A 144,179-nucleotide genomic window follows, 5' to 3' on the forward strand; every position below is an offset into this window, starting at 1 on the left:
TCAACAAAAATAGATAAAATCAAAAGAAAAAGAAAATGAAAAAGGAGAAGTAAAAGAAAAAGAAAAAAATAATTCCAATGTTACAACAGTCAGTTTAAATTCTGATGTGGAGAATACTGTGATCAATTTGACCAATTTGGATTTAAATGCTTCTGAAACCCAACTGTTGGCCCTGGTGCTTTCTTTTTTTTTTCACACACTTAACAAAAAGAGTAATTTGGCTGCCACTATTGTGAATGAATCCCAAGCTAGCAAGACTTTTTCCATAGCTGATACTATGGCGTTGAAAACTGCACATTTTCTTGCTAATGATGATGTTGATTCCATGGCTAATACTCAGGAAGTTTTCAGATCTATTGGAATTTCTAGTGGTAGTGCTGGCAATAGTCCCTTTGGTCCTAAATCCACGTTTGTCCCTGTTATGCCAAGGGACGCTATTGACATTTTCAATGACCGTGTGGTTGATGATCTAAAAGAATTAAATCGGACTGTTGCTAAGAGAGATAAACGTAGGAGTTTCAGAGATAAACAATATTCTGCTCTTATTCGAAAAATCAATTCCATGCGCAACATCATTGTTAACAAAGCAGATAAAGGCGGCAACGTCGTCTTATGGCCACATGATATGTACATTCAGGAAGCAGAGAAACAATTAAGCGATCCAGCTTGTTACAGGAAAGCCTCTTTTAATGAATTGAACAAAGTTAAACAATTGGTGCATACAAACTTAACACAATGGAAAAAGGAAGGTTTGATAAGCAAAAAGGAGTTTGAGTTTTTAAAGAAGGATTTTCCAATTACTCCTACTTTATACTTATTCCCTAAAATCCATAAGGGTATCTCCCCTATACCGGGGCGTCCCATTATTTCAGCCCAGAATGGACTACTGGAACTCTTATCCAAGTATGTGAATTATTTTCTACATGACTTTATGGAGGCCCTTCCAACTTACCTGAGAGACACTGGTGATTTCTTAAGTAAACTAAAGGATGTTGTTTGGAAACCCAACTACATGTTTTTGGTAATGGACATCACCTCTCTTTACACTTAAATCAATCATAGTGATGGTTTAACTGCTACTGAACATTTTCTTTCTAAACGAGATATTAAATATTTCGCACATAGCAAGATGTTAATTACTATGATTGACTTATGTCTCAAGAATAACTTTTTCCTTTTTAACAATGAAGTCTACCAACAGTTGCGGGGTGTGGCTATGGGGGCATGCTTCTTCCCCAGCTACGCGTGTTCTGGGTGAGCCCCGTGACGGTTTGGAGGACAAGGAGACTGGTATTGTTAAGATGTGGCGTTACATAGACGAGGTGTTTATAATCTGGCAAGGTTGTAAATCTTCTGCTGAGAAATTTGTGAGTGAGGTTAACATGAATTCTTTAAATCTGGAATTCACAGCAACCATAAATGATGAAAATGTAGATTTCTTGGATGTGGAGTTCTACATTAAGGATAGTAACATCATGACTAGAATGCACAGAAAGAGTACTGCTGGAAACTCCATTTTACATGCCCATAGCAATCATCCTCGCCATCTATTAAAAAGCATCCCTTATGGGGAATTTTTAAGAATTAGGCGTATTTGCAATAATGAAAGTGATCTTGCAATATGTCTTGATGGTTCCTTTCAGAGGTTTCTGCGTAGGGGATATGATGAAAAAGCACTTACTAATTCCCTTAGAAAAGCGATGTCGAATCAGACTGACTCTGATATTGATACCGCTGTCTCTGTTAGTGGGGTATCAGAACCGGTCGCTACTGACACTACTAAATGTACTATTCGATTAATCACTACCTTCAATAATCAAGAAAGGAAGATCAGAAAAATATTGAAATCCAACTGGCCTATTTTAAAAAAAGATATTACTTTGGCTCCCCTTTTAGAGGACTCACCAAGTATAGTTTTTCGCAGGGCACCCTCTATGAGGGATGCGTTAGTAAAGACTAGTCCAGAGATCAGGATTAAACCTGATTGGCTATCCAGTAGAACTGGTTTCCGGAAATGTAGCTCTTGCAGGGCTTGTAAATTTGGAGTCAATGTTAATAATTATACTGATGGACTCACCAATACTATTTTTAAAATGAACAGTGTTTACACCTGCAAAACTGACTATGCGGTTTATGTTTTAAAGTGCACTTTTGAGCTATCATATGTTGGTAGCACTAAATTACAGGCATGTAACCGCATACAACAACATCTCCGGGCCATAGTCAACTCTGACCCCAATTATCCTGTGGCACGTCATTTCAAATTAGTCCATAGAAACAACTTAAATGACTTACAGTATTTTGTGATTGATGCTGTCCCTCTATCAAAAAGAGGGGGTGACAGAGAGAAAAAAATTAAGGCAATTGGAAAGCCATTACATTGTCCTCCTTAACACTAAGATTCCTAACGGTCTAAATATGGGAGAAGATCTGTATAATTTTCTGTAAATATTGTTGGCCCCCTTCCTTCATTATTCGCACAATATCTTAATGGTTTTACCTATATTTATGGTTTTAACTGTTTTTTATTGTGTTGAGGATGATACAGTATCTAAATAATTGCTAATAATTGGGCTTCATGATGAATTATTCCAGTGTATTTTCTATATTCAATATTTATTGTCTAGTGCGATATCACTTTTCTTCACATCAGATGATATGATTTTATTGAAAATTTCCCTGTGTTCTCATATGAATTTGATAAAGTTTTGCACATGGTTTTTGAACTTATGCAATTTTGTAAATACATGTATTTCCAGCCGGTTTTTGCACTTTTTGCACTTTGCACTTTTCACTTAAGAATTGGTCTAGCTGTCGATAATTTATAAATGTTGAATATTATCCTGCTCTGACCCAATTTATGGGTTTCTATTGTTGCACTATTTTGCACTTTATCACTTTAGTGGATTTTTATCATTGTAATTTTACTGGTTTTTGCCCCTTTGACCACCTGGGACTAGTAGTATTTGCGATTGTTGATTCTTCCGATTCTTGCTAGCTAAGATGTTGGGCACTTGCCCTAGATTGTTAAATCTTCTTAAAATATGAAGCTAGAAGTTTACATTGTATATTACAATGTATATAATTTTTTCAACTTTTGATTGATTTTTTTAGAAAGATGCATTGTGTAGCTAGTGTGTTGAAGTATATTAAGTATTTTTACTATGTCCTTACATATTGTCGGAGAAGTCAAATGTGGGGACCACCAGTATTTAACCACAGTGATCTCTGGGGTTGTCATGTGATCAAGTCCGGGTTTCCCAGACGAAACGCGTCATGTTGCCATTCCCATCGATGGAATAATGCACTTTAATTGAAATACGAAGCTCTCATTGTGGTCTGTACCTGGTGTCGTGTCGGAGCCTTGCCGGGCTACTCTCACTGCAGGATTGTGGAACTATATATATATATATATATATATATATATATATATATATATATATATATATATATATATATATATCCACGCTTGACTACTCCTGCCACTTCCGACTTCCACACAGCAGCGGTACGGTGAAGAAGAAGGCACAGACCCCACAGCGCTTCAGGCAAGATCTTGTTTATTTTTTTACGACCCAACACAACACGTTTCGAGCTGTGAAGCCCTTGCTCACGTGGAAAATGTCTCCATGCCATTTGTTTTTCATTGCTAAAATTAACACACACCCTTGACCACCATCACAGGTCACATGGCCATAGCCATGAAAAAAAGACTATATTTTTCCGTGGCTTGTATCTATTATGACCAAAGCCACAAGCATAATGTAATATTATCTACACTTTGCAATTATAGTGCACATAAATAATTAAAATAATAATAAATATGTGCAACAAATCTTTTTCTTTTCATTAATATGTGCTAGATAATGCATATATATAACTGGATAAATCCATATAATGCTGTCAAAATGTAGTCTTATTCTAATCTTACATCACAGGATAAATCCTTTAGGTAGCCATGTGTCAACCTATGTTTTTTTTTTTTTCTCTTTTTTCTTTTCTCATCTTTTTTTTTGTGCAAATAAGTGCAAAAATGTGCAAATCTACAGTGCTAAAGTAGACTACATATATACAGAATAGATCTGATAAAGTCCATTAATAATTCAAAAGTATCTAAAAAGCTAATATTTTAAATAACAGTAAAATGCCTATAACTAGACAAAATACTATTAAAAAGCATATAAAAGGCATTACATTTGCATTAAAAAAATCTATTTTCACTAAAATCCGATCATGAGGGAAAGGAAGAAAATCCAAGTTCATCAAAATGTATCTACAATCATAAGATGCTTAACAGTATTAAAGTATACTAGAGATATCAGTGAAAGCTAGTTTAAAATGTCAATATCCTAGCTACAGAAAATTGTACACATCATCTGTAGTATCTAAACCATTAGGCCATCTGCAGTCAAACTCTAAAATTAATTTTGTCTCTAACTGCCTAAGCTGACGTTCTCTGTTGCCTCCTCTTCTAGGTTTGGCTACAGCATTAATAACATAATATGAAAGGCAATTAATGTCATTTGCATGAGCTCGCTTAAAATGTCGAGCCACAGGATATGCTGGATCACTGTGGAGAATGGCTCTTATATGCCGCAATATCCTGACATGCACCTATAGCTTCGTACTACCAATGTAGTTAAGGCCACAGTTGCACGTCAGGACATATACAGCATATTATTCGGTTTTACAATGATATGAACCCTGAATAGACAAAGGTGTTTCACAAAAGGGAGTAGAATACTGGGTTATATTCCAGCTGAACTTGCAAGCTCTGCAAGTTGCACATTTTCTAAAGCCCTTGACCGGTTGTAGCCAGGAAGTAGCCTTTCTAGTTTCCGGAGAAACTTTATCCAAAATAGTTCCCATAGTACTCCCCCATTTAAATAAGATTATCAGCCTATCTGACAATCTATTCTGGAGAGTATTATCAGTGAGTACTATTGGCCAGTGCTTGTTTACGATAGAACGTATTTTACGCTCTTCCCTGTTATATGTGGTAATTAGTCTGGGGGTATTCATGATTTTATATGTGGATGGAGATGTAACAGCTATTTCTTTATCTTTGTTGATAAAAAAGGCTTGTTCTAGATCGTTTGTTTGCCTTCTCTATTGCATCTTCAATCATTTTGTCTGAATACCCTCCTGCTTGTAACCTACTCACCAGATCAGACTGACACTTGTTAAATTCCACCTCATTGCTGCAAATACGTTTTAGTCTTAAAATCTCTCCATACAGAATGCTAGCAATGAGGTGCTTAGGGTGGGAGCTTGTGGTGTGCAAAGTAATGTTACCAGAAGTTGTTTTTCTGTATAACGTGCTCTCAATTCTACCATCATTGACATAAAGCCTTACGTCCAAAAATCCATCAGATTTTTGTGAATATGGGAAGTGAATCTAAGATTTAGTGAGTTTTTATTTATTTCCTCCACAAAGCCATATGCTTCTTTTTCACCTCCCTTCCACAATATAAAAACATTGTCAATATACCTTAGGTAAGTTATAACATGGGATTCAAATAGTGCCTGATGGGTGGTTTTGAGGACCTGCTCCTCCCACCAGCCAACATTCATGCAATACAGTCAGTCACACACCTACTAAATCATCCATCCAGACACTTATACACCAACTCATTCTTCAATACACCTTGGTATATATATATATATATGATGTGATCAAGGTCCGAGGAGGACCGAAACGCGTCATGGCGGAGGTGCTGGGTGAAATATAATAAAAAAATTTGCAGCACAACTTTGGGTCTGCGTTGTCTCCTGTGGGTGAGACGACTTTCGGGATATATATATATATATATATATATATATATATATATGTTTTCAGCAAACACTCTTGTAACCGTGATCAGGGACAGTTTGATGTCCGAAACGCGTAGGTGGGGAACCTACAGAAAATAAACTAACAAGCTCAACAATCGAAGTAGTGTGCGGCGTTTTCTCGTTTGAAGAGTGTTTGCTGAAAACATTAACTGCGAGGGTGTCCTGAACCTTGCCGCCAGCACCAGCTTTTGCTGATCCTCTCGTCTTGGGACATTTGCTAATATATATATATATATATATATATATATATATATATATATATATATATATATATATATATATATATATTACCTACTGGCGGTCGCCAGTAGGTAGTTATAGTTAGGACCTAGTTTCCATAGGAAATCCTCAACATTCTATTTGGAATAACTTTGGCCCTGGTTGAAGAATCTTTGCAAATTTTTTTTAAGAAGATGGCTTGGTCCGCTGCGCTCCTTCCCTGAAAATTTGGGGGGGATTGGTCAAGTGGGGGCTGAGATAAAAGGGGGGTCCCAAAACGTGTTTTCTCCATGTTATTTTCCATAGGACCTTTAGACTCGGCTACAGGTCGAATGGCTGAATGGATTTATAAGAAATTTGGCAAAACTGTAGAGTCCGGTTCGCAGATTACGCTTTTTTTGGAATGGTGGTAAATCCGTTCAGTAGTTGCTGAGAAAATTAAAGTTAAAGCCAATTATATATCTATACGCGCGCACGGGTGCGCGCACCCAAGCGGCTGCGCGTGAGCGGAATTTTTTTTTGCTGCGTGACGTCTGTTAACGTTCGATTCGAAGGAAATCAGGAAGTGTTGACCGCCATTTTGTCACTGCGAGTAAATATATTGTTCATTTCAAAGCGTTGAAACATGGAAAGGGGAAAAGGTAGAGATTGTCTTGCTGCGTAGGTTTTCTCGGGGTGTGCAGTAAGGCCCTTAAACGCAAAAAGATATATATATATTTTTTTTTAAAGTTGCGGGGTGCGCGCACCCGGTCGCGCACGCCTATTTACAAGAGTGTGAAAATGGAGATAAATCAGAAGTTTGAGTGCTTAGATATAAGGTGGCTCTGAAAAGAGCCTTTGTGTTAATTGAGTTTTTTCTGCATCTATAAGTAAGTACCGATGCAGAGCCTGATGTTGCAGAGGAAGATTCTGTTTCCCTCATCCGTGAAATGAACACCGTCTCTCCTATAGACGTCTTGCATGTGGTAACGCAAGTTGTTGTGGTAAATAGAACCCATGCTATAATCTCTGAGGAAAGCAGAAACAGATTTATTTACATGTCTCCTTGCTTTCTCAATTTGTGCACAATGTTGAATGGACCAATTCCATTTCTGTCTTTGGCATATATTGGAATATACCAAGGCAGTTCGAGGAAAAAGTGTCATCAATTGTCGAAAGGTGTCTTTTAGAAGCATTTCTAGACCTACCCCAGTGATTGTGCCTAGATTGTTCCCACCACAGTGCACAATTATAAGGTCTGGTTCTGGGAGATGCATAAAAGTTTTCACCAATGGAATCAATTGGTGACATTTCAATCCTCTTTGGCCAATCCACGTTATGTGTACATTTGTTAAACCAAGGTTGCAAATTCGTCTGCTTAATGCATATTTTTCACTCCAGTGAATATAACTGTGTCCTATAAGCCAGACCTTCATTTTCAAGGGATATGTTGTCGTCCTCCGAGTCAGGATAAAAAAAAGGATGAGGCTAGGTGTGGTTAAAAAAATAAAAATGATTGGTTGATTGTAATAACTGGAGATTGAAGACTACGTTGCATGTTAATGTTTATGTTAAACGAAAAGTACTATTGGGTGTGAAAAATATTACATGTAAGAGAACTGTGGATTGGCAGGTGTTTCTGGAGGGAAAACAGTCTTCTTAGTTTGCTGTAGAACGTTGAGACATGAACTTTTGACCTGTGCCTTCAGCCAGGTGCAGAATGAGGTGTTACCATGGAAACAGCCAGAGATGGCAGTTGGTGATGGGTGACTTTCACGTGAGATTGAAAATATTGTGAAGGATAACCAATTGAAATGTAAATTTGATTTTACAATTTTGCGTGACGAAATGTGATTGGCTGAAGAGAGTTATATGAGTGTGTATTGACTGGATATCTGTGCCATTGAATTTTGGTTGCAGTGATAGAAGCTTAATAGACAGTTCCGTCAAACGAATATCTGTTTTGTGTCTGTCACTGTTGTACATCGTACAAAGCATTGGTAAAGGTAAGTCTGTAACAGTTTGTTTTGTCATGTACCGTAAAATATAGTTTAGTCACAAACAATGATTGATTTTCCTTGTAGCCTGAAAGAAAACTAATTTTTGGCTGTCATAATGTGTTGTATTTCTAAAAGTAATTTTTTCATTTAAATGTTGAATACGCAGTAAAAAATATTTTTAATATAGAGAGTAATTATTTTTGAGATTTTGAAACGTTTATATATAATGAGAGAAGTTGTTCAGGAAGTGAAAAAATGATATTAGCAGAGAGACAGATAATGCAGAAAGAGAGAGAAATGGTAAATTACTAGTGATACCGTCGTCAAAAAATGCTAATGATTAATGAATTCGTAAACTTTTTGTCAGTCGAGAAAATTTCAGGCTGGTTGGTGGCCGTGGCCTGCACTGGTGGGGGTGGGGCGAGAGGGAGGGGGAAGGGGGCTACAGTGGTAATGATTAAGGTATTCACAAAGTTTCTGTTAAACGACAAAATTATAGTGCGGTTTCTGGTCGCGGTTTGCACTGGTGGGGTGAAAAAGGGAGGTGGTCGAGTGAAATAAAATGAAAAGTTTTGACCATGAGGTTGTACACAGATTTGTGCAGTAAATGTGTTCGTACATTGAGGTAGCAAACGGAGTATAAAAATATCTCTCTCAGTCCTGCTGTTTGACTACATCTTCATGTCCCTTCTGTTTTCCGTCTCCATTGCCCTGTGTTATGTTATTGTGTGTGTCTGTCTGTGTCTGCCTTCAGTCCGAGCTGAGGTAGTTTGCTGTGGAGGCACACACAGTCGACAACATTTCAGGCTGGTTGGTGGCCATGGCCTGCACTGGTGGGGGTGGGGCAAGAGGGAGGGGGAAGGGGGCTAAAGTGGTAATGATTAAGGTATTCACAAGGTTTCTGGTAGACGACAAAATTGTAGTGCGGTTTCTGGTCGCGATTTGCACTAGTGGGGTGAGAAAGGGAGGTGGTCGAGTGAAATAAAATGAAAAGTTTTGACTATGAGGTTGTACACAGATTTGTGCAGTAAATGTGTTCGTACATTGAGGTAGCAAATGGAGTATAAAAATATCTCTCTCAGTCCTACTGTTTGACTGCATCTTCATGTCCCTTATGTTTTCCGTCTCCGTTGCCTTGTGTTATGTTATTGTGTGTGTCTGTCTGTGTCTGCCTTCAGTCCGAGCTGAGGAAGTTTGCTGTGGAGGCACACACAGATAGTCCTATCAAAGTAATTGGAACGTTTTCAAAAAAATAATTATATAATTGCATTGCTATTTTTAAAGCGCTACTGAATGTTTTCTTTCACAATTACCGCTTGGTTGCTTTCTCAAAGCAGAGGGTATGTCGTATTTCACTTGTTGGTGCCTCTGCATCTGTACTCTGTTCTCTGGTGGCTGGCGGAGAACTGTTTGTTTTTGTGGAGATGAAAGCGTGATAAGGAGTGAAATAAGACATAGCGTCTGGCCTGTAGAAGCGTGGGAGCAGTGATTAACTCTGAGTCAAGCGGAACTTTGGCGGTGCTTGGTAACAGTAATAATTTTTTTTTTAACAGAGGTAAAACTGTCTGTACGGTGCGCGACCTACTAAGAAAGAGTTCACGGGCCGTTACAGGCGTGCTGGTTGTAGTATCAGTAAGTGAGGTCCAGAAAAGAAAACATTCAGTTAGTACAGCTGAGGTTACGTGGAACACATGAATAGTCTTTCAATATATAATCATTTCAGTTGAGATTATCGATTAAAAGAGAGAACGTGAATATTTGAAATGTTTATTCAGAAATGCACTGTTTTGAAGGCAAATCATTATGTAATATGAGTACAGACATTGCAAAAAACACAGTAATCGGTATTGTCAGTAGTACATGGAATATAAATGCTATAGTTGAAGAAAAATGAATATAGTTTGCAAAATTAATTGTACACTCTTATAAGGAAGTATATTATATTTTAATAAATGGAAGAAGGTCTCTGGCCTTTCAGTTTAGGAACCATATATGAAAATGCTAGTGGTTATACATCATCAGTTTATCAATCAGCTGTCTACATGCGAAGCACTATCAAGTTTGTGTTATATTACTGTGTGAGGGGAAAAAAAGGCGCCAAAAGCGACAAAATGGCGAGAGGTGCATGTATGTAATCTGTTGGATGGTGCGCAAATCACTATTGAGGAGAACTACTGTATTGAGATATCTTTTGAAGGTTGCAGTATTGCATTTGAAATACAGCACAAGAAACAATGGAAATATTATTGAAAGAACATATTTTTCTGTTATGTATTTTAAAAAAAAAATTTTATGGAAAATTAAAGGAGCAGAGGCGTGTGAGGCGGAAATAAGCAGTTGAGAGGCGAAATGGCGTTTACAGTTATAAAAAACTCGTTTAATATTTACACATTAATTAGGGCACATGTAGCATATATTAGCGAGTTTTGCATCGAGTACGTTTGAAATAACATAAGATAAGATATGCAATAGAATTGTTGAGATTAGACTTTAAAAAATAAAGTTGAAAATCGAGTAGCTGAAGAAAAAAATTTAGTCCACATAAAAGACCAAAATTTAACCAGCACGAAATCATAATGTCCACTGTTAGTAAAGCCAATAGGTCTGTTCTTCATAAGAAAATATCCAAAAGAACGTGAAAGAACGTGAAGAATATAGGGAGGCAAAAGGAAATGAGAACGTCAATGGCTTACATAAGAGTTATCGAAGCATTGTGTAGGCAAAGTAGGTCTGCTTCTAACAGGAAATCACTGTTATCAGTTGAAAGTATGTCCGCTATCCAATGGAAAAGAGGAAAGCAGTATTCATGATCTGTTATTATCGGAGCCTGTTTTAGCATCAGAGGACATCTCGGTGGGTTTTCGATGTAGCTCTCTGTTATATGGCCGGGATGCCCGTCACCCCCTCCCATTACAATCCCCAAGGATGGGAAGTCGGACGCAGTTCTGAACTTTTGGAAGGCGGGAGGGAATCACCCTCCCGGCCGTATTTATTAAAATATGAAACAAAATTTAAAACATTAAATAAAAAGTTTCATAATCATGTACAATTTTCATTTATTACATTTCGATGAAGACATGTTTTTTGGCTAACCTTAACAAATCTCTAATACAAAGGTTTCCTAGCCGAGTCTAACATCCTGCAAATGCATACATTCTAAATTAAAATTGTACATCCTAACATTAAGGGCCAACGGCAAGGTCTTAACCGGTGTCAGATCCCTACTACCAAAAACTCTCGCCCTCACGGTGTGAGTGGTGGCCGCGCAGAGGACTGTACCCTCCTTGCCAACTCTAATTTCCCTTGTCTTGTCAGGGGCCCCCCTTTCCGCTCGACGCCATCTTAAAGGTCGTCCGAGCACCCGTGTGAGGTTTCTGTAGGAAGGACAGCGTGGTCTCCCCCCCACCCCCACACTCTCTATCACATGCGCCGTCGAGGATAACCGGGCCCCGGGAAATTCGTAGGAGGGGCATATAGCCGCCTCCTCCCCTGGAAGGGGCCTATGGCCGTCTCCCCTTAGGCGACCCATCCTTAGTGGGTGCCGCCTCCCAGTGAGAGGGGCCAATGGCCGCCTCCCCCCGGGCGCTCCCATCCATAGTGGGTGGAGCCTCCCTCTAGGGACCTTGAAATTACTGCTCACCGATCATGACCTTACCACCCGACTAAAAAATAAATACGACATTTGTTCACCTACTAAGGAAGAAAATATCAGCCTGTCTAATTGTATCAAGCTGTTTACTCCTAGAAGAAAAAACAGTATCCTACAGACAGAAGTCACATCCTCAATCTAGACATTCATTTTTCTTCTGTACGGAGGGAAAAAAGGGGTTATCAGAGCAAAACTTTATTGCAGAACCAAACATTGCCATAAGGGGCTGGTGGGTGGGTCAAAATTGCTGCCAATGGCCGCCTCCCCCTGGGTGCTCCCATCCATAGTGGGTGGCGCCCCCCTCTAGGGACCTTGAAATTACTGCTCACCGATCATGACCTTACCGCCACAGGCCGGATAGCTGACCGGCTATCCGCCCCCCCCAAACTCCTCCTAAAGGTCATGCTTCCTCAAACCCCTTAGCCATGCTATGAAGTCTCCTATGAGTAAAACATTCCCCTCCCGGGACAGGTGAACCCCATCATTCAGATACATGTGATCACCCCGAATACACCCACGAAAGGAATTTTGGGAAGGAAAAATGTTAATATTGAAGTCCAGAAGGAGAAAACGATATCAGTATCTAAAAGGAGATATGGAATCAAAGATAAAAATGTTTCTGGAATTAGGAGAGATGAAAGAGTGTACAGTAAAACCCAGAGTAATCAATTCAGTCAAATCAGGAAGCGTATGTTTTACAACAGAGTCGTTTCGAATTTATTACAAAAGGAGAAAGTTTCTAAAAGAAGATCTGCTTTTTTTAAGAAGAAACAATATATAGAGGGTATCGTTGAGCGCACATTTGAGACAAAAAGAAAATTATTTATTTTAATACTTAATAGAATAAATATTTTAAATAAGGCGATTAGAGTTTTAAAAGGTAAAAGTAAATGGAAGAGACACATAAATAGGAGTAATTTTTGTAAAGTGTTTTCTGGGAAGTGGATGCATACTTCAACTTCTGAGCCATTTTTCAATGAAGAGAGTTACTTTCAAAGTAACGATCTGTTGCATGCAGTTGACACCAGTGGTCGAGCGTATGAGGTGAAGGATGGTTGCGTTATTGAGAAAGAGAAAATTGTTGTTAGAAATGCAGAAGAGGTTATGGCTAGAGAAGCTTTAGAGGGACGTCCTAATGCTCCTGTTTACAGTTGGAATTGTAGTAGCATTTGTAGTGTACGACAGGATTCAATTGATTTCTTTCGCAATTTCTTACGTAAGTACACTAAAGAAAGTCTAAAAAAAAAATTAAAATGTTGCAAGAATTAGATCAATGCAGAGTGCGAGAAAAAATAGGTCTGCAAGGCCATTCTCTGGCTTGTCTTTCTAAAAAAATATGCCAGAGTGTCTTTCATCACTTCCGGATGTTAGCAGTGCATCATACTAAAATGAGAAAATTAGTGTGAAAGTTGTATTATGCAAAAAGTCCAGCACTTAAACTTAAACAGTTAAATAGTGCTCTTTTGTATGGATGTGAATTAGATGCTAAGAAGATTTGTGCAGAAATTGAGGTAAGTTATTTTGGTCCAGAGGAAGATAATGCAGAAACTGATATAATTATAGAAGGAAATGTGTTGGAAATGTTAATATTGAAAATTTTGAACAGGAAATAATAAAGTTTAAGGTAATTGCAGGTGAGAAACCAAATTTTTCTTGTGCCTGTTATCGACGCATTCATTACAAAAGTCAAACTAGGTTAGTTGATTTATATTTAAAAAGTGAAGATGAAAGTAATGGTCAATGGAAAGATTTTGCAACTTATTTGTTGGTGGAAAACTATTTTGATTTGGGTTTTGAGCAACGTGTTTGTAAATATTGTTATAATAAATTAAATGAAAATAAAATGCCTGCTAGAGCTATTCATAATATTCTAGAGTTGGTAAATATTCCATCAGAATTGATGGATTTAAATACTTATGAGACTATTCTTATTCAATGTGTACATCCTTTTCAGGCTATTGTTCGTATGGAGCCTAAGACTGGTAAATTAAATCCTTCAGATATACAAAGAGGATTAAAGGGTAGAGTTGTGTATTTGCCACTTGATTTAAAAAAAATATGGAAACAATTGGTGTTGAAAATGTAGAAGAGGAACCTCTAGTTATTCTAGTTAATGGTGTACCTACAAGGAGTAAGAAAATATGGCAAGATTTAGTGGATGTTATGAAAAGTGAAAAAGGCAACGTTGCATTTAGTGCAAAATAATAAGTATTACAAAGATGTATACGTAGAACAAGAAGATGTAAGTGAAGAAGAGGATAGTGATTTGTCTAGTGGACAAATTGAAAAAGTTGATGTATCCAGATATGAAGAAATTTATGAATATTACAGTGTTCATCCACTGCATTCCAAAGAAGCAATAGGGAATGCTATTGAATTATTTCAGATGAAAAAGGCGAAAGGAAATCCTATTAGTGTGTGGGAAGAAAGTTTGGAAGGTCGTTGTTTTCCACAGTTATTTCCTACAGGTGAAGGTACACGATATGATGATCGACCTATGCAGATTCCTGCATCTGATTACCGGACAACAAGATTATATGCAGAAGATCCAAGGTTTCGCCAATGCATTCCATATTTGTTTCATCTTCTGTTTGAGAGTGACTTTTCTGGTCTGTCTTATGCAGTAAATCATATCTTAAAAAGTGGTGTACATCTGCAAAATATTTCAACAAAGGAATTTATGGATAAAGTGCAACAGAAAGATAGTGTTTTGGATTCACATCTAATTAATTTAATGGCTTGTCAGCGGGGTACTAATGAGTATTGGTACCGTCGTCATGGAGATTTGAAGTGCATGCTTAGAAACTTAGGAGCACCAACATGGTTTTTAACACTCAGCTGTGCAGAGTATGCTTGGGAAGATTTACTTGAATTTCTTCGGGAGGCGAATGCAAACATAGAAAACATAAACTACAAGACACCTGGAGAACTGTGTTCATTAGATCCAGTTAATGTTTGGAGATATTTTAATCATAGATTTGAAGCTATGATGTCTTTCATTACAAACAAGAAAAATCCGCCTCTTGGTGAAGTACTGGATTTCTTTTAGAGAAAAGAATATCAAGCAAGAGGTGCTCCTCATATTCATATGCTGCTATGGATCAAGGATGCTCCTAAATTTGGAATAGACTCTGATGAGACTGTACTGTCTTTTATTGAACAGTATGCCACTTGTGACATACCTAATAGTACAACTGATAAGGACTTAAGAGGAAAAGTGTTACGTTTTCAAAGTCATCGTTGTGGAAAATATTGTCGGCGAAAATAAAAATCAAAGAGCAAATTCTACACCAAATGTCGCTTTGGATTTGCACGACCGGTACTTTCAAAAGGAAGAGTCAACAATTTGATGTCATGTTTGCGACATAATATCAGAAGGAGGTCACCTAAAAATACGTACAATTTAAGAAGAGGTGAAGAATCCAAATATATAAATGACTATAACCCAGTCATTTTGTCCATGTGGAATGCTAACATGGACATACAATATGTTGCAGACAACTCTATTGCTGTGGCTCGATATGTAACGTCTTACATCACGAAATCTGAAAAGACGGAACTGAAGGAGATGTGGGAAGACATTTCTCATGAAAAGAGCCTAAGCAAGAAATTGTATACGTACAGTTTGAAGATGCTGTCTCATCGAGAAATTGGAGCATATGAATGTTGTGACAGATTATCATCATTAAGTCTTTATGCGAAATCAAGGACTATTCTCTGGGTGAGTTTGGGCCTAGCAGAAACACGAAACCGTGTTCTGAAACCTGTGCAAGAAATTGAATATTTAGCCCAGAAAGAACCAAACAGTACAGACATTTTGAAAACAAAAATGTTGGATACATACTATCCAAATAGAAGTACTCTGCTTGAAAACATTTGTCTGTATGAAATACTTCAAAATTATACTTTTAAAAGGAATGTTACGGAGAACATTGATAAAGGTGTACATGCTGTAATTGGACATGAAGGATGTCTGGTAAAACAAAGAAAAGGATAAATCATCGGAAACTGAGTTGCGAAACACCTGATAAAAGAGAATTTTACTATTTTGCTCTTTTGCAACTCTTTAAACCATGGCGTAGAGAAGAGGAACTACTTGGAGACTTTGATAGTTATGAAGATTCATTCAACGCATCTAAAAGTAATATTGAATGTCCTGTTTTTAGTAATTATCTCCAAATGTTGAATGATGAAATAGAGCAAGAAGCGACAATTGCAGCGGAGATTGCTAGAGATAGTTCACAAGGTAGTCAAAGTTCGGCTTCATTAAGTCAAGATCCACTGGGACAACCAATTATTCAAAATGAAGCAGCCACCGCCATGGATGAGGTGGAAAGAGCAATGCAGCAAGGTCAAGAGGAAGTAATCGACTTAGAAGAATTAAAGAAGCAGTTTAATGTTGAGCAAAGACACATATATGATGAAGTGACTGAGCACATTGAGCATGGCTTTCGTCATGAAAGAAAAGATTGCTCATGTATGGTTTTTGAACCTATTCGATTATATGTAAGTGGAGAAGCTGGGACTGGTAAAAGTTTCCTAATTAAAGGAGTTACTACATATTTACAGCAAACAACTCAGTCAACACTGTCGTGTGTTGTTACTGCTCCAACTGGATTGGCATCACATAATATTAAAGGTGTTACTTTACATCGTTTACTGATGCTGCCAGTTGAACATGAAAATAAATTACAATATCAGAAGCTATCTGGAGAAGCTTGTTTTGAAGTTTCTAGAGTCCTTAAAAAAATGAAACTTCTTATTATTGATGAAGTAAGCATGGTGTCCAATTTAATGCTTGCTTTTGTGCATTTAAGAATGCAACAGACACTTAAGACAGAGTATGATGTGTTATTTGGAGGTAAACATGTCATAGTTTTTGGAGATCTACTGCAGCTAACTCCTGTGAAAGGACAACCTGTATTTGAAACAGTTACACATGAGGAGACCAGAAAGTGCCTGGGCAGTATTGGAAATGTAAATATATGGTCACATTTCAAATATACTGAACTGATTCAAAATATGCGACAGGCAAAGGATACTAAATATGGAAGTATTCTTCAAGATATTAGGATTGGAAAACTAACTGAAGATGTGAAACACACTCTACGAACCCGATTACTTTTCAAGCTATTTCCTAATGAAGTTAATGTACCTGAGAAAATATATAGTAAAGAGGTAGCAGATAAGTCAGTGATATGCTTGATGCCAACTCTGAAAGAATGTTCAGTTTTTAATGAGAAAATGTTGAATTTAGAAAATCAAGAAATTAAGAAACTGGAAGCTAAAGATAGAATAGAGCATGAAGGTAGTACTATTGTTTTGTCTGAAAAGTTGAAGTAAAAATTGGATTCTCTTCAAAAAACTATATCTAAAACTGCTGGTTTAGAGAAAAATCTGTATGTATGTTTAAATTGTCGGATACTTTTAAGGAGAAATTTACATGTAGAAAGAGGATTGGTAAATGGAGCAATGGGTAATGTTGTTGGTTTTGTCAATTATACAAATAGAGATGAGATTGAATTTTTGAGGATAAAATTTGATGGAATTGAGGAAGTTCAACAAATTAGTCGATGTTCAACTCGTTTTTTGCTTGTGAAAGACTTATATGTCCGTCGTAAGCAATTTCCAATTTGTTTGGCATATGCAGTGACTATTCATAAATCTCAAGGTTTAAGTGTAGATTGTGCTTTGGTAAATATTGGAAGCATTGTATTCAAAGAGGGTATGGCGTATGTTGCTCTATCGCGAGTTAGAACTTTATGTGGACTTTATCTAATTGATTATGATGAGACAAAGATTAGTGCAGATTTAAATTGTGTGAAGGAGTATAATAGGTTAAGAAGAGAATATGCTCCAAGTTTACCTCAATATCCTTTAACACCTTGGCTGCTATGGGTTTTCCCGCTGGGTGCTGAACTCTTTGAGATCCCATTGTTCATGACAAAGCCAGCTCGTCATAAGCACAGGGCAGGTAACACCCATGACGAGCTGGCTTTGTCATCAGCACTGAAGGGCTTAATTGAAAGGTGTATAGTTGGTCAGAAAAGGAAAAATGAGGACAAATGTGCTGAAGTAGTCGAGAAACGCCGAAAAAAAGATGTAGCTGTTGTTGGTAGCCGTAGCAAAACTGTTAGTATTGAAGAGATTGTTGGATTTAAGTTTGAAAATAGGTCTGTTGTCAACTGCTATGCAAATGTAGTAGTTAATGTTGTTTTCTTTCTGAAAAATGTTAAGGAACAGATTATAGAAAATCAGGAGCAAACATTTTGCTATTATTTAAATTCTATATTTGAAATATGTAGTAGTGGTGATAGTGAAGTAGCAAGTGTTTCAGAACTAAGGAATGTTTTAGACATATGTGCAGGAGTAAATCAATTTTCTCAGAATATTCAGCAAGATTGTCAGGAATTTATCATGTATATGTTTACAGTTTTGGAAGATGAAGGTGTAGATATTGATAGTCTTTTTGGCCTTTCTTATAAATGGGAACATAAGTGTGATAATTGCTCATTTTTAAGTAGTACTGAGATACACAGTGAAAGATTTTTATATTTGACATTACCAGACTGCAAAGAAGTGCCTTTTAATAAACTAGTTAAAGATGCGCATCAGAACATGGTCTGTTCTCAATGCAAGTCTGAAATGTTATCAACTTTATTTATCCATAGATACGGACAATATGTAATTTTAATGTTTCAACGATGCAGAGCTGATGGGAGTAAATTGTCAACTTTAATTAAAAGTTTTGTGGCTTCTCAAGTTTCTATTTCTAGAAGAACATTTGTAACTGTAGCCATTATTTTCATGAAGGGCCTTCTACATCATCAGGACATTATACAGCTTATTTGAAGTGTGCTAGTGGCTGGACGCTTTGCAATGATAGCAAATTGACTTTTAAAAAACGTTTGCCTTTTGCCTTAACTAACTCTTATTTGTTATTTTTGGAACCCAAATTTCAGTAGAATGACTTGCTGTAGGAAGATGTATACTGTAAAGATCTGAAACTTACTAGTTTACAAATATCATGTAAATGAGGGTGTACAAATCTATAAATGAAATTTGTGTTTGGCATAGTGATAACATCACGTACAAATTTACTTAATGTTTGATGGTATAAAACATGTTACAAATTTTAATTGTGAAGGTTCAGAAAACAATAGATAAGACTAAGATTAAATAATTTCAGAAAAAAACTACTTAACTCATAGTATTTGGCCACGTGGAAAAATATGAGAGAAGAAAATGAGTACTTTTAAAATTATTTTAAAACTTATATGAACGCAAGTTTTTGGGAGAGGTATTTAAAAGATAATGAGTTAGCTTATACAATTTGGCCATGTGGAAAGGTATGAGAGAAGAAACTGTGTCTTTCAAATAGATTTTTTATAGGAGATACCTGCACGGGGCTTTGTTGAGATATCTTGAAAAATAAGTGGTATACTTTAATTAGTATGTAACTGTGGAAAATGTAGTGTGCTTACTCAAGAAATTGCGAATTTGAGACATGTTTTTTTCAGGTATTTATAATATGTATGCAGATTTTGTATGGGTTTTCTAAACACAATCATTTTGATTGTGTTTTTTTTCCCCCGCTGTTATATGATGATTAATATTGAAATCACTCTTGATAGTGAAAATCAATGTATTCTGAGGACAGCAAAAATAAACCATTTAATATGTTGCTTGACTTATTTTGTTACATTGCATTCAGAAATATGTATTATAACAGATTTTTTTTTACTCTCCTCCACAGATATTATATTTATAAGGTAAGTTCAATTAATAATATCTGAGTGTTTTCTCAGCTTCTCTCTTATTGTCTCCTATTGTTTTTTCTTTAATAAAATGTACTTTATAATCTTATTTTTAATTTTCTTCCACAGGTACTACGTTTTAAAAAGAAATTTACTTTTTTTTCTTCTTTTTTTTAGGTAAGTATATAAAATAAACAAATTTTTACATCATTGTGTTATTTCTTTGTCTATCCTTGTTAAAGCAATGTCATCTTTTATATTAAACACTTCCACATAGGATTGGGTGCATTGTTTTAAGGCATGCTTTAAAAGTGATTTAATAAAATGAGCGACATTTCACTGAGTGAGTTTAGCAATACTGATATATGAAAACAATGGTGGAAAATGATATTAAATGTTACATGGTGTTCTTTGCAGGACTTTAAATCCTGTGTTGCAGTGCTAATTCTGCCTCAGGATTAGAGGCTGGGGGGCTTAGTGGTACTTGTATGGTCATGATAGAGCTACTCCTTTCTGAGCCATGGTTGAGGTGTGTTCATGATAGAGTGGTTCCGTCATGGTTCTGCTTAGTGAATAGAACGTCTCAAGGAAGCGCAATGTTAGTGTTGCGCAAGCACAGCGGCAAGTTCATCAATGTCGTCCGTCCTGAGGGCAGCTGAGGCAATGCTCGTGATGGAGCGGCTTTGTGATGAGTATGGAAGGATTTAACAGCTGTTAAAAAAACCTGAGGGGTCTCTATAAAGAGGAGATATGTGACATTCTAAAGCCCTGTATCATAAAGAAGTGTTCCTCTGAAGTAATGCGTCTTGAAAGTGGCTGACTGTAATTCATGAGATTTTACTCAGTGACTTTGAGGCCCATGCTGTTTCAAAACTGTGCATGTGCTTGAAGCAGGCGTAGGTCTTGACGCAGCAATTTGAATATAGGGGTATATTATCAAGGGGGTTTATCTCTGTTTTTTGGCTTTAAAAGCCAAGAAAGCAGAGATAAAATTATCTCTCTATTACCTAGCTGCCGCTAACACCAGTTAGCGACAGCTAGTAGGAGATAGCGACCATTTTGGGCCCCACTTTGCATGTCAGTTATATTTATCACTAATGTGATGCAAAGTGGGCGTGCCAAGATGTTAGCGACTGAAAATAGTCTCTAACATCGCTATCTCCTATTACTAGCTTTTGAAGATATTTGCGCTAAGCGGGAATATCTCTAAAAGGTAACACCTGCCCTGAGCAGTTCTTAGCCTTGTTATCCAATGGGAGGTGGATAACATGGCTAATAGCATTAGGTCGGTATTGCATGAATAATGCTGACTTTTCTGCGATATTCATGCTTTGCAACGATTTTTACCGCATTTCCGGTAAATCTTGTCAATACCAAGGTTTATTTGCGGTAAAAATCGCCGCAGCGCTGCGGTAAATTTTTAGTCTATAACCAAGCAACAGAGATAATTATCGCTATTGCTAGATAATATGCCCCAAAGTGCACTGGTGACCCTTGCTGTAGCTGCATTACATTTGCCATACAACTCTAGTAATGTATTGTTTTTTCTGCACAGATATGTTACGCATGTATGCTGTCTTTCTGCCATCTTGCGCCTCATTTTAAATGTGGCACACCATGGGTTACGGAGCAACAGCATACTGTGGTGTATATTAACTCGTGGATATCTGGGTATGAAGTAGTTAACATAAATGTGCCCTTTATGTTACAAATCTGTATTTAGTAGAGATTTCAGCCTTTGCAGTGTTATGTTTTTTCTCTGTTATTCTATGTAGATATATAATGTTGCAAGATTGTGGCGTGGGTGTTTCCCTTCTTTATATGTAACAGAATGCATTCTGTATGCTGTAGCAGGAGGACTACTACATACTTGAATATTCTACAGTGCATATTTTCATTGAGACCGTCACAGAAGTTCACTGGATCCGAGACGCTCTTCTTGTGGATCTTGGCAACTGCCAAGCCGTTGTAGCAGTGGGAGTGAGGCATCTCCAAGGGGCGCAGCGTAGCTCCTTTTGATGTTTACAATTGCAAATAGCAGGGTAGAGATGTCCGTGGAATTTATGGATGCTTAGTCACAGTAGAGTGTGCGTGGTGCTCTTAGCACCTCATTACTACACACAGGGGAGCCGCGTTGCACAGTTGGAGATCAGAGACTTATTAATAGCAAGGGCTCTAAGCGATAAAAATCGCCCATTCTCTGTGTTAAAAAATATCACCGCTATCGGTGGTATTTTTTACGGTGTTAGTGCTTGAAGAAGAATGGTAACATATATGTGAAAGAAAATCCTGTAACAGGCTCAGTATTTCACATTATCGTGTGAAAACAAAAGTTGTTTTCACACAGCAATATGTCCCTTGTATTTAAGGGACCAAGTGGATCTAGTGTTATTTACTACACTGTTATGTGAACGATGTCGAATGTTTGATAAGAGGAGGGTTTAAAAGTTTTCCAATAAACTTTTTCTCCAGGGAAGTGGGTGGAGTGTTCCGTGTAAATTGGAGAATAGAAACTACTAAGAACCAATTGGAAGAGTTGTTTTAAAGTCACATGACTTCACATGCGCGTCTCAGGTCCTGTACGCGATAGGTGGGTGCGCGCACCCGGTCGCGCACTAAAAGAAAGCGGTGAAAAACTTTTCCCTATAATATGCTCTTGGAGCTCGTTTTGGTACAAAGAGTTAGTTCTGAAAAGAATTTTTTTTTTTTTTTTGGAAACAAGTGTTATGTTGCTTTTGATTTCTTAAACTTGCAACAACATTTTTAAGTATGTAATACCATCAAAATGAAATGATGAAATTTATCTTTTCTTGGGACATTTATGACTTTCAATTTTGAGTTTAATAAGAATGAGGCTCTGCTCTCCGTACAAAAGAATTTCTCCACACTCGTAGCATTTCATGTGCACCTTCGCAAGATATGGTCTCAAGTCCATCTCAGCACTCGATGGAGATACAGGTCGTCCACCAGAAGATGTGCTGGCCACCTCTGATGGTAATAGCGTGGCCAGGGCTCTTGTCGATGCTTTTGCATAATGCTCAGGGTGCCTTTGTTTAACATGCCGCTGCATGGTATGTATGGAAAAGGAATATTTTCTATTTGGATTTCCCCTTGAGAGCTCCAATTTGCATATCGTGCAGGTTACTTTTGGCGCATTCACTTTCTTTTGATCTTCAGGATAAGTGAAAAATTGCCAAATGAAAGATTCCTTTTTTCTTCTTAAAGGTGGTCGCTCATTTCCTTCAGATTCGGAAGATGAATGCGGAACAGCAGCCATTTCAGCAAAGTGTTCCGGAAGATGTTCGACGTTGTTGTCTCTTGAGAGTAGAAAAGATAGTGAGGAAAGTGGGTGGAGTGCTGCGTGTAAATTCCAGAATAGAAACTACTAAGAACCAATTGGAAGTGTTCTTTTCAAGTCACATGACTTCATATGCGCTTCTCAGGACGTGTACGCGGTGACAGTATCTAGTTACGAACGTGATTTGGAAGTAGCGATCTTCTTCAGCGAAGTTTGAAAACGTGAAAAGAAGTGAATTCAAACACATACGAATTTTACATATCTTTAGAGCTCGATTTAAGTATACAATTGTTAAACTATAAAACCTTTTATATTTTTTTTAAAAATATTAAGGTGTGTACATCCAGTCACGCACGAAAGATTAAAAAGAAATTCGGCTCCATTTAATTAAAAGGTTTATATGAAAAAAAAGAAGCCTAGGTTCAGTGTCTTTAATGTACTATAAGTTCTTTCATTGGTCTATGAAGAAATTCATTAGGTTCAAATTGCAAATCTTTCACGAAATATATAGGTGGGTGCGCGCACTCGGTCGCGCACGTAAGATTGGTATGGCGATATTTATTTCAGGTATATCCTTTATAGTTAGGAACTAGCATTCAAAAAACCTATGAAATTCACTGAAAAAACCATAGGCTTTACACACGTTATAGTTAGGAAGTACCATTTGAAAAACCTATGAAATTCACTGAAAAAACCATAGGTTTTACACACGTTATAGTTAGGAAGTAGCATTTGAAAAACCTATGAAATTCACTGAAAAAACCATAGGTTTGACACATGTTATAGTTAACTGGACATTTCACTCACATAAAACCAATAAAATTCCCCCGTTATAGTTACTTCAGCTAACTATAACTCGCGCGCCCGCAATGCACTGCTGATGATGTTACGTCACTCATCACATGGTTATTGACATTACTCTTGATATCACTGATAATATCTAGTATCTGACATATGCTGCCTACAACATATAGGAATAGTATGTCACTGACTCTTGCATGAATGGAATATGTAAAATCTCGTAATGTAGCATATTAACACTTAGACACTGAGATACTTTTGGTAATAATAAAGAAACAATAACCTATATAGATAAAATGTATCAGTGATAAAGCTACTTATCAACACATTTAGCCACTAAAATAGAAACTGATAGACAGATATAGATAGGCATATATTTAAATATTACTCAGTAACACATGTACTCATTAAGATATTTTTAATCAGTCAGTTATAGAATCTATTTGTCACCCAAAAAGCAACCGTTTATACACTTATATACTACAATTTTTTTTCAACCAACTTTCTGATCTACATATATAAAATATATGTAGTTTTCAAAACTAACCCATTTAATAGATGATGTCATGAGTGATGTGATGTGTGACATCATCAGCAGTGCATTGCGGGCACGCGAGTTATAGTTAGCTGAAGTAACTATAACGGGGGAATTTCATTGGTTTTATATGAGTGAAATGTCCAGCTAACTATAACATGTGTCAAACCTATGGTTTTTTCAGTGAATTTCATAGGTTTTTCAAATGCTACTTCCTAACTATAACGTGTGTAAAACCTATGGTTTTTTCAGTGAATATATATATATATATATATATATATATATTACCTACTGGCAGTCGCCAGTAGGTAGTTATAGTTAGGACCTAGTTACCATAGGAAAATCGCAACATTCTATTCCCAATAACTTTGACACCGATTGATAATTCTTCGCAAAATTTTCAAAACTAATTTTTTGTTGATATTAGCTTCTATGTTGAAAGTTTCAGGGTGATTCATCAAGGGATGGTCGAAAAAAAAGGGGGGTCCCCGTGCTTTCTCCATGTTAATTTCCATAGGAAACTTTAGACAAGGCTACAGGTCGAACGGGTGAACGGAATTACCCTAAATTTGGCTGGGAGAAGGGTCTCGGTCTAGAAAGCACACTTTTGTTTACTTGGTGTAAATCCGTTCAGTAGTTTTTGAGAAATATTGGAATTTACAGATATAAATATTTGGTAATTCTGCCATTTGATTGGCTGAGGCGTTACGAGCACGAGCTTGCTGCTTATTGGCTTTGATGGTGTACGAAACTAGAAATTGTCAACCACCTTTTTGTGATTCCTTTGCAGCGAATAAGGGGAAAAAAAACAAAAAAAGTAGGAAAGGAGGGTAGGAGCTCTGTACACTTTGTAGGGGAGTGTGAAGCGAAGTAGTCACTGTTACCAGTCCGAAAGTGCGGTGTTGCTCAGAGTGATATGGTGCTGATATGATATGGTGCTATACTCGATTATAAAACCGAGAGCCTAAACCGTGAGGTCATTGTTGTAAAGTGATGTGGTCTGGTGTTTGTAGCATACGTGTGCAAGTAGTGTTAGTAGGCGTTTATACCATACAGGGAGCGGGAAGCGAACTACTGACTGCTACTGGGTGTTGATAGTATACCGGAAGCGGGAAGCGAAGTAATTACACCAACCGGTGTGAAGACTTGGGTATGGAACCGAGGTGATTGCTGTAAAATTATGTGCTCTGGGTGCTGTAGTATGCATGTACAAGTAGTTTTAGTAGGCATTTATACCATACATGGAGTGGGAAGCAAACTACTGACCTGTACCCTGCGTTTATACTATACCGGAAGTGGGAAGCAAAGTACTCACGACTACCAGCGTGAAGACTTTGGGATCAAACCTAGCTGATTGCTGTAAAGTGATGGGCTCTGGGCGCTGTAGTATACTGGTCGCTGTAGTTTAACTGTGTAAGTAGTGTTAGTTTGCGTTTATACTATACAGAGGGTGGAAAGCAAACTATTTACCCCTACTGGTCTGAAGACTCGGGGATTAAACCGTGAGCCTAAACCATGAGCTCATTGCTGTAAAGTGATGTGCATTGTGTGCAGTAGCATACCTGTGGAAGTAGTGTTAGTTTGCATTTATACAATATAGGGCGTGGGAAGCGAAGTAGTTACCCCTACCAGTCTCAAAACTCGTGGATGAAACCATGAGCTTATTGTTGTAAAGTCATGTGCTCTGTGTAATATTCCAATGTAAGTCATAGTAGAATGTTAGTATGTACTTCTACTGGAATCAAAGTATGTAATTTAAGAATGTAGGGCTCTCATGAGAAGAACCTTGAGGAGTTTGTACACAGTGCTGGAGAAGACGGTTGCCTTACTGTCTGCTCCTCTTGGTGGCTGTTTCAGGTGTCCTGTTTTTCTGTAATAAGTCTATTTATTGGCACTACTGCTGTCTGCCTTTTCACTACATAAATTACCTGACGAGCGGGAGAAGGTAAAAAGAAAGCACCACTCACCAATATTTCAAAATTGCTTGTGTTGTGCGAAAGACCCGTTTTTTCATGTAGCTGTTTCTACTCATACCAGGGTCGTCGTCTCATTGAACTATGTCATCAGACTTCTGGTAGGATATATATTTTTAGATTTTGCACTTCCTCTGCTTCTTCACTACATTCTGGTTGCAGTACTTCACGTGTGTAAGTAGTGTTAGTATGCGTTCATAAAAAATGCATCATGGTCCTAGGGAGGGTGACCTGTCAGGCGCAGCTCATACAATGTCCTGCGGTGTGCATTCGCAGGACAATTGTGTTAACTATTAGAGGGCTGGTGCATGGCTTCCCCCCTGTGATAGAAAATCCTCGTTTGACTACTTGAAGCGAGAGGAGGAAAACCATGTATCACTTTAATAGAGGGGATGCAGATGGTTAAAATAGAGAGAAAAAAGAAACAAAACAAAATAAAGTGCTGTCTCATCTGTTCATTTAAATGAGGCCCTTGGTGAGTAATGGCCAATCCAATTATTATACTGCGGGGTCTTTGTAGGACTGGGCATCTTAATGTCATATGTAAATTAGGCGCGTAAGGGCACAGATACGTTTTGCAGCCTAGGGGACCGCCATCTTCCCAGGTATTGATTACTAATTGTTCGGGGGGTTTGAGGCCAACTGAAGTCCGGGGAGCCCCACACTTTGTTGCTTTATTTAAAAATGCAGGTTGGGCCTCAGCAGTCCTTGAAGCCTGGGTGGTCCTAGGCAGTGCCTAATTTGTTCTGTAATCACACGGGGCAGTACTTATGGTGTTATAAAGTGATACACTCATAGAACTCTTGCAGTTATAGAATTACCCAGGCTTCATTTGTCTAATAGTCAGTTAGATTATGTTAACGTTGTTCTTTGATAATATAGTCCTACATTATTACCTACAGGAAAATCGCATGCATGCACCTGTGCACCCAGGGTGCTGCCCCCCATCCTCTTCCCCCGCACTGTGCTCAATTGTAGGTCTTGTACACCGAGGCTTCACTGCTCACCTGCCACCACTGGTGTTTCCCATGATGTTTTGGCGCAAGCTCAGAGTCCAGGGTACGTTTGTACGGTAGAAGACCAGGTCTCCGGTCGGGGACGGTGTCTTGATACCACGAAGGAAGGTGTCAGAATGCCCAGGGCATCATTGCGGAGTCAGCTCCCGCTCGCCATTCTTGAGCCAATCAATTGAATGTATTAAAAAGGAGAAATAATTTTATGGTGGAAACGTCTGGAGTTAAATGAAGGTTTATTTCAAAACAGGAGTTGAGTGCATCCTTTGTTTTTGAAGTGCGATCTACCAACTGTTAGTGATAATTGTGGTTCAAAGAGGAGTTGAAGTGCTCGAGTATTCACAAGGTTAAATAATAATACATTATATGAAAGATTCATTTAGAAAGGAACATAGCGCATGCTAGAAGCATAATATGCATGCAGTGGTGGAAGGCTGTGTGCATGTACACTTAGTAACGAGCTCACTACAGTGCCCTAAAAGGCAACGCCACGTGTCCGGGCAGCGCCGCCGGCTGGCTCCGGCCTACAGTATGGTACAGCAGGTCCCTAAAATGAGACATATGTGACTGAATGAGGTCAGAGATCACATCATTACGCACGGCAACATCACGTATTCGCACGTGCGCACTCAGGGTGATGCACCCCACCCCTCCCACAGCATCATGGTCAACAGGTGTCTAGGCCAGCACTGCCCGCTGGCTCATGCCTACAGTATGGTACAGCAGGTCCTTAAAATGAGACAGAGATGTGACTGAATGAGGTCAGAGTTCACATCATTATGCACGGCAACATCACTTATTCGCACGTTCGCACTCAGACTGATGCACCCCACCCCTCCTGCAGCACCGCGCTTATCAGGTGTCTGTAGGGCAGCGCTGCTCGCAGCCTCAGGCCTACAGTATCGTCCAGCAGGTTTGCAAAATGAGCCGAAGATGTGAATGAATCAGGTCAGAGATCACATTGCTTGTGCACACCTGCGCAGCCAGGCGGAATCACCCCACCCGTCCTGCCGCACCCCGCTCAATTGGAGGCCCTGTGCACCCAGGCCGCTCTGCTTACCTGCTGTCATTGTTGTGTGAGCAAACACTATGTGCAGCAGTGCTCACAATTCAGCTGGAGTGATGATTGCAGGATGGGGTACACCTCATGGATTCCTTTCGTAAACAACGGGTAGTAGGGCTCACTATTTAGAGCCTGTGTTGTTTAACAGGATGGTGTACACCACATGGATCCCTTTTTTTTTATTGCGCATTGTGATATGCAAGATGGATGCAGCCATATCACCTGAGGCAGTGTGGAAGAAGAGTGACGTGCGACGTCGTGGTTATCCTATTTATGCGTATGCAAAGTGGGCTGGGCTTGCGTACACCCGGCCAGCCTAAGGGTGTGAAAAATTATTCCGGGGGCCTCGGCGTTGTTCAGTTCCTGTCTGGCCAGGAAGTGTACTTATGTATGTTTAATTTGTAGTTTTGACCTCGGTGAGTGTGCAATTTACATCAGTGTAGCATGTGTGGGGAGGACAGCAACTATCGTTAATGAGATAGTGTTTGAAAAGATTGAATGGTGAACATTACATGTCGTTGTCAAGGTTGTGGATATGCGCAGACACGCATGTCAATTGTGTGCGGTATTATTGAAAGTGTTGCTATTGTGAAGCGTACACAAGTGAATGTGGTCAGATGGAGGGAGGCTCAGCAGTGAGGCTCCCTCATACACAATGATAGCACTCCTTACAGTCAAGGAATACATGCCAAATGTGAATCTGAAAGTCTCACATATAACACACTAGTATATTGGTAAAGCCTGTCAACAGAGCGTACAGCAAAAGAAATCTACACATTGCTGTTTACTGTTTGTCACATGTGATCTAGGATGTGCTCCCTGCCCGTGGCTCCTGATACTTCTTAGAGCCACGAATACCCAGGCCGAAAGGGAGCACAAAAATGTTCGCACACACACACTAGGGGATCATGTAACACATATATGTTTTTTGATGGAATTATGAAATACATGGCAATCACACGTGGAAGGCTAATGCACAGTCCATGAATATTGATCAAGATGATCGTTGCATGTTGTGCGCAGTACAAGATATGTGTACACAGCACAACAACTTTTCAAAAAAGCTCACTAAGCAGAAGAGGTGTCTCTCATCAAACGCTGTAAAGAGAATGAGTAAAATGGGTGGGATCGTCCAACTGTTACAATGGGAAATGTTTTGAAGCATTCAAATGCTTTTTTGTAAGGTCACATGGCAATCGCGCACCGAGCGCGCAAGGAGCCCGAACTGACGCAATTTTGACAAAATATATTTATCATAATATAAGTTTATTACAGTTAGAAATATATAAATGTTTGATATATTTTAGATTATCGCTTGCTCTCATATACTGTTATTTAGATATACTTTTGAGACAAAAAAAACTAGGGAATGGCGTACCTGGGGCGACCCTAAATGTTTGTGACATAACACAGGGCCTTGCAGCATGTACTTGTCGCAAAACCAACGCGCAGTGGGCGCGACCCCATGCGTACATGACGTAATGCGTGGCTTGGTACTGTGTACCCGTCGGATACCAAAGTAGCAGCTGGGGTGACTTAATGCGTATATGATGTTACACGAGATGTGGTGCCACAAAGTCGTCAGATACGAAATGTGCATCATTTACGAGTTTAGCAATATGGCAGATAGGATTCACGTGGTGATGGAGCTTAGTATGCTGCAGGTATGGGAGTGGCGTTTTCGCCGAAAAAAAAATATATATACATATTTTTTGGGAAGATATGAAACATTACATAATTTTTTAAGTTAAAAAAAACGAAGTAATATATAGTTGCAAAATAATTTTAAAAATATTTTTAAAAATATAGTTTTTAGAAACATTAACATTCGAAATGACCATTTAAAAAACCTTCGAAATTCACTGAAAAACCCTAGGTTTTAGGCATGTTATAGTTATGAATTAGCATTTAAAAAACCTTAGAAATTCACAAAAAAAACATAGGTATAGTTAGTTGAACATTTGACTCATATAAAACCAGAGAAATTGGCCTGCTATAGTTAGTTGAGCTAACTATAACTTGCACGCCCTTAATGCACTGCTGATGATGTCACATATTACATCACTCATGACATGGTCAGTGACATCACTGATGAAATAACTGATGACATCTCAAATTACATCACTGATGACATCACGCATGACATCATGCATGTGACAATCTGATGCACATACTGATGCTCTAATGTAAACATTTACAGTTATAAATACAGTTATACACACCAACTTCATTATTTTTAGACATACCACATCACTTATTTATACAGATACTAACACATATTTACTGTCTTATACAATCACTGATAGAAGCAGACACTTATTTATACACCCACTCTTAAAATAACCTACTCTCATGTATAGTCAATAATATACTCCAACACACACATATAGTGGCTTAAAACATACGTAGTTACTCACAGATATACAACTGAGACATTGATTCACTCACCAACACACCCATAGACACACTAACTCACCCATACAGCCCTTTGCAGATGCAGTTTTTAATCCATACAACCACTGAATCAACCACTCAGACATATATGCACAGACTCATACACCCCCCACGTACCCACCCACACAGACACGCAGGGACCCATAGAAATACTCAGACTACAAATCAATAACCTATATAGACACTCTGTAGTTATTCAGCAATCCATGCAGTTGCTTACACACCAACGGAGAGACTAATACAGATTTTTACACAGTTTAGTCACTAACCCATGTATTCAGTAAGACACATTCAATCACTCCCTTAAACAGTCAGTCACACACATACAAAATAATTCCTTTAGGCACTTTCTAAATGCATTCATTCTTCAATACACCTTGGCATATATATATAAAACACATTTAACATTTACATAAACATACATTCACTGGATGACGTCATGAGTGATGTCATCAGTGATGTCATTTGAGCTGTCATCCGTGATGTCATCAGTGATGTCACTCACCAAGTCACGAATGATGTCATATGTGACATTATCAGCAGTGCTGCGGGCGTGCAAGTTATAGTTAGCTCAACTAACTATAACAGGCGATTTTCTCTGGTTTTATATGAGTCAAATGTTCAACTAACTTTACGGTCCCTGAAACCTATGTCTTTTTAGTGAATATATATATATATATATATATATATATATATATATATATATATATATATATATATATATATATATATATATATATATATATTCACTAAAAAAACATAGGTTTCAGACATGTTATAGTTAGAAATGAGCATTTAAAAAACCTTAGAAATTCACTGAAAAAAACATTGGTTTCATGGGGCGTTATAGTTAGTTGGACATTTCACTCATACAAAAACATAGAAATTCTCTTGTTATAGTTAGTTAGGCTAACTATAACTTGTGCCCCCGAATATACTGCTGATAATGTCACATATTACATCATTCATGACATGGTCAGTGACATCACTGCTGACACCCTCCAGTGACTGTGTGTTTCTATAAAGTTTAAATATGTTTTATATATCTATATGCCAAGGTGTATTGAAGAAAGAGTGGGTGTATAAGTGTCTGGATGAAGGATTTAGTAGGTGCCTGACTGACTGTATAAGTGAGTGATTGAATGTGTCTTACTGAATGCATGGGTTAGTGAGTAAACTGTCTGAATGTGTGTATCAGTATATCTGTCGTTGTGTAAGCTGCTGCATGTATTGGTCATTAGCTACATAAGTGTCTGTATGGGTTATTGATTGGTTGCCTCAGTATTTGCATGGCTGACTGAGTATGTGTGTGAGTGGGAGGTAGGTGTGTGACTCTGTGCATATGAGTGGTTGATTCACTAGGGGTATGGGTTCAAGAGTGCATGTGGAAACAGCTGTATGGGCAGGTGAGTGTGTGTATGGGTGTGTTGATGAGAGATTGGGTGTCTCAGTGGTACATTTCCAAGTAACTACATATGTAAAAGGAAGTGTATGTGAGAGTTGGAGTATATAAATGTCTATACGTGAGAGTCATTGATTGTGAGAGTGGCTGAATGGATGTGTGTGTACTTGTATCAGTGATTGTGCGGTAGTTTGTGTTTCTTTTGAGAAGACACAACATCAAGAATATTGTGAGCAACCAAGGCAGTGATTTCCGGTTCCGGTTCATCATCCGAGAGCCGTCATCAGAGTGTTGGCGCCGAGTTGGAGCTTTGGAGTTTTGGAGCAGTGTCGGAGCATTGGTGTAGCGGCCTGCTGCCTGCTCTGCGGTGTGAACGGCTTGAACGGCGGAAGTCCAAAGCCAAAGCTGCGGCCGTAGTCAGGTTAGGCAGCAGGTTGCAGGCTGCGAGGAGAGAGGAGTAGGCGGAGTGACCGGGTGCGGAGGTAATTAGGACCGTGGTCAGTGGCCTGAAGTCCCGCGAGTAGCGGGAAGCAAGCCTGGAGGTGCCCGCAATCGCTACCTGTGCCCTGATTTGTGACCGAACAGGTGAGGAGCAGGTGTACCGAGCGGGCGATCTACGCCCCTGAAGTTTGGAATCCCACCCGTCCTGCCCTGTCCTGCCCTTAACTCTGTGTCGAAGCAGGTTGAGCAGCGCCAAGTTGAGTGAGCAGGCAAGAAATGGGAGTCCCTCGCAATTTGTGCAATTTGTGCCTGAACGTGTGCCTGCACCAGTGCCAGTGTAGTACCTGTGCCAGTCCCCGTGACCGGATTTGCTCTGGATCAACCCTGGGACATCTGTGAGACCTCTGCAGCTCTCCCGCCTACTGCAAGAGGCGGCAGGTGGCGCAGTGGAGGTAGCAGGTGGTTGAGTTCAGGTCAGGTCAGTTTAGGTCAGCGGAGACAGAGGCTGCGGAGGCTTTTGAGTGCCTTGTGCATTGGAGCAAGCTTCTTCACGTCCTGTCTTTTGTTTGTTTGCGCTGAGTGACCTGTGCTTCAAGTTCAAAAGAAAACCAATCGAAATCTCCAACGGCCACGTACGCAGCAGGAGGCAAAGGTTAAGGTCAGTGATGGTCAAAGGCAGTGGTCATGAGCGGTGTGAATAAGGACACACCCTTGGATCCTGAAACTACCCCCTTCTGTGGAGTTCTGTGGGCCTATGGCCTATTGGTCCCCCTGGGCTTGTGGCATGGAACTTATATTTCCCAGTACTGTCCAGTAAAGATCGGTAAAGGGCAGTAAAGGACAGTTGTGGTCAGCTGAGAGCATTAAAATCTCTACCCCCATTTCCCTCAAGCAACCCAGTAAGCTGTAACAAAATCTAATTAAGTATCTTGTAATGCCATCTAGGTGTTTGCGCTCAAGCGTATCAGCGAAAACAGCAGCAGGTCAGAAAGTTGTTATACAAGCTATAGGAATCCCCTTAAACTTCAAAAAAGCCTCCAGCGGAGAAGAAATAGGGATCACCTCTCCCATCTGAAAACGTACCCATCAGTTATGTCAATGTTTACAAAAGGTGTAATGTGCTCCAAGCGTGGGAAGGGGTTAAAGGAGGGAAAAAAGGAGGGGCCAGGAAGATTAGGTGATGGACACTCATGTGACATCGGAAAACGAGGAGGGCATTCAGTCCACTAATTTAGAAGTCAAGGTAGCCCTTTACCGTGCCATAATTATTCAACAGAACAATAATGGTGAAAATTTGCAGTTTTTGTCATCTGTACAGCCACCAGGTGAAATTGTTGTTTTACAAACAGGAGGGGAGAGTAGCAAGACAGAAATGGATCTGTTGGTGGGCAAAGTAGAAGGCCCCTTGAATAGGAACGTGAAAAGAAAGGGACCTACACCATTATCACCATCGGCAGGATTGGTATCTCTCTTTGACAATTCGCAAGTCTATCTAAGAAGTACAAACAGATTTGTGTCTGGTTTCTCCCCGCCTAAATTGGGTGAACTGTCACTAAAAGTGCCACAGCACAAAGAACTTAGCTTTAGCTTGGAGCAGGCAAAAATGGAGGATTAAACTCTACCGGATATTGCTAAACAAATGGAAAAGAATGAAGAACTGACGGCGCAGATGAAAAAACATAGGCACCATGGAGATGGGAGAGTCTCCGGTTCTATTAGCCGGTCAACCAAATATGCCTGCTCTATAGACAGTACACCTATTAGTTCATCCCATGATCATTTATTAGAATTTTCTGCTGAAAGGACATCAGGGGTTTTACTGGATAAGGGGACAGAGAACATTATGAACTCATTTGAGAATGCATGGATAGGGGGGACCTTAGAAATTTTCTATGCACTAGAGAGACCTCTCCCCTCAATTTTATCTTTGCTAGAAAAAAGCACAGTAAATACTGATCATATATTGAAAGTCCCCTCGCCCATACTAAGTTCAAGTTCAAGTTCAGTAATTTGTATAGCGCACTACTCACCCAGAGGGTCTCAAGGCGCTTGGGGAGGGTGGGTGCATTACTTATCGAATAGCCAGGTTTTTAGCTGCTTTCTAAAGGAGAGGTGGTTCTGTGTAAGGCGGAGGTGAGTGGGGAGGGAATTCCAGGTTTTGGCCGCTAAGTAGGAGAAAGATCTTCCTTCCATGGTGGATCTATTGATGTATGGGATTGCAGCGAGGGCTTAGTTGGCGGGTGGGTGTGTAGAACGACAGTCGTTTGTTGAGGCATTCTGGTCCTAGGTCGTAGAGGGCCTTGTGTGCGTGTGTGAGAAGACGGAACGGTACTCTCTTGTTGACGGGAAGCCAGTGGAGGTCTTTTAGGTGACTGGAAATGTGGGCTTGACGGGGGATGTCCAGTATGAGTCTGGCTGAGGCGTTTTGGATGCGTTAGAGTTTTTTCTGTAGTTTGGCTGTGGTTCCGGCGTAAAGGGTGTTTCCATAATCTAGTCAGCTAGTGACTAGTGCGTGGGTGACTGTTTTTCTTGTTTCGGTGGAAATCCAGCAGAAGATTTTTTTGAGCATGCGTAGGATGTTGAAGCATGATGATGAGGCGGCGTTGACTTGTCTGGTCATCGAGAGGGAGGAGTCTAGGATGCAGCCCAGGTTACGTGCTTGGTTCGTTGGTATGGGTGCTGTGCCCAGGGCCGGTGGCCACCTTGAGTCGTCCCATGGAGAGGGGGACGGTCCTAAGATGAGGACTTCCATTTTGTCAGAGTTTAGTTTTAAGCGGCTGTTCTTCATCCATTCGGCTACTTCTTTCATTCCTTCGTGTAGATTGGTTTTGGCTGTGTTGGGATCTTTGGTGAGGGAGAGGATTAGTTTGGTGTCATCAGCGTAGGAGATGATGTTGAGGTTGTGTTGTCACGCGATGGTTGCGAGGGGACTCATGTACACGTTGAAGAGGGTGGGACTGAGTGATGATCCTTGTGGTACGCCGCAGATGACTTCGGTGGCCTCTGATTTGAATGGGGGGAGTCGAACTCTCTGAGTTCTTCCGGCGAGGAACGAGATGATCCAGTCCAACGCTTTTCCTTGTATTTCGACGTTGCTGAGGCATTGTATGAGGGTGTTATGGCAGACTGTGTCGAAGGCGGCGGAGAGGTCAAGTAGGATGAGAGCAACTGATTCTCCGTTGTCCAGTAGCATTCGGATGTCATCCGTAGCAGCGATGAGTGCGGTCTCGGTGCTGTGTTTGGCTCGGAAGCCGGACTGTGGAGGGTGGAGTGAATTGTTGGATTCAAGGAAGGCGGCGAGTTGGCTATTGACGGCTTTCTCAATGACTTTGGCCAGGAAGGGGAGGAGAGAGATGGGGCGGTAGTTCTTAAGCTCAGAGGGGTCCGCTGTGGGTTTCTTCAGTAGGGCGCTGAGTTCGGCATGTCTACAGCTATCTGGGAAGGTAGCGGAATTGAGGGAGCAGTTGATGACATCGCGGAGATGGGGTGCGATGATGGAGCACCATCAGGATTCAAGCCAGCCGGGCCGACGACGGCTGAAATGCCAGAAACCGGTCCCCGGAAGCTTGTCTCCTTTCTGGTGAAGAATTGGCTTGGTAGTTTAGTCTGCCCTGGTCCCATGATGCACTGGGCCAGGGACAGACTGATTTGCATATAGCCAGGTTCTGAGCTGGGATGGTGCAGTGAGCTAAATAACGGTGATGGATCAAGCCCTGATCTTTGGACTGGGTAAGAGTGGTCTGCTTAATTCAGACACTCTGTTCATCACCACCCCCTTTTCTGAATCATTTTTGGCCGCTATAGGTGTGGCAGGGTATACTCAGACATGAGTCCCTTGCTCACTGCACCATCAGGATTCAAGCAAGCCGGGCCGACGAGGGATGAAATGCCGAAAACCGGTCCCCGGAAGCTTATCTCCTTTCTGGTGAAGAATTGGCTTGGTAGTTTAGTCTGCCTTGTTCCCATGATGCACTGGGCCAGGGACAGACTGATTTGCATATAGCCAGGTTCTGAGCTGGGATGGTGCAGTGAGCTAAATAACGGTGATGGATCAAGCCCTGATCTTTGGACTGGGTAAGAGTGGTCTGCTTAATTCAGACGCTCTGTTCATCACCACCCCCTTTTCTGAATCAATTTTGGCCGCTATAGGTGTGGCAGGGCATACTCAGACATGAGTCCCTTGCTCACTGCACCATCAGGATTTAAGCAAGCCGGGCCGACGACGGCTGAAATGCCAGAAACCGGTCCCCGGAAGCTTGTCTTCTTTCTGGTGAAGAATTGGCTTGGTAGTTTAGTCTGCCCTGTTCCCATGATGCACTGGGCCAGGGACAGACTGATTTGCATATAGCCAGGTTCTGAGCTGGGATGGTGCAGTGAGCTAAATAACGGTGATGGATCAAGCCCTGATCTTTGGACTGGGTAAGAGTGGTCTGCTTAATTCAGACACTCTGTTCATCACCACCCCCTTTTCTGAATCGTTTTTGGCCGCTATAGGTGTGGCAGGGTATACTCAGACATGAGTCCCTTGCTCACTGCACCATCAGGATTCAAGCAAGCCGGGCCGACGACGGCTGAAATGCTAGAAACCGGTCCCCGGAAGCTTGTCTCCTTTCTGGTGAAGAATTGGCTGGGTAGTTTAGTCTGCCCTGTTCCCATGATGCACTGGGCCAGGGACAGACTGATTTGCATATAGCCAGGTTCTGAGCTGGGATGGTGCAGTGAGCTAAATAACGGTGATGGATCAAGCCATGATCTTTGGACTGCGTAAGAGTGGTCTGCTTAATTCAGACACTCTGTTCATCACCACCCCCTTTTCTGAATCGTTTTTGGCCGCTATAGGTGTGGCAGGGTATACTCAGACATGAGTCCCTTGCTCACTGCACCATCAGGATTCAAGCAAGCAGGGCCTACGACGGCTGAAATGCCAGAAACCGGTCCCCGGAAGCTTGTCTCCTTTCTGGTGAAGAATTGGCTTGGTAGTTTAGTCTGCCCTGTTCCCATGATGCACTGGGCCAGGGACAGACTGATTTACATATAGCCAGGTTCTGAGCTGGGATGGTGCAGTGAGCTAAATAACGGTGATGGATCAAGCCCTGATCTTTGGACTGGGTAAGAGTGGTCTGCTTAATTCAGACACTCTGTTCATCACCACCCCCTTTTCTGAATCGTTTTTGGCCGCTATAGGTGTGGCAGGGTATACTCAGACATGAGTCCCTTGCTCACTGCACAATCAGGATTCAAGCAAGCCGGGCCGACGATGGCTGAAATGCCAGAAACCGGTCCCCGGAAGCTTGTCTCCTTTCTGGTGAAGAATTGGCTTGGTAGTTTAGTCTGCCCTGTTCCCATGATGCACTGGGCCAGGGACAGACTGATTTGCATATAGCCAGGTTCTGAGCTGGGATGGTGCAGTGAGCTAAATAACGGTGATGGATCAAGCCCTGATCTTTGGACTGGGTAAGAGTGGTCTGCTTAATTCAGACACTTTGTTCATCACCACCCCCATTTCTGAATCGTTTTTGGCCGCTATAGGTGTGGCAGGGTATACTCAGACATGAGTCCCTTGCTCACTGCACCATCAGGATTCAAGCAAGCCGGGCTGACGACGGCTGAAATGCCAGAAACCGGTCCCCGGAAGCTTGTCTCCTTTCTGGTGAAGAATTGGCTTGGTAGTTTAGTCTGCCCTGTTCCCATGATGCACTGGGCCAGGGACAGACTGATTTGCATATAGCCAGGTTCTGAGCTGGGATGGTGCAGTGAGATAAATAACGGTGATGGATCAAGCCCTGATCTTTGGACTGGGTAAGAGTGGTCTGCTTAATTCAGACACTCTCTTCATCACCACCCCCTTTTCTGAATCGCAGATGACTTTGGTGGCCTCTGATTTGAATGGGGGAGGCGAACTCTCTGAGTTCTTCTGGCGAGGAACGAGATGATCCAGTCCAACACTTTTCCTTGTATTCCGACGTTGCTGAGGCGTTGTATGAGGGTGTTATGACAGACTGTGTCAAAGGCGGCGGAGAGGTCAAGTAGGATGAGGGCAACTGATTCTCTGTTGTCCAGTAGCGTTCGGATGTCATCCGTAGCAGCGATGAGTGCGGTCTCGGTGCTGTGTTTGGCTCGGAAGCCGGACTGTGAGGGGTGGAGTGAATTGTTGGATTCAAGGAAGGCGGCGAGTTGGCTATTGACAGCTTTCTCGATGACTTTGGCCGGGAAGGGGAGGAGAGAGATGGGGCGGTAGTTCTTAAGCTCAGAGGGATCCGCTGTGGGTTTCTTCAGAAGGGCGCTGAGTTTGGCATGTTTCAAGCTATCTGGGAAGGTAGCGGAATTGAGGGAGCAGTTGATGACATCGCGGAGATTGGGTGCGATGATGGAGTTTGCTTTGTTGAAGATGTGGTGGGGGCATGGGTCAGTTGGTGATCCTGAGTGGATGGAGTTCATCAGTTGGATTGTGTCTTCAGTGGTGATTGGGTTCCAGGCACAAAGGTTTTGAGAGTGCTGTTTTAGTTCTGAGGTGGGTGGAGTGGGTTGTTCTTCGGACAGGTTTTTAAAGCTGTTATGGATGTCGGCGATTTTGTTGTGGAAGAAAGAGGATAGGGAGTTGCAGAGGTCTTGGGAGGGAGTGTTATCGTTGGTGCCGGCGGTGGGGTTGGTGAATTCTTTGATGATGTTGAATAGTTCCTTGCTGTTTTGGGCGTTGTTGTCGAAACGATCTTTGAATGCTGATTTCTTGGTGGATCGGATCAGTTAGTGGTGTTTGCGGGTTGCGTCTTTGAAGGTGGTCAGGATGTCAGTGGTTGGGTTTTTTCTCCAGGTTTTCTCGAGGGTACGACATAACTTCTTGGATTTCTTAAGGTCATCGTTGAACCAGGGGGCCTTTTTGTTACCTTGTTTGATCAGGTGGTTTTTCTAGGGTGCTAGTTCGTCAGCGCTGTGGGTGATCCATTGTGTGAATTTGGTGGCAGCTTGGTTTGGGTCCGATGATAAGGTGGGGGGGTTTTGGTTAAGCGATGTGAAGAGCTGGTCGGTGGTGATTTTGTTCCAGTTTCTTCGAGGAATAGGTTGTGGTAGGATGTGGGTCATGGTCTTTTTGTAGCTGAAGTGAATGCAGCTGTTGTCCGTCCAATGGAGAGCTGTGGTGTGATCAAAGGAGATGTATTTGCTGGATGTGAAGATAGGGTCGAGCGTGTGTCCGGCTAAGTGGGTGGGGTTGTCGACAAGTTGTTTGAGTCCGAGATTGGCCAGGTTGTCCAGAAGGGTGGTGGTGTTGCTGTCGTTATTCTTTTCCAGGTGGAAGTTGAGGTCTCCCAGTAAAATGTAGTTCTCGGAGGTGAGGGCATGTGGGCTGATGAAGTCAGTGATGTCTTCATTGAATTGTGCGCGGGTACCTGGTGGTCTATAGATGAGGGTGCCTCTAAGTGTGGTCCTTGAGTCGGTGTGGATCTGGAAGTGAAGGTGTTCGGCCGTCGCGAGGTTATCGTCGGAGTTGGTCGAGATTCGGATGGTGTTCTTATGGACAATGGCGATGCCTCCTCCTGTTTGTTTGATGCAGTCTTTTCGGATGATCTTGTAGGTGTCCGGGATGGCTATGGCGATGTTGGGCGCTGATGAGGCGTTCATCCAGGTTTCTGTAAGGAAGGCGACGTCCGGTGATGTAGTGTCGAGTAGGTCCCAGAGTTCAGTGGCATGTTTGTGGATCGATCGGGTGTTCAGCAGGATACACTTCAGGTGGTTGGAGTCGGAGTTGTGTTTGGAGGGGGAGGATTTGGCATGGGTCCTGATGCAGGCGAACTTGCAGGAGTGGCAGGCGAATGGTCCGTGGGTGTGTCCTGGGGTAGCTACGCAGCATTGTGGGGTGCGTCCGGGGTTAAGGGCAAGGAGAGTAGCGGCGTCATATGTTATGCGGGAGGAGTGGGTTTTGCGAGGACCAGGGGGCTTGGCATTGGGCGTGGTCCAGGAGCAGACGGGCGTAGACGGGCTTACCTTTGGCGCACCTTCGGCGCGCAAGGGGCGCGACCGCTGCGCATGAACGCTGCGCGCAAATGCATCTGTCATATGCGGAAAGTGGAGGGGAGGGGCGAGGGAGGAGCAGCTGGGAGGCGGGAGGCGGGGTGGAGAGTCGGGGAGGGAAGGCAAAACAACAACAACAATCTGAACAAAATGGCAGTAAGCCAAAAGCGATACCGGGTTGGGGAACAAAAAGTGTGAAAACGCGATGAACATGACACAATCAGGCACAAAGTTCAATACAGGCAGCACAAATGGCAAGAGCATTGCAACGCGCTATGGGAGACTAGCGCTACGGTAATATGCTAATCAGTATAAGCGATCTGTCGCACAAGGGTGAATTATAAATAAATATTCTATGCGTGTTCAATGCAGTGGTCTTGTGGTAACGATACCTGTCTGGCATGTAGGTCAGGGAGCAGTGTAAGGAGGAGCGACCGCTTCTGAGGAATCAGGACGGTCACAGTGAGCTATTGGAAGAGCGGAGCCTGACGATCTGTGGGAGGAAGGAGCAGCTGGGAGGCGGGAGGCGGGGTGGAGAGTCGGGGAGGGAAGGCAACACAACAACAACAATCTAATAGGGGCCCAAGAGCTCAATTAGATCAAGCAAGCCATAAAGAATTCGGTAAAGGTTCATGAGGTACCAGGCCGCTTATGTCAGATTTGTAACGGGATGCCAAAAAGTGGTACTAAATTTGTGGACGGGGAAACAAAAGAAATTAATGAGGGCTCTATACAGTGTCCTGCTCAGAGGTATACCAATTTTAAGTTTACCCTCAGTTAAACACCCTGAGAGTGCACAGCATACCAGCCAAGGGGGGAATTTAAATTTAAAAGTATCCCCAGTAACTCCTCCATTACGAGTCTACCCTACTTTTAAAAAAAGTAAACCCAACAATCCAAGCCTAAAGTTAATTGAAGAATTAGCAAATACTTCAGATATTGCACCCTTAGGGGAGGCCCCAGTATTGAGTGAAAGTAATATCAGAATTGGTCGAAGGGGTAAGAAGAAGATCAGGATTTGACGTATCCCCAAACGGAAACAGGAAAAATTGCGGTTCCCTCCAGTAAGTGAGGAATTAAATAGTACAAAATCTCCTCCAAGTAGAAAGGACACAGGGCAACTCAAATTGAACACGGGTCCAAAAACTGGGTAAGATAATGATAACCAGTCAATCTGTTTGAACCTGGTGCTGACTCACCCACAGTGCCAAGAGGGCCAGGAAGAAAGTGGGATAAATCATGAGATAAGTAGAGACCCAATATCCGGAAATGTAACGGAAAACTTACATGGGCCTGCAATAGATCAATATTCAGCTACCAAAGGTGCCCCTTTCCATCCCCGTGGACGGGATACTTTCCCAGCATTTTTTGATCCTGGCCAGGGGACAGTTGGGGAGGGGGACTTAATCACAGTTTTTAACAGTAATAGGGGCATGTTAGAGAGGGACTCGGTCTTAGGGCAGCCCGGTAATAGGTCAAAAAGGAATACAGGGCCAGGAGTTGGGCAGGTGAGCAGGACCTTGTTTTTCATCTCTCTGTTTAAAACTGAACCAATGTTATTGAATGAAAGTGCCCTCCTACAGTTGTTAACAGAGATAAAAGACTTGGGTCTAATAACAAGTAAAGATCTTGAGACAGTCTACTTAGACTGGAGAAGCACACCCCCAAGTACTAGAGTTACATTCTCGACAGGAATAGTTTCAACATTAGTTATAGCTAATGTAGACTGCTTTAGAAAACAAGGTATAAATGTAATTTCTAGTGTACCCCCTTGCCGACTTCCATCAGAAAGCTCAGGAACGATTCATCAGATGCAAGGGTATGGGTTCTCTAACAATAGGGGTGCAAAAATCCCCATAAACCTTGAAGACATCAACATACAGGTAGGGAGAAGCCTAGGAAACAGATAAATTAACATTTTAGGCCCAAAGCCCGAAGGCCCAGTGGTCCCAATGTGGAGCATGAGGTAGCAAAGTGGAGCTGGGTTGCAGGTTCCCTGAATGGGCCCCAAAAATATCCACCACAAAGCCCAAAGTGCAGGGGTAGCAAACTGGAAAACATCCTATCCTGGAATGTAGCGGGGGTAGGAAAAACAAGTTGCAAGCTTAAATCACTGTTGGAATTTGACCCCAAAATAATTTGCCTCCAGGAAACGTGGATGGGGGAGGATTTACAGTTTAAGAATTTTTATGTAATTCGTTGTACAGCAAAAAAATCTGTAAAAGGGCACGCAAGTGGAGGTTTAGCTATTTTACTTAGCAGTGACATAAGATGGGATCCTGTGATCTATAGGCACCTCTCAAAATGCTGTATCGGAGTAAAGTTGAGGATTCGTGAAGATAACTTGGGGCAAGCAATTTATCTTTTACTGGTAAACGTGTATATTCCTCAAGGGAGAGTATCAAACGTATTGGTCGACTCAATCTGTACTTATGCGCAAAGGGTTAGTAACAATGAAGAATGCTCATATATAATGATGATGCATGACTTTAATGCTAAATTATCCGATAGTGCAGTTATGTCTTGTTCTAACCCCGAACTGGAGGAGGGTTGGCCATCCCAGATTCTGTACTGCCGGACCTTCTAAGGTCAGATGAACAAGGCTTGTTACTTTTGCACAACTTTAGAAGTTTAGACCTGGTAACGTTAAATGGTAGATTCCGAGAGGACTTCCCCGCTGCTTATACCTTCCCGGGTGCATATCGTCACTCCCTAATTGATTATATGGCAGTATCTCTTCAACTATTTAATGTATGTACACAATTTACTGAATCTGCCATAAATATGAGTGACCATAGTATTTTAGCTGTAAAAATGGACAAAGAAAGGGAGAAGCCTGAACTCTGGAATCAGAGGGATTAAAAGGTCTCATTTAAATGTAATAATGGGCGTACTTGCTGGTCAAATAATTCCAAATTTTAAGAGGGTCTTTGAAACTATGCCTTTATTTCCAGCCAAGAAACCCTGGCTCAGAGGTTCAAGAGAGGTTTGGCTGCAATTAGAAGTTTTGGAAGAAAGAAGCAAGTCATTAGTTTCACTCCTTTAGTAATAATACCATGGGAAAATAAAAAACGGAATCAGGAAAGTAATAGTTTAATTAATGACCAATTTAGGAAGCCCACGATACAATGGCAGAGAGAAATAAGTATACTGAAACAGGTATGGAAAAGGAAAATAACATTGGATCGTAGGAGGGCTGAAGACGCAAAATGAGTTAGGCTTCGAGAGGTGGCTCTTTCTGGGGACACTTGGAATTATGGGGCACTGATAGCAACATTTTGTGATGGGAGATAGAAGTCAAAACCTGTTTTAATCTCAGAAGCAGAATGGTTCATGTATACTTCCCAGCTTTATGCTTCAAATCTCGCAGTTGGACAGAACCAAGAGGTTAGCATTACCCCGGCTGCAGGGAGTGACTATGGTGCACCGTCATGCTTGGAGATTAAGGGTTACATTAAACGGGCAAGATATTCCAGCGCAATTGGCCCAGATGATGTACCAATAGCCATAATAAAACAGGATTGTGAAGAGTGGGCAAAATTTCTGCATCCGTTGTTCGTCCATTGTTATATCCATGGTGATAATCCACAATCCTGGAAGGGAAGTATATTAGTTCCACTATATAAAAAGGGTCCAAAAAAGTCCCCTGGCAGTTTTAGACAGATTTCTTTCTGGATGCAACCGGGAAATTGTTTGCAAAGAGTATTCTCACTCATCTTCAAGAGTGGGCATTTAAAATCATGCTATCCCTTTGGAACAAACAGGATTTCGTAAGAATTGTGGCATCATAGATAATATCACAATTTTGCATACTTTAACTGAAAAATATCCAGTAAGTTGGGGTGTGCCGCTATAGTGCTGTTAAATTCAGCTTTTATAGATCTCTCCACAGCATTCGACAGGGTAGATCGCTGTGGGGGAAATTTGTCACCATGGGGATACCAGGGAATCTTTTACGATTAATAATTGCTCTTCACTCCTCCATTTGGACTCAGGTTTTATTGGGGGGAACACGAGGCCCCTCGAGGAAAATAGAAACCAATAATGGGTTGAAGCAGGGGTGCCTTTTGGCCTCTTTACTTTTTTCTATTTATATTAATGATTTGCCAAGAAGAGGGGGGCTCAGTAAAGGGGATCCCCCTAAATTAGGAAACTTATAGCTGAGCCGTCTGCTATATGCAGATGACGCCATTATAATGGATTTACCCACATTGGACTACAAAGATGACTTGCTGAGCTAATTAGGTACACAGAAGAGTATTATCAAAAAATAAATATTTTAAAGAGTAAAGTCATGATTGTTAGTTATCGAGGATGTAAGGTCAGAAAAAAATGTAACTGGTTCTTAGGAAAAGAGAAATTGGAAGTAGTAAAATGTTATCCATACTTGGGAAAATTATTTACAAATAGGTGCTCAGCTAATAGTCATATTGACCATTGCAAAGGTAAAGCAATCTCACAAGCCTTTGCAATTAACCATCTGTACACACACTGTGGGAAAAGACATTTCTCACACAATATATCGGTCTATACAATAAAGATCCCACCAACCCTGAGCTACGCCAGTAAACAATAGATGCACTAGAGTGGTACAAATTCATGAAAGTGGAAGGGGAAATCTGGTGCCAAATATGCAATTTGAATCACGCGGCACCTATTGCAGCGCTTAGGCTCGAATTTGGTTTACTTTCCACTTATGTGCTATCAATGGCTGCGTGCTTAAGATGTTGCAATACATTGTTAGAAAGCTCTGAGAACCTGCTATGGGTAGCAATGTACAGAGAAATACTTGTAAATATGAAAAAAGTGCTATTTTTAGGAATAATTTAAAAGCATTAACAATGTTTGGTTTAGACAAAGGATGGGGCGGCGGTTCTTTGTAAAAGGGCTTTGAAAACGATAAGTAAGGAAACAATCTACGGGGTTTCTCGTGAAAGAGATATTAAAATGTGCTCAGAGAATAGCAATACTGATTGTATTGTGGGGATCAGTATTGTCAAAAAACCCCAAAGTTATGTTTTATGGAATCTTAAACATGGAGTACGCCGGCTGATTCTGCTACTGAGAATGAATTTACGCTCCCTAAGAATTGTAACAGGAGCCTGGGAGGGTATTGCTAGACACGAAAGGCATTGTCATTTATGTAATTCGTGTATACAAGACCTGAATTATGTTTTATTTGTTTGTCCTGCATTACAATCCAAATGTCGTAGATATCTAAGGAATTGTTTTTTAAAGCATAATATCACCACAGCAGAAGAGGCCCGAAATTGTCTGTTGTCCCCCCATCTGAACTTATGTGATTAAAAACTTTTAGTTTTTTAAATTTTTTTTAAATATATGCTAAAGTCGTAAGGATCTTCTTAATATGTTTGCACTGAGCCCTTGCACTTTCTTGACCCTTCGGTCTTGAAGGCCGATTTACTATGTTTGCAATCAAGCATGTGCACTCTTACAAACTTTTTTCTTGCTGCTAGTTACTCATTCTGTGGGAACTCAAGCACCTTACTAAATCCTTGTTTTGCTGCTAAACTATTGTGTACTTCACGATCTTCTTATTATGTATGCACTGAGCACTTGCACTTTCTTGACCTTTCGCTCTTTAAAGCGATTTGCTATGTATGCAATCAAGCATGTGCACTCTTACAAACTTTTTCTGCTGCTAGTTACTCATTCTGTAGGATCTCAAGCACCTTACTAAATCCTTGTTTTGCTGCTAACCTATTGTGTACTTCACACTAAAAAAGGCGAGTCTATAATATTGAACTACTTTGCACTGTTATTATGCTGCTGGTTATACAGTACAGTTTAGTGAATAGACAAATTATTTTTTATTACATGGTTATTTCGTTCATTATCTAGTACCGTATAGCAAATTTTAAATCTTTGCACTTTACAATAAGTGTTAATTCTGAATGTTTAATGATAGTGTTAGATTTCAAGTCCGTATAAGTCTGTAAGAATTAATGTATGGTAATTTGACTGCTCATGGTTCATCCCTTCTGACACTGGAAAACCTCTAGAATGGCTGCTACTGATTTGCTCAATTGTGTTTTTAGTTGAAATGCAAGATGAATTTAGATTGGCAATTTTTATGGAATGTAATGTGTTTTTAAGATGTATGTTTATGTGGGTGAATGAGTGGATGTGTGTGTAGACGTAGGAATCAGTGAGTGCCTATGTAGTAACTCGTATAGGTGTGTTGATGGTTTAGAAAATGGTAGTTTGGATTTTACAGTGGGTGTATCAAAGGTTATATTAGAGTGTGAGGAGGTGCATCAGATTTTCACGTGGATGATGTCATCAGTGATGTCATTTGAGATGTCGTCAGTGATGTCATCTGTGATTTCACTGACAATGTCATGAATGATGTAATATGTGACGTCATCAGCAGTGCATTGCAGGGCCGTGAGTTATAGTTAGCTGAACTAACCATAACAAAGAATTTCATGGTTTTGTACAAATGAAATGTCCTACTAACTATAAAGTCCCAGAAACCAATGTTTTCTTCAGTGATTTTCTAAGGTTTTTTTAATGCTAATTTCTAACTATAACGTGCCTGAATTTTATGTTTTTTTTCTGTGAATTTCAATGGTTTTTTAAATGCTAATTTCTAACTATAACGTGCCTGAAACCTATGTTTTTTCAGTGAATTTTATTGTTTTTTAAGAGCTAATTTCTAACTATGCCTACAAAGGTAGGACATGTGAAGAAAGAGGGAGAAAAACGCGGAAAGAAGCATGAAAATACAGAAAGAGGCAACAGAAGTCCAGAAAGACGAAGAAAAGTGCAGGAAGAAGCAAGAGATGTGCAGAAAGAACAAACTTGTCACATCAGTCCACGCCCCCTCCCTGCACCACTGTGCAAATGCACCCCCTGGAGCTTTGTAAATTGGGGGATTAACTACCCTTGTGTCCTGAGGGTCCCTAGGGGCCAACTAGCCCACCAGCTACCTCCAGTAAGTGCCACAGAGCTGCGCTGCAGAGAGGTGTAGAAAGGGGCGTTGCCTCGGACCACCTCTCTGCAATGCAGCCATGTGGTGCTTACTGGAGTTACCTGGTGGGCTAGTTGGCCTCCACTGAACATCAGGATTGAAGGGGAATTAATACCCCAACTTAAAATGCGCCACGGGGCGCATTTGCACAGTGGTGCAGGGAGGCGATGTGGCCTGATGTGACAAGTGTGCAAACGTGCCCTGCATCACGTTTTAAGTTAGGGGATTAATTCTCCTTGAATCCTGGGGCCAACTACCCCACCAGGAGCCTCCAGTAAATGCCACAGGGCTGCGTTGCAGAGAGGTGATCCGAGGCCACAACCCTTTTTACACCTCTCTGCAACACAACTCTGTGGCACTTACTCGAGGTACCTGGTGTGCTAGTTGGAATTTGGATTTGAGGTTGGGGAATCTGGTTCGGGGTAGTAAGTATCGAAGTAGTTAAATGGTTTGTAGTGGCTGCATGTTGGTGTTACATAGTACAGTGTTATAACTTGCAGTGTAGTACGTGCAGTGTAGTCATTTTTATTATGTATTTTTATTATGTAATTGATGTTAGTAAATGAATATTATATTGTTTGTAATGAATTTAGGTGCATGTAATGGGTGGATGGGTATTTGTGGTAGTGTAAGCCTTAGCTCATTTTTGGATGTGGTTCTTTACATTAGGATAATATTTAGGTTACGTTGTCCTCAAGATTACTTTTTAATTTCTTTTATTGTTTTTTTTCTTCAAGGAGCTCTTTTTTTAAATTAAATGTTGTGGGGTTTTAATGGTTTCCAAAGATTTCGGATTCATTTTGTGGACATATTTTTTAGATGGTTTATTTTTGCATTTCCTTATTTTAATTTGTACTTTTGCTGATTTGTTTTGTGGATTGGAGGATGTTTGCTAATGTAAAGCCAGTTATTATAATTATAATGTGAAAAATAAATGTTGTATGTATGTGTTATTAAATGCTTGTTGGTTTTGGATGACTTAATGTTGTGTTCTTGTGTGTATAATATGTATGTATTAATCATTTTTATATTAAAAAGTTATTTATCAGTTTTATTGTATATTGTTTTAATTATATTTAAAAGTTAGACTGAAGAAAGATGAGTTGAATAATATTTATAAATAAATATATTTTAATATGAATGTTGGTTTTTGTTGGAATTTAATGTAAATTGGATTATTAGGTGTTTTACAGTATTGTTTTTACTAAGTGTCCAGGTAGTGTGGTGATTTGTTATTTATAAAGAGCTTTACTTAGCATGTTGTACATTCCAAAATTATTTTGGGATATTTTAGGTTTAAATTATATTGGGTTATAGGTTGCTATATTTTAATTTCCTGGTAGTTTTGTTCTTTTTCAGGATTACTAGAAATTTGCATTGGGTAGGGTGGCTTTGACCTATTGTGGATTGAAAGGAGCTGTGCCCTTCTTTCACTGTGTTGTTAGTTTTAGCTTGTTAAGCCAATGTGCTGTCATGCACATAACACCATAGTATTTTAAAGTTGGATTGGTATCTACAGTCAGAAGGGTGCAGTCTGTCAACCCAATTGTCTTCAAAACAGTCAATTAGGAGGTTGTAGTGGCACACTGCTTCTGCCACCTAGGCTAGAGGTATCTCTTTTTTAATTTTGTAGAGTTGTTGCATAAAATATATTTACTGTAGATTTTGGGGGTGTCGCAAAATACTCAGGGATGGCTTTTTGGATAATACCATTGCGGATTTTAATTTGGAATACCTGGTGGTTCACAGAATGGACATAGATGTTGCTACGTTCACAGAACGAGGTGCCAACATTATAATTGAATATATAGTTCTCTCTGCACCCCTAATTCATTAAGTGTTGCACTATGCGACTAGCTGCTATCAGCTTAATGACCACAACCCCTTGTTTTTAAGCCGGGAATTGAGGTTGGCGGAGAAGGCTCTTCCTGATATTGGTTCTAAAAAATAGCGACTTAGTAATTCAGGACCAAGCACATAGGTAAAAATGGAGTAAGGGTTCGATAGATTCTTTCTTAGTGATTTATTTACTGTTTGTGGCCAGAATATGGGCCTTTGTTTAGCGTGAAGTACAGATCCGGCTCGAATTAGGTGTGCATATATTTGGATTTGTGGGCATGTTGCTCAGAAATTGAGAAAGGCTGACAGTAAGTCCAAGCCTTCAAGGTACCAAAGTTGCTTAAGGTACACCATAATCTCGCTTTAGCTATGAAAAGAAATCCTAGAGATAGGAGAGAAGTCATACTATGTGGTAAGAGATATAAATGGAGCTTCATTATTTAATTTAATTGCTTTGGGACCTGACACCAGACTTGCCTTGCTGTGCCTTCCAGGCCAAACTTCACCCTGCACCGCGAGTCCTCCCGCCGCCGTTTTTTACCCTAGCGGCCGCCGAGCGGAGGACTCGCTATCCCGCCATCACTTGCAGCGGTGCACCCTGACGCCGTCACCAGAGCGCCCAGAGGCACATTAAAAGTCCTTGCACCCCCGACGGAAGCGGGCTTCATTATTTAATTTAATTGCTTTGGGACCTGACACCAGACTTGCCTTGCTGTGCCTTCCAGGACCAAACTTCACCCTGCACCGCGAGTCCTCCCGCCGCCGCTTTTTCACCCTAGCGGCCGCCGAGCGGAGGACTCGCTATCCCGCCATCACTTGCAGCGGTGCACCCTGACGCCGTCACCAGAGCGCCCGGAGGCACATTAAAAGTCCTTGCACCCCCGACGGAAGCAGGCTTCATAATTTAATTTAATTGCTTTGGGACCTGACACCAGACTTGCCTTGCTGTGCCTTCCAGGACCAAACTACACCCTGCACTGCGAGTCCTCCCGCCGACGCTTTTTCACCCTAGCGGCCGCCGAGCGGAGGACTCGCTATCCCGCCATCACTTGCAGCGGCGCACCCTGACGCCGTCACCAGAGCGCCCGGAGGCGCATTAAAAGTAATTGCACCCCCGGCGGAAGCGGGCTTCTTTATTTAATTTAATTGCTTTGGGACCTGACACCAGACTTGCCTTGCTGTGCCTTCCAGGACCAAACTTCACCCTGCACCGCGAGTCCTCCCGCCGCCGCTTTTTCACCCTAGCGGCCGCCGAGCGGAGGACTCGCTATCCCGCCATCACTTGCAGCGGTGCACCCTGACGCCGTCACCAGAGCGCCCGGAGGCACATTAAAAGTCCTTGCACCCCCGACGGAAGCAGGCTTCATAAGTTAATTTAATTGCTTTGGGACCTGACACCAGACTTGCCTTGCTGTGCCTTCCAGGACCAAACTACACCCTGCACCGCGAGACCTCCCGCCGCCGCTTTTTCACCCCAGCGGCCGCCGAGCGGAGGACTCGCTATCCCGCCATCACTTGCAGCGGCGCACCCCGACACCGTCACCAGAGCTCCCGGAGGCGCATTAATAGTCCTTGCACCCCCCCTCGTTGCGGGAGCGCGCAGGAGCGCCCAGGGCTAAGCCGGGGCAAAGGGCGGGCCATCTGTGGCCGTCCGGGGCTGGCCGAGGTTGGGCTGGGCCACCCCCTTTTGATTCATAATCCCACTTGCCTCACTCTGCGGCCTATATAGCTGTAATTATCGCTTTTAATTATTATACTTTTGTATGTTGTATTATCCTTATTCTTTTATTATTCTTGATGCAATCATTGTAGTAATATGTACCTTTTAGTGTAAGAATTTAGCGAAAATTGCTTACTGTGCTATCTTTTTTAACAAATTTAGATCTATTATTAAAAGACATGGGGAAAAATACCCCCACCCATACAATTGGGAAAACTAAAGATGCTGCTAACCCCCCCTTACCTACACTTACAGCAATAGATCGAATGCTGCAGCAGATGATTGGAGTGGTCGCCTCTGCTATTGAAAGCACAGAAAGATGTCTCTCTTTGCCACCTGGCTTCCCTCCCCTTTACCTAACTCAAATATGTCTATGCTAACTACCTACTCCCAGGATTCCTTTCTAGCCCCCTCATTTTTTGCTCTACCTAGAAGAAACCGTATAACACCAATAAATGAGAGGTCTCTTAGGGATTTATTGCCCCCAACTGCACGGTTGTCTGTGACTCCCTCCTTATGTCCCAGCAATCAGAATAATGATTCCACTCCTCTAACTGAGGAGAATCTAGACAAAGAGGGACAAGATACTTTTAAGGAGTCCAATCTCTATCCTAAATATTAGTGACAGTCCCTGTGTGAGAACCAGCGGACAAAAGGCCAGATCTAAGCAAAAACATACTGCTAGAGAAAGGCAATATAGCAAAACTAATAAAACTAGTAAAAGGAATACTAAATCTAAAGAAAATAAAGTCCCGGAAAAATTAAATGTGAGTGGGAGCGAGGAGAATGGTCATTTAGTGACCGTCCCCCTTCTAACTATTAATAGGGACTTAAAAGATGATTCATTTTGGCAAAGAATGGAAACTCTTTTAATGACTTTCTTAGAACTGATTACTTTAAAGTTCAAAGACATAGAATTGAGGCTAACCAACATCGAGGGTAAGCTTGATAAACAGCTGTCTCCAAGTGAGGCTAAGTCTTTACCTTACCCTAGTGCTACTTGCTCTAAAGCTGGCCCTTTAGCTTCTGCAAAAGTGTCCGTTCCACCTAAAGTGTCAGCTCCAGTTAAAACATTAGCTCCATCCAAAGCACCAGCTAAATCCAAACATATTAATCCTAAGCTCACTGATCGGCCTGATCACAGTAGTCTAAGAGGAGATACTATTACTCACGATAAGGGGCCCGTTGACTCACCTTCTGTAGCCCCGAATGTATCCTCGTGTATACCACCCCAAAAATTGGTTAATACAGTGATGGAGAGAGTGGCCATGGGGATTTATGATCCACATCTTGTTAACATTCTCCCCCTTGGCTACTTTTGTTCTCCTCCCCGACCAAATAGACGCATTGCCCCCGTCCGCTACCCGACCATGAATTCGGAAGAACCATGGTCTAGAAGTTATGGAATTCCTACATTCAATTACTATGACACTCGTAGTGGATTGGAACATATTAACTGACTGAGGTTAACTACTATTAACGCCACTGTCCCAGGTTCAGATAAATCGTAAATCATACGATCTTATATAGCGCCTTTCACCGTAAGGTCTCAAGGCGCTTGCTTTGGGTACCCGTCCTGGCCTTTCCCTGCGAGATTACCCCTGCTGGGCATCTCCAAGGTGAAGACCAGGCATCCCATCTCGGTGGGGCCGTAGTGGAGATTAAGCAAGCTATTGCCCAGAGTTGCAGAGTGTGAACCCACAATTTGAGTAGGCACCCAGGCGAGAATTATCGAGTCTGTAGACATTTTGAGCTCAAGGCCCTGCCGCATTGGGGTTTGAACCCTGGTCCCGGGTCTGACCTCTGCATCAAGGACTGCCTCCTCTAACCGGTGAGCCACACTTCTCACCTTAATTTGTGTATGAGGGAACATGTTTTGCATCTGGGGAGAGAACACCATCACCAGTGTCAATTACGTGTGAAGATGTGGAGCCTGGGGGGGTCTGATGACAGAAGAGGACATGGGCCGGGGGGCGACCAGCTAGCCCCCCCCTCACATATTAACCATATCCTGCTGTCCCCTGTAGCCCTGTCTACCCCCTCGAAAAATCCATCGGTTCTCAAAATTTCATCATGGAACATAGCTGGTATTAGAGCCAAAATTGATAACCTATTTGGAGGGATTTTGTTCAACTGCAAGACTTGCTTTGTTTTCAAGAAACATGGAGCCTTGAACCAGTGCACTTGAACGGCTATAGAACTTTTTGTACTTCAGCTGTAGCCGTTCCTCATGGGAGACCCAAGGGTGGACTGAGTATTTACTTATCAAACAAATTAAAGTGTGAGAAAATTACCGAACCTGTTAAAGACATCTTCTTTAAAATGTTGGTTCTTGGTTTGGCTTGTGACACCCCAATTGCTATTGTCAATATATATCATAATATTCCCTGTGATGATGTTACGAATGTCTTAAGGAAATTGACTAAAGTTTTACTTATACAGAAGAACATTTTTAAGCAGAAAATGATGGTAATCATGTTAGGAGATTTTAACTGTAATTTGTGTGAACTAACTAAGGACAATAGGTATGGCCTAGTAAGGGATGATGGCGAGGGACATTTCCATTTTAAACATAATTCTCTAGGGGAACAATTTAACATCTTGTTAGCCAATTTTGATTTAGGATTTGCTAATGAAATGTGCATCTCCGCCCCTATAGTAGTCCCAACATTTAACAGTAGAGGTTGCTCTACAACTATAGATTTTATTAACATTTCTAATAAATGCAGGAACAGAATCCACTCCTTTAACGTTCCTGATATAGCGTTGAGCGACCACTTTCCACTATGCCTGCCTATCCTGTTGCCTACTGTCTCAACATTAATTAGCAATGGATAATGCAATAGCTTAGATGCTGATTTAGCAATTGGCAAAATTAATGGATATACTTTAAAATGGGCTATGATAAACAAGGGAGAGATAATTAAAACAGTGATTGAAAAATGCTTTCTAGAAATAAATAAGTGTCTAGAGATAGATTTACCACCTGAAACTTGCCTTGCATCCTTCTTGGTAATATCGAATGAACTTAAAAACTCCCTTACTAGGCAATTTAAGAATCGGAAGAAGGAGGGAGGTTGGTTTGATTCCAGATGCACCAAGGCCTATGCAGCCCTAAAAAAGGCCCTGCATAATAAACCTAGATCTGCTGAGGAAATTTGCAGACTTAGGAAAGATTACAAAAAGGAAATTAAAGATAGGAAAAATACTATGAGGTCCGAAGCTTGGGAGGCTCTTCATTCAGCCTCCACAACAAATGATAGTGTGAGCTTCTGGAAAATTGTGAGAACTCCCTTTCTTAGTGAAGAGATTAGTCCGAAAATAGATATTGCAATATGCGACTCAGATTGGGTCAGACACTTCTCAAGAGTCTATGAAGGAGAAGAATATGAAGGAGAAGGTCAAGTGGGGTCCCTGACCTCCACTGATGATTATCCCCCTAATAGTAATTTGCATTTCACTCTAGAGGAGGTTGAAAGAGGCCAATCTTCATAGCGGGACAAAAGTTGGAATTTGCCAAGCACTTCTCTTATCTTGGGATACTTTTTGCCCAAAATGAGACGTGGTCTCAAGCTATTTCTGTTAAAAAGCTTGAGCTTTTAAGATCGACCGCCGCTCTCAAAATCTTTTCAAGCAAGTTAGGAACTAGACCTCCTGTGGAATTGACTAAAATCTATAAAGCCAAATGTGTAGCTGGTGCCACCTATGGTAGTGGGGTCTAGGGTTTTGCTAACCCCGCGCCTGTACAGGTTCCTGAAAACTCCTTTTTAAAATATATATTGGCACTTCCCAAAAGCTCATCTAATTTTAACTGTCATTCAGAATTTGGCCTTTGTTACATTAATGACCTTATTAATAAAGAGCCAGTACTGTTATGGCACAGACTCTGGACCTAAGAAGCGACACACTTAAACAGAGATGTCCTGACAGATATTTTGAAATTGTAGGGTGCTACTAAAATACCATGGGTGAAGTATGTTTTTAATTTTTTAAAAGACATTGGGAGAGAAGAATATTTTTTGAATCCCACAGATACTTCAGAAATCTCACGAAAAGATTTGAAGAAAGAGTGTCTAGCACTTTTGGACTTCCATAGGATTGCTGCGGAGGTCTTAAAACCTTCTGTCCTGTAGCATCAACTGGTTTTAGCAACTTTTAAGATTCAGCCCTATTTAATCCATGTGACAAATAATTACAAGCGCTTTCTACTTACACGCTTTAGATTTAATATTTTCCACAGATTGGTTAGTTTTCCTATAATTAATAACTGGAAGCACGATCTACCTCTTTGCCCTTGCGATAATATCTCACCCCAGAGTACCGTTCATGTATTCCTTTTTTGTAAACTGTATGATGAAATGAGAAAAATTGTTTTATTGCCCTTTTTAAGAGAATTAGGACTTCGTCATTGTCGTGCGGCGATGATCAGTATTCAAGCCCTAGACAATTATGTATCTGTAGCAACAACAACTTTGTTTTTAAAAAATGTGATGATTATTAGGAAACGTAGGGTCACATAACTTGCACTTTATAATTGTAATTGTTTTTCCCCTCTGTATCTGTTTTTTTTTAATGAATATAATGAATTCCTGTATTTTTATATAACATGTAATTATGACATTTTATCTGTACTTTTATGATTGCACCGAAACAATCAAATAAAGATATTTTGAATTTTGAGATATAAATGTGCCCTCCTTAAAAGGAAAAATGAAATTAGAGAGGGCGCATGGACCCAATTACTCCAGTCGGATGTTTTGAAGAATTGTTCAAGCTTTTGGTAGGTTGTCAATTGGCCATTTTTTTAACACGGTGAGTAACAGTCCTTTGGAATGTGTAATAATGCCAGACTCTTGGGTGACTCATTTTAATGGAGTTTATGATTTTGGGGCCTTGGAATCTCCTGATGATAGACAGGAAACGGCTTGGGATGAGTAGGAACTTGTTTCTTCAAAAGAAGAGGCAGTCAATGTACTAGCAGTTACGTCCAAAGATAAGGCCCGTGGCACTGATGAGGCCCTGGCAGATCTACTTAAGATGGGCCCGGCTTTCTGGGCCATAATTCTTACTCATTTATTAAATGCAGTTAGTAAGTCAGGCATTCAAAGTCCATAATTATTCCTGTCTTTGAGAAGGGAGTAAGGACACGTCCCTGGTGTTATAGGCTAATATCCCTCATTGACTCTGTAGTGGAAGTCATGAGGAGGGTGATAATCTCCAGGTTAACTTCCTAGCTCAAAAAGATGTTATATTGAATTTACAATATGGGTTCAGACCAAGGAAGGGCACTTTCTACCTATGCCTTAACCTACATTTGATCATAGAGAAATATACAATAACATGGGAGGCATGTTACATCTTGCCTTGATTGACCGAACATCAGCATTTGATAGAGCAAACAGGCCAAAATTGTGGCCCCTTCTTTTGGATCAGGGCATGGCTTTCCTGATTGATTTGCAATCTGATTTATCAGCCTCATATGCGGACAATGCCTATGAGTACAATGCCATGCTTTTGCCAGAACAGGGCTAGGGCTACAGAGTGTTGTGAATTGTTTTGTGGAATTCATGAACTCTTGATTTAAATACTAATTATACAAAGTCCCACATTATGGTCATGGTCCCTAAACGGACACAATATACCCTGAAGAAATGTTTAGGCGGTGTGTATGAAATAACAAGGGTAAATGCATTTTTATATTTTTAAGTATTTTTCACCTAGATAGGCTCATAAACTGCAGAATGAAGGGTCAAGAGAAATGTTGTGGCCAGAGCCGCTTCAGCAGTTTTCGATTTTGCGAACAGATTGGATGCTAAACCTGTTTAGGCTCTCTTGAAGTTGTATCACTCCAAATGTATTTTTAGTAGCTATGGCTGTGATAGCTCAGGTTACAGATGCTACCTAAAGTGCAGATTGTGAAGTACAACTTTTTGAAAAAGTTGTTAGCGGTTCCTCACTCCACAGCTTCTTTTATCGTTCATAATGAATTGGGCGCCGGATACATTTCCAAATCTCCTGGTTTTAAACATAGGCATCATTTAGAGGTTACCATGGGTTGCAGCTGCAATCCCTGGCTTGTCCCTTGCTATCCCTGGCACTGCTTTTGTGACCCCTGGCCTCAGAGGCGGCAAAATAAGAGCCCGGTGCTCACGGGAGCTCTTTCTGATGGACGTTGGTTGGAGCTTCACTTGATTGGTTTCTGGCAATTTTTTGTAATATACAAATAGTGAATAATATTATTCACTATTAGTGTAATACAATTAGAGTATATTAGCTGTTAAATGACCCTATCTGGAATCTAAGGTAAATGAAAATGCTGTTAAATGAATGTTGTATGCATGCTTGTGGGCGAGAGTGTGTTAATGCGTGCAGGATGGAGTGAATGTGTTAATATGTCTGGTTGAAAGCTTTTATTCGATATGCAAGATATCTTGAAAACATACATACACGTAAAACACATTTTTAAAACAGTGATATGTACGTCAACATTTAAGTACTAAGACAGATAAAATGGGAATGACCCAAAATAAATTAGCTAAAAGTGAATTAAATTGAAACTGACAGTCTCTTGCTGCGAATCAACCATGAATGTTTTAAAAATTTAGAAACACTACAAACTATTCAAGGGGCGGTATCAGTCAGTAAGATGCGTAGTGCAACCAAATGCCTACGTGTTCCCAGGCGTTTAAAAAGAGGTTTAAGCCAGTGCCTCCTAGGTTTAATGTTGTCCGGGCACTCAAAAAATATATGTGCTACCGTTTCTGGCCTAGATGGACAAAAGGCACAGAAGGGCGATCGGTGAGCACCATTCCATTTTGATACAAAGGCCCCGGAAGGGTGCCTACCCTGAGTTTAAGATACAGGGCCCTATCAACTGGCAAGGTGATTAAGTCCAGAAAGGGTTCAAAAACAGCTACATCCTTTATTTCCAAAAATGATGCAGTCAGATTACAATGGTGTTGGTTACTGATGAGTTTGCCAGAGACCCAGTCCCAGTAAAGTTTTTTGAGGTCAGCCTTTGGTGGAGCAGATTTTGAAGTCCAACAGTCCCCCAGGCCCAACTCCCCCAAAAGATTTTTAGTGTCCCTCAGCCACTTGATCTTGGCCCAACCTCCCATGTTCATTACCTCTGCCTGGCCTTCGGCATAGGACTTTAGCTCCGGGACCCTCCATATGCGGGACCAAAGAAACAGTGGTCGAAGGCGAGCCTGGTCTTTGATACTCTTACAGCCAACGTCCAGGAGCACCGGGACTGTTGGGGTACTCGAGGGGAGGGCTAGGAGGTCCTTCAAGAATTTATTTTCAGCCTTAGTTAGAGACTCCATGTTGCAGTGACCCCACAACTCTGCCCCATACAATGCTGATGTTACGCCTCTGGCCTTATAGATCTCAATTGCAGGACTCACCACTTGCCTCGGTGATGCTCGAAATTCCCTAAGCAGAGCACCTCCTACCTTTTTATGGTTAAGTACCATCTTATCCATGTGGGCGGACCAGTTCATATTGTCAGTTATGCGAAGCCCTACGTAGTCAAATTCGGACACTTTCTCCAAGGGGACGGTGTTTAAAACAGGCGGACTTCCTAATTTCCTTGGGGGGTGCAAAATCAAATATTTAGTTTTGTCCACGTTAATAACCAGACCTCTGGATACACAAAAGTCCTGGAAGCGGGTCAATAGCTTCTGTAGGCCCTGGGGAGTTTTTGAAATAAGCAGAGTATCATCTGCGAACAGCTGAGTAGGGATCCTTACTCCCCCCAGACAGGGTGCGTCCGCTGGTTCTTGCTGGAGATGCTCAACCACACCATTGACGTACAGTGAAAAGAGTGTGGGAGCTAGTACGCAACTCTGTCTGACTCCCCTACAGACCGGTATCCTGTCCGTTGTTTCCCCATTAATATGTGTAAGTAGGTGTCACAAAGGAAAGGTCAAACAGCATGTAATGCCACTTCCGCCACCCCTGGCATTTTGGTGAATTGACATATATGGCCTTTGGCCCGGTGGTCAGGTGGCTCAGGAGTTGGTCTAATTCAGAATTAAAATTAAACCAAATAATGATCCAAGATTGTTTATCTTTGAAGAGGGGGCATAGTATCCAGTGGCTCAAATACATTAGATGAGTCGTAGATACATTGAACAGCCCTGAGCTGTACAACTCTCCTGAAATAAATAGTAGGAAGGAGCTGGCCTGGGTAAAGAAATACTTTTTGTCCCTGGTCCAAGCCTGAATGAGAAACTAAGGAGATATGCAATCTCTCGGTCTGTGCACATCTTTTATTAAAGTCGGCCCTGCTATTAAACTTTATCTATATGCTGTGGCAATTCCGCCAAATCGGTTTCTCGTCACCAGATTTAGGTTGAACCTTATGCACTGACTTCTGGCTAAGCCTCAGGGATGAAACATGGTAGCCAACTTGGGCCAACTTGGGCCGCTGTAGGTATGATATTTTCTCACCTCAAGATACTATGCACTTTGTCACGTTTTGTGACTGTTATCATTCATTAAGGCAAAAAATCATCCTTCCTTTGTTAAAGAGGATGGGTTTTGTACAAGCCAGACTTGCCCTATTATACTTGCAGATGTTGTCTAATGTCAAAGTATACTTTAATGTGGCAAGCTTTATCACGGGTTCATTGCGATCACGGTTGAGAAGTCCGGCCCTGGCGCCAGGACTTAAGTCAAAGTTCAGAGCCCTTCTAGACATTACGATCTAGAAAAGTGCATAGTATCTTGAGGTGAGAAAATATCATACCTACAGGGGCCCAAGTTGGCTACCATGTTTCATCCCTGAGGCTTAGCCAGAAGTCAGTGCATAAGGTTTATGAGTGACATTTCAATGACTTTGAGTGACACTTTATTGTATGTGGAGTCATGTCATGGAGTAAAAAAAGTTTCTTTGTAACAATAATGCCCTTTTCTAGATCATAATGTCTAGAAGGGCTCTGAAAGATGCAGCAACATTAGACACATATGATGATAACATTGGCATGTCAGAACTTCAGGACGCAATGATATGGATCCTGTAGGCCACTGGTATGCAGAACACAGCTGCAGTAGTGAGCAGGTCACCAGTGCTAAAACCACTCCTGTGTTCTTTACTCCTGCATCCGAGTCTGCAAAGGTCAGACAGAGGTGGGTAGTACAGTGATAGTTTGGAGCAGGAATGTTAAACAGCTGGGTTAGTGGCACTACAGACAGAAAAAAACAGACAGCATACAATGAAGATCCCCCTTGTGATATTTCCTCAACCGTGCTATCTGTCTTCCATCTGTGAATTCTTTCTAGATTCACCACTTTTATCAGGAGTCAGAAAGGGATCCATTTACATCTATTCCTAAAACAGGCCCTCAATTAGTCAATCACAAGACAAACAAGACAAAGCACTCGAGACCCGCACCATCCTTTTGATTTACAGACTGGAACATTCCTAGCACAAACCTCTCTCTTTTCAACTCGCCTGCCCATCCTTCTCCTCCATTAATAGATATTCTCTTCCAGTCTCAATTGCTAGTCCTTTTACTTTTCTCTTTCTCTTCAAGTATGTATTTTCTCTTGCCTTATCTTCCTCTGTCTTCTTTTACCCTCTACCCCTTATCGTCAGCTCCCTCGCGCTTTAATATTTCAACTTCTTTATCTCGTCCTTTGAAACACCTCAAGCTTTCCAGTGTTCTCTTGCCCATAGTGCTTCACGCTCCTCTCTTTCTCCCTATATCCATCCATAGCACCCTTTCATCTATCTTCACTATGCACTGTTCATCCCCATATATATATATTATATTTGATGCTGTTGTTTCACATACTCTGAAAAGCTCTCTTGTATACGCCGCTTAGATGCAAAGTCTCCCCTTACCGTGTTAGACATTATCAGCTAGATCTAGCTTTTTAACCAATATCACATTGCACTCTGGGATTTGTAGTTTTACTTTTTTGTATTACTAATTTAAGTTTAAATGCCCAGTGTGCAAAGTGTTTTTGGGCAAAGGTTCATCGGTTAAGACTAGCAGAACTGATAGTGAAACATGACTGAACCACATGTCAGCAACTTGAGATCGTGAGTGTGCTGCTGAGTTCCTTCCTCTGTCTTGTCACCACGGTGTTTCTGCAGTTGCCATGATTGTTTCAGAACCTTACAGTTACCGCTCAACTGTCATCTCTGATGACATAACCATAGATACTTGGCAGCAGGGTGATCTGACACTGGTTTATTGTTAACCTTCCCCGGCCTTCCATTCAGTTTCCCCAATTGTTTCTTTCACTGCCAATCACCTCTTGCCTCTCTTGTCTGGACTGACTTCGTTGCCCTTAAAAGCACCTCTCCTCCCATCACTGGGTGATGGTCACAAGATGCTGCTTTTCACACAGAGAGCAGCTGTACTTGTCAGCTCACCGAGCACCAGTGTACGTCGGTTGTGCTGCCAAATCCCAATCTTGATTATTTTCTTGCCAAAAAAACGGGCTATCTCTATACCATCAAGTCAACCAGCAAACGCTTGTGGTCCAACATCACAGCAGCGTCCCCCAACCAGCTCAGGGAAAGGAAGAGATATTAGCTTATGTTACCAATCATGAGAGTCAGTCCTGCAGTTTAGGCCGCTGCGCCATATATCCCTTTTTCCAATTGGCCAGCAGCCCACAAGGGCGGGCTCCGTGGCACAAAGGCTAATACTGAGGGCCTCATTTATGAAAAGTGATGCATTGCGGCAAGAAAACAGCGATGGTCACTTTTCATTGCACCCTCCGTGCAACACCAATGATGCGTCATATTTATGATCGCTGGAATATGTCACAAAAGGGACGCAACTCCGGCAATGGGTCATTAACACATGAGCAAATCCCATGTAAAATGTGACGGCGTCAGTCTTACACCTGCCATGATGCAGGTGTAAGATATTGATGCATATTCATCCTAGAAGTGGTGCAGTGAAAACTTATAGATTTTACTGTGTCACTTCTACGACCCTTTCTTGCGTCAGAACGCCCCCCTTGCATACATTATACCTGGCGCAGGTATATTGTGGCACAGGGGTTTACACATTGATGCATCTACCTAGATGCATCACTTTGTAAATATGGTGCAACAAGGCTCATGTTTTACACCGCTGGAGCGTCAAAAAAAGTGACGCACTGTCAGCGCATAAGTGACGCAAGGTCTCTCTCATAAATAAGCCCTGAATATCTTAAAGGAAAGGATCAACTGGCAGCTGAAGGTTTATCTGATTTGCGTGATTCATATCAGATGCAAGTGAAAAATCTAGGGGAGTTAGCGCCCCCCACTTACCCTGTTTCGGACACCCATATGCATAGCAGGACTACACCTTAGTCCTAAGAGGATAGGTTTGCAGAAAATGGCATTGTTGAATCTTTACAATGAGACGTTATTCATTTGAAGGAAGCAATGACATCAGTATGGAGAATAACCCCATCCAAAAAAAATCTCCTCATCAAAACATCCCTTACTCTGTTTTCATGTACTACTTTCCTACTAACTCTGCTCCCTGGCAGTACTAACAAAAGAAATATTCAGGTGATGAACAATCCAAAGACATTTTAAGCGCAGTAACTCAATTAAGGACATCCTGAAAGAGTTAATTGGAGGCGCTGCTTCTTCCCGTATTAGTGCTTCAAGATCACATTGACATTTCTAAATTGGAAGTTTTACATAAAGGCTAGTGAATTTACCCCCAGCTGGGAAAACATGGCTTAGAAAGAGTTTTACATCCGTCCTATTGATCTCTAGATTATCTCACAGTTGAGACAGCTCTCCCTCTGGGAGAAGCAGGGAGGGGAAGCAAATGTGGGAAAGTGTGTAGAATTTCTTCCTCTGACTCCAGGGTTATGCTGATCAAATCTGCCAGGCTGAAAGCAAGGACAAGGATTTTTTTTCTGCTTTAGTTTAGTCAATACCTGGGAATCTATTAGAAATTGAAAATGTGTTTAGCTGCATGCTGGCCTACATCACACTTATCTGCAGAACCCAGGATCATTACGCAACGTTAGTATTTATGATTCCTCCATTACTAACTTTCAAACTTCATGTTCACACATTTCCATTGCAATTTAAAAATGGAATGTTAGTTTTCTAAAGTGCACTTTAAAACAAACTGAGTTATACAGTACAATACAATGCCGGACGACCACTGATCCAGCTCATTTATATATATCATTAAAAAAAACTGGAAATATATTCCCCTTTAGATGTTAGTGGAGTTTGGGCTTTTTTGGACGTCTCTGTGGAATCATGCATCTTTCACACACAGGAGCGGATCTGCTATGCGTTACCTACTATTTAAGTCGTCTGGGCAGAAAGGTCCCCTTCATGTTTACTGTTTCGTTTTTATTTCCTAGACTTTCTGTGCATGGTTCCAGCAATTATCAGTGTGAAATTACCAAACTGCTAACATCGAAGATTTAGTGCTAATGCCTTCAACTACTCTGTTAGGGATACACTTTGCTAATTGCAAGCACTTCTGTGTTTGACACAGTGAGCTAATGATGGAAAGTGGCTGCTGGCCGAAAATAAAAGAGACTTCCCATCTTTTTCTTCGTCTTTTGCTTCCCTAGTCTCCAAGACCAACCTAAGAAGAGTTTGCAAGGTATTACTCTAGATTAGGCACTTTCAGGTTGTGTATGGCAAATTATACCTGGGCACATCCCAAGGGACCACATTCTACCAGAAATCAGTGTATGCCCACCCTATAAGGATTTTAAGGAGGGATACTCTGCTGAATCCTTGTTTGGATTTTTGAACTGAAAGAATGCACAAACTGTTACTGAAAGTAGGCCGTTGCCTAAATATCAAGAAAATGACATATATTCATGAGCTCCACTTGAGCTCAATGAAAATCCTGAAGCTTAGAGAATTTCTATTAGACTCCTTCCTGAACTCTTTTTCATGGCAGAGACATTGGATAACACCTTGACAAGCCCAGATGTGGCTATATGGTTATCTAATTACATGCCTTAGTTGTAAGGGCTATCTCATTTCAATGCATTGAAGTCTTGAGCTAAGCAGCAAACGTTGCTATCTGGTGAAGGTTATATTAAGTTCAGATTGTAATAGTTCTGAAATTCTTATGGCAACCTCTGATGTCTCTGAAAGTGAGACTACCTGGGTAGGTATCTCATTTAGGATCTGCCCTAAATTACCTGGCAACCCTAAAGTATGCTATTTTATTTTACTTGCAGATTTTAACACCTCCCAGTCCGGTTTCCACAGTAACCACAGCACCGCCCTCCTTGCCACCACTGACGACATTCGCATGCTACTTGACCAGGGACACACCACAGCCCTCATCCTACTGGACCTCTCTGCAGCATTCGACACCGTCTCACACCCCACCCTTGCAGCCAGACTACACAAAGCCAGGATACAGGGAACCGTTTACAACTGGATCCGTTCCTTTCTCCGCTGCAGAACCCAGAACGATCAGACTTTCCCCCTTCATCTCTGAACCCACAGAGACCAGCTGCGGAGTACCAGAGGGATCATCGCTCAGCCCAACGCTGTTCAACATCTACATGGCCCCCCTCGCCGCCATCGTCAGACAGCACTGACTGAACATAGTATCTTACGCTTATGACACCTAGCTCACCCTCTCCCTCACGAAGGATCCAGATGATACCAGGATCAGCTTCCAGGAAGGAATGTAGGATGTCGCGGCCTGGATGAAGGACAGCTGCCATGAAGCTCAACACTGAGAAAGCTCAGGTCCTCATCCTGGGACCCTTGACCTCTGCCTGGGACAACACATGGTGGCCCTCTGCCCTCCGGAGCCCTCCCAACCGGACAGACCACGCGCGAAACCTAGGCATCATCGTGGACTCCTCCCTCTCCTTGACCTGCCAGGTCAACGCCGTTGCCTCCACCAGCTACAACTGCCTCCGCATCCTCCGAAAGACCTTCAAATGGATCCCCCCGAGCACAGAAAAACCATCACCCATGCACTGATAACCAGCAGACTGGACTACGGAAACGCTTTCCACGCAAGCATCATCATGACCTTCCTACACAAGCTCCAAACCATACAGAATGCCATGGTCAGACTCGTGCTCGGGACTCCTGGGCACAAACACATGACGCAACACCTACGCGACCTACACTGGCTCCCCGTCAAGAAGAGAATAACCTTCAAGCTTCATACACACACACCTACAAATTCCTTTACAACATAGGACCCAAATACCTTAACAAAAGAGTCGGCTTTCACCCACCCAAAAGGAATCTCCAGTCTGCCAACCTCGCCCTAGCAGAGATCTGCCCATCCACAGAAGCAGTGCAGGAGGAAGGGCATTCTCCCACATCACAGCCAAGACCTGGAAGAAGCTCCCAATCAGCATCAGATGCTCCCCGAATATGCACGCCTTCAGGAAGGACCTCAAGTCCCTGCTCCTTGACTGAGTAGGAGCTGCCCCCCAGCCCCTAGTGCCTTGAGAGCCTCACGGGTGAGTAGCGCGCTCTATGAACCCCCCGATTGATTGACTGATTGATTGAACATAAGGGGTGAGGACCCTAAACATTTTGACACTGCCCTTCCTCATACGGCATGCGCTGTCTGGAAGGTTTAAAACATATTATCTGACATCTCACACATTGCCTGATAAACCATTATTCATACATCTTCACGTAAAAATTCCATTATTTTGAACTCCTCAACTTTTGTTCCTTAATATCATTACACAGTTATCTCTTTTGACTTTTGTATCAGCATCCCTGTGACCAAGGATTTCTCTTCAATCTCTTCACTTCCAAGAGGCTGTGGCACAGTTACAGATGTCTCTTTTTCACACACTTTGGGGCATATTCTCAAGGACTTATCGCCGAGTTATCAGTACTTTATCACAGTCAAAGTGGCAATAAAGTTATCGCCCTATTCACAAAATGGTGCTAACAGCCAATATCACCACTTTTCCTGTGATAGCAGCTGCATAGACCATTGCCACAGATGACACCGGCAAGTAACGCTAATGATATGCAGAGTCGACATTCCTGTAGAAAAAGCTGTAACAACACCACTCCGCAACATTCTCAACTACTAGCCAGATCACTGATAAGATCCCAAAACAAGCAATAAGGCGCATTAGCAGCAGGAATTTAACACCTGCTCTTACCTGGTGTCAAGTCAGACAACAACTTGCACCATAAAAGCGAGCCCAGCCCAGAGCCACACCTGAAGAACAACAGAGGCCATGGAGAGACAAAACATTCAGCTCAGAGCCCTAAGAGGGCCACAACAGCCACCACCACCACCCCCAGGCCTGCCACCCCCTCCGAACCATCCCCCCAGACTACAACAGAGGCAGCACAAACAAAGACAGCAGAACTTCAGAAAACACACCAGTCTCAGAGACTTAACACCAGAGCATGTCATTGCCCACTACAGGCTCAAAAGGACAACCATCATCCGCATCCTGATCATCATTGCCCACAGGCTGATGGTACCAACACAGCGGACAACCAACATCCCTCCGCAGACAAAGCTGCTGGCTGTGCTGCATCTGTTGGCCTCTGGTACCTTCCAAACAACAACTGCCAGAGTCGGAGGAGTCTCACAGCCAGCCCTATCATAGTTCATCACAACTGTCTTGGATGTCATCATCAGCTTGGTACCCCAGCACCTTAACTTCCCCCACACTGCGCAGGAACAGATGGAGACCAAGCGAGGCTTCTATGCCATAGCTGGCTTCCAGCACGTGTTCGGGGCAATAGACTGCACACATGTCCTACTTGTGCCCCTGCCGACACTGCACACAATCACCGCAACAGAAAGCACACGCATTCCATCAATGTGCTGGCAATAGTGGACCACCGGGGACTCTTCACCAATGTCGTCACCAACTACCCAGGCGGTGTGCATGATTCCTATATCTTCCGACGGTCCATCATCAACCAGCGATTTCAGGATGGCCCCTACAGAAATGCACTGCTCTTTGGTTAGTACCAAATGAACACACCACACACCTCAACTCCACAATCATGCAACTCTCAACTCTGGGAATGCAAATGTTACAAATCACATACAACATGCCAAACAACATGCCCACCAACCATACATGACTGCACAAATTACTGTGGTAACCTGGAATAGCCATGTACATAAGTCACAATGGCATGGCACCTCAGCCACACAATAGCAGATTGTGGGGAGAGGTGGGAACGAGACATGTCCGAAGGAGGCAAGTGACCCATGAATGAGAATGTACACAATGCCAAGTGTGGCGTAGATGTTGCGGCCAGACTGCAGTATGCAGACCACAGACATATCCATGTCAACATACACTGCTGGTGTTTGGAGTGTAGTGGACGCAACCATGTTACCTCAGCCAGTGGGGAAGATTGCAGAAATGTAGCTTATTACATCCCCCCTGTAAGCGTGAGCGGAGTCGGCTGGCCCGGCGTAGGCCAGGCTATCATAGGGGAGTAAACAAAAAGCACGTATCTCTTGGTGTGGTTCTCTTCCGGAATGGCCAACGTGTCTGCCAGGGCAGCACCTTTCACCCTGCCACAAGGCCAACGCGGTGAGCGGTGTTGCCTGCAATCTGTGCTGCACTACATGCCGCTGGTCCCCAGACATGTCTTGCCCACCCCTGTGTACCCAGGCGTTACTGCTCACCTGCCGACACCGGCGTGTGTCAAAGAGGGCCCTCTACCTCCTCAGACCATTGCTGGCATCTGCGACACAGGCTCTTTGATGTACTCCACCGCTGCCTCCGGCCTACACTGTGGTCTAGTAGGTCACACATTTGGAACTGAGTCTTGATATCATGATGGCCGAGTTCATATGTTAATGGGACGTTTGATATCACTGTACTCTTTCGATGAGGTGCCACCAACTCTGTGTATAGCATTCCAACAACACATGTCTGTGGTCCCTTGCTGACTACTGCCTTCGGCCAACTCTGTGGTCAAGTAGGTCACACATTTGGAACTGAGTCTTGATTTAGCAATGGCCGGGTTCATATCATATACACAAGGTGAGGAGTGAGAGGAAGACACACTTCAGTGTAGAGGAAAAAAGGATCCTTGTTACGGAGGTGATCAAACACTACCAATAACTGCTCTGGTGCCACTAACTCTGTGCATCGCAAGCCAACGACACATGGCTGTGGGCCCCTGCTGACTGCTGCCTTCGGCCTACACTGCGGTCAAGTAAATCACACATTTGGAACTGAGTTTATGGCAGAGTTGTACAGGCCTCTATGCAGACCTTTCTGCTCTGGTGCCACTAACTCTGTGCCCCGAAATTCATGGACACTCTCTGGTTGAACTTTGGTGGTGTCTGAGTATATGGCCTGGGGGTTGTCTTCATCATCATGTAGCTGATACTGACTAGGTGTTAAGAATGATTCTGTAGCATTCATCTTCTCAATATTTCCTGTTTCTGCTTGGTTCTGCCCTCTGCATCATGCCCTGGAAGAACACCTTCCACAGTCCCCCGAAGCACTCTGTGACATTCTCCTTGGACATCGATGAGGACCCGCTCGCTCTCGTGGCCCTACTTCAGTGCAACACAAGTCACGGTCCTGTGGCGGTGTGTCTGTGCCGGCCGCAGTGCATTCGGGGCCACTCACTCTGTGCGGCTCAAGTCATGGACCCTTGCTGTTTGAACTTTAAACTTCTGATTGTCTGATAACTGTTGTAGTTGTTGCCAGCACCAAACACTCCCTGAGGGCTGGCTTACACTTACCCCACAGCCATCCAGCACAGGAGTCACTGGACATGTGACCCTGGCAATAAAAGGGGCCGGGCACAGGTGCCCCTAGCCAGTTCCACAATTTATCTAAGTGTGTCCTCGTGGTCTTTATGTGTGCATAAGGGCCCAGGGCCCTACCACATAACATTGTGCCGTGTACAGCGGACACAACCATGTCACCTCAGGCAGTGGGGAAGATCTGGGACATGTAGCTGTGCCACTACCCCTGTAAGCATAAGCGTAGTGGGCTGGCGTACGACAATCCAGCGTAGAGGTGTGGTTGATCAACCTGGGGCCCTGGGCATGGTTAAGTTTTGGCCTTGCCAAGGAAGTAGCTAATGCATGTGTCTCTGTTGTAGTGTTGGCGCCACCTGTCCCGCAATGGGCAATGTTGCAAAGTAGCATGCCCCCACAGCGTTGGCTCGGCCGCAAGGTTAAATGAAGGAGCGCAAGCCCGGTCAGGGTATGGGATCATACATGCCAACTGTTGTGTGTGTCGCTATTCCTGCAGCACAGGCCAAAGGTCTACCCTCAACCGCATTGCAATTTCAGCCAGCCATGAACTCTACATCTGTGTCTGCTCTATCCTTACAATAGGCCTACACGCACGTGGCTGCCCACCTCCAACGCACAACATCCCAGTGTCGTTGTCAGGCTTGTGGACATGCGCAGACAGGCATGATAATGGTGTGCTGTAGGAGTGCAAGTGATGCAACCCCGCTGCGCACACTAGTAAATAGGCTCGGGTGAGGGAGGAGCAGCAATGAGGCTATGTAATACACATTGATGCTGCTCATTTGTTACAAGCAGTACATGTCAAACAGGAATCACTAAGTCACACAAATCACACACCAAAGAACCAGTGAGCCTGCCAACACTTCATGCAGAACCAACTATTGACTCATGTCTCTCTGCACTGCCACAGGTGATCAAGGATATGCACTCTGCCCTTGGATGTTGACATCCCTCCGAGCCCCGAGCACACAAGCCCAGAAGCAGTACAATGCGGCCTACAAACGCACCAGGGGCATTCTGGAACACACATTTGGCATGTTGAAGTCACATTTCAGGTGCTTGGCATCACAGGTGGAAGGCTCCTGTACAGGCCAGACATCATGTGCAAGGCGAACGTTGCATGTTGTGTGTTGCACAACATATGTGTAAGCACCAATGCCCCATGGATACAAGTGCCAGATGCACTGGATGATGATGAGGAAGATGAGGCAGGTGGACCACACCCCACTGCAGCCGCAGCAGGAATAGCCCATAGGAACACGATCATTGACAATTTCTTCACATTAGCATGCCACATTCATTAGCAATCATGGGACAGTACAAAATCATCACAGGCACAGCATGTGCAAATACATTTATTACAACAAACATTTCCTGTGTGCATGTCACTCCTCTGTACAAGCACATCACTCTGACAAGTGTAAGTGCAACATGTAGTGCTAACAATCTCATATTTGAAAATAGATGGTGGGTGTGTCACCTCTGTAAAGAGAGGCTGTTTAGGGTGACACATATACGAAATACCATTTCTGTGTGTCAAAGATAGTACGGAATCCCACTCATTAGTGTTTCACATGTTTCCCAAATCATTAAATATAGGCTGTGATTTGTGACCTACAATTGACAACAGACCTTTTTTTGGGGTCAAATATGTACCACCATGATGCAGGGATGCACCCTATGAGTCAAGTCTAACAACATGAGCAACATGGACTTAAAGGGGAATCACTGCCCCTACATTTGTGCGTGCTTTCATACTTGATTAATCATAGACATGACACGTCTGTGTGCATTAGCATGTATTATTCATGTTCAGTGGAGTGTTGAAGCTGTCTTAGTACTGGGCCATGCAGACAACACTTTACAATGTTGCCCGTGGAGGGCCAGCCAGAGTCCTTTGGGATTGACAAGTTACTTGGAAGGGGAAGAGTCCAGTCCGCAGGCTGATTGCTTTGTCATTGTTAAGCAAACAAAATATGGCAGTCCATGTCAAGGTCCAAGGTTAGTGTCGCAGAGTGTATCGGGGTATGGTGGAAGGTGTTCTTCCAGGGCATGATGGAGAGGGCAGAACCAAGCAGAAACAAGCCATATGGCGGTGATGAGTGCAACTGCTTCCTTCTTACCCTTATGGCAGATTCATCCTCATCTTCATCCTCTGAAGTTTCATGTGCCTCACATGTGGGTGATGGCGTTTGGTCTGCAGCACTGTGTGACACTGACACTGAGTGGAGAAGTGTGGCTCAATGATTAGAGCGGCAGACCCTGATGCAGAGGTCTAGCCCGGGACCAGGGTTCAATTCCCCACCTCGGCGGGTCTTGGGCTCAAAATTCCACGGACCTGATAATTCTCACCTCAGTGCCTATTCCAATCATGGAGTCCCACTCTGCAACTCTGGGCAATAGCTTGCTTAATCGCCACAGTGGCCCCCACAATGCTAAGGATGTCTGGCCTCCACCTTGGGGGTGCCCAGGAGTGGACGCCTCACAGGGAAAGCCAGGATGGGTTCCACAGCGGTATTCGTACAAGCGCCTTGAGACCCTTGCGGGTGAGTAGTGTGCTATACAAGTATCAATTTTACACATTAGGGGCTTGAAATGTGGATGTAGAAGTAGCAGCAGCCTTCACTTGCAGACTGTTTTGTGGCATCACTCCCATTATAAGGATCTGCATGGCATGGAAGATCCAATCTACAGCTTTCTCGTGTGCAGCTGTGGTAGCCATTTTTAGGTCTCGCTGGCGTTGCAGCGCAAAGCGCTGCGCCAACGAGACTTATAGTCACAGTGTTTGCCTCCAAGGGAGACAGACCTGGAGACAGACATGTGCACGAGCCGATTGTAGTATGGGCACGAGCCGATTCAGGTCTGTGAACGCGCTTCACAGTGGAACAGCTTGTGCGTCGCAAGTAACACTTCTCACAGCATGAGACCCCACTTATCACAGCATGTCAACAGGCCCCCAGGCTGCTGGAGCACTCAACTATAATTAATGCGCAGTTGAGTGCTCCAGCAGTGTGGGGCGCCTCTCTGCATGCTGTGATAATTATCACTTTGGGGCCTCATGCTGTGATAATTCTCACTTTCTGAGCGCAATACAGACAGCTCGCTACACTCACTCGGCTCAGTTCTTCTCTCACCCGCACTATTTACACGTTAATGAGGACTCCTCTTGATGCACTATATTCGAAGGCAGTCCCTATCCTGCGCTCTCCCTCATTTTGCTCTCTTTATCATATCGTCTCTCCAGTCCCTAGCAAGCACTAGTTGAATTCACTGATGAGGCAGACTGGCCCGGCATGAAAAATACAGGTAGCAGATGCGGAGGAAATAGGAACAAGGAAGCAGAATCTACACCACTAGGAAATGTAGGCAGGCCTCGCAGTACAGTAGCAAAGCTTCCAGGCAACAGAGAGTTGGTAAATACTGATTACGTTGCTGAAACAGCATCAAAACGCAAGTCTACATTTTTCATACAGCTTTCTTTCTTTAATTTCCAAAATACAACTACAAAATAAACGTTAGACCCCTTTAGGCAATGTAGGGCATGCGACCGGAATAATGGTGCAAATGATTAGCACTAACACCACCTTGCAGTGCTTCCCCATCTGTACATCCCTGTACCATAGTGCGCTGTCAAAACTAGTTTTTTGTTTGCCATTGGTGATGATGCTTCCAGTATTAGCCTCGTAAGTCAGCCGGTTTCACCCATTTGCACTGGAGAACACAATCTTATTTTACTACAACCTACTTTGAGCTCTATAGCACAAGTATTTTTATTTTCTCCAGGACAACATGATACAAACATTAGATGACCAAAAACACTGCCAGATGTGCAGCAGTGAATTCTTAATAAGTAAGGAAAGAAACAATTCTGACATGAATTGCGTCAATACCTGTTAAGGAATTAACACATTTCATATTCCTATAAGTACACACAACACCCCAGCTGCTTTTGATCCGGAATAAACTTAAAATCTGTGGTGTGAGCAAACAGGCCACTGATCTGTTTACACTTTGTTGCAAGCACATACTTTAAGACGTTTTCAATGTATGGTAATGTAAAGATATATTCTCGCGTTTTCTTGGTAAATTGAGGACGTGTAATGAATAAGTAATCTTAGATAAAGGACCTCCTTAACTCTCTCTACACCCCCTCCTCTCTATACCCTCTCTCTCTCTACACCCCCTCTCTCTCTACACCCCCTCTCTCTACACCTCCTCTCTCTACACCCCCCTCTGTACACCCCCTATCTCTACACCCCCCTCTCTCTACACCCCCTCTCTCTACACCCCCCTCTCTCTATACCCCCCTCTCTCTACACCCCCTCTCTCTACACCCCCCTCTCTACACCCCCTCTCTCTACACCCCCTCTCTCTACACCCCCTCTCTCTACACCCCCTCTCTCTACACCCCCTCTCTCTACACCCCCCTCTCTCTACACCCCCCTCTCTCTACAACCCCCTCTCTCTACACCCCCTCTCTCTACCCCCCTCTCTCTACACCCCCTCTCTCTATACCCCTCTCTCTCTATACCCCTCTCTCTCTACACCCCTCTCTCTCATACCCCCCTCGCTCTCTACACCCCCCTTGCTCTCTACACCTCCCTTGCTCTCTACACCCCTCTCGCTCTCTACACCCCCCTCGCTCTCTCCACCCCCTCTCTCTACACCCCCTCTCTCTCTAAACCCCCTCTCTCTCTACACCCCCTCTCTTTCTACACCCCCTCTCTCTCTACACCCCCTCTCTCTCTACACCCCCTCTCTCTCTACACCCCGTCTCTCTACACCCCCTCTCTCTCTACACCCCCTCTCTCTACACCCTCTCTCTCTACACCCCTCTCTACACCCCTCCCTCTATATACCCCTCCCTCTCTACACCCCTCCCTCTCTACACCCCTCCCTCTCTACACCCCTCCCTCTCTACACCCCCTCCCTCTCTACACCCCCTCTCTCTCTACACACCTCCCTCTCTACACCCCTCCCTCTCTAAACCCCCTCCCTCTCTACACCCCCTCCCTCTCTACACCCCCTCCCTCTCTACACCCCCTCCCTCTCTCCAGCCCCTTCCTCTGCACACCCCTCCCTCTCCACACCCCTCCCTCTCCACACCCCTCCCTCTCCATACCCCTCCCTCTCCACACCCCTCCCTCTCTACACTCCCCTCCCTATATACACTCCCCTCCCTACACTCCCCTCCCTCTCTACACTCCCCTCCTTCTCTACACTCCCCTCTCTCTACACTCCCCTCTCTCTACACTCCCCTCTCTCTCTACACTCCCCTCTCTCTCTACACTCCCCTCTCACTCTACACTCCCCTCTCTCTTTACACTCCCCTCTCTCTCTACACTCCCATCCCTCTCTCTACATACACTCCCCCCGCTCTCTCTACATACACTCCCATCGCTCTCACTCCCATCGCTCTCACTCCATCGCTCTCACTCCATCGCTCTCATTCCATCGCTCTCACTCCATCGCCCTCACTCCATCGCCCTCAACACTCCCCTCGCTCTCTCTACATACACTCCCCTCGCTCTCTCTACATACACTCCCCTCGCTCTCTCTACATACACTCTCATCGCTCTCTCTACATACACTCCCATCACTCTCACTCCATCGCTCTCACTCCCATCGCTCTCACTCCATCACTCTCACTCCATCGCTCTCACTCCCATCGCTCTCACTCCCATCGCTCTCACTCCATCGCTCTCACTCCATCGCTCTCACTCCCATCGCTCTCACTCCCATCGCTCTCACTCCCATCGCCCTCACTCCCATCGCCCTCACTCCCATCGCCCTCACTCCCATCGCTATCACTCCCATCGCCCTCACTCCATCGCCCTCACTCCGCGGCCCCACAACATCACTCGGGGCACCACAACATCACTCGGGGGCACCACAACCTCACTCGGAGGCACCACAACATCACCGAACGCCACAGCATCACTGGTCGCCACCACAACATCAATCTGTGCAACCATTCAACAACAACTGGTTCAAATATGTTCTCTCAATGTTTCAAGCTTTATTACAAATGTCACAAAAAGATGTTAATATTTCACTTCTGTTCTTGGATTTTCGTCACAATAAAATACACTGAACATAATCTTCACAAAAGTTATTTACAAAAGTTTAAGCTATTGCCATTATAAATTACAATAACTTTTATTTAAGTATTCAGTATTTAGAAAAAAAAAGCCATTGCTATTTGTAATATCAATACATCTAAGTCACGTAAACACAACACATATTGCATTACAAATGCTATAGGTGTCACATTTGCATAAGTTAAATCTATTGGAATTGTAAAAGACAACTCTATTAATTTTGCTCTTTTCAAAACCATCACATAAATACAAAATTTGTCATTTACAATACCAAAAGCTCAAACTTTCCTAATGCGAGACCTATTGCATTGCAAATGCTTGTTTTGCACCTGCATCCGCTCCATGTTCTCCATGACCCTCCTTATGTTTACCAAAGCACAGATGACATTGCTGTAGCCACTCTGACTAGACAGTTGTTTTTGTCTCCGAGTCATGACTCTAGTGACGCCAGCCATGGATTGTTGGAGGGCATGGGGCAGACTGTGGGTGTCTGTTAGGGAGTGTAAGAGGTTCCTGATGGGATTTAGACACCCACGTATGGCATTTAGTTTGGATGCCATGAGGCCGAACTCCTCCAGCACCTGTGTAGCCATCTCCTTCTGGCGGTCTGACACACGCCGTTGGTGAAGGGCTGAGAGCCAGACGTGTTGGTGGGTTCTTCCTGCTGTGTGGTCTGTGCAGGGGGTGGGCTCACCTTGATGGTGCTGGGGTGTCCTGCTACTGAAGGTGGGTGCGGAGGTTGTCCATGAACAGTTGGAGTTCATCATAGTCGTTGTCCTGGGGGTCATCTCCATTGTCACTGACATGATGTAGGGTCTGCTCTGCAGGAGGTGTTCATTGACCCTCTGCAATGTAAAGGGGAGATGCAGTTTCACAGTGTGTTCCATGTATGGTAACGCATTGCCGAAGTTTACACACAAACTGCATGACAATGTACATTGTGACTGTTTGTGAGGAGATGCCTATTTGATATGGGACAGTGGACATTAGTACTATATCATGGCTGTGAGGTTGTACTCATACATTGTCATCTGACAGTTTTTATTCTCAGCTTTTATGGTGCATTTTCCCACATGATGCGTGGGAATTGCAGGCCTGTCGCTGGTTATCGCTGATTTTTGTATCGCAGTTTGGGACATCACCGCTTTTTACGCATTCGTGTTTCGCATTTTTTAGGAATCTCATTCATTTTAACGTGGTCATTTGAAGCGTTATCGTGAGACTATCCTATGGTACCACCGTGTTGTGAATACATCGTTAACACAGTGTTATTTTCCCGCAATAGACTGAGATGTGAAGAGGTGCATTAAGCTAATTTTGCAATAATTATCACACGTTCTCCAGAATATCTCCCTTTTTCTTCTTCCCACTAATCACTCACCTGGGTCCGTATTACCATAAGGTGGCACTTTCCCTATTTGCGCTACAGGTGCGCCAGGCACAAACGTGAAGTGTGCCCTATTATGGTGAATGCTCTGTCCGCAGGGCAGCCCTGACATTGTGCTCTCCCAGGAACAGGGCATTAAAGTGAAATACACCAAATCCCCTGCATTAGGATTTTCAAACCCAATAACTGGCCGACATGCCACCCACCGAAAAAAAGTTCTGTCAGGTCCAAGCCTGAGAAATCTAAAAACAAGCAAGCCCAGACACCTTTAGCACAGCCCAAGTTTATCGAGTCCCCATCTACCAAACTTGACATGTGACACCTCAAAGGACGGTGAAATACACATTCCCACTGGGTCAGGTGAGTGCAAACGTGTGTCAGGGAAATTTGTGGCAGTTTGCGATTGTGCTACAGTGAACTCGGGAGACGAAGTGAGCTCCAGCCCCGGGTTTCAATGATGAGGCTACGGGTTTGTCCAGGTAGCCGAGGAGAAGACCAAATTTGATGGTGATTCCAGGCTAACTAAAGCAGCGGAGTGCTCAGAGCAGAAGTGCCAGGCCAGACAATGCCAGGTAGAGGGGCATGAACAGAGGCTCAAGAGAGAGAAGGCGCACAACCGGGATGCAGAACAAGAATATAGGACAGCTCACTCTCTTCATGAGGCCAGCGAAGCCAAGTACAGGGTTACGCGCAGGGAGTCAGAGGTCAATGAAAGGCTACTAGCAGAGCCACATCATTCAGTCACCATAGTAGAAGGGCTGACCAAGAAATAAAAGAACAAGACAACCTGGAACTTACCCAACCACAACATAGGAAAACAAAATGGCACAATTGCATGTACATGAGGAAAGCCAGGAGAAGGCTATTCATTGCTTCTCACGAGTGCGCAACAAAGATATACAAACCCAACAGAGCAAATAGTTAAAAGGCCTTTGTACACCCATTTTGTGAAGTATTAGCAAATTGGACTGAGGAAAGGGACCAATATGACAGATCTTGGCAAAGAGAAGGTTAATTTGAGCCAGAGGCATTAATGAGCACTTTCTCTACATGCAGCAATGTCTTGCGAGATGGGTACTCTGTGTCGAGGAAAAATCGATAGAGTCACCTATCATTATAAAATGCCCGTTACTACAGAAGGGCGCAGCAGGTGGATATTATACATGCCATGGTGCCATTGCTGGATGGAGCAGGGAAGTGGATTGGATGCTTCGATCAAAACACAGCAGGTATCAATCTAGCAATAGGAGACATTGGAGGTCAGCTAAACAGTCCAATTGGGGAGCAGACTAAGACGGTGTTTGCCCAAACTCACATTCCATCAATCAAATTAACAGATACCCAACATGACTGGCCACATTTATTTTTTTCCGGCACTGGATATGGACTGCCCTGAGAGAAATATTCTGTGACTGCCCAGATGTGGTAGTCCTAATGGCAGAGGCCATGAAGCAAGAGGAAAGCATAAACGTTTCCTGGATAGAATAACGGAAAGATGGGGACAAGAAACCGGACAGCCGGGGACTAATACCAGCCCAAAAGTCAAATTTTTCTGCAAAATTCTTAAAAAAGGGTGACCTACAAAGATACAAAGCGGGCTGTACATCATACCTGGTTTAGATACAAAACCATGGCTTGGGAATGCAAGCTGTTTTGGTAATATCGATAAAAATGAATGATTGTCCTTATTAAAAGGCTCGCCCGTACTGTACTCTACATCGACCTCAACACAAATGTATGCAGTCAGGCATGCCCTGTAATCCAGGCCCAGGATTACTGATTGATGGATCAGAGGTGGATGGTGCATAGCTGGCAGGCAAACACTCGGGCAGAAAAATATTGATCGGTTCCACAGATAGGCACAGCAACATTGCAATGGTCAGGCAAGATTTTCCCAATTAAGCAAACATGGGGGTAGGGGGTGTGCACGCTCCTAAAAACACCACAAAGTCAGATTTCACATAATTTAGGAACACATTGCCATTCAGGGCCTAGCACACATAGTGATCATGCGCTCCCCATGCCTCACATCTGGACACATACACCACTGGCCACATTGGACCTACGCAGGTCAAAACCCACCTGTAGTAACCATTGACCAGTAATTTATGACTCTTAAGGCAGCAACCAACATTCCTCACCATATATGATATGCCGGAATCCTTTTATTGCATGCTGTAATTTTGTATATAAGAAAAGCACAAACCCGAATTACATTGAGATATTCCTCAGACCGAGTGCCTGTAACTGTCCTCCAGGCCGAACTGTTTAATTAAACAAACCGTTCCTGTTTTGTCAAATGCCTCATGTCTTCTGTTTTTTAAGGAACTCTGATTCAAGCAACAAGAGCAAACACACAATGCCTTTGATGTAGTAGGAGCCAGGCCACTTGGGATGGATACCCCGGGGCCATTGATGTCTCTGGGGGACCCTTTCCTATTAATGGCCAAGCCCCGGATCTGGGATCCCCGGGGCCGTATGCGGCATGGAAGGGGTGCCACAGGACTCCCCATATACATTTTGTTTAATGGCCATGAGAATTGGGTCCTTGGGAAATAAATGAGTGCGGGGGCTGCAAAGACCCCCATTTTAAAAATCAGCCAGGCCCTGCGGGATGGGATCTTTGGTGCCAAAATCCACTTGGGGTAGGTGCCACATGCACCCAACCTTAATTTGGACCTTATTTGCCCCCGGGACCTGGCCCACCTGTGTGGCAAGGAAATGCAAGCATGTTTACTCATGCTTGTTTTTTCTTCTGGGATCTTCTGCAAATTCATGGCAAAATAAAAAATAAAAACATTTGTGGCCCTGCCCCCATCTTTTTTGTATGCCTCTTTCTTTGGGACTCAGATGAGTCCATGTCCCAAGATGGTCACAAACACTTCCTGGATCACAGCATAAGATCAGTCTGATGCACGGAGGATTTGCATCCCGTGGTGTACAGGAAATGCATTTTTGTGTTGCTAATGCATTCGGCCCTGTTTCACAAATCTCCATACAACATTCGGGAAAATTGCCACTTTTTAATTAGTTTACACATGGAAACTTTAGGATGATCTGCCAAATGGGGGTTGAGAAAAAGAGGGGTCCAAAATGCATTTACCCATTCATTTTTCAGTGGGAACTTTAGATACCTCAACAGCCCAACCCAAACCGCTGAATGGATTTACACCAAATTTGGCTGAAAGCTAGATCATGGTAAAGAAGATGCTTTTTGTGCTTTGGGGTAAATCCATTTGGTTGTCATGATTCCACCGTCTTAGCTTCAGCAACCCCCATTGAAGGTAAAAGCCTGTTACACACACGTCAAGAAACTGCGCTAATTTTGTATTATTGAAACCCACCCCTGTCCTGTGCATCCAGCACTCCTTATGTTCATTGACATGTTAATATGCTGATTGTGGTGTTACATGTGGTTTAGAGCGTTTGCATGTACTATTGCTTAATGTATCATGTTTGACGATCTGTTACTTTTTGTGACTCTTGGCGGGGTGCTTTATTACTTGTATTACTTGAAAGTAACTCTTGGCGGGGTTTAAAGAATATCGTATCCAAAAGCAACTCCTGTTTGGTAACTCGCAAACTTGTGTTCTCGCTTCGGGCAGAAGTTAGAACAGATGCGTTTTGTTTATCTTTTCTCTGACGCTTGAATGGAAGCAAGCGGCAGAGTTCACGTTAGCGTCTTGACGTTCGGGTGTGGTTCAGGTATAAAAACCACACCCGACCTTCCAGAAAGCTCTTAGCCTTCCAGCCTTCATCGTGAAGACATCGCACATCCCTTGAAGACTCTCGAGGTCCCTTCAGAGGTCACAGCTTTGGTGAAAAGGGAATTCCGGACAAGGCAGCATTGGAATGACGAAAGCTAAGTACTTACTTTTTATTTGAAAGGCGCCCAACGCTAGCCACTCGATTTGAGATCAAGAACAATTTTTGGAAACTATGGGGCATATTATCAAGCCTGTGCGCTAAAACTATCGCCGCTTTATCGGCCGAAAACGGCCGATAAAGCGGCGATAATGGGCTTGATAATATGCTCTGTGGAATTCCAATCGAAGCCCATGTTAGATGTCTTCACATCTAACATGTGCTTCGATTGGAATTCCATATAGCATATTATCAAGCCCATTATCGCCGCTTTATCGGCCGTTTTCGGCCGATAAAGCGGCGATAATTTTAGCGCACAGGCTTGATAATATGCCCCCTACTTCTTCTGACATTACAAGAGGAAAAGACTAAAGGAAAGAAAGACATTTTTGTTATTTGTGTAGAAGTTTGTACTAGGCTTGCTGTATGTTGTTTCTATATCTTTTATGAGCAGCAGTTATTCAAAGAAGATAGAAAACGAGGAAGTGGTGGAATATTAAGCAGTTAGCAAATAAGTAAGTGCAAGAGAGGGAAGGTCGAATTTTTGATGTTTTTTATGACAGAATAGAATTTAATTGTGCAATTGTATCTTTATAGAAAAGATGGAATAAAATCTCCAGCTGAATAAACAACAAGAACGTCATCATACCATCATCTCTGCTAACCTGACAAGACTCCACATCACACCACTTCCAGGACGCGAAGCCCCTCTTAGCAGATCGCAGGTAGGAAATCTAAAATCTAGTGTAAAGCCTGAAAGTGTCACAGAGTTAAGTTGAGCAAGTCTAAAGTAGAAAAAGATTCTAAAGGTGAGCTTGTTGCTTTGCAGGTCGACTACAAGAACTCACATTAGCGTCAGATCCGGCCACTCTCCCTAATAGCTATCTAGCATCTTGGAGTGAATTTATAAAAAAACACAAGAGGTAGGATAGGTTTCTGGGAGTTTGGCTCATAGCGTCTCTGCAAAACCCATCAAGCACCTTACAGGTAAAAGCATCAAGCCATACAGGTAAGAGTGACTTGATTCACCTGACATTGGTAGCTTTGAAGAAATTAGGGTAAAAAACAAATTTACATATCACACTGCAAATGATCTGCTGAGCCAACAGATCTCAAACTGAGATCTGATTGGTAGACACCCCCTTAACCAGGAAGTGAAAGTAGCCTCTTAGGATTCCGGACTCGGTCCAGAGTCCAAACAAATGTAAATAAAAGACATAAGGTGGCAGTGTAGGGACACACTGACTTCCTAGGCCTGGTGGTGGGGTCAGCCCCATCTAGGGCCAAAAAGTATATATATTTTTTTAATTTGCTGCAAATTCGCAGATGGAAAAGAGAAAAAAGAAGCCCACACTTTTTTTTAACCCCCTTGGGTCAAGGCCTGTGGGGATACATATATTTATGTTTTGGGGAGGGGTCGCACATAGGCCTCCTCCCCAGACCATTTCAGCCACAGGATTCGTATTTTTAACTGGAGGGGACTCACAGACCCCCTTCCCTGAGCTGTATTTGGCCCCAGAGACTCCATCCCCCAGGGCCTGATTTCATTATTAAGAGCGTGTGAGGACCCCATATTCCAGGGCCACTACTTGTATAAAATAAACGGGAGAGGAGTCATGCGCCCCCTCTCCCTGAGCCATTATTGGCCCTAGGAACCCCCATCCTCCTTAGCCGGCCTCATTTGCTGTGTCCCTTGATGCCTAACACCAAGACACAGCAGTTTTCCCATCCTCACTAGTGTGGACAGAGAAACTTGTGATTGCTCCCAACTGGAGAGTTACAGCCTGATTCATGAAGCGAAATAGCGCCCGCAATGGCTGCGAAAACGCAATTGCGGGTGCAAAACACGGAATCGGCATTCAAGTACGAAATAGCGAAATCGCTAAAAAATAATAGCGATTGGAATAGCGATTACGCTGTAATAGTCGCAGACTCCGGGAAGTCGAGCATTAGCGATACGGAAATAGCGACCAACCACGGAATCTGCGAAATGATTAGCGAAACGCAATATTGTCTCAATCGGCATTCATGAAAGAAATACATTAGCGAAAAAGCGCTAAATCGCACGTTTGCGCGGCGCAATTTAAGGACAACTCAAAGCAGGTGGTAACCATAAAAGCCATGATGAAGCTAAATTTGAAAAACTGTTAGCCAATCACCAACAGGTCCAGGCCTGACCAATCACACATAAGGACATTCAGCAGCAGCATTAGGCGTTCCACAATGCCTGGGATGTACATGGTGGTGAGGCGGCGAAGGCTACAGCGAGCAGCACGGAGGAGACGCATGAGGCAGGCAAGGATTTACCGACAGCGGGTCACCTTGCTGGGCCAAACCAGAGAACAGATTTATGCAAAATACAGGCTGAATGGGGAAATGATCACCTGGCTGATACAAGAACTCGACCCCATCATGCAGCACCCAACAAGGCGAAACAATTCTGTGCCCACACATGTGCAGGTATTGTGCAGCCTGCACCTCCTGGCCTCCGGCAGTTTCCAGGGCATAGTAGCCGCTGCTGGGGGGATATCCCAGCCCACCATGTCACGCTGCCTCCACACTTTTGTTGACGCCATGCTCAGCCAGCTCCACCGGCACATCACATTTCCCACGAGCCAACAGGAATTGGACCTCACTAAACTACAATTTTATAATGTTGCCCATTTTCCCCATGTCCTCGGCTGCATAGACTGTACCCACGTCGCCATCTGCCCACCAGCTGGCACGGAGTATATGTACCGCAACAGGAAGTCCTACCACTCCCTCAACATACAGATGGTCTGCAATGCCAAGACCATCATCACTGACATTGTGGCCCAGTACCCAGGGAGTACCCATGACTCCTTTATCTTCAGGCACAGCGGACTCCACACACGACTGATCAGGGGAGAGTATGGGGAAGGACACCTACTTGGTAAGTACACTTTGTCGACAATGTCACATTGCTATGAAGTAACTGCGCTGCACAGGCAATCAACATCTGCTCCTCTCATTCAGGTGACAGTGGCTACGCCCTACGGGAATACCTCCTGACCCCTTACCTCAACCCTGCCACACCTCAGCAACGGCGCTACAATGTTGCGCACATCCGGACAAGGAACTGTATTGAAAGGACATTTGGCCTGCTCAAGAGCAGGTTCCGTATACTGCACAAGACAGGTGGGGCCATGTATTACAGTCCTGCAGCGTGCTGCCGCATTGTGGCTGTCTGTGCAATGCTTCATAACATTGCAACCAAGCGCCGGATACCAGTTGACATCTCAGGCAGTGAATCTGAGGGGGACGACCGGCCACCAGCACATGCGCACCATGCACGCGGGGAGAACCCAGCTGAAGGCCACAGACGTCGCAACCACATCACAGCTAACAATTTCTAGCCCACCCCCTTCCTCCACCCCACATATCACAATTGCATGCAAAATGTAATGATTACACAAGGCGAATGTGTGCAGCAAAATAAATGTATTTGTTTGAATCACAAGATAAAAGGGTCATGGTAACAACTATTTTCAAAATCCAGCATTCCTGCATACTGCATGTAAAGGTTCATGGCAGGCTTAACTTCAGCCTGCGCCTGTGTCCCTGACACAATGTCATTGGCGCCTCCGGCGCACAATTCCCAGGCGCCTGTGAGGCTCTTCCTCATCCTGGGCAGCTGTACCAGGCGTAGCCCTGGTGCTGCGCCTAGGTGGGGGGGCCTGCGTGGCAGAGTTGCTGCTCACGCTGGAGGCAGCCTCACTCGCATCATCTCCCCCTACGATGGCCGGTAGCACAGGTGTATGCAGTGGGATCACGGTGGTGGTCAAGTGCTCCAGCACCCGGGTAATGTCCTCGCAGCACTGGACCAGTTGGTGCTGCTGGGTCAGAGAGCGCCGCGACAGCTGGGTGGTGGCATTTGCTGCCACATAATTTGAGCGACTATAGCTCGACAGCCGGCTCAACAGCAGGTGGTGGCGCCTGCTTGCAACACTGCGCTGCTTCACCAGCGCTGCAGTATTGTCCTCCATTGCCGCCGTCATGCGCTCCATGGCCGCCGTCATGCGGTCCACCCGCTCGCCGACTCCCGCCACATTGCGGCCGATCTTATGCAGCTGGAGCTGGATGGCTCCTTGCTGCTGCGACTGGCGCTGGTGTAAACGGAGCATTCGCCGCTCCACGCTCATGCAGGCATGGAGATGCCCATTGCCCCTCCTGCTGTTCGGCCGCTGTGTAGCGGATGTGGCTGGCCCAGATCGTGTTGGACGAGCTGCAGGTGGTGTAGCAGCTGGTGTTGCAGGTGCGGCAGGCACTGGAGGCACATTGGTGGGGTGCCTGGCTCTGGCAGCCGGTGGGCCTGCAGATGTTGCAGCAGGTAAGGTGGGGGGCCTGGCCTTGGCAGCCGGTGGGCCTGCAGATGTTGCAGCAGGTAAGGTGGTGGGCCTGGCCTTGGCAGCCGGTGGGCCTGCAGATGTTGCAGCAGGTAAGGTGGGGGGCCTGGCCTTGGCAGCCGGTGGGCCTGCAGATGTTGCAGCAGGTAAGGTGGGGGGCCTGGCCTTGGCAGCCGGTGGGCCTGCAGATGTTGCAGCAGGTAAGGTGGGGGGCCTGGCTGCTGGTGTTGGCGCAGCGGCAGGGGCTGGTGGCTGGGTAGCGGGTAGGGATTCCTCCTCCTGGGCCTCCTCATCGATCAGCAGCCTCTCGCTGTCACTGCTATCATCCGCACCTGTGAGGGTAAGTGGATACTCATTAGGTGCATGTGACTGTCAGACGTGCAGATGTTACATGCATGCTGGGTGACATTCCCTGGATGGCTGTGGATTTGCGCACTTAGGAACCTTTCTGGCCGCATTGTGGTACTACTACATTGTGGACATACTACGTCTCCCACAATGCCTCAGGGCATTTCCTGATGCACAACATAGGCATGATTAAGGGCCAATGAGTGAGCCTATTTGGTCAGGGACGGTCATAGGGGACAGGGTCGCAGTCGCATGCCACTTACCTTGGGTGTCTTGGGTGGGGCGGGACGAGTCCAGAGTGGTCACGCCAACACACGCCTCCCTCTCCAAGGTGTCCTCTACCTGGTCCTCCAGGGGGGTGTTGGGTGGGACAGTCGGTCCACCACCTCCAGTGCCTGATGCCTCACCAAGGCGCTCCGCCACCCTCTCCTTGGCACGCCCTCGGAGGTCGTACCAGCGCTTTTTCAGCTCCTCCAACGACCTGTCCGCAACGCCCACAGAGTTGACGCTGGAGGCAATCCCCACCCAGATCCTCCGCTTCTCCTGTTCTGGGACCCTCCTGGAGTTGGCACCAAAGAGCTGGTCGTGTTTGGCCACCACCCCTTCTATAAGGTTCTCCAGCTCCTGCTCGGAGAACTTTAGTTTGCGCTTGCGGCCAGCGCTGTTGCTGGGGCCAGGCAGAGGTTCGTCGGACATGGCGGTCGCTATTTCGGCCGGGTCGGGAGTCGCTAACGGAGGTTTAGCGGCAGCTTTCCGTCGTGTACACTCGAATGATAGCGTCACTGTGGTGTTTGGGGGTGGGATTTGGCTGCTTCCTGGTTGTGATGTCATCACGGTGCTCGGAATGCGTCTTCCCGTTTTCCAGATCCCGCGAGAATGCGACTCGCAATCCCGATCGCACGGGATTGCGAGTCGCAATCCCATGCGATCGGGATTGCGAGTCGCAATCCCGATCGCTGGTGGCCGGAAATAGCGATTATTCTGCGTTTTTTGTAGGTCGCTAACGGCTTTAGCGCCCGCGTGCGAGTCGCTATTTTTTCCCCGAAAAGTACATGAATGCCGTTTTGCGTTTCCTCAATAGCGAGTCGCTATTATTCGCTATTAGGGACACGCAAAACGGCATGTACATGAATCAGGCTGATAATTTTTAAAACTACTGCCAAATGGAAGCAAACACAAAGTCTGCTCCCAGCAGGTGGCAGCTTTAAAAATGCTTCTGCCAGCTCAGAACAGACTTTTGATCTGAATCCCTCGCCTCACTGATGCGAGCAGGAAAGCAGATAAACAGATTGCTCTCGCCTGGAAGGAGCAACATAATTAGCTGCTCCCTACAGGCTTAGGGGTTGCTGGCTCCTGCAGCATGTGGGGAGCCGGCTGTGGCTACAGGGCCCTCGGTCTCCCTCTGCGGCCCCCAAAGTGAGTATGGTGGGTGCCCTGGTGGGCACCGGGGCACCCTCTTTGCAGTAATGCAGACTCTGGAGGGATGGGATCCCTGGGGTCATAGTAAGCTCAGGGGAGGCATAACTCCTCCCATTTAAGAGAGATATATATCCTTGGGGGTGGGGTCCCCAATGTCTAATAAGGCTCTGGTAGGGAGGCTATGCGTACCTCCTCCCCTTTAAAAGAGATACGGTCCTGGGGTGTGGGATACTAAGGGCCTGATGAGGTTTAGGGAAGGGGTCCATGCAGCCCCCCCTTTAAAAAAAATGCCAGGCATGGGTTGTTAGGGTCCCCAGGGCCTAATAAGTCTTGGGCAGGCTGGCTAATTGGACATTTCCCTTTACAATATAAAGGCCCATGGGGGATGGGATCATTGGGGCTAATAAGGGTTAGGGAGGGAGGTCACGAGTCCCCCTTAACCTTTTTTTTATTATACTTTGCATCAAGGAATGGGGTGACTGGGGCTTAAAAGGCTTGGGGAGGGGGACCGGTCACGCATTTTGTCCAATAATAAAATTGAAGTTGCACTAAGAAAAATATTCATTTATTTGACAACACTAATGCTGGAAACCATCCTTCAGTCTGAACCAACCAAATTCTGATGAAATCCTTATGGACAAAATGTGTTGACTGGGCTGATTAGACTATGTCTTTAAAGAATAATAAAAGAATAGATTTCTACACAAATGTGTGACTCCTTGTGATAATATGAATATGATCTGAATGTCACCTTAACTGTTTTTGGAATATTAAGAAGAAATACTATTTGCATTGTTCCTTGCAATATTTATTAAAGGTTACCAGAGTACCATCTTTCCAGCTGGATAAGATGACCTGTAAAGTGATGGCAATAAACAGTTCTGCAAACTTACCCAATTCACAATTGCTAATCTATATATTGGAAGCATTGCATTTCAAAAGGAATAGTAATATTAAAAAAATTTGAACTTGTATTCCAAGCTGCCAACCAAAAATGCATATTAAAATAGCAATGAAAACCCTAATCCAGGTGTTACCTTACAAGTCCAACATGTCTGGAGTTATAAATAATCTAATATAAAAATACTCTAAGGTTTGCATAGTTTTTGCTGTCCTGGAAGAGTGATGAATTATGGACCAGAGTAATTTCCAGGTTTGTAATGAAATGAAAATTAGTTAGTCTGACTCACACAATAACTCAGTTTTAGATCTAGGTTGAGTTTGAGGTGTGTTTGTCCAGAAACTAGTATATATATATATATATATATCGAAAACTGAAACAAAAAATTCTTTACTCGGAGCAAATGTGATGAAACAACAGAGACAACAATTGAGCCTACCTCAAACAGGGGACTAGGAGACTTTCTGGTGGCAGATGCAACAAGTCTCCAAACTGCTTATGAATTATCGCATCAAGTAGAGCAAACAGAACAAACTAACACTCAGATAGTGTCTCAGATGGGGCATCTGATAGGCTCACATCTAAAAAACAAATCAAAATTTTGTCCTGTATTATATCTGGGGAACCGTATAGATGTTTTTCATGACCTGGTTGTGACAGAACTAGAGACGATGAAAAATACTATCAATGGAAGAGAAAATGTAACTAAAAAGGAATGTATAGCATCATACATAAGCTCAGATGCACCACGTAAAGAATTTGTGAAGGATATTTGTCACAAACTTATTACAAAGACGATGCAAGTAATGTCCACATTTTTTAAAAAAAATCCGCTTTATTGTTCCATTTATGTTCAAGAACAGCTGATGCGTTTCGTCCCAAATGGGACTTCTTCAGGGCTGTATCATAATAAAACAAAACATACAAACATACAATTAAAATCATGACATATTGATTTGCTCAGCCGAGCAGTAATAGTCACAAACTAAAAGAGAACAGGTTTTACTGGCATTTCAAAGGTTCAATTCTATCAAAACATACATGTGGCACTTTTGATAACAGACCCTTGACCACAAGTTCCCCAAGTGTAGAACCATTTTCTTTTTTTAATTTGTAAAACAAAGAGAAAAAAGAAACAAAACAAGAATTTACACATACAGTAGAATTGATCTCAGTTCATTCCTCATTGGACCATACGAAGTGAAGGAAAAAAATGTCAAACAGGGGAGGGTATTTGTATAAAATTCAAAGTAAGGAGAGAATCACATACCAAGTGACATTCATAGCTGATATCTATCTGCAATTTTATCTTTATTATTGTTATTATTATTGTTGACTGTACAAAGGGGGGGGTATTGGACGGAGCATCTGAACCAATCAAACACTCACACCCAGTCAAAAGATCTGAGTTTAATCCATCCCCGTTCTTTAGCCCACTCTGCCACCCCAGTTCAGACATGGCTATATGCAAATCAGTCTGACCCTGTGCCTCATGGGAACAGTCCAGCCCGAACTGCCAAGCCATGCCTTCCCTGACCGGAAACAAGATTCTGAGGACCGGTTTCTGGCATTCCAGCCGTCTTCAGCCCAGCTTGCTTGAATCCAGTGGCAAAGTGAGCAAGGGACTCACGTCTGAGCATACCCTGCCACACTTATGGCGGCCAAAAGCGGTACAAAAGGGGGTGGTAATGGACGGAGCATCTGAACCAATCAAACACTCACACCCAGTCAAAAGACCTTAATCAAACCACCTGCACGTCCAATAATATCCAGCTGCGGATCTTTGTGTGAAAATAATGCTTCCGATGTAGACCATTTCTTGGCTCCAATAGTACCCACCCTCAGTTCATTTATCAAAGACACTGGTGAGTTTTTTAAGAATCATCATGGGAGTGGAATGGCAACCTGAGTATTGGCTGGCTACTATAGATGTTGTATCTTTGTATACTTCAATTCAGCACAACATAGGCTTAACTGCAATAAAATACTTCCTGAAGCAGAGACCTTTATCAGAACTACGGCATACGAACATGCTCTTGGACATGATAACCTTCTGCCTTGAAAACAATGTCTTTACCTTTGATAAGAACATCTATACTTAAATATGTGGTTGCGCCATGGGTGTTTCCTTCTCTCCAAGCTATGCTAATCTCACCATGGGATGGTGGGAGAGAAGCATAGCTTGGAGAGAAGAAAACGAGCCATACACCACTGATGTGGTGTTATGGCTCAGGTTTATTGATGACCTGTTTCTCCTATGGAAGGGTTCGAAACAAAAACTTACAGAGTACATTGATATTTTAAATGTAAATGAGATAGGACTAAAATTCACCTCAAACATTCAGAAACAAGAGATAGAATTTCTTGATACAAAAATATACATAAAAAACAACAAATTGGAAACTACAGTATTCAGAAAAAAAACATCGACAAACAGTGTACTTCATGGAACTAGCTTCCATCCTGTTTCATTCAAATAAAGCATCCCTTACGGAGAATTTTTACGTATGAAACGCAATTGTTCTGAAGAAAATGAAATGGAAAACAAGTTCAAAGAAACCAAAGATCGCTTTTCCAAACGAGGATACAAACATGCAGACATAATAAAAGGAGAACAAAAAGCCAGAGCAAAATCAAAAGCAGAAACTTTGCTACCAAGGAACAGACCTGCAACAAAAACTGATGAGGACAAACCACGATTGATTCTGACTTTTTCAAAGGACAGTTATAAAATACGACAAATCCTGATGAAATATTGGAACGTGCTGAAAAAAGACACAGAAATAGGCACCATCATTGGTGACAGACCACTAACATCGTACCGCAAAGCACCTTCAATTCAGGATACTCTAGTGAACAGTCATTTCAAAAAAGTGAATACCCTGACATGGCTAGAGAAATGCCAACTAGGATTCAGTAAATGCTCATCATGCAAAGCATGTAAAATCGGCCAAAATATCAAGACCATACAAGATCCAAAGGGCAGGACCTTTGAAATAAAGGACAAAATAACTTGTGAATCACAATTCGTGGTCTATCAGATACAATGTTTCTGTGGAAAAAAGTACATAGGCTCAACAGTCTGCCCACTCAAAAAGAGAATACTAGAACACACAAGGGCCATCCAGAACAATGACTTCAGTTATGCGACTGTGAAACATTTAAAAACTCACCCAGGAAAAACTTGGAAAGACATGAAATATGCTAGTATCTCATGGTGAGCGAGAATGAAAGAGGAGGTGATAGAATTAAAAACTTAAGACGCCTTGAATCCAAGCTTATAATAAGATTCAAAACAAGAAGTCCGTGGGGATTGAACGTGGATGAAGAGTTATATGTTCATTTATGAAGTTTCTGTCAAACTTATGAACTTAATACTGTACTTAATGATAACTCAAAAATGAAATGTACTTTGTAATATTCATGATAAAAGCGTGGTTAAATTAGAAAAATGAAATACATATGATAAAGATATAATTCAGTAACCAAAAATATTTTTTCATGGCACTGTTAAACTGTGAGTGAGGCACTAACGACACAATTGGACTATTTGGCACTCAGCCATAACCCTACAGCATGGACACTCAGTCCATCATTGTATATATTTTGCGCTATTTAAACAGCAATCATGAGCAATGTCGACAAATAACTATGAGTCTACATTATGCGCAAATGTCAAATATGACTTAAACATTTAATTAAAGATCCACTTGTGCCGCAAACTGCAACAATCCGGTGACACATTCTGCCATGATTGGTTGAATACACAACTAGTTGTAACTACTGAGCCCACAATGCATCCTAACAAGCCACATGGTGTCATCAGTTATATATAGTAAACACAAATTAAGGACATTTGTTTGTAACCGTGATCAGGGACAGTTCTTGTCCAAAACGCGTAGGTGGGGAACCTACAGAAAATAAACTAAAGATTAATTATCGAAGTGGTGTGTGGCGTCTTCTTCATGAAGGTTTTTGCTAAAGACATTATTTGCAAGTGCATCCCGAACCTCGCCGTCAGCACCAGCCACAAAGTTGCTCCTCTCGCATTGGGACATTTGCTTGAATATATATATATATATATATATATATATATATATATATATATAAAACAGTCCCTACAATTTTGCCATTTTCCTGAAAATTTCGGCCGATTCCGTCCACAAACACCAAAGTTATTAGACATAGAATTTTCAAAAGTCCCATAGAGAAAAAATCCTAACTATATATACCTACTGGCGACCGCCAGTAGGTAATATATATATATATATATATATATATATATATATATATATATATATATATATATATATATATATATCTCACGCTCAATTTCCCACCATCCATTGTACAGGAAAAGGCACTCACAGGGTTTACTGCAACCAGATGGGTTTATTTCCATAAATCAGTGGACGCAAACATGAAAAAGACGCGTTCCGCTTATGGCTTAGTCTCGTATTTCATAGAAGCCGCCATTGAAACATGTTCTTTTTAGCTATTGGTTGTTCAAAGTGTCACATGATCTCAATGTGTCATGAAAATCAAGAAAGGACATAACATTCCTTACACGGCGGCCATATTAACACTGTAAAATCCAACTTTATCATTTTCTGTTGTTAACAGTGGCATAAGTTCATGTGAATATTTGGGAACATTAATACACGGCAGGTCCAGCCGTTGGAGGTCGCACCACCCTCTCACTCAGACATGAGGGCTCGTCTTACCTGAACCTGTTCGGGAAAAATGACGGCGCAGCTGTTTCTAAAACCGACGGAACAGGCTTTCTTTCCTGTAGCCCACTGGAGGGCTGTCACTGGTTCCTTTAATGTTTTAAATTGGACACAGACCACTGGAGGTACAAAAGTTGGACGAAAATAGACCACAGGGTCCAGCATGCACCCTATCTTGAAAATATGCTAATTAGGTACACCGGAGACCTTTTGAATAATGAAATGCTGCATGGCCTTGTGGGATGTCCTGAACTTTGTGTCCATTCAAACTGCCTCTGAAGAGGAGCGCAAAGGCTCTGAAACGCGTCAGGCAGGCGGAACAGAAATATTCAGAAAAGCAACACTGCTCCCTTTGAATAAAAGAATTGTGAATTCAACAGTTGGAGGAGTGCGTCTCTATATGCAGGGCATATTTGCGAACATATATATATATATATATATATATATATATATATATATATATATATATATATATATATCTCACGCTCAATTTCCCACCATCCATTGTACAGGAAAAGGCACTCACAGGGTTTACTGCAACCAGATGGGTTTATTTCCATAAATCAGTGGACGCAAACATGAAAAAGACGCGTTCCGCTTATGGCTTAGTCTCGTATTTCATAGAAGCCGCCATTGAAACATGTTCTTTTAAGCTATTGGTTGTTCAAAGTGTCACATGATCTCAATGTGTCATGAAAATCAAGAAAGGACATAACATTCCTTACACGGCGGCCATATTAACACTGTAAAATCCAACTTTATCATTTTCTGTTGTTAACAGTGGCATAAGTTCATGTGAATAACTCGATACTCGTATTATTCAACAATAGATATACTTAACAATTGCTGCTTTGTCCCATTATGGCTCAGTTTTAGAATGATCACTACCTTCTCGGATAATGCCAAAGACTTAGAGCAATATTGATGCGCAACTGGCATATGCTAAAAACTGATAGTGTAATCGGGGGTGATATTCCACCTGCTCCCCTGATCACTTTCAGAAGGGCACGATCAATAAAAGATGATTTGGTGCAGAGTCAATTGCAAGCAGAGAATAAGAAATCAGGGACCCTAAGGGAACTTAAGGGTTTCTATCCATGCAGTAAATGCAAGGCCTTCATAAACAGCAAACGAACACTGTCCTATGAAGTAGCAGGATTACCCAGACCTAGACCTATTTCAAAATATCTCACATGTCAGACCAACTATGTGGTGTATTGCTTACAGTGCCCGTGTGGCCTTCGCTTCATAGGCAGTACAATCAACTCTGTGAAACTTAGAATATTAGAACACATGAGGGCAATTGCTAAAGGTGATGTTAATTACCCGGTAGCGAGGCATTTTGCTGAGAAGCATAACAGCAATAGGGATCTATTACGTTATTTTGGTCTAGATCAGGTACCAGTACAAAATAGAGGCGGAGATAGAGTCAGGGAGCTCAGAAGGCTGGAATCTAGATATATAATAGATTTGGGAACTGAGACACCGAATGGACTTAGTATGTGTGAAGAAATGATGGACCATTTAGGAGATTGAGTTAAAATAGTGTAAGAATGGCATGTTGTCAGTTACAGAGTTTGTTATGGAGTCACATGAAATGTATATTAGTTTTGTCTTTTATAAAGAGGGGTTGCTGATACACAGCTGAATTACCAATCCACTGTATAAATTTAGCCGATATACAACATTATGGTTACAATAAAAGTTAATGATTGCTGGAGCCATAACGGGACAAAGCAGCAATTATTATGTATATCTATTGTTGAATAATACGAGTATCGAGTTATTCACATGAACTTATGCCACTGTTAACAACAGAAAATTATAAAGTTGGATTTTACAGTGTAAGATGGCCGCATTGTAAGGAATGTTATGATCATGTGACACTTTGAACAACCAATAGCTTAAAAGAACATGTTTCAATGGCGGCTTTTATGAAATACGAGACTAAGCCATAGGCAAAACGCGTCTTTTTCATGTTTGCGTCCACAGATTTATGGAAATAAACCCATCTGGTTGCAGTAAACCCTGTGAGTGCCTTTTCCTGTACAATGGATGGTGGGAAATTGAGCGTGATATGTATGCGGCTGCACCGCCGCGTTTGAGGCACCCGTCTTTGAAGTGCGCCGTGAGTAGGTGCAAGCGGAGCGGAAATATATATATATATGTGATGCCTTAGTAGGTAAGGAAGTGATAAACATATTCGGGGGGACATGTTAAGTGGATGGATGTGAATATGTAAGAGTTGGTATTTGTTGCCTAAAATAGCATTCCTTAACAGTCCACACCTGAGAATGGAAGCAGGAGAGAGCCCATACATATGTTGGAAACCGATTCCCACCCATTATTTACAGTAGATTGTATGATATGACAATTACATGTGTTTATTTTGCCATATGGATGAATCTAGGAATACATGTTTTGATGACAATGATCTAGTAAGGATGGGGAATGCAAGCAATATTACTTTCTTGACAGTGGGTGAGAAAAAGGACCTCGGGCATGGGAAATGGACCATTGTATGAAAAGAAAAAGGTGATATTGTTGAGTCTTTCAATTTACGCCACACTTTAAGAGGAACATTATTGTCTCTATTCAAATGAAGCAAGATTTGTTTCAATGTGAAGGAAGAGCGATAATGTTGTGGATTGTGGAAATTTACCCCTTCCTGGTCTTTAGGTTTACATAAGGAAGTTAAGAAAATATGTACATTCCGGCCATTCTGTAGGAATTTTCTAAGTAAATAGTTAAGGTATTTAAAAACTTCAGTGGGAGCCTCGCTGGCAACATAGATAGGTAAAAGTTTATGTAAGGTAACACCTTAATTTTTATTGTATCCAGTATGCCCCACAATGACAGGTAAAGGGGAGATCACCTTTGTGACAACCCAAGTATTCTTTGATGGACCTTTGCAAGATTAATCCAAATATTGTTGTTCATGGAGGTATAGTAATTAATCCTAAGACATTAAACTTCATTTGAAGTCCATTTAAATCAAGTGTCCTTAAACATGTCTTATCTTCAGATTTTTCTACATTGAGTTTCTAGCCAGACTGGAATAATTTTCTAGTGGTTCAATCCAAAGACTGGTATGGAAGACTTTGTATTTGATGTAAAGAGAACATCAGTGTATGCATAGGCAGTTAACTTGTCTTCTGTAGTAAGTCTGCATGTAGTCCAGAATGCTGCTGCTAGAACTCCACTCAATGTCCCTATAAAGACCAGCGTGAGGCAACACTTGTGCGATCTACACTGGCTACTTGTAACAGAAAAAGTTACGTTACATTTAAACGGACATGGTCGTGCTTACCAGAGAAAGCGTTTCAGGTTTTATGTTCCGGCCAGACAGTTGCGTTCAACCACACAGCTTCTTGCCCATGTCCAGAGATTTCACCTTAAGAGATTTGGAGGGAGCTCTCTTACTTCTAGGGCAACTTCAGCCTGGAACTTGCTTCCCTCGAACCTCTGCAGTGTTCAGAACCCGCAGCTCTTCAGGTAGAGACTATAGAATTTTCTTTTTATCTAGTAGTCATTCCTCCTTTCCACCATCAGGTTCGCGCCTGGACATTCTGAGTAGCTGTGCGTGTCACAAATTACATAAACATAAACAGAAAACATATGTTTGAGTCCCTGAAAGGAAGATGCCTGATGAAGAGTCTGAAGAAAGGGCTCTAGGGAGAGTATAGAAAGTAAAGGTGAGAATGAGTAACCTTGTCTTGTGCCCCATAATAAAGGAAAGTATGAGGACAGCTGGCCAATTTACATAGACAGATATTTTGGGAGAGAAATACAAAATGACCATGTATATAAAAAGGTTTTGAGCCAAATTCATGACACTTTAGTGCTGGTTACATACATTTCCAATTAGTTCTATCAAAGGCCTTTTCAGCATCTAATGTGATGGTGGCCATAGGTATGGATCCTGTTGATGCTCTATGCAGAATGTCTAATACAGCTCTAAAATTATCTGCCATGTATCTGCCCTTTACAAAACCAGTTTGTTATGAACCAATGAGATCCGCAATAAAGTTAATAATACATAAGGCCAGGATTTTTGCCTAAATTCTGCTATCTATATTAATGAGAGATATTGGCCTATAATTGGTTCAAGATGATAGATGCTTGTTCTTTTTTGGGATCAAGCAAAGCATAGCTGCTAGTAATGTGCCACAAACCCTGTTATGGGAGCTAAAGTATTGAAATAGAGATAGTAAGTTTAGTAGCAGAATAGGGAAAAACTTGAGAAAAATTCAACTGAAAATCCATCAGGACCAGAGGCTTTGGCTTTTGGCAGAGTGGCAAGGGTGCCTTTATTTCAGAGAGAGAGACATTCTCATATAAAAAAGAAAGATTGGGTGCTGTTTTGGTAGAGAACAAAAAAAGTGTTAAGGGCCTCGTCTGATGGAGTTTGTTCTGGTGTAAATAACATTTGTTTGATGTCCATGAAACAGTTTAAAATGAAGGTGTCCTTAAAATATTTATGCAATTTCTGTCATAGTTGGTATTAATTTTGGATTTTTGTAATTTAACTATCAATAATCTTCTAACATTTTACCTGCTTTATTATGGCCTCCATAATATTTTGCATTAATTTTTAATAACACACCGCCACCTCCTTGGTTGATTTTTTATTGAATTGTAACTTGACTTGAATGAAGTGTTAAAGCGTGGTGTCAGTATTGGATGTGGAAAACTTGTGTTCAAGTTTTTTAATGGAAGTAAGTAGAGATGCAGATTCTTTAAGTGCTGTCATGTTTTTTTGCAACATGGTCTATTATGTATCCTCTGGCTGTTAGATTAAAAGCATACCATATAAAATTAAAGGGAGTTTCAGGGCTTATGTTGATAGCAAAGAAGTCTGTAAGAGATAGTTGGAATTACAAATACATTGTCTTTCAAACAACTATTATTAAAACACCATCTATTCGATAGAGAAGTGGCTGGTAACAGTTCTAGGATACAATTTCCAGTGGGTGATCTGAAATTAGAATAGATCCAATTTCAGCACTGGTTAAATTGGAAAGTAAATTCTGCATTAAAAAGTAGAGATAATCCTTGAATTGGATTGATGAACAGGAGAAAAGAAAGTGTATTCCAAAGTATCTGGCTTGCATGTATTTTGAAAAGGTTTTTTGCATTTTGTTAGGAACGTATTTAACTGGAGAATGTCTGTCAAGAAAGGGATCCATAATGTTATTGCAGTCCCCTTCTACAAGAGCCTTCTTAATGTTATTATTCAATCCTTTAATATTACAGGACACAGTGTGAAGATGCGTGGCTAAATGTGAGTCAGGGAACATATAATTCAATACAGAGCAATGTTCTTCTGTCAAGATGACCATCTAGGCTATGCCCCGGAAGTCAATTAACTCCAAAGAGGACTATCCTGTCAATTTTTTCGGTGTTCTATGTTCTCTTTCATATTCACATACACTGTTACTGTTTTCATGATTGTGTCTTGGCTTTTGACTGTTCACAGGCAAATGTTAGAAGACACCTGGACATGGTCTCCTTTTGTTCACCTATCCAAACCACACAGCACAAGAAAAGACTTGTTATTTTGTTACATAAATCAATTCCCTTGGTTGTTGAGAGGGACAAAGAGGCTAAGTGTCTCCTTTTACATCTCAAAATACTTCAATATCTATTCCTAAGAGCTACAGTGCCACAGGCATAGATGTTCAATTTTGGGAAAGAATATCAAACTCTATCATGTCTACTTTAAATGCAAATTTGGTTGTAGAAGAGAGAAGTCCAAAAATGAAATTTGTGGGTCTTTCCTATGCAGAGATAACATTATTAAATGTAATACTGTATCTTAGTACTTTCCAAGGGAACCACTAATGCTGCTACAGTGAAAATGGCTTTCGGGGCCTAGTCACTGTATGGACATGTTTGACATTAAACTTTTGAATGTCCTACTTTTTATTAATGTGCACTTCGCACTATGTCTGTTACGGCTACTTAAGGGTGACATTAATTTAAAAGGAGGGTTGGTTAAGGCCTGTTTCAAGAGTTATTGTGAGATTTCAAATTGCAGATAGAAACTGTCACAGCCATGTCACAGTGTTAGGCCTGCAGTCATGTTTGCATTCTCAGTGTAGTGCATGGCTCAATGAGTGCTGCAGTCCACTCTTGACATTTAACTAACAGGTCATGGATATACTTTGTGCCTTTACGAGGGACTTATAGGTAATTTTTTTTTAATCTTTATTTTTTATCATTTTCACAATAAAGACAAACATACAGGGGTATTCCGGCTTGTGTTCCATACAAGGTAATGAAGAAGGCATATGATGAGGTAATACAGCATTAAGAAGTCAAGCGAGCAACAAGTATTAAAATTAGGACAGAAAAGCATTAATACATATCAGAGCAATCATGGTTGCATATATCGTGGATCAGGGTAGAAAACATATTCCTCAGAGGTAGTGTGTCAAATGAACCCAGAAATATCACAAGCAGGTAGTGAACCATGGATGTGCATAATTTAACAACAAGGGTGCAGTAGGACCTCAAGTAATAGGTATCTTGCTCTAGTAGTGCATTTAAGCTTCCAAATCCCCACCGCCAATGCTACGTATCCCATCGCATGCTGAGTAGGTGGTCGAAGGTCCCCATATGTCTTTTAGTCTTCTGGATAGTGGCTGTGTTTCAGCAAAGATAGCAGTCTGTTCTTGACAATAAATAACATCATTAAGCCTTTTCTTGAATTTCGGGGCCCTTCCCTGTCCCCACCACATGCCATCCTCCTCTTTGCCAGCAAAAGGGCGATATCAAGAAATTTTCTATAAGACTTAGGTACAGGCAATGTATATCCAACCAACATTAATAGGGGGTTAGCATCCAAGGTTTCTCCTACCATGGCTTCCAGGGCCTCATGTACTTGCTGCCAATAATCCCCAACACCAGGGCATTCCCAAGGGCATTCCCAAGACAAGTGAAGAAAACCAGCACCTACGGCATGACAGCGCTCACATCTATAATTGATAATCTTGAGTCTACAGCTGGCCGAGATTCTACCCGTAATGTTACAACAGTAAAACCACTGCTCGTTGGTGATCTCAAGTGCCAAGTTGTTCCCCCAGTGTGATCAGGCAGACCCCTCAACTCCCTGTCGTTGCGCCCTAACATGCCCATATATGCTCGATACTAGGTGCGAGCCATCCTGTGATCCTAACATAAAATGCAGCGGGGCTAGGTTGGCAGGTTATTGGGAGTATCCCGGCAGAATCTCCTTCATCCCCTGACGCAGCCATATGTAATAAAAAATATCAAGTGGAGTGGGTCGGTGGTTTTTAAAAAAACAGATCCATGGTGTTGAATTGACCATCAGCAAAAAGGTCACCCCACGTTTTCAATTAAGTCGTTGACACAGCAAATGAAAACCCTTCTCCTGAAGCAGCGCCAGTTTAGGATGGTAGGTTAAGGGCATCCGTGCCAAGTAGAGTAGGGGACAACACAATATTGTTGCTATGCGCCGCCACACATCTATCGTGCATGTGACAGTCATAAATGGTGTCTCTATGGCCGCAGCAGGGGCCTGTATAAGGCCACTTAGGGAAAGAGGATTTGCCACCCAGTCTTCCACTGCCAGCTGAGGCATGAAGGGCTTGGGTATCATCCAATGATAGGCGTAGTGCGCTTGGGCACTCATGTAGTAAACTTCGAAATCAGGAAGGTCGAACCCCCTTTGTGATATGGTTGTGCCAGTACCGACCACCGAAGCCTCGGCTGTTTACCCCCCCAGAACAGTCGGATCAATTCAGTTCTTAATGTTTTGGGGAAAAAAGCACCAGGATAATAGGGAATATTTAAAAACAGATATAAAAAGGGGGGTAGCACCACCATTTTAATGAGTGAGGCCCTGCCCGCCATAGATAAGGGAAGGGAGAGCCAGCGATCGATAGAGGTGGTCAATTTGGTGATAGCAACATCATAGTTAAGCCGAAGTGTCTCCTCTCTATCTCTGGAAACCTGTATGCCCAAATATTGGAGATCTGATTAGCACCTTTCTAATGGAAAGTCTAAAGTGAATTCCGACACTGCGTCAGTGAGAGGGTAGAACTGCGATTTATTCCAGTTTATCTGTACCCTCGACAATCTGCCAAAGACAACGAACTCCCGCAACAAGGGATTTAAGTTGTGAGTTGGATCAGTAACAAATAAAGTTATGTCATCAGCGTACAGCGATACAGCAATCTGACGCTGGTTTCCTTAATGACATTATTGATTCCCTGATTTCGTCTAATTCAAATGGTGCACTCAAGAAGGTCCTATGGACATCGCTGAGCCAAGATAGGGCGACATCACCAAGGAACTCGCCAAACTGCACTTCCCCTGAGTTGTTGGTGGTGTACAGTGTGCTATAGTGCGACACAAAAATATTTAATATTCCCTCAGTGTCCCTAACGACTAGTCCCTTCGAGTTATTGACTTCAAGAACAGTGTTAATAAATTGGATTGTGAGTTAGGACTGCAAGCGCCTTGCCATGTCTGTCACCCTCACAGAATTTTCTTGCCGACCAGTACCTACCCCTGAACTTGGCTTCTCACGCGTCCACCTCTTCGTATTGCGTCCGTTTAGCCCAAAATTCAGCGGGTGCCTGTGTCACCTCACCCCCCCCCCCACCATCCGATTCTCTAGCTCCTTCATTTTGCGGTCAATGGTACGTATCGTTCGCTGTATATCCCGCAGGACACCAAAGCTCTTCGATATACAGTAGTCTCGGACCGTTACTTTGAAGGCTACCCAGATTGTCGACTGAACCCTTATTTCGAGGGAAAAAAATCAGCAATTTCCTCCCCAAGTTCCGTCTTGAAGACCTCATCCAGCAAGGCCGTGGGCTGCAGCCGCCATTGTGGTCTGGGGCTATCCCACCGCGGCATATGCAAGTGAATCACATACCGGACTGTGGTCAGAGTATGTTCTGGGCAAGTTTGCTGCTCATTCCACGCCCGCAATGAGACCCCTGGTCAACAAGAAATAATCCAGTCGCGTCCATGTGCCTGTCAATGATGCATAGTGAGTACCTTCCTGACGAAGTGGATAGAGATACCACCATCTGTCTGTCAGGTCACCTTCCTCCACTATCCCCTTCAAAGCCTCCCTAGATCTAGTCTTGTATAGTGCGACCCCATCTGCCCTATCTGGTGTAGGTATCAGTGCAACATTGAAATCTCGCCCCCATATGACGTGTAGGGAGCCTATGTCAACGATCTTACCCCAGAGCGTCGTGAAAAATGTAGGTGTATCAACATTGGGGGCATAGCAGTGTACTAGGGTAACCGTGTAATCGTGTCCCTCCCAAGACGTCCCCATACAATAACATATCGGCCAGAAGAATCAAGGACCTCCCCTAGAACCACAAATGGCACTGTACGCTTAATCAGGATAGCAGTTCCCCTAGCGTAAGTGGAATAGGAAGAGAAGAAGTGAGTAGTAGTCCACCGACGGGCAAATTGTATGTGGGTGTGTGGAGCCAGGTGCGTCTCTTGCAACATAGCGATATGAACCTGATGGCACTCCAAATATGCAATAACATTCCGGCCCTTCCGAGCATCATTAAGGCCCCTAATATTCCAGGATATAAATCTCAACTGAGATTCTTTCCCTGTCCCTGCCATGCCTCGAAATGTGGTGTGCATCTGTGGTATGCTGCATAGGCATTGCTATGTTTACCTCTCCAACGAATAATCAGACCACTATATGGAACACTCATCCTCCCCGCCCCCCCTGTAAAAAAGAACATCCTTTGGAAGTGCATCTCCCCCCTCCGACTGCTGCATCCCAATCATGCCAGCATCGAACCTTATCCCCCCACTTCCCCCCCATAAACAGAATAAACCAAAGAGCGAAAGGGGTATTCCCATTGGGGTAACCATCTAGATGGCACACAGCAACCCTGCTGGTATTGAGGAAATCCTCAGGTCATAACGATTCCCAATGTCAGCAGGGGTGTCCGGCAAACAATGAGTACATCAGCCGGAAAACCCCTCAATTATACATTCTTTCTTGTGTGAAGACACACCTGCCATACGCTATCAGTCAGCATAACAAATATACGTTACAGTCTTGGAGCTTCCAGGATTCTCTCAGCCATCACCGCAGCGTGGGGTCACAGAAGCACAGAGAGAGAAGGGATCTGTGGTCACATGCCAGACCGCTCTCACTCCACTCAAGACAGCGACTTCTCGTCAATCTCGTCAGCATCAGCCTGGGCATTTTTACGTTTCTTTAGTGTTTTTAGGAACTTGGCAATGGAAGGTTTGTGTCCCTTGGTGTGTGATGCGCAGCCGTGTTGGGTATAAGAAAGCATAATCCACCTGTTCCTGGCGTAGCTTCTGCTTCACGGTAGTAAATTTGCAACGCTCCTCCTGCACCCGAGCAGTAAAGTCCAGGAAAATGGTGAATGAGACGCCATCATAGTTGAGCTGCTTCTTCTCCCGCGCCACTCGAAGGACCACATAGCGATCTCGATAGTTAAGCAGCCGCGCTATGATGGGTCTTGGAGTCATCCCAGGCCGTGGTATCGGGCCCAGTGATCGATGCACTCATTCAACTATAAATTGAGCTGAGAGGGCACCTTCCTCAGTTATCGCCGTCAGCAGTCTCTCGACATATTGTTCTAGGCGCCCCGTATTGGTACTCTCGGGAATACCTAGGATTCAGACGTTATTTATTCTGCTGCGGGCTTCGATGTCCTCATTCTTGGCGTCAATTATGCTCATTAGTTTGTCCATTTGGGTGTCTGCTTTTTTCAGCTGCTCAGTGACGTCCTCAGAGTCAGAAATGCGATGTTCCGCTTCCTTGGGTCTTCCCTCATGAGTATCCAGCTTATGGGCAAAACTGTCCATGCGGGTCTTGAGCGTATCTACCTTGTCTGCTATGGTTGCGAAGCCTTGTCGCATTTCTGTAAGGATGGTACGCAGTTCGGAATCCGGGCAATGAGATGATGCACCTGCGGTCTCCCCAGGCTGCTCCTCCCCAACCTCAGGCGGCTTCTTGGCCGTTTTTTGTTGTCGAAGGTGATGCGAGGTTGCCTGGTGTCCGGTGCGAGTAGCACCCACCAATGTAAAATTTATGTGCGTCTACTGCACCCACCCGGAACAGCAAGTCTTATGGACGTGGGTATCCAAGGAGGATGTGGTTGATGTCAAGGGGGCCCTGCAAGGTGTAGGCAGTATAGGGCTGTGCAGGAGGGCCTCAGAGAGGTGTCACCAGTATCTCAGGGGAAGTAGCAGTAGGAATGTTAGGAGGACAACCAGAGCTTCAGAACCCTAATCGGATGAGTAGGGAGGGCAAAGCCCAGTGCTAACAGCCCAAAGCTATGTGTCACAGGAATGAGGGTTCTCACACCTCCAGCTTTTATGGCACGGATTGGTAATATGAATATTCCGCTTCTCCTCGCCGTAGTCAGCAGTGACAACAGCCAGTTCAGGGCAAAATAGTGAGTTAGTTGCAGTGAGCGACCTCAAATCTTTCCCGGACTCCAGGATAGCAGACCCTGCAATCTTCTCAGGCCCTCCCGGCATCCGCCGCCATTTTACAATATCCTCAGGGGTAATGGCCGACTATCACAGTACAGTACAATAATATCTTGAGTGGTAACAATGCCCTCACCGCACCACTGCCAAACGATAGTCTCCAGAGGTATTAGTTGCCGCCAAGGAACCACCCGACAGCATCCAGGAGTCAAGCGCGAGGAAGGCCACAGCACAGACTTAGCCTACATAGCGCCCGGTCTGCAATGGAGTTTGGTGACGGCATTCACCGGTGCACCAGGCAGCAAATAGCGTCACTACCCAGCGAAGGTATGGAGCGTGTGCAGGGACCCCGTAAGTACCTCTATAGGGGCGATATAATGGCCTCTCGACAGATTATATTCCCACAGTCGCGGTCACCGCCACCATTTTGTTGCCGCGGCCCACCTCCAGAATGAGACAGCAACTCCTTACTTATGAGCCGATGTCTGGCAGGGAGCTCGCAGCCAGGTCCATCGGTGTGTGCAGATTCTTCCCGTACCTGCCTCAGCGAGTAATCAGGCAGGTCCGCCCAGTCTTTCAGCCCACTTTGGGTGCGTGGCCTGATCACCACATGGAAGCCTCGGCGCTCGCGTTGCCTCAGACGTCGCTGTCAGGCTCCATCGTCTTTGCTAGTCAGATCCACGCCACTCATCGAGCGGATGAAATGTAGCTCGTGTCGCGTTTATCTCCCCAAAGCTACAGCACGATGATATCTCAGAACATTCAGCCAGCTAAAAAACCTCAGTTTGTATGTCTATAGGGTCATTCAGCCAAGGATAAATTCAGGATCATCAGCCGGACAGCGGGAGCCTCAGAGATCCGCGGCCATTCCGCTCGTGCACCACCTTGCGCCCCACTTATAGGTAAGTTAAATTCCAATTAAGAGAATAACAAATATCTACATGTTTTAGGGGTGAGTACACATGGACAGAGTCCTACTTAACAGAGTACCAGTGCACAGAGTAAAATAAACAGAAGCACCAATAAAAACAAATGGGGGTGATCATGTAAAAATAATGCAAAAAGAGGCAAAAAGAGACATTTTCCTAAAGAATGTTTTATTAGTATAGATCTAACTTTTTGACCAATTTTGTCTACTTCTGTTTAGCTGTTTATTGGAGAGCAAACTTTTCATTATAAAATAACATAGAAAATCACACTTGAGGGATCATGTGTTCTGCAAGCCAACTTTGGTGCAAATCAACCCAGAAGAAAAAAAAACCTATTGTTTTTCATTTTAACGCTCATCAAAATCCTTGCTCTCTGCTTACAGCAAAAACTGCTGTATGGAATTACACCCAAACATGACATGAAACTAGAATTTTACACCTAGGTTTGCCTTTGTTTTATGTGGTGTAAATCTAATCAGTTGTGTTTGAGAAATTAGAAGTGCGATAGATAACAGGCTGCCTGTCAAGGGTTAACTTAGGTGGAGCCACCATACCGGCGAGCTGCGGCAGGGTGACGGTGGCAGAGTCATCCAATTCGCTTGCTTGCTAGAGGTACCAGAATTGTGCCTGCGCTGTGCCTAAGCTGTTGCACTGAGAGAATTGATTGTTTTTTACACTGTTTGCTGTTGATTTAAAAACGCTGCATTCGATTAAAAAAACAGAATTTTACCCTGTGTCTCTAGACATTTTTAAAACGTGTACATTTCACTGTGTTAGCGTTACCTGTATTACTTCGCGTCAGCCCTGAGCCAATAGTGGGAGGACGACATCTCTGGTCAGCAAGGAAGCCTGGGCTCAATTCTCACTCCTGCCCGCCCCGGTCCGACGTCGTAGCCAGTACCGTTGCGCGGAGGGCGGGTCAGGGAGAGCCAGGCACTTCCTGTGGGGTGATTGCTGGAGCGGTTAGCGCTCTAGTTGCCTGCATTTCTCTGGGCTATTTAACCCTCACCCCCTCCCGAGCGCGCAGCGGTCGAGCGCGAGGGAGCCGAAGCTACGCCGAAGAGTAGCCAAAGAGTTGCCCGTCTGCGCCCGTCCGCGACAGGACGGGGCTAGGGGCAGAGGGCCATACACTCTGGCTGACTCGTCATGGACCCTACGATGGCCCCTAGACTAAGGTATACATCTCAAGCGTTACACAATCTCCGTCCTCAGAGGGAGGGGGGCTGTGTCCGTGATCAATTGCCATGTGTGGAGGGTCCCTTTTCGTGCATGCATTGCAGATTTCAAGCAACCCATACTGCCATCTCTATTGGACATGTGGTTAAAGAAATACTGATATCTAAGGGCTGGAAAAGTTACCTTTTGAATGTACGCTCATTGCCCAAACACTATCTGGAGATTTGGGACCTTATACATACCACCAGTCCCGAAATCTGTGTCTTAACAGAAACCTGGTTAAAACCACATGCCACCCCAGCCATTGCTTTGGGAATTCCGGAAGGATACAAAATGCTCAGGCTCGACCGCCCTATTAAAACTGGAGGCGGGATAGCTATAGTATATAAAGAAGATCTGAAAGTTACCATAATTGAGCAGAGTTGTTGTCTAACGATGGAAATGATGATTTTCAAAATAAAGTCAGGCTCCAAACAAAACTGGAAAGGAGCTCTGATCTATCGCCCACCTGGGCCTAGTAGGGAATTTATCCTATCACTAACAGAAATACTAGCACAACACCTAAAAGCCAAAGAAAACTTTCTGCTAGTAGGTGATTTTAACTTTCATGTCGATATTCCCGACCATCCTGAAACCTTGTCCCTACTCTCAGACCTTTCCTTGCTAGGATTCCAGTTACAAAATAATGATCCCACTCATATAGGTGGCCATACCTTAGATTTGATTTTCTCTAATGGTCCCAAGTTATGTAGCCGACCCCCTACTCGAGTTAATTGGTCAGACCATTGCCTTGTTGAATTCACCCTCCCCGGATTAGCAAAACCAATCAAAAAACAGTCTGCTCCTCCCATATGGCGCAGACAATGGCACAAGGTCACATTAGAAGAAATTCAGAAAGTATGGAAAGAACCACTTATCACAGTAACAGATAATGGGGAGTCAGCTCTCTCCAAATACAACACAACCCTTAAAGAAGCTGTTGACCTTCTAGCTCCACTGAAACTTAAGAAGCAATATCCCATGTCGAAACAGGAGACATGGTATACTGAACAACAGAGGATAGATAAACAGGGCTGCAGAAAGCTAGAAAAGGTATGGAGAAAGACAGATACTGAAGAAAGCCGGAAAAATCACTCAGAAGCTTTAAGATCCTATTATAAAAACATCAAGCTAGCCAAAAAGAACAGCTTAACATCACAGCTAGCAGAAGCAGGGAACTCTTCTAGAGAGTTGTTCAGGATCTTACAGACCTTTGTAAAACCCTTGGCATGTGATAAATTTACTCAATCATTATGTAATGAAATCTCCCTCTTCTTTGAGGAAAAAATTGACGCCATTTATCAGAAGATTACAATGGCTAAAAGCTCTGGGACCAGCATTAACAACACTCCGATACCTTTTGACAATAACCAACTTAAGCTAACTGAGTTCCCTGAAACCAGTCAAACAGAAATCCTATCTTTGATTAGTAGCATTAAAACTGGCTCCCCACTAGATCTCATTCAAGCAAAAACAACGGCCTTAATAAGCAACCTCCTGTGCCCTATGATACAGACGATCATCAATCTATCTCTCAAAGAGGGACGTATTCCCCAAGACTGGAAAAAGGCGGTAGTAAACCCCATTCGTAAAAACACAGCCTTGCCATGGTCAGAAATATCCAACCTACGCCCCATTTCCATACTACCATTCTTAAGCAAACTGGCCGAAAAACATGTGAACACTCATGTGTCAAGGCTTGTTGAGGCCACAGGGGGTCTGGACCACTCTCAATCTGGGTTCGGGCCCAACTACAGCACCGAATCTGCACTCCTCTCCGTGTCAGATAACATCAAAATGACACAGGATAGAGGAGGTTCCATGAGTCTGGTGCTGTTATACCTGTCTGTAGTCTTTGACACTAAGGGGCTCATTAGGATGGCGGACGGAAGTGCCTCCGCAGCCCCGGAGCATGCGGAACATGCCTATTCTGCGTCCGCCCATTGCGGACACTACGTCCGCCAGATCAGGATAGGAAATATGGGCCAAAATCCGTCCGCGGCGGTAGATCACGCTCCGCCGCCCAACTACACCCAACCACGCGGCGGACGTAACCAATCCAGAGACTCCGCCGTACGGACTGACGTCTAGGACCGTCCTCCAAATCAAGATGGCGGAAAATACACATAAAAGCGCTGCGGAAAAACAACCTGCCTGAACACTGCGGCCCACCATCGAGGACGACGCAGGTAGGCAACAAACCATTCGCTGTCTGGTGAGGAGTACCTGCAAGGGCCGTGACGTAGGGAGGGGGGAGTGACATGTATCTGAAACCACTGATTCGTGTGGAGGGGAGCACCTGCAAGGGTCGTGACGTAGGGAGGGGGGAGTGACATGTATCTGAACCCACTGACTTGAAGTAAATACAAATACACACCAGCATCACACACGCAGGAATGACTCCGACAACCCACGACACATGATTGACAAGTTTATTTACACATAATCGGGGTAACATCACAGTCTAGGCTTGAGCATGGGCATAGTGGACACCAGAGCAGGTACATCAGAGGCAGCACATGAGAGGGCATACAGCAGTATCAGAACAGCAACAGGGCATTGTGGACACCAGAGCAGGTACATCAGAGGCAGCACATGAGAGGGCATACAGCAGTATCAGAACAGCAACAGGGCATTGTGGACACCAGAGCAGGTCCATCAGAGGCAGTACATGAGAGGGGCTAAGTGCACCAACAGTCCATGGCAAGGCACAGGTCCATCAGAGGCAGCACATGAGAGGGCACATTGCAGTATCAGAACAGCAACAGGGCATTGTGGGCACCAGAGCAGGTACATCAGAGGCAGCACATGAGAGGGCATACAGCAGTATCAGAACAGCAACAGGGCATTGTGGACACCAGACCAGGTCCATCAGAGGCAGTACATGAGAGGGGCTAAGTGCACCAACAATCCATGGCAAGGCACAGGTCCATCAGAGGCAGTACATGAGAGGGCAGACGGCAGTATCAGAACAGCAACAGGGCATTGTGGACACCAGAGCAGGTACATCAGAGGCAGTACATGAGAGGGGCTAAGTGCACCAACAGTCCATGGCAAGGCACAGGTCCATCAGAGGCAGCACATGAGGGGGCACAATGCAGTATCAGAACAGCAACAGGGCATTGTGGACACCAGAGCAGGTACATCAGAGGCAGCACATGAGAGGGCATACAGCAGTATCAGAACAGCAACAGGGCATTGTGGACACCAGAGCAGGTCCATCAGAGGCAGTACATGAGAGGGGCTAAGTGCACCAACAGTCCATGGCAAGGCACAAGTCCATCAGAGGCAGCACATGAGAGGGCACAATGCAGTATCAGAACAGCAACAGGACATTGTGGACACCAGAGCAGGTACATCAGAGGCAGTACATGAGAGGGGCTAAGTGCACCAACAGACCATGGCAAGGCACAGGTCCATCAGAGGCAGTACATGAGAGGGCATACAGCAGTATCAGAACAGCAACAGGGCATGGTGGACACCAGAGCAGGTACATCAGAGGCTGCACATGAGAGGGCATACAGCAGTATCAGAACAGCAACAGGGCATTGTGGACACCAGAGCAGGTACATCAGAGGCAGCACATGAGAGGGCACAATGCAGTATCTGAGGCACCACAAGTACGAATCACAATTAACCCGTCCCAAGGACCACACCAGTGGAAGACTGTTTACAATGGACAATGTACACACCATGTCCAATGACATGTGAGTGAAGTCAACAGCACCTTACATCACACTATCAGGTGGATTGCGTGAAGTACCCGCATCAGACAGACTGCCAGCACCAGAAACAGGAGTGTGACACACAGCCACAGATGTAGTGACTTGCGTTTTTAAGAAACAAGGGGAACCCAACGGATAGCTAAGGACCATGGGTATAACTACGTTATAGAAAACAAAGATGCCTAGCTTATTCAACATCAATACAATACAGTATAGGAACACAATGGAATACTATACGATTAAGGTTTCCTAGCCCAGCCGGGAAAGGAATTTATTTCCAAGAAACAATGTCAAATATACAATATAAAAAGAATAGCGTGACACAAGCCTGTGCCGTACCAAAGAGGAAAAAGAAGAATAAGAGTAGAGTGAAAGGGGTGTTTTTCAGGCAAAGGAAGGGAGCAAAAACAGGGCCCTGTAGACAAATTAAAGATTACTGACAGTATCGCCTGGAGTAGAGCATACACAATCTTATTTAACAATATCGTAAGTGTAACCCCACTCATGGGTGTCGACGTTTCGATCCCTATTGCTCAATTAAATACATGGGATCATCATCAGGACTTAGAAATAAACAAAGCATGCCTGAATGTAAAAAAGCCTCTATTTTTGAGGTAAGAAGCCTCACATGGGAGGTTTCCTGCACTTCTGGAGTCTGCTGGCGGTAGTTATTAGCGTCACGCCAGGCCAGGGGTTATAAATCACGGAGGTCCTTGTTGGGATCCTATCGTAATGCCAGTTTTTAACAAATGTAAAACTCGTTACCCGCTTTCGTTTTCGTCTGGATAACCGCACTTTGTTCACTCTACGAGAGAGCGAGGTATGGGATTTTAAGTGTAGGCATCAGTGGCCTTACACGCAGTACACCATCAGTGTGGTGCTCAGGCGCAACTCGGAATGACGACTAACCCTGGGCGGAGTGGGCGTAGTGGGGCTTCGCGGAGCTACGCGAAGTGGGCGAGAAACTACGCCCACCTCCGCACTCCGCGTAGCCCCACTACGCACCACAGGCCTCCCTCCCGCACTCCCTAAATACGTTAAATTAAAAGTATTAAATAATTGAAAAGGCACTTACCTTGCCCGCCGCTGCCCGCCGCGTCCCCGGGGCTCGCTATCTTCTTTGTTGCCGTCTTGTTTACTAATGCGCATGCGCGGGCGGCCGCGCATGCGCATTTTCTCGTGAGAAATGCGCATGCGCGGCCGCCCGCGCATGCGCATTATTAAACAAGACGGCAACAAAGAAGATATCGAGCCCCGGGGACGCGGCGGGCAGCGGCGGGCAAGGTAAGTGCCTTTTTAATTATTTAATACTTTTAATTTAACGTATTTAGGGAGGGCGGGAGGGAGGCGGGTGGCGGCCAGCTACGCTCCGTCTGCGGAGCTTGCGTAGTGCCGCCTGGCTACGCCCGCTACGCAAAATGCGGAGTAGGCGGCACTACGCAAACTCCGTGCACGGAGCGTAGCTGGCCGCCCACTCTTAATGACGACTCGCCTCTATTGTGGAGACTCGGTCAATGCCGGTTCCCTGAGGGAACCAGCATTGACACAGATGTAGTGACTGACACGTGAGCCACAGACCCAGACACACTGCCAGCACCTGATACAGGAGTGTGAGACACAGCCACAGCCCGAGTGACTGACACATGGGCCACAGACCCAGATACACTGCCAGCACCAGAAACAGGAGTGTGAGACACAGCCACAGCCCGAGTGACTGACACATGGGACACAGACCCAGATACACTGCCAGCACCAGAAACAGGAGTGTGAGACACAGCCACAGCCCGAGTGACTGAGACATGGGCCACAGACCCAGATACACTGCCAGCACCTGATACAGGAGTGTGAGACACAGCCACAGCCCGAGTGACTGACACATGGGCCACAGACCCAGATACACTGCCAGCACCAGAAACAGGAGTGTGAGACACAGCCACAGCCCGAGTGACTGACACATGGGCCACAGACCCAGACACACTGCCAGCACCAGTAACAGGAGAGGGCACAACTGATACAGTGCCACTACATGATGCATGACAGCAAACAACAGACACAGTGCCACTATCTGACACATGCGAGTCAACTGCAGCTGCGCCACTGGGACCACTGAAATGATGAGCCACAGGGCTGTATGGGCCAGGAGGCAGGGTGGCTCTGGGAGCGGGGGATAGTTGCAATTGGCCGACATCGGGGTGGGCATGTGTCAATGCTGTGTGTCTACGTTTCTTGGGGACATGTGACTGCACCCTGGACAGGACAGGACTGGCAAGTGGCCCGGACTGAAAAGACATATCACCCACCATGGGAGGTGCATCTGCTGGCGGGGGAATGCTCTCTGGGTACGTGCTGGAGCCTGCTTGTCGTTTGCTGTGTGGCTGCCTTCTGGCCTCTGCAACATGTGTCATGGGAGATGCTACTACAGGGTCCACCTGCATCCGCTCCTGACGGGCCCTGATGGGAGTGGAGGTAAGGGGTGACTCCACTGTGGAGACATCTGTATTCCGTTCCCTCAACAACAGCAGCCTCAGTGCATCAAGGGGTGATGTATGCCTGTCCTTGACAGCGCCACTGTCCATGGGAGATGCCTTGTCCCTTGGATGTTCCATTTCCGTAGGAGGAATGTTGTCTGTGGACCTTCCCTGTTCCCTGGATGGTGCCCTGTTCCAGGCAGCAGACTTGTCGTCTGTGGTGTACCTATCCCCAGAACACACCTTCTCCCTGTGTGTGTCCCTGCCCCTGGGAGTGTCCGTGCTCTTCTTAGGTGCGTTTGTCTTGTGACTGTCCTTGTCCCTGCCCTTGGTAGTGGCTCCTTCCTTCCTATTCTCTGTGCCCTTGGGAGTGGGTCCTTCCTTCCTAGTCTCCCTGCCCTTGGGAGTGGGTCCTTCCTTCCTAGTGTCCCTGCCCTTGGTAGTGGCTCCTTCCTTCCTAGTCTCCCTGCCCTTGGGAGTGCCTCCTTCCTTCCTAGTCTCACTGCCCTTGGTAGTGGCTCCTTCCTTCCTAGTCTCCGTGCCCTTGGGAGGGGGTCCTTCCTTCCTAGTGTCCCTGCCCTTGGGAGTGGCACCTTCCTTCCTAGTCTCCCTGTCCTTGGGAGTGGCACCTTCTTTCCTAGTCTCCCTGCCCTTGGTAGTGGTTCCTTCCTTACTAGTCTCCGTGCCCTTGGGAGTGCCTCCTTCCTTCCTAGTCTCCCTATCTTGGGAGTGGCTCCTTACTTCCTAGTCTCCCTGCCCTTGGGAGTGGCTTCTTCCTTCCTAGTCTGCCTGTCCTTGGGAGTGGCTCCTTCCTTCCTAGTGTCCCTGTCCCTGGGAGTGTCCCTGCTCTCATGAGGTGCCTTCGTCTTCTGACTGTCCTTGTCCAAGGTAGTGTCCATGGAACTGGGAGTGAGGCTTGCCTTGGGAGTACCTTTTGTGTGGGATGCCTGTGCAGCATGTGTAGCCATTACACCCAACCCCTCTTGTGGATCCCGTGTGTGTACTCCAGTGTATCTGTTGTCTTTGTGAACAGATTTTGCTGACCTAGGGGATGGTGTCTGAGCCCTCCGTGCCTTGACGTGCTGGCTGACGCTGCTTCTAGTGCAATAACCTGTATTAGAGTCCTGGTCAGAATATTCACTCCCCCCTGAGACATCCAGTGTTGTAGATGGTGGAACAGAAGTAGCACCCAGTCCATGCGACTGTACAATGGCAGATGACACACTGTTAGCCAATGACTGCACTGTCCTGTGTAGACCAGCCAGATCGCCATGCATCCCTTCCATGAAAGCCACCACCTGCCCCAACTTCCTATCGTGGTCTTGGAAAGCATTTATCATATTGGTCTGCCCCACACACAGCTGTCGCAGCAGATCAGCAGCCTCTGCACAAAGAGCATTTTGGCTCACCGAGGCTGGGGCAGCGGTGCCTACACCGAACGCCACTCTGCTCCCCCTACTCCTGCGTGCACGAACAGTACATGGTGCAGTTGGCGCCAGGGTGGGCCCTGTGTGCTGTGTCCCGACCGAAGGTGTCGATTGCCCACTCCCAGTCTGTGACAACAGTGCTGACTCACCAACACTGTCGGAAGATGATGACGATGTTGTCTCCACATGCGAGTCCTCCGGGACGGTCCTGTCCCCCTCTCCGGCGCTGGCCTCTTCTGTGTCAGTCTGCGTGTGCGCGACGTCTGATCCGGATGCATTGCGTTTAATCATCTCCTCCGTCTGTGGCTGAGTGCCCTCTGCCAATGCTGAGATGCACAGGAAATGGGTGTAAGTCATGGGCACACTCACGTACAGTACTGCTACAGAATCCCTAATGCCATTGATGACAATGTACATCGATCCCCCAACCTGCACACGGGCCACCCCTACCTGTCATCCTCACAGGAAATAAGTGGTGTTGGCCGTGCAACATGTACAGCATACGGACAGGGCATGAGCACTTACATCTGCACACCAGTCTTGCCATGGGGTGATGGAGCACTACAGCATGTGCATCAACACTCAACTGCTTAGCGAGTGGCGTGTCAACATGCCGGACCTGGACGTGACATTTCACTGCGCCAATGTCACCAACATGCCATTGCAATGAGACACACGCTACACGGAAGTCACTAATGTGTCTGGGCAACAATACATGCATTGCACTCAAAAGCAACATACACTGACAGTATGCTTACCGCCACGTTGCTGTTCATCCACACGCAACCGCTCGGACAGGTCGGGATGCGCCACAGCAATGATACGGTGCATGAGAGGGGTCATTGAGCGTCGGGCCAGACGTGCCGTTCTTGGAATCATCCCTAGTGTCACTTCTGCTACATTCTTGCTCAGCCTGGAAATGTCGTCCCAGCGTTTGTGGCAGTGTGTATGTTGTCTATTGGACACCCCCACTGCCCGTACATCACGTGCAATGCTCCTCCACACGTCCTTGCGAAGGTGCAGCTTGACCTACCATGATGGGAGACAAAAGGGTGCAAGTCAGTGGACAGTTGGCCAGTCACACAGATAGGGGCAACACGTATCTCTCAGCAGCCATGCACATTTCGACTAATGTGTTGGTCCCACATCACACCGCCAAGATTTCAGAGCCCAGGTGTCATGGACCACCTCATGCACACCAACATGTCCCCCACTGCACTTACCACCTGTCCGGGTGCGCCGTACAGGCGTCCGAAGTTGCGGAGCACACCGTCCACGAGGACATCCAGCTCCGCGGCGGTGAAGGGACGAGACCGGATCTCTTTGACTCTCGACATGGCAAGTTCCCGGAGTATGGCACTAGAGCAGCAGTCGGCGGTTAGCTCCGCAGCAGCAGGTGGAGGTGATGGGCACAGGCAGCAGTCGGTGGTCAGCTCCGCAGCAGCAGGTGGAGAAGATGGTCACAGGCAGCAGTCGGTGGTCAGCTCCGCAGCAGCAGGTGGAGGTGATGGTCACAGGCAGCAGTCGGTGGTCAGCTCCGCAGCAGCAGGTGGAGATGATGGTCACAGGCAGAAGTCGGTGGTCAGCTCCGCAGCAGCAGGTGGAGATGATGGTCACAGGCAGCAGTCGGTGGTCAGCTCCGCAGCAGCAGGTAGAGGTGATGGTCACAGGCAGCAGTCGGTGGTCATCATAGAATGTGTGCTTTTGCACATCACACATATATAGGGCCCTGAGGCCATGTCAGTGGCATACGGCGCCAGCCATTGGTCAGCCCTGGATGCGTGTTTGGAAATGGGCCAATGACTGGCCCTGGTGTTGCGGTGCACAGCATATGCTACATTCGATAGGGCATACGCGGGCCTTGTTCACACTTCCCATTGGCTGCACGTGCACAGACCGTCACGGTCACACACCGGCACCCGCATGTGGAAGCTTCCGGGACGGATGCTTCATTTGCAACAATGTTCAATGACTGGCGCCAACATGGCGGGGCACGTATTCGGCGGGGGAGGTGCAGGCCAACACATCCATTAGCTGATGTCAATGGACATGGCAGGTCATGACCCCCCTTACAGTGACATTGCATCATCCACCCTACACCGGTCGGCCCAGCCCTGGCCAGGACCGCCGTGCCGGCCATGTCAACTACCGCCGTGCCAGGCCCGGCCCCGGACTGGCGTGCCGGCCATGTCAACCATCGCCGTGTCAGGCCGTGAAATGTCCGTGCTGACACCACATAGGGTGATGTCTGCCTAGTGCAGCAGGCCTGTGCCAATGATTGGCTAGGTGGGACAGGATAGTTGGCAGGGTGAATGGCTGGCTCAGGTAGTGTGAGAGGCATTGTCGGCTCCTCTTGGAGCGTGTGGAAGGAGCATCCACACTGCTCTCGCCCACTTCCAGCCTCGGACGGCCCCTCCGTCTTTGAGTCGGGACGGAGTCAGCTGGGGGCGCAGGCTGATCTGCGGTGGCGGTGGTGTTGGTGCCTGTGGCGGTGTTTGAGGGGGTGTGGGGAGGGTGGTCTTGGCGGCTATCCATCCCATCCACATGGTATTGTTCTGGGACATGATGTCCACTAGTTGGCCAAGCCACCTCTCAATGGCCCCCAACATTGCAGTGTTCTCAACAGAGTCCTGGTGGGCACGGTCTGCCTGTGCCTGGCCACGTTCATAGGTTTCCTGGACCCTGGCTGGGGCTTCCAGTGACTGTGCCACGGCATTGGGTGGGTGTCCTTCCTCAGAACGTCTTTGTGCTGTGCTCCTGCCTGCCGGATGTGGCCTTGCCTCCCTGCTTTACCGCACAATCTCCCTGCATGGCTGGGATGGCGCAGGCCCGGTGTCGTGCAGTGGGTTGGCCAGGGTGGCAGGGGCAGGAGTGGTGGTACTGGTGGTGGTGGAGGTGGTGGTGGTGGTGGTGCTGGTGGTGGCTGTGCAGGTCACAGTGGCCGGTGTGGTGGGAATAGCAGAGGCCGTAGTAGTCGGTGCTGGTATCACCTGGGAGCCAGATTGCCCTGGCTGCCTACTTGTGCCCGCACCATCCTCCGCACCGGAGCTGGCTGGGCAATCGTCCCCAGAGAGTCCTGAGTGAGGCGAGTCTGGAGGCCGGGTGGTGGTTCCACCTGTCAGATTACGATCACTTGCAAAACAAAAATTTGAAGATGAGTACTGTGGGCATTACGTGTTATTTTCATTTTGTTGACTATTCAGTCGCCACTCGCACTCACCCCACCCTACCACCACCACCATCCCTATGGACATAGGGCCTGGTGGGAGTTGGACTAGTGACCTCTCACACACCCCACACACCACCACTGCCATCCCTATGGACATGGGGGCCTGTTGGGAGTTGTAGTGCCATCCTCTCACACACCCCAGCCACCACCACCGCCATCCCTATGGACATGGGGGCCTGTTGGGAGTTGGACTAATGACCTCTCACACACTCCACGCACCACCACCGCCATCCCTATGGACATAGGGGCCTGTTGGGAGTTGTAGTGCCGTCCCCTCACACACCCCGCCCACCACCACTGCCATCCCTATGGACATGGGGGCCTATTGGGAGTTGTAGTGCCGTCCTCTCACACACCCCACACACCACTACCGCCATCCCTATGGACATGGGGGCCTGGTGGGAGTTGGACTAGTGACCTCTCACACACCTCACCCACCACCACGCCATCCCTATGGACATGGGGGCCTGTTGGGAGTTGTAGTGCCGTCCTCTCACACACCCCATCGACCACCGCCGCCATCCCTATGGACATGGGGGCCTGGTGGGAGTTGGACTAGTGACCTCTCACACACCCCACCCACCACCACCACCATCCCTATGGACATGCGGGCCTGTTGGGAGTTGTAGTGCCGTCCTCTCACACACCCCACCCACCACCACCGCCATCCCTATGGACATTGCGGCCTGTTGGGAGTTGGACTAGTGATCTCTCACACACCCCACCCACCACCACCGCCATCCCTATGGACATGGGGGCCTGGTGGGAGTTGTAGTGCCGTCCTCTCACACACCCCACCCACCACCACCGCCATCTCTATGGACATGGGGGCCTGTTGGAGTGGTTTAGACGTTGGTGAGTATGTGGACTGCATGCATGGGTTGGGGTCTGGGAGATGTGTGTTCTGTGTTGTGTGAGGCACACCATGTTGTTGTGGTCGTGGTGCTTGGTTTGTACTTACCAGCCTCTTCTCCATCCTCAAGTCCATCAAGGGTCTCTGGGTGCAGGATGCTCAGCACCTTGTCCTCCCAGTCGGTGTACGGTAAGGGCTCCGGGGGGGTTCCACCGCCTGTGTGATATGCCCGGAGATAGTTATTTGCACGGATGGATTTGACTCGGGTTTTGAGGTCATTCCACCGCCTCTGCATCTCCTGCTTACACGTATTATTTCATCTACCATAACCTTTAACTCGGTGTCTGTGAATTTGGGGTTCTTTTTTGGTGCCATGGTGTGTGGTGCTCGGGGTGTGGGTTTGAGTGAATTGGGAGGTGCAGGTGTGTGGTGTGTAGGAATGGTGTGGTGGGTCTTTGTGTAGTGGGTGTGTTTGGGTGTTGGTTATGTGTAAGATATCGGTGTTTGCTGTATGTTCTGTGGTGTCTCCTGCTAGCAGCTATGCTGTGATGCAGAGGATTTCGGGAGTGGGTGGGAGTTATTTTATAGTCTGTGTCTTGGTCCTGTCTGAATGGTTATTGGCAGTCAGGTGCTAGGTGGTTGTGTTGCCAGGTGTGCATTATGTGGTACTTGGGGGTGGGTCATTGTGTCTTGTGATTGGTTTTGATGTTTCAGGTGGGTGGTCGTTCATTTTCCTGTGTTTGGTATTAACTTCCGTCTCACTGTATGGCATTGGTTTGACGGTAGGGATGTTGTTCGTGTTGGCCTTCCGCTGTGGAGCACGGTTTCTCGTTGCATTGGTACCGCAGCGGACGTGGATCGCGGTGGCTACCGGGGTAGTTGCGGAGTTATCCTAATTGCAGACACGGACACTACGCAGGTATAGCAGGAGAAGTGGATGTTCTCGCGGTCATGTGCGTACGCGGCGGTCGGTGTTCTTTCGGTTCCGTCCGCTTGCGGCGGTCTCAGGTGTACTTCGACCGCCGCGGACGGGGTTTGGTGTGCTCCGTCCGCCGCGATCGGTGTTTCATTCATATATTATCCTAATCGCTATTGCGGTTTATCCGCGGACCGGTCCGGAGTATCTTGCCACCTTCCTTGGCGGACGGAACACGTTTACGTCCGCAATACTAATCGACCCCTAAGTCACATGAGATTCTTCTTGGCCGTTTGCAGCAGATAGGAATTGGAGGCGTAGCTCTGTCCTGGCTGAAGAGCTTTCTCACAGGCCGCTCACAAAGGGTCAAATTGGGCTCCTATCATTCCATCTCTAGGGAGATCACTAAGGGGGTTCCGCAGGGCTCATGCCTAAGCCCCACATTATTTAATGTGTATGTGGCCCCCCTTGCTGACATTGTGAGACAATATGGGTTTACCCCTGTGTCGTATGCTGACGACACCCAGCTCTTGTTCCCTTTTCAGACCTTAACCCCAGAAATTAAGAACTCTTTTGCTGAGGGTATGAGAGCGATATCTCACTGGATGCTTCTAATTGCCTCCAGTGTAACAAGGGCAAGACAGAAGTTATGCTATTTGGAAAAGCAAATCTCCTGTGGTCACCAGATTGGTGGCCTCCGGAATTGGGACCTATTCCTTATCCGAAACAATCAGTTAAGAACTTAGGAGTCAGACTGGACCAGAACCTGGTCCTAGAAGAACATGTGAATCTGGTGACTGGATCCTGTTTTCGGACAATCAGCCTCTTGAGAAGGGTTTTTCCCTTCCTATCAGATGTTCACAGAAAGACCTTAGTCCAGGCGCTTGTAATAAGTCGGTTAGATTACTGCAATGGCTTTCTCATTTCAACAAATGAACATTTAATCAACCGACTCCAAGTGGCCCAAAACACTGCGGCCAGACTGGTTCTCAATGTCCCCTCAAGAACTTCATCTAGGCCCCTTCTGGAAGATCTTCACTGGCTGCCTGTACGCCAGTGAATCCAATTTAAAATTTGTGGTATTATTCATAAAAGTCTCTTTGGATCAGGTCCCCATTACTTGACTCAGAAATTTCAAATTCACAAATCGGAACGCCTTCTGCGTTCCAACAGCCAACTTCTACTAAAAATTCCATTTTTTAAGAAGGCAAGGCAAGGTGGCTGTGCTCTCTCTTATGTAGGACCCTCTCTTTGGAATAAATTCCCTGTGGACATGCGTCATAACACCAATCTTCTCTCCTTTAGGAAGGCACTAAAAACTTACCTCTTTAGGGAAGCTTAGACACCCACCCGTCTTGCACCCAAGGTATCTTCTTTTTCTGACATTTACAGCGAGCAAAGCGCAGAGATACCCCTTAGAGGGTCGAGTCTGGCGCTATAGAAGCAAATAAATAAAATAAATAAAGAAACTTATAAAGATAGCTTGATCATTAATTTGATGATCCTACAAAGATTCTCAGTGTTGCAGAGTATCCTGGAATCAAATTAAATATATTAAGGATTGCCATTGGACAAAGGAGTGAATCCTGTGCCCAGATTGGCTGTCCTGAAGTATACACAAAGGCGGTGAATAGATTGGCTGCCTAACACTGAAAAAATTCTATTATGGCAGCCATTACTTAGTGCATTCCCCGCACTTGGGGGGGGGCGAGTATAAGGGGGCTGGGCACACATTCATTAACCCAAGATTCATCTAAGTGCTCCAGGTGGGTACCCCAGACATCGAATATTCATGTTTTTTTCATTGAACTTCCAGACCTTGAACTTCCATCAACCACTCATTACTTCAAACAGGTATCAGGATTTGCAAATCCACCTCAGGATATGGTAATTCCAGAATATATTTAAAAAAATCAATTTGTCACACTCACGTTGCTATCAGCGGAAGCCGGCTCATACTCACTGAGAGTACGGTCCAGGGCCTTCTGAACCACAGTTAGGGTGAAGTTAGGATTACCCAATAAAACCAAATACGGCCGCCAAACCCTTGGCAATGAAGCACTTGCATTGCTCACGTTATCTGATTGGTTGACAACTGCCCCTTGTAAATGAATGCTACCTTTCAAAACAGTTAACGTAGAGAGCAAAACAACAACCAATAAAAACACAACGTCAGACACACTTCAGTATTGCAGCACATAGCAGCACAAAAAAACAACAGAGCACATCACTAGCAACATAAATGCCACAGAACAAGCGAATATGAACAAATATTATTGTCACATACTACCGGTTTCTGAAATCTTCTTTCAACATACCGTGGCTGACAGAGTTTGCACTTCGAACTGCCTGGTCTCAACACCAAGGCATACAATACCATCAATGAAAAATCCTTTGTGTTCATCGAATCATCAATGGACAATCTTTTTGGTTTCAGCTAATAGTCCGGTGATTAGGATTGGGGGATTTTGATTAGCTGGATTTTGACAAAACATATTTGACTGAATTTGACTGGTTCAAAAGGATGTCATTTCTTGAGAATTTCATGTTGAACCAGGGAACATGATTTTTCTGAAATGTGATTCCGGAAGGTTAGTTGGAAAAATAAATGCCGGAAAATGTAGACTAAATTCATATGTGGGATTACAATAAGGAGGATTCATATTCAAATGTATGTATCTAAGCATGTGGAGTTAACTCATTTATCGAGTTACTTTGCATGCATGGTGTAAACTATGTATATAGCTATGATAATTGAAAAAATAGCTATTGTGTCCCTCCAAACGTAATAAACCATGTTGTGTGCAAGATTTTCATTATGCATTCAAACTGTTCAACTCAAAGGAATAACAGTGCATGCAGTTCTGTATCTCTTTGAAATTACACTGCAGGAAGATAATTACATGCTCGGTAATTACTATGTGCTTATGGCTTAATGAGAGGGCAATATATATCATCTGAAATTAAACATTAGCAGGAGTAACCAGTGGTGTGAATTATGAATGAGGTGAAGCATATGAGTTGTCAGCAAGTTTGGATTTGCAAATACTTTTGCTTCTTACAATGCCTTTCATGGCAACATTATCTAACCCTTCGAAGCTCTATCTGGCTTGAGTGAATATTTCAAACGAGCTTCCTTTGCGTAAATGTATACTGTCACAAATGACTATTTGAAACCCATATTAAGTGGCACTGCTAGGCTGAAAAAATGTACAAAAACCAAGAAATCAATATTTAAAATAGAAAATGCAGACACAAAACAAAACCTGAATTAGTGGTCTATGAGCAGGTTCAGGGGCGAGGGGTGCAAAAACACATGGACCTTATAACATAAAATGAGCAGTAAAGGTAGACAACAAAACGTATCTGGCTCTATTCAATGTACCTCGTGGCAAATAAAGGCAATGCTTGGTCTAAATAACTTTTACCACCTTAATATGAAAGTAGACTGCTGAAGGTGCTAAGGTTTATCAAGAATGTTTGTGCATATTTGTTGTGAGGCACTTTGTTTGTGGTGATGTGTTTGATGTTTTGGTTCTGCTATGAGTTTTAGCTGAATTAAACCAATGTAATCTGGGTATGTATTACTGTGGTTGGTTTGACTGTCTTTTGTTTTGTTGCTCCCTGTATGTTGTGGTATTATGTTCTGTTATTTACTTTTGATGTGTCAGCAAATGCTCGAACGTTGCAGACAAAAGTACCAAACAAGTAATTCACTACTGCCTAAAATGGTAAAATTTGAAGAATGGGGGAGTCAGGTCCTGGGACGTGGGGCTAGCTGGACCATTAATATAACAAAGTACGCAGATTGCCAGCCACACACTTACTTAAATCCTCTATTTTTGAGGGAACAAACCATAAGAGACTTCCTGGTTCGTACAGGTATATCACTCAAACCCTTTTATTATTTATTTGTTTTTTGTCTTTTTTTAAGTATTGATGTATGAAAGGAACACCTTATCGTTTTGTACACCTTATATACAATTATTTACAATTCGCGATTATTTACAACACAAACGCATACACATAACTAGTTGTATTATACAAAGTGAATTGCTCTGATATATATACACTCAAATATTCATACTACGAAGAAAAAATCATCCGTAATTCCATAAAGACCAGAGTCAAAAGTATAAACTTGATGACAATCATAAATCAATGAACTACAGTTGAATGTAGGCAGTTCAAAAAAGGAAAAATAGACTTCAAATTAATTAATTCAGTCCATTCAACCAATAAATGGCTAATCTTTTTACGCCAACGCGTTTCGAATCCGGTATGTCAACTCTACGGATTCTCATCAGGGCTCTGTCTTAATATGGGATATCTGCAAGTGTATAAAATAAAACTTGTTTTAGCTACATTTCTGACAGTTGTTTATCTTCCAACTACATTTAACTCGGATTCCTCATATTACCTGTTGAACCAGCAGCCGCCGGTCAAGGGTAGGGTATTAGTTCTGACTGAGTTTCTTTTCTTTTCGGGATCTAAAAACAAACGCAGGTATCATGACCTGTTCTTGCTCACTTTCTAAGACCAGAATGGGACACATATGTTATCAACATACCTTACTGGATCATGCTCGTGATCCTACGTTTCCACCAAATGGGAGTTAATTTTCAGTCTTGTATTACAGCCTGAAAATAATGAGAATAACGTTTTACGCGCTTTTTATGCACAGACGGAGAGAGTATGGCACTCGTTGCTCTACTCGGCATACCTGCTCTGAGGGATTCCTCGCTTGGGCTGTTCGTGTTCTAATCGATTGCAGCGGTAAACGCTTTCTAACCATGTAGGCACCGCTTTCCTCAGTCCTTATTATTTGCGCTCGCTTTCCCTAGAGGAAATAACAGCGTTTTATTAGGTTTCTGGGGCTACTGCAATATTGGTGGCAAATCAAACCCATGTTAGCTCTAGACTTACTTGAACAAGCTGTGACTCAGCATCTAGCTCTCATTCGCTTAGTTTGGCAGCCATGTTGTAACATGGTTTTGGACCTACTTATAGCTACTTGCTTGGCGGCCATCTTAGAGTGGGGTCGCTAGAGAAAGCTCTCATTCAATTAGTTTGGCAGCCATGTTGTAACATGGTTTTGGACCTACTTATAGCTACTTGCTTGGCGGCCATCTTAGAGTGGGGTCGCTAGAGAAGGCTATCATTTAGATGTGAAAAAAGGTGAATTTAAACCACATATGAAAACATGCGCGCAATTACCATCGACCCTTTCTTTTGGAGGCACTATACTAGATAAAGCTCACACTCTAGATATTTCAGAAAGCGAGTTGAGCCCGCTGAGTGCGCTATTAAACTTAAGTATAAGGTAGGCCTCTTTTTTTAGTAGAAGTTTATCATGGTCAATGGGTCTAGACTGTTGCAGAACATATAGAATTGACCACTTTAAGTCATTCTCAGTGTGTTTATTTTCAATGCAATGCTCCACCATAGGTGCTGTAAGCACTTTATTCTTGATTCTAGACCTATGTTGCGTTATGCGCATATTCACTTGTTGTGTTGTCTTGCCTATGTAAATCTTATTACATGGGCAGATGACTACATACACAACATTTCGTGTTTTACAATTTGAGAAACTTAAGTGTTTCCACTTAATATTCCCATGTTGGAATTCCTTCCCTTCCACAGTAGTCCCACAGGCCACGCATGTCCCACATTTATGATGTCCCTCAGTGGGTTTCATTCCCCATTGAGACAATAGGTCACTCTTAGGTTTGGGTAATGCTATCTCGGCTCGGACAAGATGTTGTCCGATGCTCCTGTTCTTACGATACGCGAAAAGAGGACAGGGAAATGGACAGTCCAGGTTTTCTAGTAAGTGCCAATTTTTTAACACGGTTTGTCTGAATTTGTTTGTGTCAGCCCCAAATGTGGTGACACAGACCATCCGGTCTAGTTCAGCCTTTGATTTTGTTTGTAGCAAACATTCGCGTGGTGTACATCGTGCCCGCTTGAATGAGTTTTTTAACAGTTTTTTCGGATAACCACGGCTTTCCATTCCGTGACAGAATGTGTCAGCGTGTCTTTCATGCTCTGACAACTCCGTGCAGTTTCTCCTGATACGGAGCAGTTGGCCATAGGGCAAGTTAGCCTTCAAGTTCACATCCAGGAACGTCATTCTTGTGTCACTGATCTCAATAGAAAAGGTAATGTCTGGATGTTTGGAATTAAGCCATCCATGAAATGTCATCAACTCCGTGTGGCTCCCCTGCCACAGGAGCCACACGTCGTCGATATATTGTAGCCATTGCTTAATGTGACTGCAATATGGGTTATCCTTTTCAATAAATTTCTTCTCATATTCTGCCATATACAATATGGCCATCTCAGGAGCATAGGGGCATCCCATAGCAGTCCCTTTGGTCTGCATAAAGAACTGCTCATTGAATCGGAAGTAATTTTTGCGCAACGCTATTTCTGCCAATTTGAGAATAAAGCTGGTAGGGACTCGATGTGGTCTTGCACGAGCTTCTAAATAAAGCTCAATTACTTCCAATGCCTCTCCCTGGGGTATTTGAGTATAAAGGAACGTGACGTCCATTGTCACAAGCAATTGTGATGCAGGATTAAAATCAGTCCCTTCTACTTTGACGAGGAAATCCATTGTGTCTCTGAGATATGATTTAATAGAGCTAACAAAGGGCTTCAAGAAAAAATCAACATATTTCGCAAGTGGTTCCAGGCAGGAATCGCACCCAGAAACAATGGGTCGTCCTAGCGGCTCATTTAGACTTTTATGGATCTTGGGGAGGAAGTACAGGATTGGAGTCCTGGGATATTTTTTGATTAAAAATTCACTTTTTTTCATATTGCAGCAGCCCCATTTGGTGGAAACGTAGGATCACGAGCATGATCCAGTAAGGTATGTTGATAACATATGTGCCCCATTCTGGTCTTAGAAAGTGAGCAAGAACAGGTCATGATACCTGCGTTTGTTTTTAGATCCCGAAAAGAAAAGAAACTCAGTCAGAACTAATACCCTACCCTTGACCGGCGGCTGCTGGTTCAACAGGTAATATGAGGAATCCGAGTTAAATGTAGTTGGAAGCTAAACAACTGTCAGAAATGTAGCTAAAACAAGTTTTATTTTATACACTTGCAGATATCCCGTATTAAGACAGAGCCCTGATGAGAATCCGTAGAGTTGACATACCGGATTCGAAACGCGTTGGCGTAAAAAGATTAGCCATTTATTGGTTGAATGGACTGAATGAATTAATTTGAAGTCTATTTTTCCTTTTTTGAACTGCCTACATTCAACTGTAGTTCATTGATTTATGATTGTCATCAAGTTTATACTTTTGACTCTGGTCTTTATGGAATTACGGATGATTTTTTCTTCGTAGTATGAATATTTGAGTGTATATATATCAGAGCAATTCACTTTGTATAATACAACTAGTTATGTGTATGTGTTTGTGTTGTAAATAATCGCGAATTTTAAATAATTGTATATAAGGTGTACAAAACGATAAGGTGTTCCTTTCATACATCAATGCTTAAAAAAAGACAAAAAACAAATAAATAATAAAAGGGTTTGAGTGATATACCCGTACGAACCAGGAAGTCTCTTATGGTTTGTTCCCTCAAAAATAGAGGATTTAAGTAAGTGTGTGGCTGGCAATCTGCGTACTTAGTTATAAAATGGTAAAATAGCACAGTTCCATCTCTTTAACTAATTAAGCTACCCGGGGTCGTATCAGAAAACATTTTATTTCTGGTACTATTAAGTTATCGTTTGCTCCAAAGAGCATCCTATGAAAACAGGATTCTGGAACTGGTAATGTGTAATTGGACGATTTGCTTACATTTGTTGTGTGGCATTTTGCTGAGCTGCCCAGGTGTTCTGTTTATTTTGTCTCTTAGTGCTGCCTTATTTGACTATAATTTTGTTTTGTTTTACTATTTTATCTTTTTTGTGATGTCTAATGGCATTTTTGTTTGGTATCGTTATGCTGCTTTGTATATGTTATTGAGTTATGTTTAGTTATAAACTTTAATATTGTCAACAAATGGTGCTATGTTTCCAACTAAAAACAGAACATGACTTGAAGGTTTCTGTGACAAGCAAACATTTCCATTACTTTAACCACTTTTGGAAGAAAAGATAGCAACATTTGTTTAAATTGTTTAAGTAGGCACAACAAAATACCATGCAATAACATTAACAAAACACAAATCAATATAGCAATGCAACAAATATAGCATATAAAATACAACATAACAGTGAGATCAGAATGTAGCACAACAGCCACAGAACACAAGAAAATGAAGGTGATAATGCAGCACAGAAACATAACACATTACCACCACAACACAATATTACACTACCAATATGCATAACTATTGCCACCAGAACAAACCTGTTTTCATAACACAGTGAAACAAGGTAATTGGAGCAAGCACTTCCTTTACTTGCCATTAAGGACATATACTAGTGCTACTCAAAAATCCTTTATGATCCAGTCTTCTTTGTGTTGTCTATTGTTGCTGTTGGGTTCACATGGATCCACTGCCTGGAAATCTATACAGCAAGATAGCCTAATGAGACACTGTAGACAAGTTTCTCTTAAACTTGTGGATCTCACTGAATTGCAACTGGAAGAAAGGTACCCAAAGCCATTTCCATGATTCAAACCTCATTATTATTTCGGAAACATACACACTTCATGAAGTCAGCGCATCTACTTTGTAAAGTCATGTTTAAATATGAGAGTGACAACACACCAGTTTAAGAGCCTGGTCGTATTCACAAATCCATAGCTAATCAAATTAAATCAAAGTTCTTAACAGCAGTGGTGAGAATTAGTAACTGTGTTAGTATTGTCCTTGAACAGACACAGGGCATTAATCAACCTTGGCATGGATGAAGCTGGGGACCGTGAGTAAAAAGGTGATGAAGACAGACTTGTTGAAAGACCAGACAGAATCGAAGCTTTCATTAAGTCAACGTACATGCTGCCTAACAGAAAGTGGTCATGTGGAAGTATTTCAGCTTTGCTGAAAGTGTTGTCATGCCAATTTCCAATATAAAAAAGTGTAAGTTTACAAAGTGTGTAACTGCCTAATATGCAAGGCAGTGGATGGGAGAACATGTAGCATAGAAGGGCCTTTTGGGAAGTTCACCTGTGTACACATGCATTGATCACTGAGTGGTTGGAACACTGGCTCTCTAAGTGTGCAGATGTGAATGATTTTCAGAACATTGAAAGTAAATTCATAAGTGTTTCTAGTCAGAAGCTACTTGCTAGGCTAGTTGGGCGGTTGTTTGAATGTCAACCCTGACAGTGCTCATTCTGACGTCCTATATTCATTAATTAGCAAACGACTTTTGACTAAAAACCTTTCTTAAATCTTGTGATTTTTTTAACCATTTTGTTATCGTTTTTATTAATACATTTTGTGAATATATTTGGTAGACAATACAAAAGTCTCTAAGTTAGTAGTATTATTGCTACTCACTTAAACGATTATCCTTGTTGGAGGAGTCATCTTTATATAGTTGTGTAGCTGAAAATGCTTATTATTATTGAAATACACGATTTGTTAGAGGTTATATCTGTTCACAGACTCCCTGAATGAGTGTTGCAATCTTGAATAGGAAAATATGTGTGGAGACTTACGAAAATCATGGGTGACTGCTGTTAATACTAAATATGTGCCTCGACCTAGGCAGAGGGCCAATTTTGGCTCTTCTAAGATATCATCATTCTCTATGTGTGAGTTGATTTGGAAAGCAGTTTGGTGTTCCAAAAAATAGACAACAGCTGTCAATAAAGTGATGGGCAGGGGATCATTATTGGGTTTATTCATCAGATATCTGGCTATCCCTTCTTCGAACTACAGTTAAATTAGTGGAGAGTTGATGAAAGTGGATTAGGGATTTTGGAATTATTGGTGCAAGGTGGAGTGATTATTACTGCTCTGTTGTGCCGAGTCGTATGCCCACAATCCGTGACCCGTGAGCCCTATCACGTGACGGTTGAGGAAGCCGCGAGCGAGAGGAGCTGCAAGGGAAGCCGCGAGCGAGAGGAGCTGCAAGGTGAAGCCCCGAGCGAGAGAAGTCAGGCTCGGGGCTCGGTCTAATTGAAGGGCATTGTCGTCATCCGGTCCTCGGCCCCCTCGACCTGCGGAAGCCCCAGTGAGAGAAGGGGTACCTCGATATCAGTGAGAGTCGCCGGGCATCTTCATAAGCCCATAACTGCAGTGTGAGGCGCAACAATAAGGCGCCAGGGGCCCCTGGCCCCAGAAGAAGTAAGGAGAGGCAGGGGGTCCCGACTGTAATCTGCAAAGGGCACGGGCACGGCGTAGGCGTACCTACAAATGGCACAACAGAGGTAAGTGGGGTGAAGGGTGTTTTGTATCCCCTCCCCCTTTCTATACCTTCTTTACTTTCCCTAAAAACCGACCCCCCTAGCCCTGAGGACAGTATTAAGGACTAAGGGGCAGAGTCAGCAGAGAATTAAGGGCAGACTTAATCCCTAATCCCCTCGATGGCACCAAGGAAGAATAAAAGCGCGTTGGGACAGGCTAAGACTTCTAAAGCCCCCCCAATGGATGGCAACACTTTGGAGGGAAGCCCCAGTGACCAGGGACCACAACCAAGGGCTAAACGCACTCTAAAGAAAAAGGAGAAAACCCTCAAGGAGTCATCGCAAATAGGAAGTAAGGGGGGCATAGCATCAAATTCCCTGAAAGACTTTGTGGGAAAACACTTTAAAAAGGTCTTCTCACCAGCTAAGCCCCTTGCGATGGACGTGGAGACAACCGGAGAGGAATCCTGGAAGGAAGGCACTTCTGTCATATTTGAGGAACATTTGGGGGACCCGGAAAACTTAATCAACCAATCGCTACAGTCCCTAAGTGTTGATAATGGTTCCATAATGTTACCCCGACTATCCTCGTCACCAAAACTGTCCATGCTACTTGACTCAAAGGGATCAATTAGAGAAAATCAAGAACATGAAGAGGATAACAGCTCGGTCCAGAATGGAAACTCAAAGGGTCTTGAGGCGTATGAGGAGCACACAACAGGGTCCAGGGGAACTAAAGACTGTAACCAATCGCTGCAGCTTAACCCAGAAATTTCAACAAACCCTGCCTCCTCAATGCTGGATCTGATTTTAATGTTGCAAAAAACACTCCAGGGAATTTTGGAAGTGACAATGTTAAATCATGACATCTTAAAAACTCAGAACTCGCACCTTTCAAAAATTCAGGGCGAATTACAAGGAATTAGGGGACAAATGCCTTCAATGATAAGATCAGTTCCCGACCTTGAGCAAACATCAGCTACAGTGGGGGGGGGGTTGGGAATATAGAACCCACAGTCGTAAACCATGAAGTTTACATCTCAAAATGGCCTATGCTTGTAAAAAGAAGGGGCGAGTATAAGAGTCATACTCTATCAAGACAGAGGAGACCTATTAGAAAAAGAGGGCAGAGAAAGGGTAAAAGCAGAGTAGTGGGAAAAGTAAGAGAGTTGGAGGAATCAATAACCCTAACGGAACATGTGTTAAAATCAAAGCCCCCAAAAAATATGAGCGAGAGAGCAAGTAGAGTAAGAAAAGGAAGTATAGAGAACCTGGCAAGGTAGCAAGTAACAAAAGGCATGCGAAATAGAGAACAAAATAATAAGGAGAAGCAAAACAACGAGAATGGTATTGAAGTGAAAACTAACACACAACAACTTCATAGGGGGGCAAAATCAAAAGGTGTGGAGCTAAGAGGAAACCAATGGCTGTATTTTGAGCAAGTAAAAATGGGAAGGGGCGGGAAAAAAATGAAGAAGAGCTCCTATTTAAATAGACCACTTCTTCTTAATTCATTCGCCCACTGCCCTAACTTGAAAGGGATCGGCACAAAAGATCTTCGCCAGGTGGGCTTTCAAGCAATGCCCGATGGAAAAGAGTTTACCAAGGTTCAAGTTTACTCTGACTTGGTAAAAAACGCTATTGAGAGAGCAGAAAGTGAGATACTAAAAGCAGGGATTCGGTTAGTACCGATTAAAGAAATAGGGGCAGAAGAAAGGTTACCGCAAGGCAAAGATTTTTTAAAGCACCATGCTGGGCTAGGTAAACGCCAAGTAAGATTGTTAGAAAGAGGTGCAGGGCTAAGCCCGGGAAACCTTAATATTATAATAAATAACTCTGCTCCTGAGGACTTTTGAAGAATTGGAGCCTTAACACTAGCCCCCCAGGATCTTCCAAGCAGTACTTAGAGGACTCAAATAGGTATGGGCCCCTTAGCCATGTGGAATAGGTAACTGGGCAGCCATGTGGCCTAAAGGTAGTCTCCTGGAATATAAATGGGTTAGGAAATCAGATAAAACTTGAACGGTTAAAAGAACTAGCAAAAAATAATATGATCCTTTGTATCCAGGAGACCTGGCTATGTGGTGAGCCCCCCATAGTGGAAGGTTCCGTCAAGCTTACCGACCGGCTGTAAAATCTAGTTCAGGACGCCCGGCGGGGGGTCTATTGATGCTACTATCTACAAAACTGGTGAAAAAGGTGTCCAAGCTCACTGTAACATGTAAATGGCTACTCTGCTGTAGAATAACCCTATTCGCTGCTGGTAACAAGTATGAAAATGTGTTGCTTTTCAATGTGTACATGCAATGGGGTACCCAGGTTGAATATGGAGCTGAAATGGGAAAATTTAAGAATGACTTAGATCTATTGTATGAAAAGTACGATTCAGATTTGATTTTGTTGGTAGGAGATTTTAATCATAAACTTAACCCTAAGCGACTTGATCTCATGTATCTGGAAATTTTAGAATCAAACGATATAATGGAAGCAAAGTTTCCCGAAAGTTCATGCTCTTTGAATGATGTAAACTTGGGGAACTATCTAGAGACCAAGAGCCTTTTCTGTTTGAATGGTAGGTTCCCACAAGACCGCCCGGCTAAGAAAACTTTTAAACAAGGCTCACAATATTGCCCCATAGATTACGTGTTCATGCCAGCATGGAAATTCAATTTAATAAAGGGGTTTAGGGTCAACCATACAGAAGATAGCGACCACAACACTTTAGAATTGGTGCTGGCCTATTCTATCGAAACTGTCACCGAGAAGGTAATTATACAACAGATGGATTATCCTAGGCGAATCTCAACACGGCAAACTGAAGAATATATAGAAAAGTTAACCAGGCTCCAACAAAAGATACCCCTAGGATGTGCAGCTGGTTTAGACTTGGCCTGGTATGTTGATAAGATAAATCAAGTGGTACAAAGCATTAAGGTTAAACTTAAAACAGATGTAAAGGCCAGCAAGAGCAGTCAAATCACACAGGTTAAGAAAGGCAATTGGTTTAATACGGAATGTCTAAATAAGAAAAGAGAAATAAGGAGGGAACAACGCAGTCTGCGTAAAAAATATGATAAGGCTACAGCAGAAAGCCTCGCCAAATTAAAGAAAGATTATATAATGCTTCTTAATAGTACAAGAAGAGCCCATAAGGATACCTGTTGGGGGAAACTGCTGGAGGCAATAGAATCCAAGAACATACGGCAGTTCTGGAAACTAGTCCGTTCAGTATCAGAGGCCTCAGCCGCTTCAATGATCTGTGTGGTAGAAGAGGGTGCTTGGGAGGTTTACCTGAAAGAACTATACCCAGCGGGGAGAGAAATTGAAGAGGAACTGCAGGGGAACTGGAGATGTCTAGTAGACGATCTAAAACCTGACTTCTCAGTAGAAAATGTACTGAATACGATAAAGACCCTTAACTTAACAAGAGCCGCTGGTCCAGACAACCTGCCAGCACTGATAATTAAGTCACGAACACCATGGTGGGCGGAATTTTTCTCTAACATGTTTTCAGTAATTCTAAAATCAGGAATAATACCTAGTACTTGGAAGGGTGCGATAATTAGGCCGATCCATAAAAAAGGGGGCGTTAATGCACCAAAGGACTATAGATTAATTAATCTACTCGATATTGGAGAGAACATTTTTGCTAAGATGATATTGGGTAGGATAAAGATTTGGGCAGAAGAGAGAGCAATTATCCCCGTGGAACCTGGTGGTTTTAAAGAAGGCCACTCTACAATAGATCACTGCTTCGTCCTATGGGCCCTGGCTCGGAAATCGATAGAACAAAATGGGAAGCTACATTGTTGTTTTGTCGATTTTAGGGCAGCGTTCGACTCTGTGGATCGAAATAAACTTTGGGAAGATATGTCAAAGTATGGATTACCGGTTGGCTTGTTGATGATCCTAAAAGAGCTTCACAGTGGAAACTGGGCCCAGGTAATTAGAGATATGCAGGGGGCACTAACTCACAAGATAGTAGTAGGGAACGGACTTAGACAGGGGTGCGTCTTGGCTCCCCTGTCATTTTCAATCTTTTTGGCAGATCTTCCCGCTTGAAGTAGAAAGAAGTGCAAGTTCAAAAATGAATGACCATAAAGTTCCTTGCCTTCTTTATGCTGATGACTTAGTGATCATGGATCAAACTGAAATAGGACTTCAAAGGAAATTAACCGCTTTTAAACACTATTGTGATAGGAAAATACTGTCTGTAAATAGGGAAAAAACTAAGGTTTTATGTTTTGGGAAGAGTAAGAAGAATTTCAATTGGCTTTTGGGTGATGACAAACTAGAGACAGTTAAGGAATATAGGGGCATATTACCAACAACTAGCGATAATTTTTGTCTCTAACTTGTTTAGAGACAAAAATTATCACCGCACATCGGCGATTTTTATCGCAGATAAACCTTGCTATTAGCAAGGTTTATCGCAAATGCGATAAAAAACGGCCGCAATGCATGAATATCGCTGAAAAGTCCGCGATATTCATGCATTATCGAGCAAATGCTCTTAGCCATGTTATCCACCTCCCATTGGATAACATGGCTAAGAACTGCTCAGGGCAGGTGTTAGCTTTTGGAGATATTCCCGCTTAGCGCGAATATCTCCAAAAGTTGGTAATAGGAGATAGCGATGTTAGCGACTGTTTTCAGTCTCTAACATCTTGGCACACCCACTTTGCATCTCATTAGTGATAAATATCACTGACATGCAAAGTGGGGCCCAAGATGGTCGCTATCTCCTACTAGCTGTCGCTAACTGGTGTTAGCGGCAGCTAGGTAATAGGGAGATAATTTTATCTCCGCTTTCTTGGCTTTTAAAGCCAAAAAAGCGGAGATAAACCCCCTTGATAATATGCCCCATAGATATTTCGGCCTCTGGTTTGACAGTGCACTAAAATGGCACACCCATTTGGAGGCTCAAAAGGCAAAAGCATTCTCATCCACTTGTGGGCTAAAAAAGTTTAATAAAGAATATGGAGACATGACACATAAACCAATGATAAAGGCATTTGAAGCAATGATCCCCCCAAGTATTGTATGGGGCAGAAGTGTTATACTTGAGCGGTAAACAGACGTGGGATCAGGAAGAGGGATACATTTTAAAAATGTTATTGTCTTTACCTAATTGTACAATGGTTCAAGCAATTAGAATGGAACTAGGGCTGATTTCTTGGAGTGTACAATCTCAAATGGCCCTAGCAAGATTCTGGAAGCGCCAAGACCCAGGAGTGACACCTAAGGTCTCACAATGGTGTGGAGAGGAAATCCAGACAAGCAATATTGGCTGGGCAAAGGAGGTGAGAAAGACTCTCCAGAAAGTATCAGGGCGTCTTAAATTGAGATCTATCCATAACACCCTGATAGGTGACTTTACAAAGAAAGCACTTAGGGAACAAGGCCAGTCGCTCTCAAGGGCACAGGACCTGAATTACATGCAGGAGAAAAAGTTGGTCCAGTGGTTAAAGATCTCATGGGTAAATGAAGGCTGGTTCCCTTATCTGGAAACATTGCCTAACCAAGGGTTACAACATGAAATATTAAGGACCCGGGTTGGGATCAACCCCTGGAAGATAGACGGGAAATTAAAATCTGTACTGATTGGCCCAGAAGGTAATTGTAAGTGTGGGCATGGTATAAGAAACGATATGTTGCACATTTTGCTTGATTGCACATTTGTACAGGATTTAAGGAAATTGTTTTTACGTCCTATATTCCTATCACATAAGACATTTACACGTGCCCATGCGATATGCTTACTAACAGATATGCATTCGCTAGAAATTGCAATTGCATTGGGCAAATTCCTGAAGGCCGTAAAAGATTTTGGAAGGGAGATATCGAAGGATGGGCACTGATTTTAAATTCTTTTAAGCCTTTTATAAAGTTTAAATCTGTCTTTTTATTCTTCCAGATATGTGAAAACTTTGGTAAAATTTGGGTTTAATGAATTGTGTATCAGGAGGTGTTACCCTATTTTAACCTTCTCTTTTCTCTTTTTAACAAATATGAATTTTAACTATTTATGACGTAGAAATATTTTGTCTGCTCATACTTTGTCCGATTCTGTTTGCATTTTGTTTGTATTGCTTAAAAGACTATGGTCTAAATAAACAAGTTTCTCTCTCTCTCTCTTGGTGCAAGCATTTGAAATAATGAAAATGGGAGAGAATCTGAAGGAGAACTGGATGCCCATTTAATTATAGCCATGTATATTTGACTCTCTTAGATAGATACAAATTAATCTTAGTGTTTTTTTGTTTACATATGGGAATCTTCAAGGAGTCAAAAGTTGACTCGCTAGATATTGCATTTCTCATCCAGTGGCAACTTAGCGTGTTTGTGGTTGGTTCTCTTCTCTTGTTTCCAGTTTGTGTTTGGTCTTCCCTTCCTGCACCTTTATTGTTTTTGTTTATTCCCCTATCTTCTTTTGAGTGCTCTTCCCCCTATCTTCTTTTGAGTTCTCTTCCCTCCTACTTCTGATTCGTTTTCCTCCAGATCTGAGGCCTATTCTGGGCTCCTTATTGCTTTTGGTGTGTACCTATGCCAATTGTCATTGACATGTGTATATGCTTGCTTCTAAAAATATATAACATTGTAATGATTAATATTGTTATACATGTGCCATGTAAATGATGCAGCATCCTTTTGTTCCTATTTCAAAGCTGAGCAGATTCCAGTGTTTAGCCTTGCCTTCCTTACTTCCCCTGTTTTCCATAAGCCTGATACTACATCAAACTTCACAAATCTTTACTGCATATGCCATTTATTCAGTTTCATATAGTGCAAGCTCAATCCAAAGGTATTGGATTGCTTTACATGGGCACCAGTTACAACACACAAGGACACATCATTTTGCTCTTAAGTACAGGAAGATTAAATGAGTTGCCAATCTAAGGATATTAAGCAGATGCCTATACTTATACCTGGTTGCCCAGTTTCAAAATCTGCAGCTCTAGCTGTTACGTCACATCCTCTTCCAGAGGGTTCTATTTTGGCAAAACTACAAAAATCACCTTTGCATCCAGGTACTCCACATGATGTCAAGAAACACAACCGGACCTCCCAGGAAAGTGCTTATGGGATTGCAAGGGGTATGGAAAGTGCACTATGAATACTAATATGCTTCTTTGTTGTCCATTCTAAGTGCAGTGGTTTGATATCGAGGATGGAAATGGACTAATTGTTATTACTCCCTGTCCTCAGGTGTTTAAATCATTTGATTATACTGCCACAACTTATGCCAAAAGGGCACATTATGCAACCCGCATGGATGCCGTTAGGAATAACTCGAAGGAGATTTTCTCCTGGTGTGAACAACTGTCCAACTTCTTCTAGGAGAAAATCCACTCTATTCAGGCATCTTTTCCCTCCGACAGTTTGGCTTCAAGTCTCCCTCTGGCAGATAGAGTGTGCCCTCTTCCATCTCAAACTTTAGTCGCTTTTGTCCCTATTGACCTATCTAGCTCCCTTAGACGTGTTAAAAGTCTGAAGTCTGTATTACCATCAGACCCTTTGTTGTGTGTGATTATAGATTCCCTATGAATTTCCCGATTCATGCCCTTATATAAGTATAATTCACATTGTCCTAATATAGGCATAGAAATCCAGTCCTTATTTAGGCATAGCCCATGCTACCCAAATACAGGCATGGCTACCTACATCCGTTCATCTACGTCACAACGACTTCTTGGAAAACCAGACTCCTAAGCCGTTGGCATAAACATCTATTCCTTAGGGGTTCATTCATGACGTTCATATACCCAACTTTTACGTCAATACTGGCATTCCTAAACACCTTCAAGGTATAAATATACCTTAACTTGCTATGGCAAAGCATGGTGTGGTTCGGTGCAGTTCGACTACCTACATGCACGACACAGCTCGCTACAGCATGTGCTGAAGGGAGCCAACTCCCCAACTGATGCACTGACTAGAAGCTGTCATCCTCCTGCCGAGAATCCAGCTCCAGTGTTTCTGACTCCCCTTGAGGGTGTTGCGAAATTGAGTCCCGGGAAATAGATACTAACCTCTCTCATTCTAAGGTATGGAGCTGATTAGAACCTAGAGAAGCCTTTGGGAATTCTTAACAAAACTAAACCTATCCTAAACCAGCACCTACTTCTTCCCTCGTACTAGACCCAGGTTAGGTACACTGGGGTAGGCTTATTTTAGAAGCACCAGTTGAGTATTTTAGCCTGTGTTATTTATGTATGTATTTTTATATATGTCATAGTAACAGACAATGCTATATCAGTATTATTTTATATTTCTGTTTGCGCTGTACACATTATACTTCGCATTCTGTCTAACTATTGTAGCAGTTCATATCTCTTGCATGAGAAATAAGACTGTTCAATAAACCCTTTTTATTGAAACACCCATCTCTCTATTTCTGTGCATCTCTGTAGAAACGAAGCATGCACGATTGACTGAGTGAAATAGTTATCTATCGTTTCTAGGACTCTGAAGATACTGTTCTGATTCTAGGGGAAACAAAGTTGTCATGTTTATGCGGTTGTCAGAGACTAATCCCTTCTTGTTTATTTGAGAAAGTTTCTAGTGACCCCTGAGTTAGCTGGCACACACAATTAAGTTTAATGTACTCAATAGAGACATACTGACCTCAGTCCTATGTCAAATCTATAGTGAATATTATTCCAATGCGCAGAGCCTATTGGGAATATAGGAATTACACTACATGTCACCCAATGGTTTTGTAAGGTACTAGTTTAACGCTAGATACTGAAGTAACTCAGTCGTGCTTTTCTCAGAGACCCCCTACTCATAATACTCTAATAGACGTGGAGGGGGTAAGGGATACTATCCACTTTAGCTGAGTAGGACGAAAAATCCTATGTATTAGCTTTTTGGTTTGTTCAACGTTGAAAGATACAGTGTTCCAAAAATTTGTGCACCTTATCTTTGTTTCCTTGAAACATGCTCTGCAAACTTTCATTGAAATAGCAGTCGAGTATAACACCTCTACTGCAGCTGCAGGCGGAGACACCATACCAGTTTTTAACTTAACAGGTTTCCAAGAAACCAATGAGAATGCTATAATCATTCCTCCAAATTTAAGGAAAGCCATCACTATAAAACTTATAAAACATGGCCTAACATCAAGAGGTGGTAGGGCAGTTTTTGTGATAGCGCGGCATGAATATCACCAGACAGAGATATTCTATTCATGGATTGTCTTCCCTGAAGCAAATCCAGTAAAACATATGCTTCACTTCTACAAAGGAGATGATCCACTGAATTTATATATTCCTTTCGAGGATATTGAAATTCCACTCACAAACCAGGAGCATGAGCTCTGGATTAATGGCGCCCTAAAACATTTAAATCACATTACCAGGCTCGGTCCACTAGGTAGACCAGGAGCAACATGGTCGGCCTTAGCTGGCTACCCACCTGACCCTGACATTGAAGCAATGATGGAGGATGAATTACTTAGTAATATACATAGATTGACAGAACTATATATAGTTAAACCAGAACTGTCTGAAAGTCCTGAAAAGCTCTTTACTAAAAACACTCCAGCCTCTTCTAAAAAGAAGTGAGAGAATACCAAACAAACTTCAAAAGAGAAGCATTCTCAATTCCAAGGTAGGTCTCCTCAAAAGGAACCCTCTGAAAAGAGGTGTAACCTCAGGAATATGGATAATTTGAGAAAACCTGATAGCTATCAAGATACTGATACACGATCCTCTCGTACCTTTCAGACTTCATCACAGAAATCCGAAAGAAGAGGACTGTCAGAAAACAAGGAAGAACGTGTGAAGTCCGAAGACAATCAACACGTTCAGAAAAACTAAAGAGCTCAATTCTCCAAAAAGAAGGTAGCAGGTCTAAAAATCAGACATGCCGAGGATCTTGAGGACACAACTGAAGAACAGAGAATGGGCTCAGACAATGTTGGACAGCGCAGCAGAAGTAACAATAGGTCATAGTGGACTTGAATGAAGACATTGAACTTGAAACCGGAGACACCATGGTTAGTTCTCCACATAGGGTTATATGAAATAACACTCCGGATGGAGGGAGACATACCAAGAAAAGTGAAAGCACTCTTTTGGGAGCGATTTTCTAGGGGTTATGACATACTTCTAGCAGAAAAAGACTGGCCACTAGAATTTGTCAGGGAGTGTCCACATGGCGAAGACATCATTATGCCAACATTCTCTAATCATATTCCAATACATTTAAAGTATACTTATGCCAGGAAATGGGCAGTTGCCCAAGTCCCAGCAGTATTGAAAAATCATGTAGGATGGGATGAGGACTCTCTTCATTAAAAAATCCAGTTGAAAAGTCAACCAACTGCGCAAAGGCAGTACCCAGTTACGAAAGAAGCTAAAAAACAGGTCAGGGGGATATTAGATCAACTTGAATATCAAGGGGTGATTGACACATGCACCTCATCAATGAACAATCCTTTGTTTCCTCTATACAAACCAGATAATACATATCATCTAGTATTGGATTACAGACATCTAAACTCTTGTTGCAAAACATTTTCAGTGCAAAATTCACACAGTACAGCATTAATGAATAACATTGTGCATACAAAATATAAAACCACATTAGATATTTCTAACAGTTTTTTTGTCAAGACATTTCAACAGAAAGTAAGTATTTGATAGCTTTCTCAATAAGCGGGACACAGCGCCAATTCTGTCCTCTCTCTCAGGGATTCAAGAATAGTCTGGGGTTATTTTCAACAAGGGTAACAGAGTTACTACAAACTTATGATGACGAGGCATTGTCATTTGTCGATATCTACATTACAGATGAAGACCTGATTAGGCACTTGAATAGGGTGAACACCATTATACTTGGCTTCGCCTCTGAGAGGTACAAATTCAACTTTAAAAAATCGAGAATTGCCCATCTCAACATCCTATTTCTAGGATACAAACTGTCAAGTGAAGGCAAAAGCCTGGCAGCCAACTTTCTAGAAAAATGTACGCTCCTCCAACCTCCAAAAATACTGAAAAACTTACAGTAAATTCCAGGTTTCCTACATTTCGGAAGAACTTACATTCTCAACTACGCAGCAAGGGTAAATCCTCTTAACGAATTAATCAAACCTGACTTTAAAACAGTAAAAATGGACACAAAAACACACAGAAATTTCACGTTCACTTCAAACAGACATGCTAACAACAAAACATTTACAAAAACACGCGTAAACGTACACAACTTCACGATTCGAATCATTCCGCGTCAATGCGGATTCACCTACTTAACTTTTAACGAAGGTGAAAACATTGTATTGGAATCACATTTGTACACATTTGTACAAACAGGCAGAAATGAAATTCACTTCTACAGAAAAAAAATGACTGCTGTTCAAACCACTGTAGCATAAGAGCTCTAGCACAAGGGAAACGCATTATAGTCGTAACTCCTGTACCTGCATTAGAGACAGTGATAAAAGTGAGCATTCCAAATGCTAAAGCTTTACATCTGAGATGGATCCAATGGGTAATTCTCTTACTGCAACAGATGTTGAATACGTTTTTGATCCTTATTTGAAAACACAAGCATTTCTACAATACGAACAAGACTGTCCTCTGCCTACTGAAATTCTGCCTCTTGACCAGTATGAATGTATAATTTATACTGACGAATCCGCACAACCCGCTATGGGAGGTAAACAAGTTTATAGAGCTGCATGTGCCTTCCTTAAAGGTCGCATGCGAGATGGCAAATTCAGACCGATGGTCACAAAAACGCAATCTCTAGGATATTGTACAGCTCAGTGAGCCGAAGAACAAGCATTCAAAATGGCACTTGAAAATATGGATTGCAAATTCTCCACACTCATAGTGTGCGATTCTTTCTATTGTGTTCAATCGTACAATTAATATTTACAGAATTGGCTTCAAAACGGTTTCAAAGATGCAAACAGTGGCACAATCAAGCATAAAACACTTTGGGAACAAGTAGTTCAGTTACAAGAAGGACTACAAAACACTCACCTGATACACACGCCTGAGTCATCAATGTAATGGCATTCACGCTGAAGGGAATACATTGGCTGATGAAGCCGCAAAGGGGGCTGTGCAATTGCTTCCTTAGCGGCAATCACACAAGCAAAAACGAAAATAGACAGTGAAATAATGCTGGCTGTCAATGCTACATGCAAAGGCAGTGGTGCATTATTACCTAAAAAGTTTCCACTCAAATACTCATATATGATTGATATAATTGATGTGAACAGAGTTCCATTTGCTCGAATCCCTGGAGTGGGGGATAGGGTAATTCCTAACATGGAACGAAGAACTGCTTTGATTTGCAAAGCACATTTGGGAGAGGGTCTGATACCTCAGGGGATCTCTAAAAGAATATTAATATTAAAAGACATGTACTGGTGCCCAGGAATGAATGCACACATTCACATATTTGTAATTAACTGCATAGACTGCAATAGAGATCACAGCACAGAAAAGAGCCATATGCCTGACAATAGCATAATTGGCCCAGTACAGACACCATTGTTAGACAGCATTAGATTTTCTACACACAGACAACCCTGTGGACAGATGCAGTCCCACAAATGTCAAGACAAGGTTTCTTTGGATGTGGCCTCAGCGCTCGGCTGACGCTCGAACTGTTATAAAAGATTTATGAGTATTTATCGGCACATATGCAATTGGCACGCTATATTTTGACCAGGGTCCTGTGTTTAGCTCTCGAGCTTACAAAGAAGCCAAGGCCAGTTTGGGCGTTGAATTGCGGTATTCTATGCCATTCCATCCTGAGAGAAATTCGGTTGTGGAGAGAGAAAAACGGGACATAAAACAATCTATAACATCTAGGGTATAGGGTTCGGGAGACGGGTGGGTCAAACATCTAATAAGTGTCCAATGTAGTCTTAACAACTTGCCAAGAAGTTTTCTAGGGGGTATCACTCCGTATGAGGTCCTTTTTAGGACAAGAATGTTGTTCTCGGACATTGATTGTCACACATCAGTGGTGGAACAAAATCATTTTGTATCAAAGATCGTTTAGCTGTTTTACAGGACTTAAATGAACTATGAACGAAACAAAGCAGCATGTATCTGAAGCCAACTACCACTTCGACGAAGACAACCAACACACTGAACCCTCACCAACCACCCCGACACCCGGAAACCAGCGATTGATGACTGGACAGCCCTCACCACCGACGACACACTGAAGACAATGAAGTCAATCCACTCAGGGGCCCCCACGGACCCCTGCCCCCACCACATCTTCAACAGAGCGGCCAACACCATCGCACCCATGCTCTGCCACACCATCAACCGCTCCCTGGCGACTGCCTCGTTCCCCGACGACTGGAAACATGCCGAGGTCAAACCCCTCCTGAAGAAACCCTCAGCGGACCCCACCGACCTCAAAAACTACAGACCCATCTCCCTGCTCCCGTTCCCAGCGAAAGTCATAGAGAAAGCCATCAACAGCCAACTCGCCACATTCATTGAAGAACACAACATCCTCGACTCCTCCCAATCCGGCTTCAGAAAAAACCACAGTACGGAAACCGCCCTCCTCGCCGCAACAGACGACATCCGCACCTTACTGGACAAAGGAGAAACAGTAGCCCTCATCCTCCTCGACCTATAAGCGGCGTTCAACACAGTCTCCCACCGCACCCTAATACGCAGACTTTACGATGCAGGAATCCAGGACAAGGCCCTCGACTGGATCTGCTCCTTCCTCTCCGGCAGGACGCAGCGGGTCAGACTCCCCCCTTTCCTCTCGGACCCCACACCCACCACCTGCGGAGTCCCCCAGGGCTCCTCCCTCAGCCCGACGCTCTTCAACGTCTACATGGCTCCACTTGCCACCATCGTCAGAACCTACGGACTCAACATTGTGTCATATGCAGACGACACCCAGCTCATCCTCTCCCTATCCAACGAGCCCAACACCGCCAGATGCAACTTTCGAGAAGGCATGGAAGCCGTCGCCAAATGGATGAAAAACAGCTGCCTACAACTAAACACCAACAAAACAGAAGTTCTCATCATGGGCCCAAACCCCGACGCCTGGAGCGACACCTAGTGGCCCACCGCCCTCGGAAACCCGCCAACCCCCACAGACCACGCACACAACCTGGGAATCATCCTGGACTCCGAGCTCAAAATGGACCGCCAGATCAAATCTGCCTCATCTTCCTGCTTCCACACCCTCCGCCTCCTTCGTAAGACCTTCAAATGAATCCCCCTCGAACACCGAAAGACAGTCACTCACGCCCTAGTCACCAGTACACTCGACTACGGCAACGCACTCTACGCCGGAATAAACAAAAACCTCATCCGCAAGCTACAGAACATCCAGAACGCCGCCCCAAGACTGGTCCTCAACCTGCCAAAACACTGCCACATCTCCCAGCACCTGCGCACACTCCACTGGCTCCCCGTCGAGGCGAGAATCACCTTTAAGATGCTCACCCACGCACACAAGGCCCTCCACGGCACCGGACCAGCATACCTGAACAGCCGACTCATATTCCACGCACCCCAAAGGACCCTACGATCAGTCCAGCTTTCCTACGCCGTGGTCCCTCGCACCAGAAAGACCAGATCGGGAGGCCGCTCCTTCTCCTTCCTCGCGGCCAAAGCATGGAACGCCCTTCCGCTTCACCTCAGACAGACAACATCGCTCCCCATCTTCGCAAGAAACCTCAAAACCTGGCTCTTCGACAGACCCCCTCCTTGATGGAATAGAACCTGCATCCCCCCTCCGCCCCCCCACCCCTAGCGCCTTGAGACCCTCACGGGTGAGTAGTCGCGCTTTAACAAACTCCTGATTGATTGATTGATTGATTGAACTACCACTGGGGAAAAACCAACCATCCCAGCAAGGCCTGTCTGGATCCCAAAGCTTGCTTATCTGGTCAGAAAAAAGATCGCAGACAAGAAGGAGTTTGGGCCTTCTTACCGACAACCAGTACCTGTCCTAGCAATCCAGGGATCAAGAACAGTTTTGCAGCCACCCCTTTCTGGTAAAAAGGAGAACAGGTTTGTGTCTATCGACCTGATCAAACCACACTATGTGGCGATACTAATCAGTAGGCCATGTGGACTCTGACCAAGTAGCAGACGCACTCCTCTAGCTAATATCCAGGAGGTTCAAACTGAGAGACTCATCACCTTTGATGAATCTGCAGTGAGAAGAAAATAACTAAGCAATGAAGCTTGCCCTGTTGCACGTTTACAAAAAAGCTATTCTGCAAGCCAAATAGGAATATTTTACCACCAAGGTCCTTCTCGCCGCCAACAAGCCTAAGGACATCTTCTCCATTGTCCACGACCTGTCTACGTCTGACAGAGTCACCCTCAAACTGGCTCCCTTGCAACCCCTTTGTGACTCACTAAATGATTATTTTATTGACAAAATTGCAGCAATTAAATCCAACATTCCCCCCTCCCTTCCTAGCCCTTCCCACCCAGAGCCCCCGTCGAATCCTTTTTCTCTGGAGCAACTCCCCCTGATCTCTGCTGAAAAGTTTTCCTCGCTACTCACCAAGGTCAAAACTGGATCTCCTTCTGATAGTTGCCCTGCTTCCATACTTAGAGAGATCTTCTTAGCTTGCCCTGAACCCCCGTTGACCCTTCTTAATGATTCCCTCAAACAGGGGACGGTCCCTCACTCCTTCAAGTCGGCAAAAATCATTCCCATCTTGAAGAAGGTTGGAGCAGACCCCTCCTCTCTCTCTAATTTCCGTCCCATCTCCTTGCTCCCTTTTTTACGAAAGATCCTGGAGAGCCATGTTACCACCTGTCTCAGCTCCTTCAT

The sequence above is a fragment of the Lissotriton vulgaris genome, chromosome 4_1, assembly GCF_964263255.1.
Source record: "Lissotriton vulgaris chromosome 4_1, aLisVul1.2, whole genome shotgun sequence".
Lineage (NCBI taxonomy): Eukaryota > Metazoa > Chordata > Amphibia > Caudata > Salamandridae > Lissotriton > Lissotriton vulgaris.